General features: G+C 33.4%; 13 protein-coding genes, 2 non-coding genes and 1 pseudogene across 31 annotated transcripts; 8 read left to right on the top strand and 8 right to left on the bottom strand.

Moving 5' to 3' along the window:
• Nucleotides 1-9,572: 9,572 nt before the first annotated feature.
• Nucleotides 9,573-12,162, bottom strand: LOC110665999 (protein SHI RELATED SEQUENCE 5). Of its 2 annotated transcripts, none has more exons than XM_021826330.2 (3): nt 12,004-12,162; nt 10,671-11,844; nt 9,573-10,193 (listed from the first exon to the last, which is right to left on the bottom strand). In XM_021826330.2, the coding sequence occupies exons 2-3, from the start codon at nt 11,251-11,253 to the stop codon at nt 9,820-9,822; spliced, it is 957 nt and encodes a 318-aa protein (XP_021682022.1). In that variant the 5' UTR covers nt 11,254-11,844; nt 12,004-12,162; the 3' UTR covers nt 9,573-9,819. The 2 variants fall into 2 exon arrangements, with proteins under 2 accessions (XP_021682022.1, XP_021682038.1); XM_021826346.2 differs by having other exon boundaries at nt 9,573-10,184; nt 12,004-12,160.
• A 16,240-nt stretch (nt 12,163-28,402) lies between these two features.
• Nucleotides 28,403-30,619, top strand: LOC110666558 (floral homeotic protein DEFICIENS). Its single transcript, XM_021827096.2, has 7 exons — nt 28,403-28,934; nt 29,027-29,093; nt 29,186-29,247; nt 29,347-29,446; nt 30,042-30,083; nt 30,172-30,216; nt 30,331-30,619. Exons 1-7 carry the CDS (start codon nt 28,741-28,743, stop codon nt 30,499-30,501), a joined length of 681 nt encoding a protein of 226 aa, XP_021682788.2. The 5' UTR covers nt 28,403-28,740; the 3' UTR covers nt 30,502-30,619.
• Nucleotides 30,620-38,806: 8,187 nt separating this feature from the next.
• Nucleotides 38,807-46,609, top strand: LOC110666015 (uncharacterized). 5 transcript variants are annotated; one of them, XM_058130796.1, is made up of 7 exons: nt 38,809-39,243; nt 42,555-44,549; nt 44,666-44,720; nt 44,878-45,026; nt 45,407-45,493; nt 45,655-45,791; nt 46,267-46,609. In XM_058130796.1, the coding sequence occupies exons 1-7, from the start codon at nt 38,941-38,943 to the stop codon at nt 46,268-46,270; spliced, it is 2,730 nt and encodes a 909-aa protein (XP_057986779.1). In that variant the 5' UTR covers nt 38,809-38,940; the 3' UTR covers nt 46,271-46,609. The 5 variants fall into 5 exon arrangements, 3 of the variants coding, with proteins under 3 accessions (XP_057986780.1, XP_057986779.1, XP_057986778.1); XM_058130795.1 differs by having other exon boundaries at nt 38,810-39,243; nt 45,655-45,783; XR_009141862.1 differs by lacking the exon at nt 46,267-46,609 and having other exon boundaries at nt 38,808-39,243; nt 44,878-45,048; nt 45,405-45,493; nt 45,655-45,680.
• Nucleotides 46,271-49,178, top strand: LOC110666027 (B-box zinc finger protein 21-like; annotated as a pseudogene).
• A 2,794-nt stretch (nt 49,179-51,972) lies between these two features.
• LOC110666037 (uncharacterized) lies at nt 51,973-58,396 on the bottom strand. 2 transcript variants are annotated; one of them, XM_058130793.1, is made up of 16 exons: nt 58,012-58,396; nt 57,820-57,904; nt 57,528-57,669; nt 57,158-57,441; nt 56,813-56,981; nt 56,562-56,714; nt 55,603-55,700; nt 55,339-55,430; nt 54,614-54,684; nt 54,393-54,528; nt 54,019-54,078; nt 53,832-53,917; nt 53,674-53,750; nt 53,522-53,592; nt 53,015-53,072; nt 51,973-52,909 (listed from the first exon to the last, which is right to left on the bottom strand). In XM_058130793.1, exons 1-16 carry the CDS (start codon nt 58,236-58,238, stop codon nt 52,763-52,765), a joined length of 1,956 nt encoding a protein of 651 aa, XP_057986776.1. In that variant the 5' UTR covers nt 58,239-58,396; the 3' UTR covers nt 51,973-52,762. The 2 variants fall into 2 exon arrangements, with proteins under 2 accessions (XP_057986776.1, XP_057986777.1); XM_058130794.1 differs by lacking the exon at nt 58,012-58,396 and having other exon boundaries at nt 51,974-52,909; nt 57,528-57,650; nt 57,820-58,003.
• A 1,697-nt stretch (nt 58,397-60,093) lies between these two features.
• LOC110666043 (zinc finger protein GIS2) lies at nt 60,094-64,580 on the bottom strand. Of its 4 annotated transcripts, XM_021826408.2 has the most exons (5): nt 64,406-64,580; nt 62,146-62,378; nt 60,952-61,044; nt 60,319-60,852; nt 60,094-60,236 (listed from the first exon to the last, which is right to left on the bottom strand). In XM_021826408.2, exons 2-5 carry the CDS (start codon nt 62,298-62,300, stop codon nt 60,230-60,232), a joined length of 789 nt encoding a protein of 262 aa, XP_021682100.2. In that variant the 5' UTR covers nt 62,301-62,378; nt 64,406-64,580; the 3' UTR covers nt 60,094-60,229. The 4 variants fall into 4 exon arrangements, with proteins under 4 accessions (XP_021682100.2, XP_021682091.2, XP_021682082.2 ...); XM_021826399.2 differs by having other exon boundaries at nt 60,094-60,852; nt 64,369-64,577; XM_021826390.2 differs by having other exon boundaries at nt 60,094-60,852; nt 64,406-64,576.
• A 3,209-nt stretch (nt 64,581-67,789) lies between these two features.
• Nucleotides 67,790-67,862, top strand: TRNAE-CUC (transfer RNA glutamic acid (anticodon CUC)). Its single transcript has one exon. It is a non-coding gene; the product is annotated as a tRNA-Glu (tRNA).
• Nucleotides 67,863-67,956: 94 nt separating this feature from the next.
• Nucleotides 67,957-72,345, top strand: LOC110666052 (uncharacterized). Of its 4 annotated transcripts, none has more exons than XR_002497095.2 (6): nt 67,957-68,592; nt 68,699-69,097; nt 69,386-69,997; nt 70,276-70,403; nt 71,156-71,234; nt 71,633-72,345. XR_002497095.2 is itself a non-coding variant. In XM_021826421.2 (5 exons), exons 1-5 carry the CDS (start codon nt 68,095-68,097, stop codon nt 71,157-71,159), a joined length of 1,641 nt encoding a protein of 546 aa, XP_021682113.2. In that variant the 5' UTR covers nt 67,957-68,094; the 3' UTR covers nt 71,160-72,345. The 4 variants fall into 4 exon arrangements, 2 of the variants coding, with proteins under 2 accessions (XP_021682113.2, XP_021682125.2); XR_002497096.2 differs by having other exon boundaries at nt 70,276-70,407; XM_021826421.2 differs by having other exon boundaries at nt 71,156-72,345.
• Nucleotides 72,346-75,065: 2,720 nt separating this feature from the next.
• On the bottom strand, nt 75,066-78,227 carry LOC110666074 (uncharacterized TPR repeat-containing protein At1g05150). Its single transcript, XM_058130791.1, has one exon. The coding sequence runs from the start codon at nt 77,676-77,678 to the stop codon at nt 75,285-75,287; it is 2,394 nt and encodes a 797-aa protein (XP_057986774.1). The 5' UTR covers nt 77,679-78,227; the 3' UTR covers nt 75,066-75,284.
• Nucleotides 78,228-86,196: 7,969 nt separating this feature from the next.
• Nucleotides 86,197-93,799, top strand: LOC110666093 (kinesin-like protein KIN-7C). Its single transcript, XM_021826475.2, has 12 exons — nt 86,197-87,630; nt 87,969-88,058; nt 88,148-88,248; nt 88,367-88,480; nt 88,581-88,662; nt 88,754-88,821; nt 88,926-88,991; nt 89,112-89,236; nt 89,773-90,109; nt 90,535-91,500; nt 92,057-92,370; nt 93,071-93,799. The coding sequence occupies exons 1-12, from the start codon at nt 87,375-87,377 to the stop codon at nt 93,396-93,398; spliced, it is 2,847 nt and encodes a 948-aa protein (XP_021682167.2). The 5' UTR covers nt 86,197-87,374; the 3' UTR covers nt 93,399-93,799.
• A 152-nt stretch (nt 93,800-93,951) lies between these two features.
• LOC110666083 (protein ACCUMULATION AND REPLICATION OF CHLOROPLASTS 6, chloroplastic) lies at nt 93,952-97,993 on the bottom strand. Of its 2 annotated transcripts, none has more exons than XM_021826464.2 (7): nt 97,607-97,992; nt 97,300-97,530; nt 96,965-97,189; nt 96,195-96,455; nt 95,121-96,084; nt 94,497-94,633; nt 93,952-94,400 (listed from the first exon to the last, which is right to left on the bottom strand). In XM_021826464.2, the coding sequence occupies exons 1-7, from the start codon at nt 97,895-97,897 to the stop codon at nt 94,113-94,115; spliced, it is 2,397 nt and encodes a 798-aa protein (XP_021682156.2). In that variant the 5' UTR covers nt 97,898-97,992; the 3' UTR covers nt 93,952-94,112. The 2 variants fall into 2 exon arrangements, 1 of the variants encoding a protein (XP_021682156.2); XR_002497102.2 differs by having other exon boundaries at nt 94,255-94,400; nt 95,125-96,084; nt 97,607-97,993.
• Nucleotides 97,994-98,163: 170 nt separating this feature from the next.
• On the top strand, nt 98,164-98,236 carry TRNAE-CUC (transfer RNA glutamic acid (anticodon CUC)). The gene has a single exon. It is a non-coding gene; the product is annotated as a tRNA-Glu (tRNA).
• Nucleotides 98,237-99,354: 1,118 nt separating this feature from the next.
• LOC110666103 (probable LRR receptor-like serine/threonine-protein kinase At4g36180) lies at nt 99,355-103,356 on the top strand. Its single transcript, XM_021826483.2, has 2 exons — nt 99,355-102,926; nt 103,140-103,356. Exons 1-2 carry the CDS (start codon nt 99,534-99,536, stop codon nt 103,176-103,178), a joined length of 3,432 nt encoding a protein of 1,143 aa, XP_021682175.2. The 5' UTR covers nt 99,355-99,533; the 3' UTR covers nt 103,179-103,356.
• An 18,989-nt stretch (nt 103,357-122,345) lies between these two features.
• LOC110666111 (probable 1-acylglycerol-3-phosphate O-acyltransferase) lies at nt 122,346-126,478 on the bottom strand. The gene is made up of 9 exons (XM_058130790.1): nt 126,202-126,478; nt 125,797-126,033; nt 125,190-125,236; nt 124,929-125,047; nt 124,680-124,840; nt 123,987-124,096; nt 123,814-123,913; nt 122,680-122,803; nt 122,346-122,588 (listed from the first exon to the last, which is right to left on the bottom strand). Exons 1-9 carry the CDS (start codon nt 126,411-126,413, stop codon nt 122,463-122,465), a joined length of 1,236 nt encoding a protein of 411 aa, XP_057986773.1. The 5' UTR covers nt 126,414-126,478; the 3' UTR covers nt 122,346-122,462.
• A 1,085-nt stretch (nt 126,479-127,563) lies between these two features.
• Nucleotides 127,564-129,799, bottom strand: LOC110666119 (V-type proton ATPase 16 kDa proteolipid subunit). 2 transcript variants are annotated; one of them, XR_009141861.1, is made up of 4 exons: nt 129,510-129,796; nt 129,098-129,383; nt 128,337-128,429; nt 127,893-128,030 (listed from the first exon to the last, which is right to left on the bottom strand). XR_009141861.1 is itself a non-coding variant. In XM_021826501.2 (3 exons), exons 1-3 carry the CDS (start codon nt 129,586-129,588, stop codon nt 127,898-127,900), a joined length of 498 nt encoding a protein of 165 aa, XP_021682193.1. In that variant the 5' UTR covers nt 129,589-129,799; the 3' UTR covers nt 127,564-127,897. The 2 variants fall into 2 exon arrangements, 1 of the variants encoding a protein (XP_021682193.1); XM_021826501.2 differs by lacking the exon at nt 128,337-128,429 and having other exon boundaries at nt 127,564-128,030; nt 129,510-129,799.
• A 1,975-nt stretch (nt 129,800-131,774) lies between these two features.
• On the bottom strand, nt 131,775-142,086 carry LOC110666125 (lysine-specific histone demethylase 1 homolog 3). Of its 3 annotated transcripts, none has more exons than XM_058130788.1 (9): nt 141,966-142,086; nt 139,175-141,680; nt 137,918-138,059; nt 135,432-137,747; nt 135,194-135,287; nt 134,208-134,683; nt 133,039-133,755; nt 132,820-132,894; nt 131,775-132,531 (listed from the first exon to the last, which is right to left on the bottom strand). In XM_058130788.1, the coding sequence occupies exons 2-9, from the start codon at nt 141,595-141,597 to the stop codon at nt 132,466-132,468; spliced, it is 6,309 nt and encodes a 2,102-aa protein (XP_057986771.1). In that variant the 5' UTR covers nt 141,598-141,680; nt 141,966-142,086; the 3' UTR covers nt 131,775-132,465. The 3 variants fall into 3 exon arrangements, with proteins under 3 accessions (XP_057986771.1, XP_057986770.1, XP_057986772.1); XM_058130787.1 differs by having other exon boundaries at nt 141,859-141,974; XM_058130789.1 differs by having other exon boundaries at nt 141,838-141,968.
• Nucleotides 142,087-142,653: the final 567 nt, after the last annotated feature.

Genomic DNA, 142,653 nt, shown 5'->3' with positions numbered 1-142,653 from the left:
CTTATTGGGCCATTAGAGCAATCAATTTTGATTTACAAGCTGCTGGACACAGAAGACTTTTGCAACTTGATGAATTAGAAGAATTGAGACTTGATGCTTATGAAAATGCTAGGATCTATAAAGAAAGAACTAAAAAATGGCATGATAGGCATATCAAGAAAAAGGACTTTAAAGAAGGAGATTTGGTTCTCTTATTCAATTCAAGGTTAAAATTTTTTCCAGGAAAATTAAAATCAAGGTGGTCCGGTCCATTTAAAATTGTGAAAGTTTTCCCTCATGGTATTGTGGAAATTTTTGGTGAAAAATCAGGTAATTTCAAGGTAAATGGGCACAGGTTGAGGCACTATTCAGTTGGTGAGCCAATTGAGAAGATAGCAACTTGCTATCTTTCTCATTCTCCATGAAATTTTGAGTAAGTATGGTCAAGCTAAAGACCTAAACTTAGCATTTTCATTAATTCTTTATTTCTTTCATATATATATTTGTTTTAAATTTTTCTATACTCCTTATTCAGAGTTTAACATTGTTCTTGTGCAGATGGGATGCAATTCATTGCAAGCAAATGAGCATAAAAAAAAAAAAAAAATTAGTTGCTTAATTCATTAGTGTTTTTAACTTGTTTAGTTAATATTTTGCTTGTGTTGTTTTTTTTTAGTTCCTCATAAAATACATTTTTCTTTTCTATCTTTAGTACATTGCTCACTTGCTTTTATGTGCTACTTCGGATTTACACTCGATGATTACATTTTTGAGCTTAACTCTCTATTTCAACTTTTTGAGTTTAATTGATTTAATGGCTTCCATTGCACTGTTTCTTTTGCAATGAGTGCAGCAGCTGTCCAAATTTTACTTAATTAAATTGGCTGCACTTCAATGAGGTAACAATTCTCATCTCAGCTTGTGTCACTTTCAACACAAGTTGTGCTATCGCTTATGCAACAGGATAATAATTCTCTATGCACATATAGCCAAATTATCCCATTCCTTGCACCATTTTTAACATTGAGGACAATGTTCATTCTGAGTATGGGGGAGAGGGTAAATTTTTTGCAAAAATTATTTTTCCTTTTTCATTTGCATATAGTGACACACTCATTACTTCATACTTGTACATATTCACATATATACACTGCATATAGCTTCATATATACTTAGTACTTAGTTGCATATAGGTTGACTATACATTTATACACTCATGCATTTCATTCATTCATTCACAATTTTTGGATTTTTAAACCAGTCTTTGAATTCCATAAGCCACTTATTCAAGCAATCCAACTTGCCTTTAGATGGTTAGTGGAATGAAAGTTCCAGCTGGGTACAAAGTCTTAAGCATTATTCTTTCTCTTACTTAATAGCTGAAAATTAATACATTCATCTAGGTATACAGATTCTGATTAATTATTTTGAGTTTTGAGTGTCTGGATAAGCCTTTAAGAAAGAAAATGGTCATTGTCGTCTCACCATTCCTAGAACAAGCATCTTAGATCTTTCAAAGCGAAATTTTTAACTTGCATTTGATAAGAATATGATTTAGGCATTTCTTCATATTTTAAACCTCACATTTAGCCTTAACCTACCTTAATTTCATTTTAACCCTTGCAAACCCCCTTGAACCTTAATTCCCTAATTTCTTTGGAACCCAAATCATTTACCTAGCCATAAAACCTAAACACTACCACCTATCTATGAGAATAATATTTTAGCAATTAAGTGCATAAAATAAAAAAAATAAAATAAAAAAATAAAAAAAAAAAATCTCGGAGGATTGAAATATCTTGAAAAGTGCTAGAGTAATTGTAAAAAGTTGAAAAGGTCACCAAAATATCCTAAAGGTAATTTTGGGTGTGACATGAAATAGGGACACATACAAAATCAAAATAAAATAAAATAAATAAGCATAAAAAGTAGTCCCTTTGTATAATCATTGTGCTAGCACTTGAGATTCATTGTGAATTTCTTTCCTCTTGATTTAAAAAAAAAAAAAAAAATGGATGCACTTTGAGTTTCATGGTTAATATTATTCTCATATTTTGTTTACCTTATTCCCTTTCTTTGTTAACCACAATCTTACCTTATTAGACCCCATTACAACCCTTAAAAAGACCTAATGATTCTTTGAAAAATGCTTGTTACATTAGTAGAGTTAGATCTTTTATGCTTGCATATGGGTTTGGCAATATAATCTTCCATACATTACTCACCATCTATTTGAGACACATTGGCTATTTATTTCATTTAGGTTTGTTTTGGCACAATTGACTCTTGTAGCTGGTTGGTATTTGTTGCTTGGGTTGATTGGTTAATTCTTAGCTATTCTGTAATAGTTGAGAGTGCTTGCTTCATTCTTTGTGCTTTTGCTGGTGGGAATTTGGAATGTTGGTGGCTAGAGGTAAGTTGGTAGTTTGGATTAGTGAATTTTGTGTTCTCAAAGACTGATTCTATTCCCTTCCAAATGAGTTTCAATGAAATTTTTGCTTGAGGACAAGCAAGAGTTTGAGTATGGGGGAATTTGATGTATGCATTTTATATCATCATTTAGGTATAATTTTTGCACATAATTTACCCTTATTCATAGCTATTATTTTAGATATTAGTATATATTTTCAATTTTACAATTTTCACATTTCTTAGTTTAATTTTTGGAATTTATTTGCTTTGTAGGTTAAATCTGGAGAAATTTGATGTATTTTGATCAGAGTAGCCATTTGGAGGAGATTAAAGTCGAATTGCAAAAAATTTTGAAGTTGAGTTAAAATGGCGAGGCGACACAACTGCAAAGACAACCGAATTAGCTTATGTCGCAGGGTGTGTCGATCGTCAGATATTCACGCCGAGTGCGACACAACCCGCGACACAACTGACTCGGCTTATGTCGTTTTTACTGGAAAATTTTTGACGTGGCATTTCCGTTACTCCAGCCTTTTTACCTCACTTTCTCTGGATCCTTCCCCCTTTTACCCATTCTAGAACAGTCCCCTTGCCTATATAAAGTGCCCTTTATCACTTTCTTTCCATAGAGAGCAAGGGAGGCATTTTTAGAAAGATAGAAAGAGGGAAAGGGAGGAGCATCTTCTGCATCTTCTTCCAAAGAAGAAGAAGGATCACGTTTCTGCACTTTTCTGCAGAGATCCTGCTGCAAATCTGCTGGGTTTTTCTACCCCTTTAAGCTTACATTTCCATTATTTCTTCATTTCTTCATTTGGGTTTATTTTTAAACAATGATTTGTGAGTAGTTGATTGAGATTCTAGAGATGGGTTTGTAAATATTGATTTGTTTTGTGGTTTTGAACTGATTTAGCCATTTAAATGAAGATTGTTATATTTTGATTTATTGCTTGTGTGCTTATTTCCTTGCTTGATGAATGGGCCCTCATTAAGTTAAGTTTTAATCCTTAATAGATGGATGAAAAGTGAATATTGGGGATGGATAATCTTGCAATAAACTTTATTTTCTTGGTGTTAGAAATAAGCTAAGAAGATTAAGGAACTTTCCAAAAATCAATCGAGCATTAATTGGGTTGTTGTTAGATTTGAAATACCGTGAAAACAGGGTTTGATTTAATGAAAACCAATTTTGAGATGCTTGAAAAAGGTTTCAAAAATTTAAGAATTGATTTCCCTCAAAATTGCAATTCTCATGTGTTTGGCTAAATTAGGGAAAAATCACATGCAAACAATATTGAAAAAATCCAATCTCTAGAATCAATTTATTTTTCATTGAAATTAGATATAAATCCTCCAAACCTCATAAATAGCAATTTAAATTTAAATCCAATTTAAATCCAATTTCTATAATCACTTTATTTTTATTTTTATTGAATTTAGATTTAATTCCTCTCAATTTCATAAATAGAAATTTCAAATTAATTTTTGGGTAATCTAGTTTAATTAATTTTAGTTAATTGATTGATCTAGTTTTAATTCCTCAAATACCAATTTTAATTCCAAATTTCATTTTACATCTTTAATTTTTGTCTTAATTTTAATTTTTAGATTTTATTTTTAATATCTTTTAATTTTTGTCATTCTAATTTGCTTATAATTTTATTTCCAATTTAAGCACAATTCCCTGTGGGATCGATATCAATTTTTAAAACTATACTACTGTGACTGCAGCACTTGACACACCGTATCATTAATCGTTGAATACAACCGATAATGTTAGCGGATAAATTATATCATAGGTGATAGCTGATGATAGCTGTTTTATATTAAGTGTTTGGTAAAATTATATTTAACTATTGCTGTTAATATGTGAAATGACTAATAAGGGTATATATCATATAATTTATTTTATTATTAAAATAAATATAAAATTATAAATTTATTACATTATATTATTTACTTTATTATTAAATTAAATATATAGTTATTAAATTAATATATTATATTATTTAAATAAATATATAATTATTAATCTTTTATATTATATCATTTATTTTATTATTGAAATAAGAAAATAATTATTTTTTAAGATAATTAAATAATTTTAAAAATATAGACAAAATAATAAAATAATTATTATTATTAATAGAAAAATTTATAATTAATTTTAAGTTTTTGGATATAAATAAATATTTTATATTTTATGTTATTAATAAAAAATATTTTAACAAAGTTGAAATACGTTAATTAAAATATTAAAATTACAAATAAAAAAATAAAAATATTAATAATATTAATTTTCAAGTTAAATAAAAAAGGATAATATGGTCAAAATAAAAAATAAAACTAGATCAGCTATCAGTTGATGAGAAACAGCTCTAAAAATAGAGCTGATACAAACTGCAGCTGATGGGTATCATATCAGTTGCCCATCAGCAATCAGCTCTATTTTTTTTAACTTGTCAAACACCACAATTTATCTGTTTAGATATCTATCAACTATAAACTACACCCAACAGGTAAACCAAACACCCCCTTACCCCTTAGTTTTATGGCCGTTGCTTGTTAGGAACACTAACCGTCGTTTTGACTCGAATAAAATTGGAAATTTCGAAATTAAAACAACGGCGTCGTTCTTTAGAATACCCGCGCGCACTGCGCGGAATTCTTAGACACTGAAGCCAGACTAAACGCACCGTTTCCGCCATTGTCTACTGTTGAAATTAAAAGGCCGCTTGGGCCTTAGAAATACTTGGGCTTCTTGCCTCTCTTCACCCAACCCAATTTTTCTACACAAAACAGAACAAATCCTGTTGAAAGGATATATTGGTTAAGCAACGAGCAGCAGAAGCCATTTGAGAGAGAGGGTTCAAGGCACGTTAGGTATAGTAATCAGAAGCTACAGCTATGCATATGGGCAAATCATCCAGATTTGTATTTGTTTAGCATATATATAATAGGGATAGTACAGTGATCAGTTGTCAACTGTGAGAACTGAGAAATAGGGATAGTAAAGTAACCCTAAGCAGAAGCATTACTGGATGATTGATTATAAATGCTACAGCTATGTTATATTTCTCAGATTTGAATATTGAGCCCATACCTATATCCCTATTATATATGCTAAACAATTATAACCCACGCTTGCCTATATATTCATATATATTTCTTCTCTGCGTCAAACCCTAGACAGCTTCTGGATGATTTGCCCTTTTTACCTCCATAAATATGCATTTTAAACTTCACACAGGAATCATTTCGCTAAGAGACGCTAAAAAAAAGAAGAAAGAGAATAATGTTTTCCAACCCCAGTTTCTCAGTTCTTTCACTAGCAGAAGCATTACTGGGTTTCTGCCCTGATTACATATTTCAACATCCAAGTCAATGATTTAATTACCCTTTCTTTTTTTTTAACCACAGTAAGAGGTATGAAATGAAATGGTTGAGATTATCTCATCGTACTCACGATCAATTAAGCTATTCTGATTGATAAGAATAAAAATTTACATTTCTTATTTAATTAAGGATTTAATTTTTTAGCAGCAGTGAATATGGTTTCATAATGTAATAAAAAAATAAATTATTTACAAATAAGCATTAGAAATTAAATCCCCCGTAGATACTATTATCTCTCAATATTTAGAAAATATTTAATCGATAAAAAATTATTATTTTATTGATAGGGTAAAACAAATTTATTTTTAGAGGGAGGGGATAGAGAGATTTTAAATTTAAGTTTTTTATTTATATTTATAATAAAAAAATTATTAAATTATCTAATTTATTAATTATTATTTAATTTATTATATATATATATATACCCATTAAATTAAATTTAAAAAAAAGTAGGTTAATTGTGAGGCATTTAAATAGAAGCGACGGAAATGAAAAGGAAATATGGTTAGAAATTTAGAATAAGGAGAGCAACCACAACCTTTTTCTTTCTTATTTTGCGGGTCTATGTTTTATGTACAATAGAAATGTCTCATCAATCACGAAATTAGGTATCCACATTCTCCGAATGCATTTAACTTAGGGATGGCTATCTTGACGGAGACAGCACGGGCATCCAATAATAACACACCCAAATCTGCCCCCATCACCAAACAAAAATCACAAATAGTAAAAAATCAATCCACCAATTATGCCCTTTTCCCACATCCCCATTTCTTCAATTTCATGTCTCTCCTTCTCCTCATATTTTTTCTAAAAAATATTAAAATTATTTATTTTCTTTAATTTTTATTAAAATATATTAAATTTAATTTTTAAATTCATTTTTAATACTTAATTAAAATTAAATTTTAAAATTTTATAATTTTAAAAATAACTACTAAAACTCAATGGGGGCATCTAGAAGTGCACTAATAGACGAATAATAAATTAATGAGAATACTGTGAGTTCATATGATCTTACACGTGTATGTAAAACACATGCTATTGATTTATGAGTCAAACATCATTAAGGAAAGTCAAGCACACGCCTCCAAGTAAACAAAATGCGTTTGCCACTTCAAATCCGTCTGGCAAGCATGCAAAGCAAGTTTGAACTCAAACAAAGACCATATGTCTACAGGAAACGAAATTGCACTAAACCATTTGCATGAAGAATGCCAAGTCAATTGTAAAGCATCTAGTCATCATCTACACTTGAGACACGGATTCTTGTTCTTCACTCAACTGCATGTTCATTTATAGCTGTAAGCTATATGAATCATGTTTTGTTATCATCATTGTAATATATATATATATATATATATATATATATATATATATATATATATATATATATATAATTGACTTGTTGAAACTCCAACTTAAAGCCTCACAGTCTAGAGATAACTTAAGTGTCACATAACTAAAGCTTAGTAGTACAAATATCTAATTATTTAATTTCTCATTTTATAAGAACTATGAGGAACCAATTAATTTGAAAACTCAAAACACTTTAATTTATACTTAAGTGTGTAATTAATAAATAGAAAAGGTTAAGATTTCAGAATTTTTTGATATGAGATACTTTAAATATCATGCTAAAAAAAATTATTCAATTTAAAAATTCAAATTTATCAGTGAAGGTTTAATAATAATTTTATCTCTATCAAGTGCCTCAAATTCTTATATTCTTATTAAGATAATAGATCCTGTGGATAGAGATAACCATGATAAATTAGGCAAATATAATTAGGATTCAACACATATTTATCTAAAAGGATAGGTTATTGTAGAAATCATTATGGACTTCTCATGGATAATTATCAAACTAATGCGGATATAATTTGGGTTATTAGGATTCATGTCCCTGTATGTTTTATTCTTGAAAAATTTTTATTTAGATTAAATTCATCATAAATTTAAGACACAAATATATAAAATTTATATATTTAATAAAATAATTTCACTATATATTTTATATTTTCAATTTTTAACTTTATTTAAAATAGACAAAGCCTATGTAAAAGAAATACTTTATCCTTTAACTCTCTTTCGCATGCACGGGCATGGGATTATATCCATTTTGTTTTGTTGTGTTACAACTTGACTTTCTGCCATTTTTTTTTTTGGAACTGAATTATTGGTTTTTTGTTTCACTTAAAAAAAAAATCAATCAGTTCAACAGATTTCTAACTTGATTTAAAAATCAATTCAATAATCAATTAAAAATTATTAAAGAAAATTAATAATATTTAATATGAGATAAAAATAAGTTAAAATAACATAAACTTTGACCAAAACTAAATCCGTTAATTAATCTCACCCAAAAGTATTAATCCAGTAGATAAAAGGTAGAAGCTCTCCTTTCTGGTTAATCAAGAATCAACTTTAGTGAAAATGCTCCAAGATTATTTATTCTAAATACAAGAGACCAATATAAAAAATTGCACACTTAAAATGGATTAAAAATGCAAGAAAACTAACCAAAAATACTCATAATCATAAATACCAAAAAAAAAAAACAAAAGCCATTTCTCGGTTTTCTTTAGTCAATATGGTCAAATAAGCAAACAAAAATACGTGAAACTCATTGAGCTAAAGTTCAAGTTCTTTCCAACAAGACAAATTAAGCCAAAGACGCATTTGCCAAGAGATGAATCGAACTGCTTTTAGATTATTCATCTAGTAATATCATTTTTTTTTTTAAATAAACTAGAACACTCATAAACATAGTTTAGAAAGAAATTCGAGTGACATTTTTACTTTTTGAACAAATTATATTAAGAAGCAATAATTATACACAAATATCAAAGATGTTGGATCCCATGATATGAGGAGATGGAACAATAACGGGTTCTATATCAATTATATATTGTAATAATATTTCTGTAATATCGAGCGATGCAACAATGGAATATTAGAATATTATTATATATCTGGTGATATCGAGTGCAAGAGTCTTTAATCCATAGAGAAATGAGAGCACATGTGATGTCAGATCTAACATATGTTGGGAAATTTTAAGACCCTTCTGTTTTATTCTCATGTACCATATCTAGGAAAGCTACAGAAACAAACAATTGTGCTATTTTATTCATAGGCATAACTTCGTGGCCATATCATTGCTAATAATGTTTGCATATAACATGCATCACATGCATATTCTTGCAAGAGCATTAATCCTTGTGATTCCTCAGCTAATAAGCAACACTTTTCCCCATTAGGTCACAATCCATGCACGTCTATTCTGCTACCTAATTACATACAAGCATGTGTGTACATACGAACACACTTATAGAGGGAAAGAAAGGGTTGTTGTGTCATCACTTTCTTGACTCTGGGATTGGAATGCCAACTCCATTTGTCCATGAACGAAAGGCTTAATTTCGAAGGTAACCATGCCCTTTTTTTTTTTTTTTTAAATCTTATGATTCAGACTTTGTAAAGATATGCATGTATATATAAAGGATTTTAATCTCTTTGCTTAACCAAACACGAAACCTATTTCTTCCCATTTTAAGCCGGCAAGCAAACTGATAAACGGGAAAAAAAGCAGCTTCGAGTTCAACACCACCCCAGAAAGCAAATTCAATATCAACCATAAAGCAATCTGTATATACGATTTGTTTTTTGTTTTTTCATTTTCCTAAAAAAAAAGAAAAGGAAAGAAAGCACACAGCACGCATCCATATGCTCCACAACTACACTTAAAACGAAAACTAAAAATGTCATCGATAAGATCAAATAAATATATAAACCATGAAAATCTGAATTGAAATTCGAAACAAAATCCAACACTCACATTTCTATAATTCCTATGCTAGATCGATCTTCATCTACTTCGTTGGGTGCATGTTAAAAAGAAAAAAAAAACTACAAGAATAACCCACAAAAACAGTAGATATAAAACCCACCACTTATAGATTAATTGTTGACAAATGAACGGTTTGATAAGAAAAATGCAAATACACTAGAGCTCAGAGAGACCTACTTTAACTAGGACCTTGGGGGTGGGAAGAATTGCGTACCAGCTATAAAAGCATTGAGTGGAGCTGGATATAGAGATGGGTCGAGCAAGCCTCCCGCACCTGGATTGCTAGCGATTGTCGTAGTTGCTGTGGTGCTAGTTGTGGCTGCTGTTACGAGATTCAGTTGCTGGGCTCCTCCGGGGGAGCTCTCTCCACTGGTGTAACGGCCATCGGGACCTTGATCGTAGAGAATTCCCCTGAAAACATGACCTCCGATATTGACAGCCGTTTGATATGCATACTGCTCATCCCGTTCATCCATTGCGCTTACTCTAACGCAACGAAACACTGCTGGGGAATTCACTTCCGGTGGAAAATGCGCTACTTCCAACCCTAATTTGTCTCCAAATTTGAGAGAATCAGTGTGAATCGAGTAAATCCATCAGTGTGAATCGAGTAAATCATGCATATGCAAATGCAACTATATGCAAGCGACGATAATAAGAAGCTGGTAAAGAAAAGAATTAGACCAACTTCTGATCTTTTTTTCGTCAGTTTTACTAACGAACAGTGAATAAACGGGGAAAAAAAAAGAGAAAAGAGAAAAGAAAGCATGTGGTGGGTGGCTGACTATGGAGGTGACTTGATAATAACACACGCAAATGATACGGTCCATGTTGGGCACTAAGAAATGGGGATTCTAGAAATTCTTCATGATCTCATCATTTTATATATGCACACAACTTTTCAGCGGCATGACAATTTCTTCGTTTCTTGAAAATTCCTATGAAAGATTTGTGTCATTAAAAAGAAAAGAAAAAGGAAATAGTTCAAGTATGTTTGCTTTGGTTTTGTTTGTATTGTGAATTACAACTTTACCTGAGGTGGTTGTGGCTAAACGAGTGCAGGCAAGAGAGGAAGCACCACCTTGATTCTCTCTCTGCCTTTTTGGATTCTCTCCTCGAAAATGTTGTTGTTGTTCTTGATTGTGTAGTTGTTGCTGCTGTTGCTGTTCTTGTTGTAAAGCAGTTAGCTGTTGTTGCCTCTCTCGCCTTTTAGCAGCAGGAACCCAAGTGCTCTTGACGTGGGTTTGGCACTGAAACCCTCGGCTTTTACAACAAGTTCTACATCGCAAATGGGTACAATCTTTTTTCGCTTGGTTCCCACAGTCTTGACAGTTCATTCCTCCTCCTCCTCCTCCTCCTATTCCACCTTGCCTCATCACCGTAAAGCCTGATCTTGAAGATTCATCAGAGAAACTTCTCCGACTAGGACCCACTCCAAACGAGGAGTAGCTGTTCATGTTTTGCTGTTGCTGATAATACTGCGGCCATATCTCAAATCCCTTGTTGTAGATCTCCTCGTTTGATCTGTATAAAAACAGGTTGTTAGGTTGATCTTTCTCTTCTTCTTGTTTATTTGATGCTCCCTCTCTCCCACTTAGATAGAACCAGCCAGCCATTTCTTGCACCCACAAGCTGAAACCAACCCCAATTCAGACCAAAAATCCATAGCAAAAACGTAGCACCAAGAAGTAGCTATTGAGATCTGCAAGATCAGTGGGCTTTGATTTCTGGGTTATTATGTTGGGAGTTGAAAATCGGTGGCTGTGTTTTTAAGATAGACTTTAAGTGAGTGTTTACTGTGAGTCTGTGACCTGATCTTCTTCTTCTTCTCCTTCTCTTTCTTCTGATTCTGACTCTCTGAATATCTGATCTTGCTGTTTGGGTTTCTTTTGCAGCTTTTTGAGGCAAATAGAGAAAAAAAAAATAACTCAAATTGAAATTGAAAGAATTTTGTTTAGGGTAAGAGACTATGGAAGATGGGTTTCCCTGACTGGGAGAGAGCCAGCTTTCTCCACTTATTTTTCGTTGTTTAAAGCAATAATGGCACGGAATTAGACTTCTGCAACGCCGCCATGGTAACTGCACCCACACTCTGCTACACTCTCTGCTACACTCGCCTCATTTAAGACAAACCTACTTTCTTCCTCTCTCTCTCATCAATTACTCTCACTCACTGCTTCCAGCTTCTCTCTCTGCTGCGACTTTCTCTGAAACAGAAAGAGAGACGCAGAGATTAAAATTAAAAAAAAAATAAAAAATGAGTAAAAATAAAGTAACAAGAAAATCTCTCTCTGGGCACTTCTCTACAGTTCTCTTCCAGTTTCAATGAATCTATCAAAGATTTCTTGAATCCTAGCCGTTTCTACCTTTATCCGACGGTTCTTATTGATCACACGTGGCAAAGCATCAGCTTTTCCTTGTTCGTCCTTGCACCGGAAAACCCGCTTAGTACTTTTTCTGACCTTTACCAGTAATTAAGATCGATCTTCCTTTAAACTCCCCAAGCAATCTCCCAACATAGAACACCTCTTTGCGTGACAGCGCTCCACTATTTATTATCCATCACAGACGCGACTTTGACGATAACTATTTTATCTTATTTTTTGTTCAACGGTGATAACGCTGTTCCTGCGAAACGGCGCTGTTTTATTTAGTAATTCCAGAGATTTTATGGTGAAAATAAAATTCCACTTAAAATTCCTTGGGTAATGATTTGAATTCCACTCAAAAAAAAAAAAAAAAGAAATTATTTTGTTAAGAATTGAATAATGTAAATTGAGAAATGGCTTAATGTTTATAGGTCAACACCTTTTGATTTTCAAGCCTAAGCAAAGCGTGGGGTAAATAAGGAAAAAGGTTCAATAAATGAGTTATAAGTACGTCAAATTAATTTATAAATTTTAAAATAATTATTTGTAAAATTAATTAAAATTTCAAAAAGGGTTTATACAAAGCATGTAAATCCAATTTAAAGATGATTTAAATTTTGACTTGATTTTAAATTTTCAGTAATTTAGTGATTAATTTTTAATTAAAAAAAAGTTAAAATTAGAAAAAATTATTGAATTAAATTATTAATTTTAATCTAATTAAAATTTAATTCTAGGGTGGAAAATGAGATGGAGCCCGATGTCTTGGAGTCTTTCATCCAATTTAGTTTAAATTATTAATTAATTTCAATTTTATATTTAATTAGAATTCAATTCAAAGCGTCGCTGAACCGTAGGCTACGCCTCCTTTATTCCCCACATCTAAATTTTCTGGTTTTTTTTAATAAGACAATAACACTTTTTTTCCTAAAAAAAAAAAAAACCACCTTTTTCCCTATCCACTTTTTATAATATATTTTATTATAATTTAACTCATATAAATATGTAAATATTTATTCATATTGTAGCGTATATATTATATATATTCCTAGCCTTTCCCATCATTCTATTTGATATTTAATAAATAAAAGTATTTCAATATAAAATTTCTTTTTTTCTTAAGTATACAAGAGGATAGAGAGTAAAATGATGTTATTTTATAAAAGAAAAAAATTTAATTAATATGTATAATTTATGACCGAATTATATTTGATTATTTTAATTTTTAAAAGTGAATTGAATTTAATATGATTTTAAATTTTAAATTTTTTAATTAAATTAGTTAAATTAATATAAATTTCGAAACGATGATTTAAACCCATGATAGGTGCTTTGTAAAAAAAAAAAAAAATCAGAAAAAATGGTTTGTAATAATTGGAGGCTAGTAGTGGCTAGAGAATCATCCTTAGCTTCCATCTAACTAAAACCACCATTATCAGGTTCCTTTTACCTAAAAACAATATTATGATTCAAGTACAAAGCACTACTAGTGCCACCATTATTTCTATAGCTTTCACTGTTTTTGTTCTATTATCTCTATTCAAGTATACTTTCACACAAGAAAATGACAATCTTAAATAACATATTTAAAATAATTATAATAAATAATAATAATAATGATATATCATTTTAATTATCAAAAGCCTATCAAATGTATGTGCATATATTATTAAGCTCATAATTAAGTTGTTGAACTAGTTGAATATAGGCTAATAACGGGTTGGTTGAGCAATAACAATCTTATGGATATAGAGAATTCAAATCCTACATACTATACCATGAAATTAATGGTTATAGTTATGATCTCATCTATGGAAATAATTAATAAGTACAAAATTTTCATGGTATATCTTAATTATTTACTCTTATTTTATCGTGATAGGATGATCGTAAAAATTATATTTATTTAAATATATCATATTAAAATTAATAAAATATTTTAAAATATAATATTCGGTGCCATTTTGGTATAATAATGTATAAGGTTAAATATTGACTTTTTCTTAATTTTTGAAATAAAAAATTCACATGTGCATGAATGTGTATAAAATATGATACACATCTTGACAACTGTGCAGTAGGAAGAAAACAGGGATCATCGGCGTAGACTTATTCCCAAAAAGACTCGTATTAGCTTTCTCTATCAACCGGTATCACGTGAACCGCAGATTACTGCTTTCTAATAATTGGATTTCAGTAAATAATACAGTTCAATACCTAGGGTAGTCCCCCTTGCACACACTCAAGCTCAGGCTCCGCCCCTCCGGCTCGGCCATTCACAGCATCATGCTTCCATCAAAATTGATATGCCTAGTTTGTAAAAAAGTCTTAGCCCCTTGACAGTAATAATCACTACAATAATTTGAGAAAATTACCATTTTAAAGGTTGAAAAGTTGCAGGTTTGTCAATTAGTACATTAATAATTAGAGCACCGATGCAAAGTCAGTCTTTGTTTTTATTAAATTTTAAATATTTTTAGGCCACTGATACATATAGCGTGATTTGTGGTGGATTGTGGTGGAAGCCTTGATACAGTAATGCCTTTTCTTTGGGGAAAAAGCATTATTCACCTTTCGAGGTACGATGATGAATTCTGTGCTCACCACCAAGTCATACGATTGATCTTAATTCGGCTTTATTATCTATAAATCTTAGCTACCTCATTCAAATTTTCAAATGAGGGATTATTTGGGGGTATTTATTTTATCTTATAAGATCTAAATATAAGTTAAATTATTTATTTATAATAATTTTTAAATTATAAAGTAAATTTATAAATTAAAAAAATAAGTAAAAAGACTTAATTTTTTTATTTTAGTGTTTATAAATTAATTTAATTAAATATTTTATTATATTATTTTTATTTAATTTTTAAAATTTTATTATAAATTTTATTTAATATAATTTTTAATTATTTTAATAATAAATGTGTTTATAAATTTTTTTTATAAAACATATTAACTATTTAGTAATCGCTTATAAACACTTAATCAAATATATAATTACTTAAAATTTTAAATATTTATAAACTTAATTTACTTATAAGCACTAATAAATTGATTTTCATAAATTAAGTCAAATACTTTCTTACTTAGTTTTAACACTTAAGATGTCTTTATATTTAAATAATTAATTAAAAAAAAAAGAGAATCGAGAAATTCATACTTTTTGATTCCTAGCTATATATTTAGGAAACAATTACGGATATAAAAATTTAAATAGCTAGCAAACGAGCGTTTTAGCTTGATAAGAATAATCAACTAGGAATCAAGCATGTATGATCCAAGGAGGTGGCCAAATAGCTAGGGTTATAAACAAAACAAAGTTGACACGTGAAGGAATATGTAGATATCACATATAGTTGCTTGTCGTTTTTTCTGCATAAACAAAGGGATTGCTCTGATCGGTTCTCGTCTTCTCGAGCTACTCATCCCTTGCCTTAAAAACAATAGAGAACAAAAAGAAAACATTCTGGAAAATTAAAAAAAAAGAAAAAAGGTGAAAAGATTAGGAGATAACATATAGAATAAGACATGACAACGGAAGAAGCATGGTTCTATATTGTAATGATTAGTCAAAAAGAAAGAAAATTATACTATAAAATAAGATCAACTTAAGAAGGTATATTAATTAGCTTCATTACAATTAAATTAAGCCATTTTAAATGACTAATTCCATCGAAATCAAAATTAAAATGAAACATTTAATTTAATTTTAATTAATTTTAATATATAATCGATTCAAATCGAACTACCCAAGCACAAGCAGTTTAAGACTAGAGCCATCTTCTCAAATTTAGTGAAAGCAAGGAAACCATGCAATAATAATATTTTCAGAGGCTAAAGTAAAACCCTTTTCCCTTTTTCCTTTTTTCTTTTTATCTTTTTTTTTTTCTTATTTTCGGCTGTGAAAAGTAAAACCTACGTTAAACGTTAGAGGGAGCGAGTGAGAGTGTGAGTAATTGAGTGAGTGATGTGTGGGAGTCTCAATAATTGTGTCCCTGTCTTTTACTCTCGAGCCTTGTGCTTTCTTTCTTTCTTTCTTTCATACGGTTGATTCCTCCTCTTTTTACTCTCTCTTGTTCTATTCTCTTGGCTCTGTGTCGCATTTATACTTGTACACCCAGGTTATTAAGCTGAACTGAAGTGACCCTTAAGTGTCCATCATCTTGAAATCCTATCCTCCATTCAAATCTAAAATTTTGGACCTCCAGGAAACTCACTTTCGGTTTATTGCTTTACAAAAAGGCAAAATTAGCCGACTTTAGATTAGTTTATAAGTAATTACTACTTGAAATGACCTTAATGCTAATTAATCACGATTTTCATGTGTAAACTATGCGATAAGTTATTATTATTATTATTATAAGCCATCATCAACGATGGCAAATTGTGTATATACATCGGACAATTATCATTCATGCATCCGACAAAATAATATCATAATCAATCCCAAAGAAAAAAATGCTTCTCCAGTTTTCCTCGTTCTAAAGGAAAATGATTGAAGTAAGTGCCAGTGGCTAAAAATTATTAGTGCAAACATGCATGATCAGATATTATATTAAAGCTCTTTCAAAAACTAGGGGAAAATGGGGTAGCAGCTGCTATATCTTTAGTATAGGCAAGTCTTCCAAAAAGCTGAAACTTCTCATGCCAACTGAGGGATTGGAAAAATGGGTAGTGTCCTGGTACAAAAGATTTTTGTAGGGCTAAGGTCCTTCATTCCATCTAAGGTCCAACATGAGCTTTTCAGGCACTAAGGTTCTTTCTTTTGTCTAGTTAGGGCATGGCCATAGTTGGCTTTCTTATATGTTTGTTCAAATTTCACAAAGCTTTGTAATTTAAACTCATTGTCACATTTGGCATAGATATAGGATACTGCTGTGGTATAAGCTTTCTAAAGTCATAATCCAGCCTGAAAAAACAAAGACTATACTATTCTTATCTGCAAAATTGTAGAAACCCTAATCAACCCTACTTGCCCAAACTCGGCCCCAACAACCGGGAGAGCTCAAGAGAATCCATATTAATTTATATATGCAAGTTAGGTGAGAATTTAAAAAGAAAAATCAGCCCTTATAGGTATAAATATATATCTATCACGAAAAAACTTATTAAATCTATTAATCATTATCTCATTCACTTCAGAACTATTAATTAGGTGTCATTATCATCATGACAGATTATTATCTCATTCACTTCAAAGCTATCAATTAGGTATATATGCATCGAGTGTACTTAATAATCTCTCATTTAAATTCGATAATCTTGTAATCCTGAGCAGACTATAGTAGGAAAATACACTGACATGTTACTATCTACAAATACGTAGTCACTGCATAGGTGGAGCCCATAAGGATCGAACAGGTAAATAAGCAAAAATGATGTGGTCCCCACTGATCCCAATGGGAATAGGGTAGGTCCAATTGAAGGTTAGAGTGGGGGCCCAGTGGGCTTGCATGTGAGCGACATGATGAGAAGACATAGTTTCATAGACTGAATTTATAGAGCGTTAGGTTTCCCTTTAAGCATATTATTGGTGCATTGGCCGTTACATGGACATAATGTCTCAGGAAAGATTACAGGACTCGGTGTCACGTGCCTACTTCCACTTTGGACAAGCCTAAGAACTACCAAAGGAAGAAGAGAATGCCTGTTTGATGATATGGAAGCTTGGGTTTTGGACCCTTTCACTCTCAACCAATCCAAAGGTCATATATGCTCATGCCTAATTTAATTTCTTTGTGAAAGGTCTCAAAAGAAAGCAATTGATGTTACAACAATTGACCCTATGATTATGAGTTACACCCGCTGCTAATTACAATATTTATAGCACTAATTTTTATTATTTAAGCAGATTATTATATACCCATTTATTTAGGTCAATTAATACTATATTGTAGATGTATTAAAATGCTTCGTAGTTGATGAGTTGGGTGTCCTTTAAAAGCTAAAATTCTATCTGTGCAAGCTTTAAATAAATTTTGGCAAAAAGGAAGCCTTAAAGTATAGGCTTAAACTATAGTCCTCCACTCTTCTCTTTTGACGAAGTACCGCTTCTCTTGAAAAATAGGCTTTAGATAACTGGGTTTTTCAATATGGCTATGAGTAGGGTTGAATAAGGTGGTTAGTACAGACAATATGGTGTACTTGAAATTTATAATTGAGCCCAGGCCCATGTCTCCAATGAAAAATAAATTAATACACAACGGTAATAACAATTTTAAAAGAGAGAGAGGGACAAACTCAGCTATCTAATTAAATTTTGATAATCAAATATGTAACATAAAAAAAAAACTAATTAATTTCATTGGACAATAAGCCTCTAAATATGAAAATATTAAATTTTATTTTTTGTTAAAAATGATTATCTATTTTCTAAATAAAAAAATTTACTTTAAGAAATAAAGTAGTACATAATATATAATTCAATTATAATAATATTTATATTTTATCTATTAACTATAAATGTTGGGAATAAACATATTAAAAATTTAAATATTTTAATATAAATTTTAATAATATTATTAGGATATAAATGTTGAAATATTGATTTTATTTATTCAGTTTATTAAAGTTATATTAATAAATATAATATTTAATTTTTTTTTTAAGAATTCACTTATTGAAGAGTTAACTCTAGTTGAATTAGTGACCCATTGAGCCAATTTTTCAATTGATCCAATTAAGTATGACAAATGATAGAGTTTTTGCTGATATTTGATATGATCGAACCCTAATATGACGGATTTAGATAATATTTAATTAGGATTCGAATTTAAAAAATAGTACCCATAGTGTGTTTGGGTCGGGTTCGTTGGATATTCATTATTTTAATTTATTTATATAAATACTTAATTAAATATAAAATATATATTTTTCATAATAATATTTATAAATTTTATATTTTTTTGTCTTAAATAAAATATGATTTAAATATTTTATGAAATTATTATTTTTTTAAAATATAAATTATTAATAAAAAACAAATTATTATGAAGATTATTAATTAAATATATAAAAATAAATGAGTTCAGTATTAGTTGGATAATAATAATTGAGTTCGGGTATTATTCAAGTAATAATAATTGAGTTTGGAATGGATTTCGATGATTGGTAATAAATTTTAATCAGTTTGGGATAAATTTGGTTTTAAAAATATTAATAGAGTTTGAATTTGAATGGGGTAATTTTTATTAGTACCCTATCCATTATCATCTTTAAGGTCAATTTTCAGACCAAGTTTGATAAATATGATATATTCTATTAGTCAATGTTAGATATGCACTTTTTTCTTGCATACTAAAAATTTTAAAATCTATATATTTTTTACTTATCTACTATTTAATTAAAAAAAATAAAATCATATAAAATTACAACAAATTTTATAAAATTATTTTAAAATATAAAAAATTAACACCTACAAGCAACAATAATTTCTTTATAAAATTTTTTCCCTCAAACAATATAAAAATACTCTAATAACTTTTAAATTAAATTTAATGACCTAATATTTTAGTTCTTAATTAATTTAAATGTAAAATTGAATATTTAAGATAATGGAATTAAAAAATTTTGCTTTATTTTATGAGGAAATAAGGTGTATTTTCCTCCCTTTCCCTCTACTAAATCCATCTAAAAACACCAAATCGACAAACGGAAATTTACAAAATGTTAATAGTAATGTATGAATACTGATACTGCCGTGAGTTTCAGAGGTACAGTCCTGTTATCACATAGATATGTAAAACAAAAAGAAATGAGGTCGGTGGCCCTATAGTCAACTACTCTGATGCTCAAGTTAGTGACCCGATTATGAGAGAATGAAAAAAGATTAAGAATTGATTTTAGATAACATGTATGCGTACCTTACTTCTGACTCTTTTGATATTTATAGTTATTTAAGAAAATGGTCGTTGCTTTAATTGTGGAGGTAATCTCAGATGGGTACTATAAGATTTCCTCCTTAATTTTCGTCTTTCCTTTCTTTGGCATTGCTTCTGTTCGGTATAGGTTCTGCTCGGTTATCCTAGGCGAGCAAAAATATTATCGCCCGATTTGGGCCTAGATCGGCTTCCATTTTGTTCGAATCGGGACTATTCGGCTTTGGTAGCCTTTCGCTTGATTTATACTCTTTTAGAGAGTGTTGACATTTTGATTGTCATGTTGAATTTTTATTTGACTTTTTTTTTTCCTTATTTTACTAGGGTAGCATCATTAGTCCCCTTCCCCTTGGGTCTTGACGAAACTTTAGGTTTGGGTAATGTGTTCATCTAATCTGGATATAACACCTTTGTTACGCGTGGTTGTCCTTTGACTATCACGCATTATCCTATGAATAGTTGTCAGAGTTTATCACGCCGTGTTATATTGACGACCATCATTAATTCTATCGTCGAAGAAACAAAACATTTTTCTGTTGTATAATGATGGCATTTTAATTTTCAAAAAGAATATTTATTACTTTTCATCTCCTATAAAACTCATCTCTTTCTCCTTCTTCCTATTTTTGTTTACTGTTTTTTGATACTTCGATTCTTTAATTGTCTTCTCTCTTCCTTCGGCTAATTTCTTGGTTACGAGTTTCTCCGTTGGAAGGCAATCATTTGTCCTTTTCTTCTTTCATCATCTTTTTTTCCTTTTTTATTTCCTTGGTGAAAATGAGTGACTTGAGTGAAAACCGTGATTCAAATGCTACTCCTTGTTCTCCAATGATTGTGTATAGTCGAGATAGTAGTACTCGTGAGCTGTTTTCAAAGTCTGACCACCAGCACTGCGGGGGTGTAAAGGCCTCGGAGGTCATGGGTCCATCTGCTCTGCCGACCGCTGTTGGCTCTCAATAACCTGCAAACGTTGGGGCGAGTTCCTCTTGAGCGGATGTTCCTTGAGGTGTTTCTGAACTGCTATCTTGTTTAAGTGGCTGAGATCATTTAGACCTTTCAAAGTTTTATGGGATTGATAAAGAGCGGTTTCATTTGTCACTCACAGGGCACAATGGGTGAGTAGATAGCACCTTCCTTCACCTAGTTTGCGTGGCCATGTAAAAAGAGCAATTGAAATCTGGCCTAAGATTGTATCTCGATCCACTGGATATTGAAGTTCTTAAGTATTATCGTGTATCTATTCCTTAAATGCATCCCAAACCATGGAGGCTTCTGCTCGCATTTTGGGCTTTATGCCGAAGAATAAGGCTTCACGCCTTAGCTCACATCTTCTTGGTTTTCTTTCAGCTCAATGCTAGAGATAATGAAGAATATTAGTATTTTCATGCTTAGAAAGGAATGGGTCTATTTGTCGGTCTTTTATCTTCCTTAAAAAAATGGAAAGATAGATATCTTTTTGTTGAAGATATGGTGGATGAATAATGAGGCGGTATACAGACGAGTTGAAATTTTCTAACTGACAAGAGGGCGAGGAAGGTGCATCTGAACTCTGAGGAAAAAGCCATGGTTCGAGAGATCAAATATGTTCAGACAGTTAAGATATCGATTAAGACTTTGATCAATGTTGAATCCCAATGGTGGGCCTCTGTTTATGCAATTGGGGGTCTAGTGGCTGCTGAGCATTATAACAATATTCCAATCGAGGGTAATGACTTTTAACTTTTGCTTTTAATTTTTGATACTTACTGAGATTCTTTTCTTTGTGTAGAAATGGCGAGCCAGACTAAGAATGTAGAGGAGCTTATTTGGAAGAAAAAGAGCATCGGGGGTCATCCTGCTGTGGACTCCACCACACCTACTTCGAAGAGAGCCAGGGTTGCAACACCATTGGTTTCTCTTACTAGAGATGAGAATTAGACAGTTCCATCTGTCATGAAACGGGAGCCAAAAATGTGCCAACCATGACTTCTTAGCCTAATGCTCAGTAGATTGTCGAGCAACTTCTGTCCGTGTAAAAGAACTAAGAAATTTTAGAATAAGAATTCTGATGTTTATTGCCCCAGAAATCAAAGATATATATAAAAAATTACAGCTAATAAATAGGTTCCTAATCAAGCTAAACTACCAAAATTGTATCAGAATCATACAATAAAAGGTAAGAACAGATATGCACACAAAAATTCCTAAACAAATGCCCTAAATAAATGCAAAATAAGTGACAGCTAACAGCTGCCTTTCCAATACTCCCCCTCAAGTTGGAGCATGGAGATCTCGAATGCCTAACTTGTAAAGAAGAAAGTCAAACTGATCCTTTCCCAACGCATTTGTGAAGATATTCGCAGGTTGTATTGAACTACGTACATAATCTGTTCGAATGTTACCATTTAATATCTCATCAGGAATAAAATGACAGTCCACTTCAATATGCTTGGTACGTTCATGATAGACAGGATCAGCAACTATATGCAGAGCTGCCTGACTATCACAATACAAATTCATTGGTTCAGTATGTGCCACACCAAGAGAATTCAATAATCATTTCAACCATTTAAGTTCACAAGTTGTAGTACTCATAGACTGATATTCAGCTTCAGCAGATGAGCAAGACACTGTCTGTTGCTTTTTAGTCTTCCACGAGATAGGAGATTCACCCAAGAGAAGAAAATAACCGATCAAAGACAGTCTCGTCAAAGGATAGCTAACCCAATCAGAATCACAGTAAGTAGACAATTTGAGATCACAATTGGCATGCAGTAGTATATCCTGACCTAGATTTCCTTTCAAATAATGCACAACTCTAACAGCTGCCTCCCAATGAGCTTTCTTCGGTTGTTGCATGAACTGAGCAAGAATATGCACACAATAAGAAAACTCGGGCATAGTTATTGTTAGATAAATAAGCCGTCCCACCAGACGCCTATACTAAGCAGGGTCATCCACATCATTACTCTCGGTAAGGGCCAGCTTGTGATTTTGTTCAAGAGGAGTTTTAGCCGGCTGGCAACCCAATAATCCAACTTATGAAATTACATCCAACGCATACTTATGTTGACACAAGAAAATACCATTCGAGTTTCTGGCTACTTCAATCCCTAAGAAAAATTTCAGCTTCCCCAAGTCTTTCATATGAAAGCAATGACTCAAATAGTTCTTGAATTTTTGTACAGCGAAAATATCATTGTTGGAGATAATAAGGTCATCCACATAAATAAGCACATTCAATTGAATAGTCCCAGCTCAAAAAGTGAACAAAGAGTAATCTGAATATGATTACTGAAATCCATAAGCTTTCAGAGATGCAGCCAATTTCGCAAACCAATATCTAGGTGCTTGCCGCAAACCATATAGAGATTTCCAGAGTTTACAAACCTTTCCTGGCGATTGAGAAGCAAATCCAGGCAGCATCTTCATATAAACCTCTTCCTACAAATCACCGTGTAAGAAAGCATTTTGGACATCCATCTGATGGAGTTCCCAATTCTTTGCAGCCGCAACGGCAAGAAAGGTGCTCACAGTAACCATTTTTGCTGTAGGAGCAAAAGTCTCCTGATAATCTATGCCTTCAACTTGATTATTTCCCAATATCACTAACCGCTCCTTGTATCATTCAATACTTTCATCAGAATTGTATTTAATTTTGTATACCTACTTGCTTCCTATTGCTTTCTTCCCAAATGGCAGATTTTCAACTGTCCATGTACCATTATCCTCCAAAGTCTGTATTTCTTTTCTCATAGCCGCTCTCCACTGTTCATCCTTAACTATTTCTGCATAAGAGCTTGGTTCATGTTCTGTAGTAATGGCTGCCAAAAAACATCGGTGTTGTGCAGAGAATTTATTATAACCCACATAATGTGCTATAGAGTAAGGCATGCCTGAGGAATCAGATTGGGAAGGTGAGCATACCTAGGGGCTTGTTTTGATGACGTTTGTCACATAATCCTTCAAACGAACACTAGGTTGCTTGGCCCTTTGTCCCCTACCTAGTTGCTCTTCAACAACTTCACCTCTATCCACTTCCTCACTGTTTTCATGGATCAATTCTTCCGTTTCAGGATTCACCTCACTTTCTCTACCCACACTTTCATCGTGCTCCTTTCCCAAGTTGTTCTCTAAACCATCAACTTCATCACCGAACTCCTCAACTCCATTTTTAATGTGTTCATCACCCATTGTTTTCTCATTTGCATATGGAATCTGTTTCAGTGAATACCACGTCTCTTGATACAAAGTATTCTTTAGTTTCCAAATCATACAATCTCCATCCCTTCTTTTCAAATGGATACCCAACAAAAACACACCTACGACTTCTACTACTAAATTTATCTTTATCCTGATTCAGATTATGCGCATAGCACAAACAACCGAAAACCCGAACGTGTTTGTAAGAAGGTACTTTCCCAAAGAGCATCTCATATGGGGTTTTACCTTTTAATAACATAGATGGAGTCCTATCAATCAAATACTCGGCTATAAGTACACATTCTCCATAAAATTCTATGGGTAAATTTGCTTGGAAACGCAAGGCTCTTGCCACATTAAGAATATGGCGATGTTTTCTTTCCACTCGGCCATTTTGTTGAGGTGTTCCTACATAGGAAGTCTAATGCAACATCCCTTGTTCATCAAAATATTCTTTCAAGCACATAAATTCATTTCCGTTATCACTTCTGACAATTTTCACATTTTTTTTAAATTGGCGTTTAACCATCACAATAAATTTCTTAAGAACACAAGCTACTTCTTGTTTTCCATTCAGCAAATATATCCAAATAGCACGAGAGTAATCATCAATAATTGTTAAGAAGTAAATTGCTCCACAAGAAGTTGGGACTCTATAAGGTCCCCACAAATCACAATGTATCAATTCAAAACAACCATCAGCTTTATTGTCACTAAAAAAGAAAATCTCTCTTGTTTGCTTTGCTCTAAAATAAACTTCACTAGTTTTATTAGTTTTCCTAACTATGCTACCAGCTTCTGAAATTAACTCTACCACCTTATAAGAAGGATGACCCATTCTCTTATGCCAAAGCTCAAAAGACCCCACATTAGCTACCTTGCAAGCATGTACCGATGTCACTCCCTTGAGAAAGTACAGCCCCTCGCGTTGCTCACCCGCTCCAATCAAGTTTCTCGAATTTAGGTCCCGTATAGTGCAAATTTTGTTAGTGAGTTGAATAACCAAATTTGAATCATTAAGTAGTTGTGATACAGAGATCAGATTGCAATTCAAATTTGGCACATAAAGGACTCGTTGCAATTTCAAGTCTCCTCCAAGCAAAACAGTTCCTTCTTTCATCGCCAAGGTCTTTTCTCCATTAGGTAACCCGACTGAGCATGGCACAATGTCACGCAATTCACTCAAAAATGCCAACGTTCCTGTCATATGATGGGAAGCTCCTATGTCAATAATCCAAGGAAATATCCTCTGCGTACCTGTCAGCCTCTCATTGCCACCATTCTGACAAGAATTCAACATGCCCAGCAAAGTAGCCCACTGCTCTTCATTTAATCCACTAAGACCCTTTCGATCTGAATCTGTCACAATTCCACGCCCACCATCAACACCAGTTGCTTGTGTGGCATTGGAACGAGCAATTCCTCCCTTGCTTGCTGCGTCCTGCTCTATTGCCACGCTTTTGACCACCTTCTCTTCCAACAGAAGTTCCACGTGGTCTATTACCCCACCATTCTGGATAACTTATCAGCTGGAAATAACTTTCAGCATCATGTCCCTCTCGGTTGCAATTAGAACAAATTGAGGATTTGTCTTTATCCCCCCCCTAAATTTTGACTACCCGCTCGAATTGCAAAACTCATAGGATTGCCTCTTTCTTCCTTGGTTCGTGTTGTAGTTCGCACCCGCTCTTGCTAAACAACCATAGGATAGGCACGATTCAAATTGGGCAAGGGTTCAGTGCTCAAAATATTAGAGCGCACTGTTCCATATCCTTCTTCATCCAAAACCATCAAAAACTGATGAACTCTCTCTTCTTCACGCTTTCTTTCCAATTCAATGGTAAGATTGCATCTGCAGCCTGCACAGATACACACTGGTATCTGATCATAGTTGTTTATTTCATCCCATAACGTTTTGAGTCTTCCAAAATAGGACACAATCGGTTGACCTTCCTGCCTACAATTCGCCAAATCTGATCTCAGTTGCTGGATTCGTGGACCATTCCCAATCGAGAACCTCTATTTAATATCCTTCCACAGATCCTTTACGTTCTCCATGTGAGAGATGGTCAAGCGAAGCGTCGGTTCAATGGTGTTAAACACCCAAGAAACCAGCATAGAGTTAACCGTCCACCAATCTTCGAGTTCTAGTAAATTATCTGCTGGTTGCTTGACAGATCCATCAATAAAACCATATTTCTTTTTGGCCCGCAATGCAGTCCGCATAGCTCACGCCCATTCTTCGTAATTCTCGCCCTTCAACTGAACTTGGGTAATCAAGTTACCTGGGTTGTCATTCGAATTCAGTGTGTAAGAACTAGAAGTTTTCTTCCCTGATCCAGAACTCTCATTTTTCTTTTCATCAGCCATGACTCTGATACCATGTAAAAGAACTAAGAAATTTTGGAATAAGAATTCTGATATTTATTGCCCCAGAAATCAAAGATATATATAAAAAATTACAGCTAACAAATAGGTTCCTAATCAAGCTAAACTACCAAAATTGTATCAGAATCATACAACAAAAGGTAAGAATAGATATGCACACAAAAAGTCCTAAACAAATGCCCTAAATAAATGCAAAATAAGTGGCAGCTAACAACTGCCTTTCCAATAGTCCGCGTAGTCAGTGGTCGAGAACTTCAAGTTGGCGGCTTGGTTTGCCAAGTGGTACACCCTTTCGATTGACCGAGCTTGTAGACCTTGATGATGATAATGAGCTCGAAGAGAGACTCTAAACATAAGTTCTTAGCAAATCCTCAAAACTTTTTCCTTTGTGCAAAGTAATAAAATTTCACTCTCTATAATTCAACAAGCACAATGCCACAAATTAAATTAACAAATAAAAATCAACAAACACGAATTTACAAAATTTTCTAAACAATTTCTAATAGAATTTCTCTTACCTAGTTTTTAGAGAGAAAAACGGTAAAAGGAAGAGAGAATCAACATAGAAAAATCATTATCCCATTGTCCCAGTGCCTCTCCATCATCTGTGCTTCCTTCACGTTCCTCACTGGTGAAAGAACAAGCTTCACTTGACTTTCTCTTTGAGCACTTCAATCTCTACAATATCAACATCCCAAAGAACACAGGCTTGAGTAAGACCAAATTCTAATAAACTCATGAAAGCTTTCTCTCAGAATATTATCTCGTTTCTGTGGATCACATTCACATAGGAAAAGGATTTGATTGTATTGTTTGGATGGAGATGATAGAATGAGGGTTAGCGATGTAAACCATGATTTGACGTATGATTGACGAAATGACATTACTTTGGGGGCTCAACAACGTTAATATCTTCAAACAGGTATTATTAGCCTTGAAGCCAAAATCACTCAGACCTCCTCCACCTATAAATGTATGATCCCTATTAGTATTTTCTGTGTTCAGTAAACAAACCACTGGATATTACAATAAAGCATCATGTATAGCTATGTCTTTCTCTGAGAATCTGCGAAAGTTTCCTTCTATCGGGAATGGGAGCTAATGTAGCCAAATGAGAAATTATAGTACGAGCTTTGTAGAGCCACAGATGGAATCCCCATATTGAGTATTGACTTGACTAAACTTTAAAAATATGTTACTTTTTCAGGAGGCCAAAGTTGGCGAGTTGATTTGAAGTTACCTCGCACCATTACTTGTGTCATGAATCAAAAAACAAAATATATATTAATAAACTTTATATATTTAATCCGTAATGAATCACATTTAAATAAAAAGAATATGCTAATTAAAAAATAATTTATTGTTATCCATTGTGAGCTCAGTTTAATTACGCTTATTGTTTATGTAATATTTTCAAAAAATAATCATTAATTGATTATATATACATTAGTATATTTCGTATTTTATTTAGAATATCACATATTATTTTCATTATTAGTTATGAATCTCATATTTGAGCAATTTTAAGAATACACTTCCTTACATCAATCTAATGTATAATAATAATAATAATAATAATAATAATAATAATAATAATAATAATAATACTCTCCAAAGAATTAAATATTAATTGATAAAAAAAAATTATATTTACTAATTGAATTAACTTATTATTTTAAAATTATATTTTATATTATATGTAAGTGTCCTTAGGTGAATGTAGACTCAAGATATAAGATAAATGATAAAACTCCCCTATTAAATGCATTGATTTTGCAGTAATTTTATCTTGATACATGATTGACTAAGTCTAGATACATTACTGTTGCAAAGTTACTGTGACGAGGTTGAAACTAGGAACCCTATTGGAAGGTTTTGTAAAAAAGGCAACGAACATACTTCATAGCTCTCCGTTTCCGTCCACCTGCTGTTCCTAACCTGTTGAAGCCAAATTATCAAAACCCTACATAGCGTACTCCAGTCAGTCAAAAATATAAAAACGGGAAACGAAGGCTCAGCAACTGGAAGGACCAAGGAAAAAAGTAATGATTCCCTACATCGAAATTCGGTTCCCATCAAACACCAGTGTAAGTTTTATCAATCACTTGAGGAAACTTTCACCAATTTGGCTTTGCCTTTCCGTTTAAGGCAAAAGTAGACCTATTAAACCTTTCTTCTTGTTGAGTTCTTGTTCTTTCTGTAAGAGAGAGAGAGGCAAAAGTATCCGCAATTCTTGAGGAGTTTGAACTTTGAAGAGAGATAGAAACAAGGGAGAGAGATTATGGGTATGGCTAGAGGGAAAATCCAGATCAAGAGGATTGAGAACTCTACCAATCGGCAGGTCACCTACTCTAAGAGACGAAATGGTCTCTTCAAGAAGGCTAATGAGCTCACTGTTCTCTGTGATGCCAAGGTTTCCATTATCATGTTTTCTAGCACTGGCAAGCTCCACGAATACGTTAGTCCTTCCACATCGTAAGTCTCTCTCTCTGTGAAACCCTCATTCATTCTTGTAATGAAATACTACCCTTTATTTATGTTTCGTGGAAATTTTTGTTTCGCTGAAGAACGAAGCAGATGTTCGATCAGTACCAGAAGACGCTTGGGGTCGACATCTGGAGCTCGCAGTATGAGGTCTAACTCGTCTCTCTGATCTCTAGTTAGCGACTATGAGCAATAGGTCTCCGTTTTTTGGGTAACTGATGATGGGATAATTGTGGATGCAGAAAATGAACGAGACCTTGAAGAGGCTAAAAGAGGTGAACGGGAATTTGCGAAGGGAGATAAGGTAATCACTTTTCTTACAGTGCAAGTGATGTTAAGTCTATGTGGGTATTTTAAATTTAATTTGTGTTGATACATTATGGAATATTAATTTGATGGTAAGGCAAAGGATGGGTGAATGCTTGAATGATCTAAGTTTTGAGAACTTGCGAGGTCTTGAGCAAGATATGGATACTGCTTTGAACCTTATCCGTGAGCGCAAGGTTCGTCATTTGTCCTTTGCTTATTATTCTCTTCTTTTGTTTACACCATAGACATTCTTCGGTATTTAGCTTCATAAGATAATGGAATCTTGCTATCGCTGCATTCTAATTGAAATGGGAAATCATATAGGGCTCATGCTATTATCACCTTTTTTGTTCTCCTTGTGATATTCAAGGGGAAAAAGATGGTTTGGAACCTTTTGGTGTAGAATGAATATCGATAGAGATTAGTCTCTAGTTTTTGAGAATTTATTTAGTGTGATCAAAACATGTATATTCTCATGAGATCTACCATGATTAATGATCATAATATAACCATTGTGCATACAATGATTACATTTTGAAATCTTATAAACATGATTTTTTTATACTAAACCAAATTTTTTTAAAAATAATAACCCGCTTATTAAAATATTGATTTTATATGTTGAAGTTCATATCTCATTTTCATGTGTTAAATCAATTGTCAATGCAGCTTGCCTATATGTTGCTGCAGATCTCACTCACTCAATTACACTCTTTTCTGTACCAACATGGTTAAAATAAATTGCATGTAGCTAACAAAATCCTTCTTTTGCTAATGTGGAATTAATAGAATCGGGTGATCGCTAATCAGATAGTAACCTGGAATAAAAAGGTAACTTCGTTTTTTTTCTTTGAGGGAAAAATTCAGATACTCCATCATGAGATGTACAATTTCGTTTAATCTCTTCTTCTTGTTGCAGCTGAGGAATGCAGAAGAAAGATATCGAAATCTTCTGCATGAACTTGTAAGATTCAAGTATATATATATATATATATATATGCACACCTTGAAATTCATCTATATTTGTTTCTTGCTCCTATATATATGATGGTTTTTTTTTTCTTTAATTTGGGTAAAGGAAGCAAGAGATCATGAAGATCCACACTATGGATTAGTTGATAATGGTTCAGTATTTGGATTCGAAAATGAAGATCCTCGCAGCATCTTTGTTTTACGATTGCAATCCAACCATCCTAATCTTCACAGTGGAGCTGGATCGGATCTTTCAACCTACCCCTTGCTTGATTAATTAGCATTTGAGGTCACTCTGTAATCTGTATTACAAATGACAAGTACTTGAAATTGTGATGACTGATGAGCCAACAATGCCTTCACTTCTGCTTATTAATATCTACTGCTTAAAATAATTATCATCTATTTAACATTATTGTTAAATGTATTATTTAAAAATATTTTTTCTTAATTTTTTTAATATTCTTAAATATATTCATTGGACAGTATTTAAAATTAAATTTATGTTTTAATCATAAAAACTGCTAAATAATTTATTTTCAACAACATTTATAGGACGGTATTTTCAAATTTATATATATTTTAATAATAAACTCTAAAGTAGTCAAATAAATTACTGTTTCGACATAGGTTGAGAAAATATTTTCTTAAATATGTTTTTTTTTTTGAATTTTTAAATATGTTAGTTAAAAAATATTAAAAATTAATTTAAAATTGAATTTTATATATTTTAATAATAGAATCTAAAGCAGTTAAATAATTTTTTATATTTTAAATTATTTTTAAAATAATGTCAAAAATAATATTCTTTAAAAAATTTACTTTTTCAATCTTTCAATTTCAATCCAAAGGCGAAAGTAGAACTCCTACGGAGTGAAACTGAGAAATCCTGAGGGTGAGACTAGTTTTTGCGTTTGTGAAAAAAAGGTTATAATTGGTTGGGGCAGGTAATAGCAAGCTGCTGGACTTTGAACACTTTTTAAAGGCCCTTTTTGCTAGAATAGCCAGTGAAATAGTTCATTCAAATTTCAAAGCGCTGTAGATCAACAGATCATTCGGAATAGATCATTAGGGACTTTCAAGCTTCCAAAGGGCATAATTCATGAATTTCATCAGCTTATTTCAAAATTCTGGTGGAGGGATCCAATTGATAAGTCAAATATCGATTGGATGAATTAGGGTGAGTTGACTTGGGGGGAGGGGGGATTGGTTTTAAGAATCTAAGGGGGGAGGAGGGTGTTTGGTTCACCTGTTGAATACAGTTGATAGCTGATAGCTAATAGATAGTCAAACAGGTAAACTAGAGTGTTTGGTAAGCTTTAAAAAATAAAACTGATAGCTGATAGATAACTGATATGGTACCCATCAGTTGCAGTTTGTATCAGCTCTATATTTAGGGCCTGTTTGGTTTAACTGTTGAATATAACTGATAACTGTTATTATTAGCTGATAGCCGATAACTGATAGCTGATGATAGCTGTTTTATGTTAAGTGTTTGGTAAAATTATATTTAGCTGTTACTGTTGATATGTGAAATGACTAATAAGGGTATATATCATATAATTTACTTAATTTTTAAATAAATATAAAATTATAAATTTATTACATTATATTATTTATTTTATTATTAAATTAAATATATAATTATTAAATTAATATATTATATTATTTAAATAAATATATAATTATTAATCTATTATATTATATCATTTATTTTATTATTGAAATAAAAAAATAATTATTGTTTAAGATAATTAAATAATTTTAAAAATATAGTTAAAATAATAAATAATTATTATTGTTAATAGAAAAATTTATAATAAATTTTAAGTTTTTAGATATAAATAAATATTTTATATTTTATGTTATTAATAAAAAAATATTTTAACAAAGTTAAAATACGTTAATTAAAATGTTAAAATTACAAATAAAAAATAAAAACATTAATAATATTAATTTTCAAGTTAAATAAAAATGATAATATGGTCAAAATAAAAAATAAAACCAAATCAGATATCAGCTGATGAGAAACAGCTCTAAAAATAGAGCTGATACAAACTGCAGCTGATGGGTATCATATCAGTTGCCCATCAGCTATTAGCTGTATTTTTTTAAGCTTGCCAAACATTATAATTTACCTGTTTAGGTGCCCATCAACTATCAGCTGCACCCAACAGGTAAACTAAACACTCCCTTAAAGTTATTTTTCATCAGCTGATAGTTAATTTGATTTTATTATTTATTTTGACCATATTATCCTTTTTTATTTACCTCAAAAATTAATATGATTAACAATTTTATCTTTTTCATTTGTAATTTTAATATTTTAATTAATGCATTTTAATTTTATTAAAATATTTTTTTTATTAATAATATAAAATATAAAATATTTATTTATATCTACAAACTTAAAATTAATTATAAGTTTTTTCTTTATCAGCAATAATAATTATTTTATTATTTTATCTATATTTTTAAAGTTATTTAATTATTTGTTAAAAAATTTTAATTATTTTCTTATTTTAATAATAAAATAAATTGTAAAATATAATAGATTAATAATTATATATTTATTTCAATAATATAATAAATGATATAATATATTAATTTAATAATTATATATTTAATTTAATAATAAAATAAATAATATAATATAATAAATTTATAATTTTATATTTATTTCAATAATAAAATAAATTATATAATATATACTCTTATTAGTCATTTCACATATAAATAGTAACAGCTAAATATAGTTTTACCAAACACTAATATAAATCAGCTATCATCAGCTATCAGCTATCATTAACGATAATATTATTAGCTATCGGTAATTGAATAACTATCACTATCGGTATCACCATCGGTAATAATTATCACCGTATTCAATGATTAAACCAAAAGGCTGCATCTTTTCAATGCTGCCCTGTTGGCAAAACAAGCTTGGAGGCTGATTAAAAACCCATAAGCACTTTGGGTTGAATTGCTTAAAGGAATTAATTTCCCCTTTTCGATTTTCTGGATGTTGGGGTTCCATATTCTTCTTTATGGTGCTGGAAAAGTTCAATTGAAGTTAGAGAGGCTCTTTGGATGGTGCTGAGATGGAACATTACAGGGTCTCTTTCCTTAATGTATGGTCTGAGCCTTGGATCCCTACAATGCCAAACTTTAGCATTCGAAGCCAAAGATTGGTTGATAACCTAGTAATATACATTACAGATCTTATCAACCTAGTAACAAATCAATAGGACAAGAATCTGCTATATGCCTCCTTTAATCCAGGTGAATGTAGGGAAATACTCAAAATTCCCTTAACAGATAGTCCTGGAGATCCTATCCTAATTTAGCATTACTTTAGATATGGAACTTCGACTGTTAAATCAATCTATTTTATGCTAAAAAAGGCTCAACAAATAAATGGTCAATATGAGAGTCCCTCATCATCCAGAGTTTTCCATAAGACCTTTTAAGAGAAAGTGTGGTCCTTCACCAATTTGTCCTTTTTGCTCTCTTGCTGAAGAGTCTGTCGAACACCTGCTTTTCTTTTACCCATTTGCGAAGGCTACTTGGTTTGGGTCTGCTCCAGGATTTTCTACAAGGGATGATGGTTTCATTTCTGTTGCTCATTGGCTTTAGCATCTTATGGAGATTGGATCTATGGATGGCTATGAGATTTGTCTGGCTAGTTTTATTTGTTGGAATATCTGAAAAGCAAGAAATGAAATGGTGTTTAATTTTCAGCAGCTGGATCCTTTGCTTATTATTAGGAAGGCCTACAAAGGTTTTCAGGAATTGAATGCTATGGTATCTTCTCATCATCATCCTATGCCATCTACTTAGACCAATTTCAGCATTAGACACCAAGGTTGGATTCCTTCACCTATAGGATGTGTAAAAATAAATGTTGATGCGTCATTCGATTATGCTTCTTCAATTGTGAGCTATGGTATTATGGCAAGAAATTCTACTGGAGCTATGATTGATGGTTTTGTAGCTTCTTTTATTAGCCTCTCACCTCTAGTATCAGAAGGAATAAATATGAAAGTAGCTATTCTGTTGTTGCATAGAAACTGATTCTCTTTAGATTTGTTGATTGGTTTTATATCCTCTAGCTTCCATTCCTTAGGAACTAGAGGCTTTCGTTCATGATATCAAGAGATACTTGCAATTCTTTCCTCAGATGGTCATCAGTCATGTTCCCCATTCAGTTCCCCATTCAGCAAATAGATATGCTAACTGGTTAGCTAACAATGGTTAGGTAACGTAATAATGGGTTGGACTGTAAATCCTAATCCCCAATTCCTCCCGATTATTCATGAGGGTTGTGTTGTACCTTCTAATCATGAATGAAAGTTTTATTCAGATTAAAAAAAAAAAAAAGAAAAACAGAACACTAGGTATAGCCTAGTTATGAACTTGCAAAAACAATGTTATCAAGTACCATTTCAAAGATACGAGTTTATGTCTTCTCTCTCTAAACTCTGTTTTCTCTCATTCTCTCTAGACACTTAGTAACCAATTGCAAGTCTGGGGGGATCTGGCCCTTGGTCATCAATCGTCCTCCTTTTCTTCTTTATTTATGTATAGGATAGTCTCCTTTTGATGGTTCTTTTCTTGTGTTGTTTTTATTAGTCTCCAGTGGAGTTTCAGTGCCTCCCTGTGGATGAGGTTTCACTTTCTTTGTTGTTCCTATATGTCGAGGTATACCGGCTCAGCTTTCGGTTTCTGTTTATAGGGTGAATTGGAAGGCTTTTATGACAGTGTTGGTACCTTTGGGTCATCGAATCCACATCCGTCTCTTTGACATGCCTGACTCCCGGTTCATCCGACGCCTCCTTTGTCCTTAATTTCCTTGGCTGAAGCAATTGCTACCAAGAAAGCATGGTTCTGGTCACTTTGAATGGGGGCTTAGTTCTTCAAGTTGGGGTGGTTTGCATGCCACTATGTTTGATGAAGCTCCCTTGAACCTATGCTTTCCAGGTGCACTATATTTTTCATCTTAATTGTCACTGATTGTAGTCGAAGTTCCTTCAGATGGTGGTGGTGTGTTTCATCCAGTGATGGAAACTAGGTTAGGGACTTAGATCCCTACCCATCTGTTGAGTCTTGGGTTTGGTTGTTGTGTTGTAAGGTTTTGGACCTTTTCTTTATAGGCCCAAGTTTAGTCGTGTAATTGCTTTGGGTAGTAGACTTTGACTTGGAGTCTATACTTGGTTTATCTTTATTGATATACCCATTTCAATAAAATAATAATAAAAAAAAACCTATCCTCCAAATTTAATTAATATAAAATTATTTTTCTTAATTTTTGAAATATAATTATAGATGTGATTTATGAAAATTTCTAATAAATATAAACCTGTAAAACAGAGAATAAATAGGCTAAAGGTCCACTGAGTATGTTTTCAATAAGACTTTTTAATAAAGTTATTAAAAAAAAAACATATTTAACTATAAAAATTTATATTTTTTTATAGAAATTAGATATAACGTTATTATTATGATTCAATTGAAGGAAATCTAATTAAAATGAGATTCAAAATCTCGAATGATAATAAACTTACACTTAACAGATAGAGCTAGTTATGATATTCATTATTTGGCTGACGAAACCGGTATTGTAGAATGTACTATGTCATTAGCTAAAATTATTCTCGTGTATATATATATATATATATATATATATATATATATATATTAAAGTTAAAATAAAGAGAAAGTGACATCCTTTTTATTTAGTATTTTTATATTCTATGTTCTATTTAAAAATTATAAATTTTTATTTTTTTATTTATTTTAATTGAATTAATAAATTCTCTAAGATTAAAAATTAATATTTATTTATAATTAATTATAACTTTGAAAATTTAATATATCATTAAAGATTGTATTTTTGATATTTAAAATTTTACAATTATTACATTATTATATTATTTAGGAATTTTTTATTTTTCTATATTTTGATTGGATAAATTAAAATTTTTTAAGTTTAAAAATAAATTATTTATCTATAGTTAATTATGATTTTGGAAATCTAATAATATTAATCATTTCATTAAATATCTAAATTTATTGTATATTATTATTTTTTTATTTTAAAATTTTTTAATATTTAAAATTTTAATTATTGCGTTGCATTACAAAAGATTTTGTACTAATGCACTATTTATAAATGTTCATAAATGATCATATTCTTTTATTATATTTTATCTGGAAATCTAATAACATTAATTATATCATTAAATATTTTAAATTTCATTACATATTACTTTTTTTTATTTTAAAATTTTCAATATTTAAAATTTTAATTTTTATATTATTTATAATATCGCATAGCATTGCAAAAAATTTTATATTCCATGCACTATTTATAAATACTTATAAATGATTGAGATTTTTTTATTAGAGGTAATTGTGAATATTTTTAATATTAAAAATTGTTTGATATATGTTTATTAGTATATCTCAAAATTTCAGTTTCATTAATGAATCCTAATACATGGGGTGAGCATATTGATTATTCGGTTTATTTGGTTATTCAATTTCGTTTAATTTTACTTTTTTAAAAAATCGGTTTGCTTAGTTCGATTTCCAGAGGAAAAAAAAAATTGAAATTCAAATTGAGCTGAAAAGAGGAATAATTGTGTTTGATGCTTGTGGCTTAGTGGTTAGAAGTACTTGTTAATGCGTGAGGCCTTCTGTTCGAACCTTGAATGCCTCCAAAGGTTTTTTTGTAACTTTTTTCAATTTTTAACCTTTAACTCTTCATCCGTTCATTTTATTTGATCTTAGCCATTAAGGGGGTGTTTGACAAGTTTAAAAAAATAGAGCTGATAGGCAACTGATATGATACTCATCAATTTGCGGTTTGTATCGATTATTTTTAGAATTTATTTTTAAATCGTGGATAATGATCGATTTTATTTTTTATTTTGACCATATTATCCTTTTTTATTTAACTTGAAAATTAATATTATTAATATTTTTATTTTTTTATTTATAATTTGAATATTTTAATTAATGTATTTCAACTTTGTTAAAATATTTTTTATTAATAACATCAAATATAAAATATTTATTTATATCCAAAAACTTAAAATTAATTATAAATTTTTCTATTAACAATAATAATTATTTTATTATTTCAATAATAAAATAAATGATATAATATAAAAGATTAATGATTACATATTTATTTAAATAATATAATATATTAATTTAATAATTATATATTTAATTTAATAATAAAATAAATAATATAATGTAATAAATTTATAATTTTATATTTATTTAAATAATAAAATAAATTATATGGTATATACTTTTATTAATCATTTCACATGTTAACAGCAACAGCTAAATATAATTTTACCAAATACTTAATATAAAGCATTTATCATCGTAAGATCGATTAGTTATCGATTATCGATTAACGATACTTTATCGATTATATTCAACGATTAATCCAAACAGACCCTAAATCATCATATGAATATATTATTTTTACTCTCAAAACCATAGCCTTCGTTTATTTTACGCATCTGCATTTGCTTTCCAATTTTTGTTCTTCTTCTAAGGCTACATGCATCTATCTATTTCTTCTCCTCTCAAACTAAACCAAACCCTGATTAATGGTAGTCACCGTTGGTTCTTCACTCTTTCTTCCCTCTCGCGTCTTTATTTGACTGTTTCCCTTCGCTCACCTCATCATTCCTCCCATGGCAGCCACCACTGGTTCTTCGGTCTACTTATCTCGATTCTAGATTCTTCGTCGGGTTATGTTTATCATATTCGTTTTTTTTTTCTAATTTGTATTATGATTTTATTTGGTGTTTGTATAGTGATTTTGTATATAGGTATTGAATATGAAATCTTGCAGCTATTTTATTGATTGATTCAAGTTAAACGATTGATTAATTAATTCAATCTCTAATTTTGTTCATTGATGTAATAATATGGGTATTGATTGTTTTTTGTGAGTTGTGAATTGAAACAGATGAGTATTGGTTTCCTTTAATGTATTGATTTTGTTTTTGTCCTGTGAATTTGATTGAAGTATGAAAGAGCTTGAAATCGGATTTTTTAACCGAAATTAAATTGAAATATTTCGATTTTATTTCGTTCAACTCTTTTAATAAAATTAATTCAATTTGATTTTAAAATTTTGAAAAATTTAATTTTTAATTTTTTGAATTGAAATTGCTTACTTTTATATTAAATAAGTGTATTAATAAGAATAAAAAAGATTAAAATAAAAAATAAAAAATAAAAAATGCAAAAAAAAAGTTAGGTTAAAAAGCAAAACTTCTTTCAACAGTTTAAAATATAAGGAGAAATACTAAAATATTTAACTATTTAAAGAAAGCACTTATATATTTTTTATATCTGATTTTCTTTTAATATTATGTCTGATTCTACTTCATATTTAATTTAAAATATAAAAATTGTTATATTATTAAAATATTTATTAAATAATTTAATAATATAATTTTTATAATTATTCGAGTAAATTAAATGATTTTAATATTTTTATATTAAACTTTATTAGTTAAAATCATATCAGTTCAGTCAAAGGTCAGCACGAGGGCACCGCCTTGCGACACCTAGCAGGCAACGTTTCACAGTCACCGTCACCTGAGAAAAAAAATTCCTTTTGGGTTTTTATCACTCTATTATAGTACGTGCCCTATCTGGACGACGATTTCATGGAAAATCCATGAAATCAGCGGTCACCTCACCTGTTCGCCTGAGAGGCCGCCGAATCCATCGTTGTCCACGTTTCACTCCAAACGGCTGTTCAATATCGGTGCTTGTCGCGCTATTTTTTTGCCCTTTCAATATTTTCTTCTTAAACCCCACTTTTCTTCAAACGGAGAACAGTGGAAGAATCACACTTCTAAGATTTCACAGAGGGAAACCAGAGAGAGTGAGGTTTGTTGGGTTTCTAGTCATGGGAGCTCTTGCTCCTGTCTCTCCTTGGATACCAGAGGATGATCTTTTGTTGAAGAATGCTGTGGAGGTAATTTTTAAGCGCATTATTTATGTTTCCTTTTTCGTTAATTTGTTAATTGCTTGTTCAATTTCAAGTCCCTTGTTTAAATATCGGGGGGGTTTGTTATGGGTCTGTGGTTTTGCCTTTTTTTTTTTTAAAGAAAATTTAAAATAAAAATTTTAACTTGGAAAGTATCTTTGGCGCATTATTGGACTGATTTTTTCTTCCTGTGACCGTGAAATTAGGGGGGTTTCTTTTTAATTTTTGCTGCATTTCGTTTGCATTTGAATTTTTGGACATGCAGAGTATAATTATATAACTGGTGATTTTTTTTTTTGCTTGATATATTTGTTTCTGCCGTTGACTTGATTATGGGTTTTATAGTGGGTTTCTGTGTTGAAGCATCAATTGTTTGATACAACATGTCCGCAGCTGTTTCTTTACACTATGCATGGGAATGGGTTAGAAGATTAATGGGTGGAGCCTCTTAATGGATTTAAATCTATTAATCTCCTAACACCCATTTTCATTTAAAGGGTGGAATTAATGTTTTTGCTATTACATCCATTATCCTCTTATTCCTTTCAAAATTCCCAAACAAAGTGAAATTAATTAATCTTTCTTTACATTTCATTTCCTTCTTATATCCTTATTAATTTCTCTTTCCATGACCACTATAACTTCCGTGCCATGCCTATATGTGTATACTTTGGCATGTTACCATTTCGCTTCAGGTTATATGATGATTGCTGGAAAAAAATTCTTCCTATTTAGGTTTCAAATGAAGGAATTTGATCCATGCTAGATAGGTTTGTTGCTACCAACTGTTCAATATAACACATGCCAGTGAAAGATTCCTTACAATTAGGTAAGGAAAAAAGGAATTTTGACCCTTCTTAGATAGTTTGCGGCTACGTGCAAGATTAAGTTGTGGTGATGTCAAATGGGATTGGGACAACTGGAGTTGACTGATATGTCTCTGTTATTGGCGTACTTACATGGTAGTTGAATTCACGTCTTTTTGCCAGGTTGGAGAATGTGGTTTTATGTTTGATTGTCGGGATACCATAAAGTAAGTGCCAAATTTGTAAACACACCAAGTTTGGGATGTCTATTGTGAATATATTCACAATTTTATTAAAAATACCCTTATTAGATAGTTTGAAGTCTTAATTTGGCATTAGAATTTGGACAAAGCAGGTTGCTTCCATCCAGTGTTATGAAAGGCGCCGGGTGAGGTGAGAGGCATGCCTCGATTCAAAGTAACCTTTTTTTTATTATTAGTATTTTCAATTTTTTAGGGTTTTTCTCCTCTCCTCCTCTCCTCTTTTCTTCTCTCCTATTTCTCCCTAAATCCTAAACCCTAATAAAGTGGAATTAATTAATCTTTCTTTATTTCCTTTCTACTTTTTATTTCTCTTATACTGTGCCTCATTTCAAAAAGGCCCTCGTTTCGCCTCGCTTCCCATCTCTTGCCTAAGGGTGCCTATCACCTTAGTGTCGCTTTGTGCCTTAATAAGACTGCTTGCATCTCTTTCAATGTACATGGATATAGTGTGTAGGCACGTGCTTATGTATCAGCAGCACTAAGAAAAGATGTGTCAATGTGATTGTACTGTTCCCCGCAAGTTTGGGAATCCGTTGGCCTAAGCTATCATCACATTTTTTTGGAAAAGTTTTTTTCTTTTTTCTTTTTTTGAAATCACATTATGCAGAGGAATTTGTTATCTAATAGATAAAAGTATATTAATATTACAGCTTTTCTTTGTTCAATCCGTTGGCCTAAGCAAATGCACTTTGTTCAATTATGTCATAAAAATTAAAATAGCAGGCTGATTGGTAATTTTTGAATTTGGTTGTTAAAGCAAGTGGAAGGCATGCAATGCCTGTTGTTATGTTCTTTTTTTCTTCTCTAGTTTATTCAGGAAGCTAAAGCTTTAGTGACCTAGATATCCTATTACAATTCAGGGACTTAAATGGAAAATCTAGATGAGGGGCATTGAAAATCTTAGTACATAAAGCATCAGTTGAAGGTTTAGATATCTAGGGAGCCCGGGTTTTGTAAAATAACACACTAATGGAATTGACATGACATCTAACCCAAAATTTTAAGGCATTGGGTTTATAGGTCTTTTTAACTTATATGTCCTTCACTCATCCCATTTCTTTTTGATGTGAAAATTCTAACACTTGAATATTCTCAACAATCTCTTCCTCAAACGTGAATTTCTTTCACATTGGGCTTACTAGGCTTGCTTCCTCTCGAACGAAAGCTTTTTCCTTAACTCGAGTATTACGGTGCCACCAAGAGCCCAATTATTCCACCTAAGCATGCACTTCTAAAAGCCACGCTAGAGCCATCACGTGTACTGAGAGTCTCCACTCTATTTGTCTGCTCTTCTCAAATAGAGTGCCTTCTTGCTCCATTGGGCCTACTAAGAGTCTCATGGCTCTTCCATCCATGTTTTAGAGCATTACGGGAATCACCAACCACCGTTTCCATACTTGTCCCTGCCGAACTATAGGCTCTGATACCATTTGTTAGAGATCTGGGGAGCTTAAAGCGCCTGGGGAGAATCCTTCTTGATAGGCTTTGTGAAAGAACACTTATGAGTTTGACATCACATTCCACTTATATGTCTTTCACTTATTCCATCTCTTTTCAATGAGGAATTTTAACACTTGAATATTCCCAATAGAAGGAATGTGCATGTTTTGAGAATGCTAACAACTTTTAAAATATTTAGTAATACATGCTTACAAAAGTTTGTAAGAGATAATTACACACTCTTAATAGAGTTTGTGAGGTCTTATTATGTTCATTTATGATTTTATATTTTTTCAAAAAAAAAAAAAACTGAAAAGGTTGCAAAGGGCAACTCTTATGACAAAATAAAAATCCATGGACAGTGTGAGAGGCGGGGTTCCATTCTGATATTTATTTTGTGTGAACTGGAGAAATTAGTTCCTATCACATGTAAATGTAAATCTCATTGCAAAATGTTGATACTATGAAGGATGAGATAACTTGCTAATTGACATTATGTAGTTTTTGGTTATGTGGCAGTATTTTCCCTGGATCTGATTTCTCACTTTTATGATATTGATATGTTTCTATTAATTTGTGCAAAATTTGTTTTCTCTTATTTTTGTTTTCTTATTTTTTGAGAGGGTGGGGGACTGTTGGTATTATTGTCCAATTACTATCAATTAATAAAGCTTGATTGCTGCCTATCAAAAAAAAAAAGAAAAAAAGATTGATTGCCTTTGTTCTGTGGCGCCTGTTAATTTTTTTCCATGATAGTTGCTGTTGATTTATTTATTTCTTTTTTTTCCAGGCTGGTGCTTCCTTGGAATCATTGGCTAAAGGTGCAGTACAGTTTTCTCGAAAATTCACCATTCGAGAAATACAAGAGCGGTGGCATTCTCTCCTTTATGATCCAATTGTTTCTGCAAAGGCTGCTTTTCACATGATTGAGTTTGAGCGTTCTGCATCAACTCTTCCACCAAAATTCAGTAGGGCTGGGAATACAAAAGAAAACAAATGTATTTCTAGGAAAAGGAAGGCTGGAAGTGTTCGTAGTTGTTACTATGCATTACGTAAAAGAATTCGCAATGAGCCATATAACAGCATGGATTTGAGTTTTCTCATTGCACCCACTGATAGCAATTACATGGGACATGAAGATGAACCTTTCTCCAGGCATTGTATACTTGGAGATCCAGGTTCAAATCATTTTGGACTTCAGGAATCTAATTTGGATGTCATGCATCATCCTTTTCCACAAATTGCAGATGATGCTACTGCCCGTGGTTTTCATGCACCATTCCAGAACACAATCCAGGAAGATTATCCAGTGGAGCAAGATAATGTACATAAAGAGATTCCACATATACGTGGAGAAAATGTGCCCCACACTGGAAATGGATCTGTGATTGAGGAATTTGGTGGACCAAAAGAATTGGCAGCGAACAGTGACCAGGTGCAGGAATGCTCTAAGTTTGGTGGAGACCAAACATTTAGTTCTCCAATTCCAGAGTGTGCTATGTCATTTCATAACTTGGATTACTCATCTCCTCTTCCTGAGATGCCAATATGGAGGACTGTTGAGGGAGTTTCACCACCAAGTATTCCAGTTAATATGCACACAGGAGACCCATTTTCACTTCCTGGTGACAACGATACGAAGAATGCATGTCTGTCAGAATATGGCTCCAACTTAAAACTGGAGATACCAAGTGAGGAAATGAAAAATGTAGCTGCCAACACGGAAGGTTATCTGGCTGAACTTTCCAATTCCCTTTTGAATTTCACAAATGAGGAAGAACTTCTATTCACAGATGTTGATGGAAAAGATGCGATTGACAAGTCTTACTATGATGGTCTAAGTTCACTTTTGCTGAGTTCACCAAATGATGCCAATCAAGATCACATGGCAAATATAACTGAACCAGAATCTTCTGTAGCTCCAGAATATCATATAAATAAGTCTGGTGGAATTCAGGGAGAATTGAATGAAGATAGGGGGTCTCACCAAAGTGGTGATACTGTTGGAGATTCAGATGTGCAGTTTCACACATCTGCATCAAGTTCAAACCCTCATTTTTCTGAACTGGGTGATGGAGTTATTATCTGCACATTAAACATTGAGGATCCAGAGATCCCATGCAATGATGATGTTGTCTTCATCAATCACTCACGTCCGAAATCATTTTCTTTTATGGAACGACAGAATTTTCATGATGTTTGTAAACCAAATCCTTCAGCCGTTAAGGAATTCTCAAGCAATCCAAAAAATAGTGAAGGAGATCCAGTACTGATTCAGAGAGATCTAGAAAATCCTGATCAATCTCATGCATCTTCTCAGATGATAAGATCACGGGTAGTGCCAGAAATCAGCTCTCTTCATCCAGTTGGTGATTGTAGGGTTAAGTTTGACTTGCCTAGTAGTAGCTCTATTCACAAGAATGTGAGCATTGCTTATTCAGCAAATGCTAGTGCAGAAACTCTTGTACCTGCTAAACTGAAGGAAGAAGCTCCTGAAGTTGTTCCGGTGAAGCACTTTAGTCATAACACTGCTGATTCTTCAATGGAAAAGCCAGCTGTTGCTCCTGATGGTTATATGTGTTATTCCCAGACAAACGCAAGTGATATCAAACAGGAGCTAGATGCCCCAACAAGAATTCAAACTCATCAGGCATCACATGCTAAATTGGGGTTTACAGATATTACGCCCCTGGAACATGGAGCAAACCATCCATTATCAGATCTAGAAGAACCACCTATAGAAAGTGATGATGATGTGCCATATTTTTCAGATATTGAAGCAATGGTAAGCTTTATACTATTCTTCCATTTTTTTTATTAATTCGTTTCTTCAATTTCTCTTGAGTATGCTATTTTTTTTCCCCTCCTTTAAGAGATTTTTCCTACTTTCTACATTATCAGATACTTGATATGGATTTGGATCCGGAAGACCAGGATTTATATTCCAGCGAGGAAGGTAATGGACAAGCTTCGTAATGTTCATTTAATTATCAGTTGTGTGATTATATTCTTGTGCACGTATCAATAGATAATAGCTTAGTATGTTGGCATTTACATATGAATTTAAGTCTGCAGTCTCAAGATATGATTTACATATGAATTTAAGTCTGCAGTCTCAAGATATCAGCATGAGGACATGAAGAGGGTGATTATGAGGCTGGAGCAGGGTGCTCAGTCTTGTATGCAAAGAGCCATTGCATCTCAAGGAGCATTTGCTGTTTTATATGGCCGCCATTCAAAGCATTATATTAAGAAACCTGAGGTATCTGAAAGAAATTAACTTGTTTGATTGCTTGAACTTTTTTTTTGTTGGCTGTACGGAATCATAATCTTTTAATTCCTCTCAAAATGTTTCCCTTCCAAATAATTATCTCCACCTGGAAAGCCATAAGTGGAGCATGACTGATATTTGGATTAACTGCTCATCTAAATTATCTATTTGGAGGCCCACCTAAATTTTAAAAATAAACTATTTGAATATTTGCAATAATAGGCATTAGGCAAGTCCTATTTGACACCTATGCAACTTGAATATGATGCCCTTTTCTTTTCTTCTCCCCCCACCCTCCTCTCTGCCCCTTTCCCCTTTTCCCTTTCTTTTCTTTTTGTGCTTAATTCTGAAGTTACATATCGACTGTGCAGGTTTTGCTTGGTAGAGCAACAGAAGATGTAATTGTTGACATTGAGTTGGGGAGGGAAGGGGGAGCAAATAAGATATCTCGTCGGCAGGTGAGATTTGCATGGGCTAAGTTTCTTTCTTTATAATTTGCTATTATGACATTGTACCATTTTCCTCTCCCCGCCAAACCCCCACACCCCCCCCCCCCTTCCCGTGTGGATGCTTTCAGGATTCAGTAGTCGTATCTTCACGTTTCTTTTCTTTTGTCTAGGCAACTATAAATTTGGACAAAGGTGGATCTTTCCATCTGAAAAATCTTGGCAAATGTTCTATCTCAGTAAATGACAAGGAAATAGCCCCTGGACAGAGTCTAAACCTTGCTTCCAGTTGTTTGATTGAGGTTTGTAGGTCTGTCTTAATGAGCAATATTATTCTTATGCATGGTGTATCACGTAGAATCTAAAGGCAACTCTCATTCAATCTGTTTGTTGTTGAACCTTTTTCTGTTAAACACCCAAGACTGCTTTAGCCTGTTAAGGGTGTTAGGAATGCATAACAAAGCCCTACATTCAGGCAGTGCTGTCATCTTTAAAATAGGGTAGTTACATCATTATTTTATGTATCATTAATCATGATCTAGGTTGTTTCTTGTTTATCATTCATTACAACGAGATTGTTTCTATAGTATGTGTACTTGTAGTGTCATTGACAATCATCAGACAATATTATAGGTTCCTAAGGTTAGCTCCATGGTTGCAAGGTCTTGCAATGCTACAATGCTGATGATAACATCTGGGGAAAAATTTTAATATATTTTATTGCAATAGCCTAGTACAATTAGCATGTTTGTTATATTGTGTTAATGGAATTGGTGAATATGCAGATAAGGGGTATGCCATTCATATTTGAGACAAATCAAACTTGTGTGAAGCAGTATCTGGATAGTGTAAACCAGAAGAACCAAACCCAGGAGCACCAACTTTGACGTGTGGCAGAAATTTCATGAACTGGAATGCCATCAGAAGGTGCTCATTTTTTTTTACTGCACTTTCTGGGTCTTTTTTGCAAACTATGTTTAACCTGTTGTATGTATGAGTATGACTAGTGCTGTTTGAAAAAAGTGCCGGCGCTTTCTCACGTGAAAGCGTTTTCCATATGTAGCAGGACTCTTTTTACCTTCCAACATTGCGCAAATAGGCATATTATTTGAAACAATTGCCTTATCATGATATCATCCACAAAGCCTTTGCCTCTTCATGGAATTCAATTACACAACGATGCATGGCACAATAAAGGCGTCTCCGAGGTTAAAATAATTTTATAAATTATTAATTAAAATATATAGTAAGATTTGAATAATAATAATCAGTATGAGAGAGAATTTGGTGGGATGCGAACAAACTCCTTTCCGGCCCTCTTCTATCCTTCTCAAGATTCTAATCAAAGATATATTTATATATATATTCGATTTTAATTAAACAGTTTTAGTTTTTAATTTAATTCAATTACTAAAATTTTAAAAAAAATCAAAATACACATTTCAATTAATTTTATATGATGCTTAATCAAAACTAAGAGAATATAATTAATGGTGTGTCATTCTCTGTTGTCTATTCATTAATGCAAAAACAGACTGTTGTCTTCCTTCCAAAGGCCTTCCATCTTCCAGGCTCCCTAGTTGCACGGAGAGAGAGGCCTCATTGTCATGGCCACTCCCCTTTCCTTGGGTACACAATCGATGGTGGGTGAGACTCGTTAAATTGTACTTTCTTAGTTAATTATGATATAATTTATTAATTTATTATTTTTAAATTATTTTTTAAAAAATTAATTAAAGTTATATTTAGTAGAACATAATTAATTATCACTATTATTGTTATTATTATCACTACATTTATTCTGTCATCACTATCATTATTATTATATTACCACTATTACTTTTATCATTATTTAATTATCATTATCACTACATAATTATTATCAGTTCTATTACTTTATCTTGCCGCTAGCACCACTATCATCACTTAACTATCGCTTTTGTTCCTATTATCATCATTTTACTATTATTATCACATTAAAATTAAGATTATTATTATCATTGAAGATACATGGAAGATAGCATTTCAAAAAAAAAGTTCATTGAAGATATACTCACTCGGAAATGTACTTCCAAGATGTTAGGGTATTTTGAATCAAATAAAGTCTAAATAAAGTCTAAAATAGTGAGTTTGTTTCGTGTCTCCCAGTATGGATTTCACTTGTTTGGTATTTTTTTTTTTTCTCCTCTCTCGTCCCGGTTTTAGAACTCCTCTCTCGCTCTCCCTCTTTGATTATTTTCCTTTCTCTCCCTTGTCTCAGGGCCTTCTTTCTATCTTTATAAGGCTGGCTTTGACTCTGAGCTCTAGTACTAGATGAAGATTCAGTGCGATGTTTGTAGCAAAGACGAGGCGTCCGTGTTCTGCACCGCCGACGAGGCTGCCCTCTGCGACGCCTGTGACCACTGCGTCCACCACGCCAACAAGCTCGCCTCCAAGCATAGACGTTTTTCTCTTCTTCATCCTTCTTCTGGAAATTTCCCTCTCTGTGATGTCTGCCAGGTATTTGCCTCTTTAATTGTTTAGTAGTTGGTTTTCTTGATTGATATATCATTTTGGGTTTTGTTCTGATTGTAGGAGAAACGAGCTTTCTTGTTTTGTCAACAAGATAGAGCCATTCTTTGCAGAGACTGTGATGTTCCGATACACGAGGCCAACGAGCATACCCAGAAGCATAACAGGTTCCTTCTTACTGGGGTTAAGCTCTCCGCCACCTCTGCTTTTTATGTACCCTCCTCCTCTGTAACCAACGGCGGTGATCTTGTTTTTGATTCCAAGTCTCAACAACAGTCATCGACCAAGAAACCGGTGTCCTTCTCCCTCCCAAGTTCTAATCCACCTTCACTCGCTAAGACCTCATCTCCAAACTCAACAGTGAATAAGGCCTTATCCAGAGACACGACGGTGGTGAACAAGGATGGGGATAATCTGGTAATAAATGAAGGGATTGGTTCCACAAGCAGTATATCAGAATACTTGATTGAGACGCTACCTGGATGGCATGTCGAAGACTTTCTTGATTTTTCTCCTACTCCCTTTGGTTTCCGTAAGGTTTGAGTTGATTCTTTCTTCTTCTAATTAATTGTCATCTCCAATAAAATACGAAATTTTATGTGCTTTATTATACGGATATTTTGTTGGATCTGAGAATTTTCTTGGGTTTGTTTGTTGAATGTAGCCTGGTCATGGGATATTGCCGTTTGAGAGTACTGATCATGGGAGCAATATTACCCCTTTCTCGTCGGAAACCATGGGGATTTGGGTTCCTCAAGCACCCGCTCCTCTATGCCCATCTCAAAATTATCCACAAATGGGAGGGCAAATTGGGGGATAAAGGAGACGAAGGAGGCAGCAATCATGAAAGCTAACAACAAAAGGTGGACTGATGATGCATTTACGGTTCCACAGATTAGCACTCCATCCACTGGCTTCAAGAGATCTAGACTGTTCTGGTAGGACAAAACTGGCATGCTCTTGTCCAGTAATATCAAGAACAATGCCTCATGCTTTGTATTTTTTATATAGCAAGTTTCTTCATATCTGGTTTATTTAAAGTGTATCTGCCCCTCTTTCTCTTTTTGCACGTGATCCAATCCCACTAGTTTTTGGATTTTGTTTCTGTTTTTCCTTAGTTCCTTGTACTTGCAAAATGTAGACATCTTCTGTATATACGAATAAACCTAGCTTTTTTCCTTTTCCATTCTATTATTGTAAGTGCACAGAGAAATCATCAGAGTTCTAAGAAATGCTAAAATTTTGTACTGAATGATATGATGAAAGGTAACTGAATGAGGCCTTTCCCTGTACCTAAAAGATTTTTGTTTTCCATAGGAAAGAGAAGCGACAGCCAAAAGAATATATATGATCAGTCTTTGTTTATGAGTTGTACGATGACAACGAAGATGACAGCGGTTGGCTGACCAAGACATATAGACGGTAAGCTGCAGAGGTGACGCTTTGGTTTTGTCTTTTACTGCTGAATTCCTTGGTGGGCACTTGCCCCGGGTTAGCCAATCCAGCCCATCAATTTTATCCTCGAGATGGAGATTTTTGTTATCGTCTCCCCACTACCCGGCCAGCCTAGCTTCACTCCCGGTATCAGAGATTTTAACCAAACCTATTATTAGAATATGTTTTTCTTTTTAACCTTTTTTCCCCTGTTATGGGGTAATCTTTCCTTTTCAAACCGGGGCGGAAGCATATATGTATGCACCTTTCTTGAAGGGGAAAATAAATTTTAAAAGGATAAAAAAAAAAAAATTTTCAACTCTAGCGCCCATAATCCACTTGAAAGTTAAGAATGTGTAATAGTAAAATATTTAAATTTTAATTGATAATATAAAAATTTTTTATTTTTAATTTTTTAAAATAAAATTCATTGGCGACTTTCAATAATTAGCTTTTATGTTATTTATATTGATATAATATTTATCAAAAAATTATATTTTCATATATTAATAATTTTAAATAAATAAATTTTAAATTATTAAAATATTAATTTATGTAATTTGAATCGTTAAAATTATTTGTAAATAAATAATAAAATTAATTTTTTTTCTAATAAGTATCAAATTAACATAGAAAATATAAATTTTTCAAATTACATTAAAAAATAATTTAAAAAAATTTTATATTATTTAAATTAAAAATTAAGAAATTTTGTATTATAAATTAAAAATTAATTATTCTGTTATTATATTCTAAATTAGGGTACTATTTATATAATTTGTCAATAAAAAAGCATAAGTAGAGTGAACCCACCATAGGAAATAGAGGAAAATTAATATTAAATATATTTTAAATATGAATGATTCAATAAAATATATTTTTATTTATTAATGAGAGAAGTGATGGAAGTCAAAATCCCAAAGCCTTCTTAACTTTTGGCATTCAAAATTCAAGTACCTTAATTATTGAATTTTCACTCTGAAATTGTAGAAGAGAGAAGAAGCAGCCGAGGGTGGGAAAGAAGATATGAAAATGATAACAATGGACATGAATCATTGTGATAGGACAGAGACACATATGATATGAACCAAAAGAAATTAAAAACAATAGCTTAGCCTACAAAATAACAAAGTATAATTTATTGATCTGATGGCTAATATCTTACTATTAATTTTTTTAAATAATTTTTTTATAATTAATTTCAATTGAAATTTAAGTAGGATTTTTTTATAGTTTAAGTGTATACAGTAAATTTTTCTTATATTATGTGTGTGTTTCTTGAAATTAATTAAAAAAAAAAAAGATCATTCCAGTATTAGTGAGTTAATTTTTTTTTTTTTTAATGAAAGTACTGATGCTCAACTTCTATTGGTCGACAAACTATCAACCTTTATTCTCAATTCCACTTTCCGAATGGACTTGGGTTGTCTTTCCTTCCGTGTAATTGTGATTCCTCAACCAATTAATAGGAGTTGGTTAAAATTGTCGGTTTTAATAAGTTATATAATATATTTTTTTAAAACACAATAAGTTAATCCGCTGTAGCACGATGGTCAAATGGTTTCAAAGATGATAAAATTCGGGGTTCGACTCCCGGCAGCGGAAATATTTTTGAATTTTTTTCTTGTCTAATTGTTCTTAAAAGACTTCAAATCCCAAAGGCCGTCATTCAACTCAACAACCCAACTTGTAGCCTCCTTCTCCTCCACCAGCACCTCCTCCTCTTCTATACACTGTATCTATTCTTGTTGTCATGTTCAATTGCAGTAGTGGAAGAGATGTTATTATGAATTCCTTGCATACTTAGGAAATTCTAGGGAAGTGACATTAACTTGAGCAGTGCCGTTTCATCACCTCTGAGCTCAACAACTGCCATTGCCCGAAAAGCGGAACCTATAAACTTCTCATTATAATTAGTGTCTGCATCTTCAAGTTTGTACTTGTGGAATTCACTTGCTAAAGATACATGCCATCTCTAGATATAGGTTTATATAATCCTTTGCCAGCTAGATTTTGACCTCCTTCAACAATCTAGCTCTCTTTCAAAAGAGGAGGGGGAAAAAAGTTGTCTTCAGGCTTCTGGCACACTTTTGTCCCACTCGTGATCCTTGGGCAATCTTCACTCCGCCCAGCGCTACCACTCGTGTATACTATATAAATATGAGTGGTTGCGTGCACCCTAGTAGACCAATGAGTAATTTTGAGTCTTCAGACATTGAACTGCCAGCCCAACATAGTATTCCTAACGGTGAAGTTATAGTAATTTGATCTCACATTGTTTAAACAAAAATGATTTGTCTGCATTAACCGACCTGTTATCTCTTGCTTGGAAATAACGTTTGAAAATGAGGTGTGCACAGGAAGTTGCAGTGATAGAGAAATTGTGGGGGTAGTTTGGTTTTACCTGTACATATAATGTTCCTTGCAAAGGTATAAAAATTGATTGCTGTATGTTGGTGCCATCATGCTGCCATGTATATTCTATACATCTGGAAAATATATTTAAAAAAAAAAAACTAGCACTTTAAGATTCAAACTCAAGCTGAAACAACCAACAATGCTCTGATCATATACGACAAGTTTGAACAATTAAATTACATGACAAAACATTGCAATTGAGGAACTAAGAATGTTAATGCAGAAAATTAATTGCGATAATTAAGTTGCACTTTCCAAGTTCTTGTCAGACTTTGTTGTCCAAGGTATTTGTTTGATATTTTTGGGACACTATTCAGTCTCCACTCTCCAATCCATCCAACAGAATATACAAGCCCGGTCCTTCTTACTCACATTGCATCATGTTCTGAGTGTAGCAATCATTTTACCTATTAACTGATCGTAAGATCATAGTTTCTGTGCACATTTCTTTTGTTGCTTTCATGAAAAAAAAATCTTGTCTTTTTCTTTTCCCATATCACATGAAAGGATAATAATTTTTAATATATTTATCAAGTATATTTAGTTTGAAAAAAATTGTACAAAGATCCTTTTTAAGGCAAAAAGTTAAACCAAAATGGATCTCTACTTATAACAATTACTCAATTAGATACGCAAAGGGTGAGAAGTTGAGACTGAAACCAACTTGAACCGGAACTTCATCCTTCATGCTTCACCAACCAATAGACATACCAAGACAAAAAAAAAAAGGAAAAATTTAAAAAGAAACTGCACCTAGCAACAGAATTCTGTGCTTATATTGGCGCAATCTTACAAACCTTTGTTCCATTCTTCTCATCACGCGGGGGCAAAATTAAGAATAGGCAGCATTGGCGGAAGGTGGCACCCTGTCAAGAGAAGAACAAGGAGACAAAAAAGAAATCAATTAATTCGAGAGAACTAAGTTCCAGAGTTCTTCTCTTCATGGGTTTTGGCTTGTGCATTGCTGAAATCAGGGTAATAATTCTCCAACTCAAGTTGACCCAGAATTTCTTTTGTTTTGGAAACATATGAAGCATGTCCTTCAATTGTTTGGGTAACATCAACCTGTACAACCAACAAAAATTGTGGAATTGAACTAAACAATGCAGTAATACATAAATACAAAAGATGGTTTGCATGTGAAAAAAATATAGAGAACCTGGCACTTACATTCTCAATCCCAAGAATATCAACAGGTTGAATCCCTGCTAATCCCTGAGAAAGTAAACTGCACATGGGAAACTTCTAAGTCCTCAGTATGTGATGACGAGTCAAAGGTTTAAGCTCTTTGGAGTTGTATGCAGCAATTGAAGCTTATTATCTATTAGCCTTAATCTAGAAGTTCAGGAAATGAACAGTTTATATGACAGCAGCATGTGAACAAAATATAGTTTCTTCCATCCAGTAAAAGTATGACATACTAAAGGAATTGGTTTAGATCCTAGGAATTTTAGGATGTACATATCAGTAATGCATAATAAATAATACATTAAGTAGCATACAAATCTTAGAGTTTGGATGATCCTAATGTAAAACCATAATATGCATTACCAGATTGCTTCTTTCACATTTGAGTAAAATAAGAATATTGTTTGTGTTCAGCGTTCTTATGACTCATGAGTTATCTGAATTCCTCTCTTAAGATATGCCAAAAACCATAAAAGATCAACTGCTTACTTGGCGCGGAAAGCAACTCCAAGCGTCCAATCATTTGTAGAATAAACATTGATAATTCTACCAGCCACAATCTGCCAACGGGAAAAGGAAACTATAGATCTTAACAAATAAAATCAGACAAGTTTCCTACAAAACATTGTTTTGGTTCTTGCCTTCCTGACATCCTCCCATTTTTCATCCTTTATTGAAACTGGTGCTCCAAGAAGAACAACTCTTTCTACAATTCCAGCTAGAAACATAGACAGAGACTTCTTATCAAGTGGTCAACGTAATCCATCAAGAAAAATGATGAAACAGGTTATAGTCTAACCATGATCTCCTTCTGTTTCAGCCAAACACTGGAGACATTTGAAAATTACTCGGGCCCCCAACGAGAAACCTATGAGTGTTACAGGTCTGAAACATAAAGAAATTAAAATAACTAATTCATATAACAAATGATACGATAAAGAATGAATATTTTCCTCATATAATACACAAAGCCACAAACACTATACCTGCTCCCTTGCAATCCCTTTAGCAACACCTCAGCAAGCAGCTTTCCAGCTTTATCAGCTCTGAAATTACATATGGAATTGAGAGGGGAAGAAAAATTTTATAGCTAAAATTTCAAGCCTACATAGAAATGACCAAATCAGAGCATGGGTGTTACAGTGGAGCATAGTTCACAATATAGGAAGAAACTATGCAAAAAATTGGAAAATCAGAGGCAAGCGGCTTTCCTGCTTTATCACAATACAGTGAAGGGTGGGGGTGGTGCCGTGGTGGTAGGAGAGGTCACCAAGTATGCAATAAAGTGAACCTTCCATTCCAACAAGGATGAGAATGAAATTTACATTAATCATCTTCCATCAGCATTATTGACAATCACCTGTCAACTGCAATCGCCCATTTACTGTCTATGAGATCAGTTGCAGCCAGTAGAGCTGCTGGTAAGGCCAGGGCTGTTAAAAGACTGCTTAATACAGTCAACATGGCACCTTCAGTCATCAACTGCATAGCAATTTCTGCAACAGGTGGCAAGACATTCCATTACAAAACTGCCACTAGCTTCAGTTACAAAATAGTGATAATGACAAAAATTTAGAGTACTTGAAGCAAGCCAGTCCTTTATTGCAGTGCTCAATGCAATCAAATTCTCAGATTCCCACTGCAATGCATACCTACGTATTTAATACAATTATATCAGTGATAAATTTCAGGCGTGCAGCCAATCAAAAACTATAACAGAACAGTGACTATGACGGAATATGGAAAGAGTTATGAACAATAGATTAAAATAACTCTAAGGTTCCACCATTTACAATCAATTAGTAATTCAAGGTCAAACTATAGCCCAATGATAAGCTTTGAGGCTTAATAGCACGTATTGTATTTTAAGCATCATTTCCAAATGAGGGGGAAAATAGAATGGGAAATTTAGTTATTCTCTTCCTTGGGGAATTTTAGGAAATTAGAAGTCATAGAAACAAGTGAATATAGATTCCACAGCTGATCGTTCAATAGCTGGAATCATAATGGACTCGTTCCTATATGTCGGGGCAATGGGTGTTTTAGTTACTGGTTGCATTTACTATCCTTTTAAAATTTTCAATTGCAACAAAAATAGCTTAAGCCATGGATATTGGAGTAAGATGACGGGTAAAACGCCTGACTTGTTTCTTGGAAATGCATCAGAAACCGAAATAAGAAGACTTGTAAATAATAAGAAGAGAGCGAGGAAGCTCAAGACCATGACCACACAACCTCCGGGATGGAGATTATAGAGTACGAGGGTTCCCTCCCCTCAGCCAAGGATGTAATTTTTGCATCTTTACCTCTCCAAGTTATCATGATGACCTTTCCATGGCACTATAAAATCTTCGTCCTCAAAGACAAGTCCAGAAATGAAGATTCCAACTGCCAGCCGCTGTCAAGAAATTCAGTCATAGCCAATGCCAAATTCACATAATAATTTAACAAGATGCAATAAAATAAAACAGGTAATGAGCATACCACTTCATTAGTTCTTAAAACCAGCTATAGCACACCACCATCTAAAGAGATAAATGTAAATAATCAAAATGAACAGCAAGACTTACGCCTTGGCTATGATTCTCCTCCATTTCTTTGAATTCAAATTCATCAATGCTGCCAATTCTTCTAGCCATTTTACTTCCGGTAAGGCCAGCTCCAGCAGCTGGGAGGCAGAAAATGTGATCAATTCCACATTATATTCTTCTTCCTTCAAATTTGACACAAGCATGAAGAGCATGCCTACTAATTTCATGCTTTGCACACTAGTTCAGTTAGTGTGCTTCGCGGTCATCATCTTGTCCTTAAACAGTGTCTTTCCTCATTTATCACTGTTTGCTGATCGTTTTTCTCATGATTGGTAAGCAAATACAGGTGTGTGCAGCTTTCACAAGGTTGCTTAAAATTCACTAGTCTCACTCTCGCAGAGGAACAAAAGCGTCCAACAACCTTCCACACTCAAAACATTTAGTATATGAAACTTTATATGCTTTGACTTTGATTACTACAGAGCGCTTGCTTTTCTGAGCAACTATTTGCTTAACATAAAATGTTTTCACTATTAAGATGATATTTGCTATTATTTACATTCTTTCACGCAAGAATATTTGTTAGTACATAGTTTTGAAAAGTTTAGTTTTGAAATGTTTATCCATCATACAGAATTGAACTGCAGAAAAATGTAGAAAAATATAAAAACCATCAGTTGAGATAATAATCAGGATTGTCATGACATGTAATATTTATTGTTGAGATTCTACTGGCATACTCATACTCCTTTGCAGTATCTAGAATGATGTTTTCCATGAAGAAGCAGAAGCATTTTCTAATGGAATTCAGTAGCTTCACTCAGACGATGCACCCTATATGAATGCATATGATCAGGAGAAAGAGTAGACATTTTTGAAGTTCCAAATATCTAAACTCCATCTCATTACTTAGAAACTCTAGTCCCAACTGATAATACTGACAAACTGTGAACTAAGAAACAATAGAGAGATTAAGAAACTGATTTCAGTATCTATACCTCCAAATGAAGCTGCAACAGCAAGAGAACCAGCAACAGATCCTGTAGCGCTTGCTGCTGCAGCAAATCCACTAGCTCCAATTACGGGGACTATACCACCCAATGTGGGAGCCAGAGCACCCAATCCCCCCGAAATGGCTGGGGCAGTAAGGGCTGCAAAGATGTTATGATAAATGGTAAATTAAAACTGATTGTTAGTTTGTTACAGCAAAGAATTGTGGATGGATCTATTAATAAAATAAATTCTATACCACCCGTAACAGCCATCAAGGTTCCTCCAGTTAAAGCGGCAGCAGCAATGACACCTCCACGCTTTATCTTATCCAGAGTCGTCTCTGGAATAATGTTTTTATCTTCTTCGGTGCATTCCTTTCTCACTAAGTCCATCAGAGAGAAGGAAATCATTATCTCCATGGCTTCCTACAGAAGAACAGTACATGGATGCTAGATATGATTCAGAAATTCACAACTAGTGGAGATCACATCCAAATACCACACAAAAGCATATGAGGATTGTATTGTTATTAAAGGGCCAAGACTATTCACAGAAATATATAATAAGGAGCTTTACAAATGAATAGAACGATTAAACAAACCATTTCTGCCCATCCAATGTTGAGCCATGTAGCCAGCAACCGTAAGGCCACACGGTGGCGAGCATCATAACCTTTTTTAAGCTGAATAGATTTTTCGTCATCACTTTCACCATTGTCTACGACACAAGCTGAAAGAAGTTCATAAAGAACTGTCACTTTCCTCTGATAACTGAGTAGTTTTCTCTCTTCCAAGGCTTTATCAGAAGTTCCAACTCCAGATTCACTAGGGATTTTCTCTTTGTTGGAGATCTTGGAATGTGTGCTCTGTGTTTTTTGATGAGGTTCTGCGTCAATATAAAGATTAATTCCAACTCAGTATGCGTTATGTCTCAATTATCATGTTTTTAGACTTAAGCTTACTGACTCCTACCAGTCTCCTCAGAAGAAACAGGAGAGTTTTCCAAGCCAAGTGCCGACTGTGCCGTAGCATCAACAGTATTTGTTAAAGAAATCTCCTTATCCATTTTTTCTGAAGAAGTTCCATCACTTTCCTCTGACAGTAATTTCAAGAACTGGAATAATAATAATAACAATAATAATAATAATAATGCACGGCGATCTGATGAAGCACCGGCTAAAAAAAAAAAGAAAAATTCACATTTCCCTTATTCCTTCAATAGATCGAAGATTGAGAGATGAAAGAAGGAAAAAAATAAAAATACCGCTCCAACATGGTGTCTCACTTGCGAAGAAGAACCAGCAGTTTCCTTCAACCCATCCCAAGCTTGATCGTCCACTCCAAGCAACCTGTTTATCTCACATATCAATTAAATTAAATCCTGAAATTAAAATAAAATGCGAAAAAAAAAATTAATATTTAGTCGTAAAAATTGGTAGCATCTTCTTGTTTTTACCGGAAAACAGGCAAAAGCAAGCCAGAATTTTCATGGATCCAAAGCTGAGGATCATCCGAGACAGAAATATTCTCACCAACGCTTACTACTCCTCCAATTGGTTCTTCGTGGAGAGGCTGAAGAGGTTTCGAAGGTCGAGTTTGGTGAATCTGAGACTGGTGAAGAGCCAGAGCGAACAGAGCAGCCGCTGCGTATTTGTGAGTCGGCGTCAATATCGACGTCTCCATTATCGAATTCGAAATCGAAATAGCTAGATTTGAAGAAAGATTATTAAGGGATCATAAGCTTTTAAATCTCTTAATCGCGAATTGAGAGACTGATTCAAAGCCTAACCGACATATTACTTCTTCAAAATCGCATCGACTTCGCGGAAAGAAACGGCTATTTCTTTGTTTACACGCGGGAAACGCGAGGCTTTGCATTTTTTTTTTTTTAATTTTATTGGAATTAATTTTATTTTGCTTAATTTTTAATGTCTGACGTATATATTTTTATATAGTGTGATCGTTATTTAACTATAATCATTAATTATACTATTACTCATATAATATTATTATAATGAAACCGGTATATATATATATATATATATATATATATATATATATATATATATATATATATATATATATATATATATATAATTTTTCTTGCTGTGTAAATGAAACGACCCAATTGCATAAACATAAACTAACTTGAATATTAGCTCAGGAAAATTCTTCCCTCTAAAATAAAATTCAAGAAAATTTTTATCACACCAAGGTGTGTGAACATAATTGACCAATTAAAAATTAAAATATCATACTTATAAATGTCTTATTGTAATTTTTTTATAAGATTCACGACTCATTATAATTTTAAATAATATGTAAATTTTAAATTAAAGAAAAAATTCCCATTAATTCATTGGGGCTACTGGAGTCATTTTGCTTGCCTTTTTTTTTAATTAATAAAGCAAGGGGAATTAAATCGTTCAGATTTTTTTTTTTTATAAAAAAGCCTTGAAATTTTCGCGTAGGATTAACACCACAGTTTTCTCAAGTTTGAAACTCTCTTCTTATTCTATGGATTTTTTTTTTTCCAATATAATGTTGGAATTTAAAATTTATTAACCTCCTACAGTTGTAATATATATCAGGTGACTTTTACGGTTATTTAGTTTCAAATTAAGTATAATTATTTTGTTACAAAAATAAGATGATTTCACATAAATTTATAATTTATTTTATAAATTTTTTAAAATTATTATTTTTTATAAAATAATTATTTACAAAAATTTTATTAACTAAACAAAAAAAATTTATTCATTTTAAAAAATACATAATATTTTTAAAAAATTTAATAAATAATATTAAATAAATCAAAACTTGCTCCTATAATTTTTTACAAAAATTTTACTAACTAAACTAAAAAAATTTATTCATTTAAAAAAATACATAATATTTTTAAAAATTTTAATAAATAATATTTAATAAATCAAAACTTGCTCTTATAATTTTTTTAAAAAAATTTACCATACATAATTTACCTTTTAAATTTTTTTAAAAATATTATATGTACTTTTTTATTTGAGACAATTTTATTTTTTTAATTAATAAAATAAAATTTTTACAATTAATTAATTTATGAAAAAAAGATTTATTTTATGAAAATAAAATAAGATGAATGAAAAACTTATGTAAAATTATCTTATTTTTTTAACAAAAATAATAACACTTTATATAAAACCAAATAACTATTGAATTTCCCTATATACCACTATTTGCCCTAAATTCAGTTTCGTCCAAGGAGATCTCTCGAGGTAAATCCTAAAATTCGAGTTAAACCCAAGCAAAATTAAACCACCCATAAATAAATATCCACAAATTTTACACGATTCGCCAGAAAATTGACAATTCCAAACCGTGTCACAATAACAGTATCTCCCAATAGCAATACCTTCAGTTTGAGAATCTTCGTCTGGAGAAATCCAGACGGTCGAGCAACCATGAACCCATTTATTCCATATCAGCTCAAGGCGTTGGTAGAAAGAGCCAGTGCACAGACACTTGAACATTGAACTTCAAATCAAATCAACACCAGCAATAGCGAAACTCCAGTTCAATGGTATATAACGTGTCACGTCTACAAAGTCTAAACATAAAAGAAACAGTGGGATCTCAGAAAAGGATCCCTCATAGTAAAAAAATTTGGTACAAAAGCAACAGTCCAATTGCCCAAATTATAGGCTGCAAACAACAAATAGGAAGACTTTCATTGGTATCAAAGCCATATTACTAGCAAAACCAAACACTCGACTTATATTAGTACCTCCGGAATCCACGGTCTGCCAATCTTCCTGATGGGCACTCAAATGCCCTGTGGCCCCTGCCACCACAGTTGTGACAGATGATCATGGGATTGGGACCCATACAATCCCTGCTCATGTGGCCCACCTGGTTGCAGGTACGGCAGATCACATCCCGGTATCCACTGCTCCGACCCCAACCACCTCTCTCTGCAACATTATCACCCTTTGGGCACTGCCTTGCCACATGCCCAGCTATGTTACACAAGTTGCAAACAGGTTCATTCTGACAATCGCGTGCTACGTGGCCAGTTTTCCTGCAGTTCTTACATGCTTTATCATTTGTACACTCAGCAGCAATATGCCCTGGCTTATAGCAATTGTTGCATAGCCTCAAGTCTCCAGGTGACATCTCGGGATTTGGGCAATCTCTGGCACGGTGTCCAGACTTGCCACATGAATGACAGATGCCCTCATTGGGACAGTTACTAGCAACATGCCCAGGTTCCCGACAATTCCAACACCGCAACTGTGTGGTGCATTCTGATGCAATATGCCTGGGCGAAAAAACAAGTTAGATTCAAAGCCGACATTCTTTCCATTGCATATGAACAAAGGGTCACAGGGAAATGGGAAGGGACAGGTAGGAAGGATACCCAGGAAGACCACAATTGTTACACACAGCTACATTGGTGCATTCTCTTGCAAAATGACCAGGACGCTTGCACTTGTTGCACAAATTGCTTTGGCTGGCAACAATCGAAAAAGTCAAAAAAAAAAAAAAGCAAATATGAATATCAAAAAAACTTCTAAAATTAAAAGGGTATCTTTAAATTATTTAAAATGCAACTAATAATCACTGCTACTGATTCTTAAACAATCAACAGTTCATACACTTCCTGTGATAAAAAAAAAGGGTCATCCACCAGGAACTAACATGTACTCAAGTGTTCCCAGAAGTGCACATGCAAGAACACATCTTCAGACAATAATGCAATCAAGTTATTCAATGCTGTTCAAATTTCAAAAAGGAATGTAATACACTGTCAAGTGCCAACTAAAAGATAGCAAGCCCACACTCAGGACAATAAGCAAAGGTTCTGGTCTAACAGACCTTAAAACAGCATCACTATTTTGTAGTATCTTAGAACCTTTCTCCAAAAAAATGATTAAGGGGAAACTGCGTTATGAATCTCCAACTTTTTGCAGAATGACAAACCACCACAAACAACTATGACCCTACCCTCAGTCAGAAGTTAGAGCAATGTGATACCACAACTATTTTCACTAGGCACCCCAAGGATGTTGTGAAACAATGAACTCCAAATTCCATAATCTTCATGGCTACTTCATGCCATCAATCATTATTCATTGATCAAGTATAATATTAGCAGCCTGAGAAGCTTTTGTGACAACTAAGGAGAATTCTGTAGACAGTTTTACAGATAATGCCAAATGGACACATCACAAGGTTCAATACAATTAAAACCCTCAGCTAAAGACTTCCCCAGATGTTTAAAACAATAGAAATTATTAGTTACCCTGCAGTATGATATTGAGGCAAGGATATTTTAATGGAATAGATTAAATAACAACTAACAAGGCTACCACACCACACCACACCATAAAAAAGATACTACAAACTAGACAGCATCAGAAGGTAGACTGCATTAGCAACGACAAAGAATCGCCAGCAAACCTTCCCAGGAGACGAATCCTCCCAAGATGCTCATTGAGCATACAGATGAATGAGTCCCCCAAATATATTCTACTGAGTTATGTAAGCTACAAACATCCTGAACAGAACAAAATCGAAACACATTAAAAAAACTCATTGAAAACCAAATAACCTGAAACCACGATGTGTCTCTCTCCTATAAGGAGCATTACGATAAGAATGGCGACGAGATTGAATTCTGCGATCTCGGGGACTCCTGCTCCGGCTCCTAATCTGGCTCCGACTCGTACTCCGACTCCTGCTATTGCTCCTACTACGTGAACTCATCTTCAAACCTCCTACTATTCACGTCACCACCACTGATCCACAAGCACAAACCAACACTCCACAGCTTCTGCAGCTTTCCTGTGAACATTAATTACATCCAAAATTATCCCCATTGGTTCACCTCATACTCTTACCTTTAACCTTCAAACAAAGACACCAATTTCCAACACTACAATAAAATCCTTGCCCAACAACCACCTGTCAAACTAACAATCACTGCATCCCAAAGAATACCACATAAATATACAGGACACATTTCTTCAACTGAAACATTTCCCCAGTGGAGAATTACGTAGCTCGTTCAAGTATCGAATGCAGAGTCAGAACTGATGGACAACACCAACCATGCAACAAACCATCGCACATGAGAAGCATGTCTCCTCCATATTTGACAAACATTCATCAGTTTCACATCACAACCAGGATATTATACTTGAAATTCTCACTGAAGAATCAGCTTAAGAAAGTAGTCAAAGTATAAACCCTTAAAACCCCAGAAATTTTCAAGTGAAAGGAAGTACACCCATACAGTAACCTGGGTTGAAAATAGCTAAGAAATTACACACACGAACAAATATATAAGTTATGCTTTTAACTTTCCAGCAAAGGCCAGGTATGCTTTCTTGACACTCCAAGTTTATAACTGCTACCATCTGCTCTAGATATTCTTCTCATGGATTTCTGTCTATCAAAAACCCAGACTTCATTAAGCTTCCTCTTGAGCATGCATGCATCCCACACCAGTATGCAAGCAAAAGGTAGAGGGATGAGAAAGAGATTAACACTGTCAAGCTAGAAACTCCCTCAAACTTCAAAGGACCATAATTTGGTCTAGATATAAATATACCATCAACAATTAATTTGACACTTGACCTTCAAACAAATTGACCATTGTAGAGTGGACCCATTTTGAGCATTTGACTTATAGTTTAATATCTTGTATAAATAGTTACTAAGCATTAATCATTAGCTAGATCATGTTCTTAAACTCAATCGTTTATTATATACTTAACCTTGCATCATACTTATCGCTCAACCCAAATATGTTCAGCAAATCTTACATCTAATGACAAGAAGAAAATCTTGATAAAAACTTTGGCAACGTACACAAGAAATCAACATGAGTTCACGTCCGCATATATTATTATAGTTCATCTAATTCACTGAATAGTTAAATAGAGATTAGCTTTCCAAAAAAATTTATGCGTTTTCTTAGGTTGTTCTTTTAATAATTTCTAATACATAGTTTGAATATACTTCTCTATAATCGAATAATAAAATCTCACCCTAATTGCAAGCCAGCCAATACATGCCAGTGAAAATGCAAACAAGCTAGCAGGTATCATCCCATCCTTTATCACAATTAATGTCTAAGAACCAGCCAATGGGTCATCAACCTCAAACACACAGCCTGAGCAACCTAAATAACAGCTTTTTGAATAATGACGTCATCACATAATAAAACCCATGCAAATATTTACGGATATAAACTAAAACCTACGTAAAGGATCTGTTTACTTGAGCGACCGACAGTAAGAAAATTCGCGTAGTACTCACAACATAAAACTAATAATCAATTAATGCATTTACTTTTCATCCAAAAACTCATTCCAAACTCAATTAAACAACATGAGATACATTCTTCATTGATCTTGTATAATTTTGGAGACTAAACCACTATATTGCACTCAAATTCGATGGGGGGATTCTATCAGTAAGAAAAATTAAGGATGAGATAAAAACTAAAATTGATTTGTTCCAGAAGGCATCTAGGCATAACAATTAGTTTAAGTAGAAGCATTTCCTAAGCAGCACCAGACAAGTTTCGAACCATTGAATTAATGAATTTCATTTAAAAACAAAGGAAAAAAAAAATCCAGCTTAATTTCACATACAGAAACTTCAAAGTCCCCCAGAAAACCCTAAACCCTTTGAATCCTTGGCCCGATCATAACAGTACAAATAAACAACATACGCATCACATTTCCATAGTGACAAACACGCGAATTTCTCAACAGTGCAAACAATAAGGAAATGTAATCAAAATGGATCTAGAACAACGCCTCACTCGCAAGAAATGTAAGAGCGATTAAGATGATGCACACCTGCAGTACTCTTCTGGACCTTCACGCAGGGGGCTATTTTGCACCACGCCCTCTCAAATTCCGTAGGGGAATATTTTTCTTTGTTGCTGAGGGCTGCCAGCCGCCGCTGCTGAAAGTGTGTGGACTTTGCTGGTCGAGAAGGTAGAGGATCTTTTATACAGTCAGATACCGCGTGCCTAAGCAAGAAAAGAACCGGACACGTCGACACTCTTGAGCTGAGCTTCGGCTTGCTGATGTAACGTTGTTAAGCCTTTTTTTTTTAGATTTCAGATTGTATATCGGATTTTTTTTTTTTTTTTTTTACACTCTCGGGATGATATTTTTAAATTTTATTGTTTAGGAGATAATAAATATTTTAGAAGATATTTTAAAATTTTTAAAATATAATTTAAGTTAAAAAAATAAAAAATAATTAAAATTTTACTTTAAAAAATTAAGCCTTAAATATAAATGTATTATTTTTAAATTTAAAAAACCTTTAATTATCTTACAAAATTTTCAGAGCGTTAAGATTATGTATTAATGCGATTTTTGTATCGACAATCCTAATGTTTAATTTTTAAAAAAGCGCGGACAAAATTTACGTTGCTTTGCTTGTCCGCGAGCTAAATCAGAGAAACTTAAAGAGTGACTAGGTTTTTTTTAACCTCGACTCGTTATATATGATCATAATTTAATATTTTTATATATTAAATTTTATTAATTTTTTATATAATATAATATTTATTAAAATATATTAATTATTATTATAATAATATAATAATTTTTTATTTTTCACAATATATATATATATATATATATTATATATGTATTTATTATTTTCAAATTAAGTTAATAAAAATAAAAATATATTAATAAAAAATTATAGAGATAAAATTTATAATGAAAAATTAATATTATAATATAATTTTATAATTAATGCAGCTTTGTTCCTTGACTATATTATTTTGACAAAAGTAAGAACTTTTCTAATAAAAACTTATTGATTAGTTTTGATGCATACCAATAAGCTAAAAATCTTTAAATTCAAGTAGAATAAGTGCCAAATTAGCATACTTTAAATGTCAATTTTCAAAATAATTTTCTTGAGAAATTTGATTCAAATATTGATTTGGTGGTTAGTCAAACTCAGGTAATAGAAATTAAAGTCTCCACTATTCTTATGTACTATTTCCAAATGACAGGATCATGGCCTTCTGAAATAGGAATTGAGCCACCTTAAACTTAAATGACATAATAGTCCACTGATTATAGACATTTGAAATGCAAAAAGCTATTTTGTATCGATCTTGAAAGATCTTAAGTCTCAAAAATACATATATTGCCTCTCTCCCTAAGCAAATACAATATGTTATTTTGTTAGTTTATAAGTATTAAATTTATCAAGACTAATTAGTTTTTACCATTTTATAATTTGTATAAAGCATATATAATTAATATGAAAAATATAAATTTTTTTAATACTATTTAAGAGTTTATATATATAATAGTGAAATAAATTTAATTTGATATAATTTCATATAATGTTAATTTCTTTTATTCCTAATTATTTTTAATTTTATTTTAAAAAATTAATTGTGCACATCTATATCAATAAGTGTCATTATTATTATTATTTTTTATTTAATATATAATATTTTACATAATTTTATATTTTTTTATAATATGAAAAAAATTTAAAAATTTTAAAAATATATTAATACTAATAAATTATTTATAAATAATAAATTAATAATTAAAATGTTCCTTTTCTATAAAAATGAAAAAATAAATGCTAATAAAATAAAAAATAATGAAGTTAATATATTATTATTCTTAATTAAAATAATCACGGTGAAAAATATATAGATAATTATTCGATTTATAATAAAGTATTTTATTAAATTAACTTATAATATATTTTTAAATTAATTTTTTTTTATAATTATTTTTCTAAAAGTAAACATTTATTGAAAGTTATTGAATTCAAATAAATAAAAATTCTATTAAATAATGTAATGCTTATATTAATATGAAAATTGTGGTTTTTTTAATTGTTTATATTTAAATATATATTCATTAAATTGAAATAACAATTTTATATTCAAAGTATGATGTTTAATTATTTTTATATGTATTCACTATTTATCAAATTAAGATAATATTATAATAGTAAAAAATTAAAAAATATTATTTTTTTTATATATACATACATTAACATTTTTAAACTTTTAATTATGTGCCATTTTAAAATAAAAAATAGTATTACAAATTATAACCATCCTGTTAATTATATTAATTTTATAATTAAATTCAAACTTAACATATTAAGTTCATCATTAATTTTTAAATAATATTTTTATTTATTTAAATGTTTATATATATATATAATTTAATTTTTATATTTTGTACATAATTATATATTATTTAAAATTTTAAATTCACATAATTTTAATATATTTTTATAAATCAATGAATATATAGTTTTTTCGTTGTTATATATATATATATAGACTTTTCAATTAATATTTACATAAAACTTATAAATTCAATTTTAATTAGAATTAATTAATATATTAATGTAATAATTAAGGATTATAGAAATATATTTATAATTAAGAAAAATATAAAATTATTTTATATAAAATATTTTTTTAATCAACATAGAAAAATTTAACTTAAATGAGAATTTTAAAAATATTAAAAAAAGAATTCATATATTTAATTAACAAAAATTAATTTCTTTTTTTATTTTTTATATAAATTAAATTATAATTATATTAAAATAAACTTATATAAATAATTATAAAATAGAGATAAAAATTTATTAGAATTCATTAAAAAAGTAATTTATATAAATAAAATATCTTTCTATTTTTATAAATAATATAAATCATGAATGAATTTTTATAAAATTTTGATTAAAATTATATTATAATAAAAATTTAATCAAGTAGACTTTAAATATAAATAAGACTAACAATTTTAAATTTATATAAATTTTAAAATTATATAAATAATTAAATTTTAAATCTTAAAAATTTTAAATTTATATAAAATTTAAAATTAAATTAAATATTAAAAAAATATAATTACAAATATTATAAATAATAACTATTTGATTAAAACTAATATTTTCCTTCGTTCACACATTTATATATTATATAGATAAGTTTCAATTGCAAAGGATCAATCAAATTTGAAATAAAATTCGTAAAATTCTTGTGAATAGTTAATTTAACTGCTCTTCTTAAATTAGCCAACGTCTCCATTAACTGACGCATTTGTTTTGCTCGAAATTTAAAATTAAAAAAAAAAAAAAAAATTCATTGGGCAGACGTGGACGTGGTGAAGCATCCAAACTTCTTAACATTTTATAAATACTAGTTTCGGGTATATCAATTATCCGTTGTAGTCTAGTTGGTTAGGATATTCGGCTCTCACCCGAAAGACCCGGGTTCGATTCCCGGCAACGGAAGGTTTTTATTTGTTTTTTTTAGCATTTTTCTTTTTTTTTTAAAAAAAAAAAAATGCACGTCGCATGTAGATAAGCTCGACCACAGAGGATAAACCCCCAGTTCATCATCTAGGGTTTATATACACAGAAATACAATTTTCTAGGGTTTATGGAATTCATTGGATACAGCTCTGCCTCGTTATAATCTAGTTTATTTTCCTTACAAATATCACTTATTTACTAAGCTCAGACAATGGGCAAGACGAAGAAATTTATCGACAAGAAGAAATCCGCAACTTTCCAATTGCTCGCCCGCGACTCATCTGATCCCAGTTACGCCGAAACACCGGGTAATGATCGAGTTTTTGTCCGAGTCGACAATAATCCCTTTTCTGTAGACAACTTCTTCGACGGAGATAACCCCGACGGTGGTATCTCTCCCAATGGTCAATACGATAACGATCCTAATTCCATTTTCGCCGATGCGCCTGGCGATTCCGACGACGGTGGAGATGATAGTGATAGAGTTTTCGGAAGTTCGATGAAGTTTGGACCGGAATTTGGTGGAGCTTCTGCGGCGGAGACGGGGCCTTCGCCTGAGCATGTGAGAAGGGAAATTTTAGAGTTAGGATTTCCTGATGATGGCTATAATTATTTGCTTCACTTAAGGGAGATTAAGAACACTGGTGGTGGCTCTTATTTTTATCAAAATCCCAAAGCTACTCCTGATCAGCTTCCTCGCGATGTCAAGGTTCGTCATATTTTCTTTCTACTTTTAAAGAATGAATTTTTCTTTTTAAATTTTACTATATCTAGTGGGTCTATAGTGAAAGCGATTTGGCACTGTGACTTGCCAGGCATATGATGCTTCGAGAGTTCGAGTATCCGAAGTGAAAATTGATGATACCAATGATAAGTCGATTTATAGTGTAGCCTCGAAGACTGTTGGTGTCAGAGTGCAGAAAGTGTTTGATCCTGAAGTAGCTGCATTACTTGATGACAGTGATTTATCGCGGTTTGGTTCTGATGTTGAGGACTTGGAGGAGGATTTTGTTGTTCGTGCAAATATTCCTGACGAAGGGGCAGATTTGGATATTGATAAGAAGTTGAATTTGACTGATGAATCCAATCATGTGGCTTCTGGTAATCAAGGTGTGGCAGTGGATAATAGGAGTGTAGAGAAAGGAGAAGTAGAAAATGATTTTGCTGGTGAGAAGCCACGAGTTCGCCGTCTTCTGGATGAGCAATTTGATTTGGTAATATTCTTCTCTTCAAGCAATATTTTTAATGGGTTTTGTCTTGTAGATTGCGAAATCACTTTTGTTTTCCATTGTACAAGAATTGAAAGAACGCTTCTTTAGTCATTGTGTAGAATATCAACTTTTTTTCTTCACATTTATTGAATCCTTATATTTACCCAATTGGGATCCTCATTTCCGCAACATGTCATCTTGCTTTCTGATTTTCTATTTGGTTCTGTAAGTATATAGTGCATTTTACAGATGAATTTGTTTCTGTATGTAACAATGTTTCATTCAATGCAGCTTGAACGTCAAGAATATGGCACAGATGATGAAGATGATGAATATAGTGGTTATATCGCAGAAGAAGATGAAACTCTTGCTAATAAGCTCAACCATGTTCTTAATACCCATCAAAAGGATGACTTGGAATTTGGTGATAAATATGAAGTCCCTGCAGATTTATTGCGTGCCAATGAGCGACCAATAAGTAAAGAAATAATAGACTCGGCGGCTGATGTCATTCGACGTTGTGTAGAATATGCAGATAATTATGAAAATGAGGATGAAAATGAAGATGTTGTCATTGTACGGGAAAGTAGTGATGATGATTCAGAACAATGGGATTGCGAGACTATCATCACCACGTATTCAAATCTTGATAATCACCCTGCTAAAATTGAAGCTCCAGGAGTTGCTAGAAAGAAGAAGATAGCTGAAACTTTCTCTGGAGCCTTGAATGCAACCAGTCATGTGATAACCCTTCGAGGAAAGGAGAAACTTCCTGTGGACTTCTTGCCTCGTGGTAAAAAATCTGATGTGGAAAAAGTGAAAGGTGTGCCTGGCTTAAAAACTGAGCCACTGAAGAGGAAGCAACATGGCCAGGAGTCAAAGGAGGAGAAGAAAGAACGAAAGGTATCTAGTTGCTGTTTGTTTGAGCCCTCCCTGTGTGTCTGTAGCTATACTGGACTATGTAATGCCTGTAGTTGATGAATCACTCTATTTGAAACTGGTGAAAGATGAAAATATCCTTCCATTTCTGTAAACGTACTGACAATTGGGTCAAGGGAAACAAATTGCTCATCCATAAACATGTTTTGATGCTTTTAATAAATGTTACTTATTGTCTATGCCCTGTTTTAATCATATCACTAGTTTGAACTTTGATTATGACATTAAAATTCTGTATGCAGGCTGCTGTAAAGGAGGAAAGGCGTGAAGCTAGACGTGCAAAGAAAGAAATGAAGGGACTCTACCAAGGTGAAGCGCAGCGTGCTCAGAGAGTTGCTGCCATAGCTGGTCCATCTTCGATTCATCTTTTGTAAGTATGTTGATTAGTAAGTTGCTGCTTCTATTAATTGGAATTAACACTTTATTCAGTAGTTTAATGACAACTGTTTTGAATTTCTTGAAATTTATTTATCCAGTTTTTCCTTTTAATTGAAAATACACAGATGATGATGGTGATGTCCTCTCTAGGAAATTGAAAATTGAAAATATAAGAATGAGAAAAAAACTGGACAAAGGGTTTATCCACTCTTGGTTTGGATAACGTTTGGTGCTAGCAATTTGAATTTTTAATTCTTTGTTGAATTTATTATCTCCATCATCTTTGGAGGTTTCCTCAACCTTCAGAAAATTCTTTGTCGGGAATAAGGATCAGAAATTCAGCATCAGGCCATGGTACTTTGTAGTCTTGATGATTCTCCAATTTTGCTAGATATTTTAGTTTGGCTAACTGTTTGTGATTTCTCAGAATAAGTATGGGCTAAGGGCATAGTGAGCATTTTTGTGGCCTATATGAAGATTGAATTAGCTTTTCACATCATTCAATACAGTGTTGTTGGCATATTTTCAGTAGGTGATGTGGTTCCATAAAATCTAGGTTGGCTTTAATTAACATATTATCTCATGTTTAGCTTAAACACTTATGGTATCACCTCAGAACTTTTTCATGAGTGTTATATTTTGGCTTTTTACATTCTTCAAACTTAAAAAAAAATAAAATTTAATAAATCATTTGAGGTTAATTATAGTTAATCTGATGTTTTTTCCCCTCTTCTCCTCAAATAGGTAATTTGGCATTAGATTGTTGTTTTGAGCGCTATGGTCTTCCAGGATGATGCTCATCTCTTTCCAAAGCTATCTAAAGGTTATCACTTTAAACACTCATTTTTTACGAGAAAATGTGCCAAATGATTGGTTCATTTTTGAATTAAGGTGGAGCATAAAGTTTTTATTTTCACTTGATTTGAGTTACAGATTTGTTTCTTTGTATTGTCGGAATGTTATCTTGTAATGATATTTTGTCAAGCATGGTGAAGTCGGAAGCCTATGGCTATCTTGGTTGAAACATTGCATAAATTGAACTTGCCACCCAATATTTATGCTATGTGATTGGTCTATTCTGTTATTTGTATTGAGAAACGGAAGTGTCTGAATTTAATGTGTTTGGGATGGGTCTGTCCTCAGCTTAACTCGGGGATTACATTTTACTGATTCTAGAAAACTAGGTTGAATCAAAAAATATTATCGTGATTTTCCATGCAGAATAAATAAGGCCAGTTGAAAGAGAGAGCAAGAAGAGGAGGAGCTAAGATAACCAAGAAAAACCTGAACAGATGGCCGCTACTATATCTCATATTCTGCTTCTACAAAGGAATTAGGTGGAATGCTTCCACTTAATTTAAACTGCAGTAACTATTAAAATATGTTATTAAACTGTAGCATTACACTACAATTAGGATAAAGAGAATATAGGTTCGCCGAGTGAGAGGAAGAAATATTTTTGGCACTACAAATTCATGAAACTTTTCCATGGGGAATGGGTGAATAATTTCCGCCTCCGGATCTTGGTGAAGGATCCCAGTAGCCGTAGTCTTCTATCACATCTACTGGGTGGACGTTGTACTGTTCTCCATAGCCGTGCTTCTTCTGGTCCTTGACTGGCTCGAAGGGAAGAGAAGTTGGTGGTGATGTTGGCGAAGACGCCAGTGATGTTGATTCAGAGGCTAATATCAGCAGCAGTGTCATTATAACAATAGTTGTCATGCATGAAATGTGGCCAACTGACCTCTTATTCAAGGTTGTCATGCCTGTAATGTGCTTTATATTTTATCCTTGTACCCGGTACCTGAGTTTTGCCAAAATGCAGGAAATCCTCTGATCTGCTTTGTCTATGCTTCCCATGCCAACTATTCTTCAACTAAGTATAATTAATACCTGAATTTTGTAATAAACTCTGGGGATTAAGCTGTGTTGCATTTGCTAGTAGTACTCAAATTAAACTTGATTCACACCCAATGTATGACACGGACATATTTCTTGCATGCATTTCAATGAAGGAAAACTTGGTCACTGGTGTCGTAACAAAATGGAAAATAAATCCTCACATGCTTCTGTTGCCTGTCTTGCTTATAAGTTGGCAATTAATAGCTACTTACAAGGATCATACACAACAAACAAGGTCTTTAACTAATCTTGATTCTACATGGCATGGCCAGGGTTCCTATTCGCTTGCGCATCCGTACATTTTCCCTCCGGTAGTTGTCCACAAATCAAGAGGGTTATGGTTAACTAACATTGAGTTGAAGGCCTAAAATCTTTCCTCTATGCAATGAAAAATCAGTTTCTTGCGTGATAATTTCAAAGCACAAGGCATACAGTTTTGGACCTTTACTTCCATATTAATGTTGAATGTTGGTGTTGATTATGATGGCAACAGATGGAAGAATGATGATCAATACACTCTTCTCATTATTCACGTATCTAAGATTGGCTCAAATTTGGAAAGCTAACTAATGATGAAACTTTTAAACTTTTTATATTTGAGAAATTATTATGTGCATTTGATGTACATGCACTATCTCTCACAATTATATGAGACCTATTCTCTATATTATAGGAAGGGCTCCCTTTTCTGTGAGACAGAAGCACTATTTTTCAATGTTCTAGTGTATTTAATAATTAGCCTTTACATTTAGCTTTCTACTTTTTATAACAATAATAATAATATTGTTAACAATAATTTCTGCTTAATAAATATTTAATTATAGCTTTATATAAAAATAATAAATTAAAATTTCCTTTTAAAAGCATTTTTTTAATTATCTATGCAAACCTCGTGGTTGGTTGATACAAGGGAAAGTTTAAAACCTTTCCTCTATGCAATGAAAAAATCAGTTTCTTGCATGATAATTGTCAAAGCAAAAGGCATAAAGTATTGGTTCCATATTAATGTTGAGTGTTGGTGTTGATAATCAATAATACCAACATATGGAACAGTGATGACCACTACGCTCTTCTCGTTATTCACATGTCTAAGATTGACTCAAATTTGCATACTCATATTGGCTATTTAGTGCGAAACAATATCTTTAACCTTTTTATATTTAGCTTTTAGTTTTTTATAATTTTTAATTAAAAACAATATAATTATTATTTTACTTCATAAATACATAATTATACTTCTATCTAAAAAATAAAATTTTTTTATTATTTAACTGAATAGAAAAATAAAATGGGTATTTAACCAAATACTGGTTTGATTGTTGGGTGATACAAGAGAAAGTTTAAAACTTGAAAAAAAATAAAATTAAATTCCATTGCATGGAATCTAAACCGGGTCTCTTGGGTGAGAGCCGAGCATCCTAACCAACTAGACCACAACAGAGATATTAATGTCTTATTCCATGTAATACTATTGGACACTTCCAAACCTGGGTTTCCATGTCTCCTTGCCTTCAACTCTTACCGTGCTTGGCTCCACTAGATGATAGCCAACTAAAAATGGCCATCTGTTTGATAGTATAATCAAATGTAAAGTGTCATAATAACGAGCAATTTAGCAAATTGAGCAATCTTGAATGAACATACCATTGATTTAAAAAAAAAAAAAAAAAAAAAAAAGAGAGAGAGAGAATGAACATACCAAATATGTGATTATTCTAAGACAATAACAGCTAACATTAGTAACATTATTACAGAGGCTAACTTCTCCTATCGCTACGAACAAAACAATTATAAGCATCATAAAGTAGGATGACAACTTTTAACCGCCAGAGGCCAACTTTAACGATGGCAACAACATTCATTCATTGCCTCGTCTTCCACAATACAGCAACCAACTAGTCCACCCAAATTGTCAACCACCAGTTTAAATGACAATAAATCCCTTCTCCACAACGAAGTTTGTATGCAATAAAAGATGACATTTATTTCTCTCTGTACTGCTGTTTCATAAACAAATCAATAGTAGCCTGAAAATTTCACAACCCTTCGGAATATTTTGAAATTTGATGGCTTCAGCTTCGCCTTCAAAATCCTTTTCCAGGAAAGAATTAAGTCCACAACAGATTTGGATTGCAAGTGAATTTCCTGCACTGCCTCATTTTGGAAGTTCAGTATTGATTATGTTGTTTAAAGTATCAAACACCCTTTCAAGAGCAGTTTGAAGCTTACAAGTTATGATAATATTCATTCAAAAATGAAGTACAAAAATTGCCTCCAGCAATTTCCAATATACTCCACTCAACCCAACTTGAACGTCAAGTATACCTTTTAAAGTAAAATGTTTCCATTTAGAAAATGTCAAAAGACTCATGTATGCATAGTATACATTTGTATACCACATAATGAATGCAAATCGCTCTCCAGCAATTTGGTTCCACTCAAAAATAAAAAGAAACAAGACCTGTAAATCCATAACAATAACTTTGAACACTTTTTCACACATCCAAATATGTGAAAGTTCTCTACCTTCCTATCATCAGTAAGACTAGTCACACCATAAAGATGCATAAACTAGACATTCATTCCTCCATTTGACAATGCTGGTTTCAATCAAAGTTCAAGCTATTAACATTTGGAGCAGAGACTTGAGATGCTAGATCAGTACATAACCGACAAACACGGAAATATGCACACCCCATTACATTTTCTTAAGGGCCAAACCAAAAGGCACCAAGAAACAGAAAAGGTAATATACACAATTTGAAAAATCTACTTTGAACATAGGACAAAAAAAGAGAAAGATCTATATTACAACCTAATGGGAAACAGGATCTGAGATATTACTCAAAATGACTTATTATACAAAGGGTGTGATGCCCACTGAACGCAACGAGCTATGTAATTCACACAATACTAGAATACAGTGACAGGATAATACAAACCAACACGAAAGATTTGAGTGAATGTGCCATCAATGACTATGAGAATGCAAAGTAAAACACATACACTTATCTTTCATCGCTTCAGCCTCACTTCCATACTCTTTGAATTTGTACTCTTCCTGCTTAAAAGCAGGAGGCACCTTTCCTTCACTGTAGCACTGATTACATAGACTAAAATGAGATTTGGACTCCTTGAAGCGGGACCCAATAATTGGGTAGCGGCAGACTGAGCAAACATAGTTTCCATGGCGATTCCTATCTCCAGTTTCAAGCTTTACTAGTGTTGACATGATACCAAAACCCCAATCAGGATCATCAAACATCACAAGGAAATCATTGAAAGATACCATTGAAGAATCTGTTTCTCCATGAACTTCTAACATTTCACTAACTCCATGAGAAGGAACGTAAATAGCCCTCAGCAACTTTATATAGCCAACAGCATCAACTTTTCTAATCTGAGAACCTCCCTCATTCACAGGACGCCACAAAAGTGCATCAAAAGCAATCCGTTTTCGCTTGTCGGGACTGCCACTACAAATGGGGGCAAGAACAGCATAAAACATGCCCAAGTCCACCCTGCCTGAGCCTGTCTCATCCAAAACAGAGAGAATCCTCTCATTTATTGCCTTGACAGCCCCCTGAAAGGTTTCAGGCTTTAGGAAATTAAGTAACCTCCAAAGGATTTCCTCCAAGTTAGGTTTGCGTATAGATTTCTCTGGAACACCACCCCCAGAATATGACAATGGCACATCATTTTCGGTCATTTCCTTCTTCAAAAGCTCCACATCACAACGACCCAACCTGCTAATCCTTTGAAAAGCCCTAATTTGAAGAGCATTGGCTAAGTCCTGCCTCAATGTAGTTTTTTCACTCATTGTCTTAAATTTTGAGGGTTCCACAATAACAAAAGCTCCCTCTCCATTTGCACCTCCATTAGGCTTGACTTTCTTCTTCTGCAGCTGCTTTAAATGTGATATTGCATCATGCAATTCAACCCTATTTGTCATTTTCAAAGCTTCCTTCAAAGCTTTCTTAGCTTCCTCAGTTTCACCAGCCCCCAACAATGAGACAGCCTTATTGAGCTGTGCCCGCCAGTGGTTTGGCCACACAGCTAACACCCTGGTATACATCTCCGAAGCTCTCTGAAACCTACCCAAGTCCATGTAAAGACCACCCAAATTATACAAAGCATCCACATGACCAGGTTTCAAATCAATAGCCTTTTGAAACACCTCTATGGCCTTCTCATCCTCACCCATGGCATGCAACGCAGAAGCCAGATCACAATGGGCATCAGCATAATCTGGTTTCATAAAAATAGCCTCTTCCAAGGCCTTAACAGCCGCCATATATTCCCCTACCCCGAACAGAGCACTACCCAGAAGTTTCAGAGCTCTATAATGAGTAGGACAAAGAATAGCAGCTTCTCTATAATATTCACAGGCACTTAAAACCATACCTTCACCCTCCAGTGCAATTCCGAGATTGACATATATCTGAGGAAGCAAATAAGCCCATTGATTCCCACCTGCCTCAGCTGCCTCCAGCGCCAACAAGAACTCCTCTTTAGATTCCTTATACCTCCCAAGAACATACAAGCAATTCCCAGCTCTAAAATGTGGCCTAACATCCACAGGCTGCAACTCACAAGCTCTCTTAAAACTAACCAATGCCTCCTTAAACAACTGATGCTCATACAAAACCCTTCCAATCGCCATATGCCCATCAAACGCCTCTTCTCTTGATCTCGCCCCGTCAGCACGGCTCCTCAAAACGCCCAATTCCTTCACGAAAACTGCATAGTCATGCCCCGACTCCTCCCAAAATATCCTCTTCTCTGTCATCTCCGAAGATGGGCCCAATTCCCTCGACCACCCAGCATCAGAATAGGCATCAAAATTGTCTCCTTTCAATTTCCCATCTTTCGCTTGCTTGGCTTTCAATCTCTTAACCAAAATCTCCAAATCGTCGACCATTTTCCAGGTATCATCGAAAACAATCCCATGGTTAGGAGAAACCGCCCACGCAGCAGTTGTCTGCTTTTTCTGCGATTCAATAGTCCTCTCGTCCAAAATTGACGAGGAAGACGCCTCAGACGCAATCGAGATCCCTTTGTTATCGTCCAAATTGAGCTCGAGCTCAAGCGCATCGAAGTCTCGGTCGACGTCACCAGCTCCGTCATCATAAGTACGCAACAAGCCGTCGTAAGTTAAACCTTTCTCGCCGTCGATGAACTCGCCGTAAGTACGAAACACTTCATCGAGAATGGCATTGATTTGCTCGTCACTGAATTTGACCCTAGGGTTCACAGCGACCACCAGAGCCGCCATTTCTTCTCTGTTGAGACCTCCATCTCGGTTAGAATCAAATTTCTGAAAAATTCGCTTCACCTTCTCTGATCTGCTCCCTCTGGTTGTCATTTTAGGTGCTGGTTTAGTTTTGGGGTTTGAAAACTGGAGTGTATAACGCGAATACAGATAACAAGCAACTCCGTTGAAGTCTCAATTCATTAAAGTAGGGTTTAATTTTGTGGATTATCGTTCTCTAATCTTCATTGCAAATTCCTTTAAGCAGAAAGGGAAAGGCGAAACTGAAAAGGGAAGGAAGAGAGGAGTGGAGCTGTTTTTTCTTTCTCTCTTTTGTTTAGCTCTCTTTTGTTCAATTTGTCCGTTAGCTATTAGTGATGTGCTGGAGCTGCGTCCTGCATAGGTGGCCACCGCACACCGGTCCGGTCGGATAAGGTTTCTGTTTGGTTTGGATAGGTGATGGAAGGGCAATTATCGAAAGGGCAACCCTTAATTTTACCCCCTAATTTTAATTTTGAAGTTTTTTTTTTTTTTTATGATAGTTCCTCGATTTCAATTGTGTAAAAAAAAATTTAAATTTTAATTTAATACTGTTTGGCTCTAGCGCTTAGTATTACGTCTAGCCAGAAACTTATCTGGACATTATATAAAATAAAAAATATTACTCTCTTAACAGTTTTTTTTTTTTTTTAAGTGGTGGAGAGATTTGTTTTGACGCGTCTAAGATAAGTACAGACCAACTTCTAGTTGAAGTACCAATAAAATCAAGTAAGGTGGATTTTTTTATGGTATTGAATTAAAATTTAAATATTTTTTTAATGAAAATTAAAATTAATAAAAAATAATTTTTAAAATTAAAAGACGATTATTTAATTTAAGATGATAAATAAAAAAGGATAAAGAGTATTATATTTAAAAATATATATATATATTTGAGAAGAGTTAAATTAATGAAAAAATAAAAAATAAATATATTTTTATATTTAAAAAAACGTAAAAAATAATAAATTTAAAAAAATAAAAAATAAAATAATTTATATTTTTCATTTCTCTCATCCTATGTCTTAATATAAAATAAAAAAAAATAATATTTAAAAAATAAAAAAAAATATAAAGATTATCTTTACTTACCCTTGTGTTTCGTTAACTCACTTTTTTTTTTTTTCTTTCTTTCTTTCTTTCTTTCAAAGAGATGTGAGGAACCAAGGAAAACACAACTGTTCTTTTTCTCTCTGTTTTGCTCCTTTGGTCTAAACTTGGGTTTTGTTCCTTCCCTTGCCGGCTAACGTTTGGCTTCATCTGCCCCTCAAAGGTTGGGAAGGCCTCCTCCTCGGCCTGAAAGTGGGTTTTGTCTCTCCTACCTTTGGGTTGGGTTGTGTACATTTGGTTTCTATTTGCCTTTTTGCAAGTCTTGTGCTCTTCGATAAAGGGGTTTATCTTTAGCATATGTGTTTTGGGTGCTTCTGGTGCGCCGACAATGTTGATTTCAGCTTCAAGCAAAATCGGACTTTGCTCTTTGTGGAAGGAAGAAAGGAGGTTCCTCAACGGTGTATAAGAGCTGGTTGAAGGGTGCCACCATCCTCCTTAATGGGCCTTGCCTCCTTGCCTACTATTTCTTCCTTCATGAGCTATCGATTGATGCTGAGCAATTCTAGTTCTATGGCTTTGCTTGTTGTTTATAGTTTTATAGGGATATGCAAGGTACGATTGCTTCTGATTGTGGTTTTTGGCAAGATGGCTATCTATTAGCCGTAGATCTTTTGTTCTAAAAAATGGAGGAGCTCTATGCTCGGATGTCCCATGGTTGAGCAATGCTGCATGGGTTGAGAAACCGGGTCTTCCATTTGGATAGGGTTGCTGGTTTTCAGATCCTTTACAAGCTTTATTGGATCTTTGATGGGGCCTTACTAATGGACTCTTTTATGGTAATATTGACTTGAATTAGTAGCTTCTTTTTTTTTTTCCTATTGTTAATGGGCCATGGAATGTAATACCCTTTTTGGGCCTTTTAAAGCTATTTTTAATAAATTATTATCTTTTGTAAAAAAATTCTCTTTTACCCATTTAAACTCTTTTTTTTTTCAAAAAACCATCATTTAAACGGGACTTATTCAGTGTATGCAGTGTACACATATATTTTTTTTTTAAATATATAAATTTTACTTCTTTGTAATCAAAGAAAAATTAGTTTTTTTTTATTGTTCCGAGTACATATAATAATATTCCCATTCAAACTTAGCAAAGGTTAGGAGACAGAGGGCTAGAATTAAATAATAAGATGAATTCAATGTTAAAAGTACAAATTCGCCCCTCATCTATATGCCATGCAGACATGCAGTTCTGTTTACAGGGGCAGCATTGGTATTTTGTTTATATAATTTTCACTCGCAATGATAAAAGTTTTTTCTTAATTTTTATTTTTGTTTTAGTTGTTGGTTGCTAGAAGCCACTTGATTATATTCGGATGAGTTGCATTACAAGGCCCAACGGCGCAGAAAACACACAAATAGATCAAATGAGAAGATGGAACCACCCAATTAGACCCTGACAACAAGAGCTTTTTGCTAATGTTACCCAATTAGAAACATGACTGACCTGTAAGGTTTTGTCCTATAATTAATATTATTATATAAGTTAAAATTAATTTTTTTAATGTGATTCAATATTGACATTTATTTTAATTAATATAAATCTTAATTATATAAATATTATTTTAATTGAAGTAGATCCTAATTTTAATTATATAAAGATACTTGACGGACGTATCAGATTAAGTCTTATATATATATATATATATATATATATATATATATATGAGTTGATACTCTCTTTATTCATGATCTATCAAGATTTATTTTACATATGGTATCAGAGTTCTAGGTTTTGAATAATTAAATTTCTCCATTAAGTTTATGGTGATGAATATAATAGTAAAGATCTTACTTGCTATTAGATAATGGTATAATTAAAGTGTAGATTGTGAAAGTTTTATAATTAAAATTAATTATTAAAATAATTAAAATAATATTTTTAAAATTTGATCCAATTAAGTTTTGGGCATCAGAATTATTAACAAGACGAAAAATTGTGTTATAAAGAGATTTAAATTTGAGATCATATTTTCTCAAAAGAAATAAAAAAAATTTATATTTTCTACCCAATCTAATTAAGATTTGTAATTAAACCTAATGAATGAACAAATATTAGGTTTATTAAGATACATAATTTATATGCATGCCTTATAATATTTATTTTAGTTTATTAATCACCAAAGTGGCGTAATTAAAATAAAATAAAATTAATAGTTTGTTAGTCACCAAATTGGCCGAACTATGAATGATGCTTACATGCATATAAAACTTATCAATTATTCATACCAATAGATGCCTGTGATGAAAAATGAATTAATTGATACTCATTATTCATCAGAACTTAATGATTTTACACAAAGATAAATCAATTATTCTATGATAGTGAGAATTATGAGGATAATAATATTTTATCAAATATATATTGGATGTCAAAAGACAATATATATATTTGATGTAAGTTAATTATTGTCTAATCAAGTTTAAAGGCATTTAATTTAGGAAAGTATATTATAGTATCTACCCAAAGGAGAACTGTAGTATACTCTAATTGTTTGAATTGTCCGAATCTATTTTAATTTGAGTATATATAAAATATTTTGCAGCTATTACTCTTCATTTGCAAGCTTCATCTGTTATTGTATTCAATGGGCTAAACTTCTCTAAATGGTGTCAGCAAGTCAAGTTCCATTTAGGTGTCTTGGAACTTAACTTAGCATTATTGGAAGATAAATCCACTGCTACTAAGATACAAGCAGTGAAGAAGAGAAATTGTACCATAAGCAATAGGAACAGTCAACAGATTAAGCCTTATATTTCTGCGAATGACTATTGCCAGCAACATTAAGACAACAATCCCATAAACTGAAAATGCAAAAGAATACTTTAATTTTGTGAGAGAACGGTTTCGTTTTGCAGACAAGTCACTTGCTGGTACTCTAATGGTATAACTCACGACCATGAAGTATAATGGGTCGAAGAGTATGCATGAGCACATTATAGAGATGAGTGATATTGCAGCAAGGCTAAAGACCTTAGAGATGGCGGTGGATGATTCCTTCTTGGTGCAATTCATTATGAACTCACTACCTCCTGAATATGGGGTCATTTCAAATCAATTACAACACTATTAAGGATAAGTGGAATGTTAATGAATTGGCCAGTAAGCTAGTTTAGGAGAAAACGAGACTAAAGAATCAAGGGACTCATTCTGTTAACATTATGGGTCAAGGAGCTAGTAAAGGACTCAAACCAAAGGCCAACAAGTTTAAGAAGAAAAAGAAAGGATCTTCAAATGCTTCTCAAACTGAAAAAGGGGAACAAATGGTAGATAAGTGTCGCTTTTATAAGAAAGTAGGACACTATCAGAAAGATTGCCTGAAACGTAAAGCCTGATTCGAAAAGAAAGGTAATACTTATGCTTATGTATGTTTTGAATCAAACTTAATTGAACTTCCTAATAATACTTGGTAGCTTGATTCTGGTGCTACTACTTATGTATCCAACTTGATATAGGGATTTCTTACTATCCAAACCACAAACTCAACTAAAGACTTCCTATTTATGGGGAACTGAATGAAGGCCCCAATTGAAGGCATAGGGACTTACCGTTTGATCTTGGACAATGGTTATCACTTAGATCTTTTACAAACTCTCTATGTACCTTCAGTTTCTAGGAATATTATTTCTATTTCAAAACTTGATGAATCTGGGTTTAATGTTAAGTTTGGACATGGATGTTTCAGTTTATTTAATAATAACTCCATTATTGGTTCTGGAATTCTTATTGATGGTTTATATAGGCTGAAACTTGATGATAATTTTGCTGAATCCTTGCTTGTCACTTTTAGCAATATTGGAATTAAGCGTAGTAGACTGAATGAAGATTCTGCTTTTTTGTGGCATAAGCGTTTGGGTCACATATCCAAAGAAAGATTAGAGAGGTTGGTAAAGAATGAGATTCTACCGAGTCTAGATTTTACTAATCTTAATGTGTGTGTGGATTGCATTAAGGGAAAACAAACTAAACACAATAAGAAAAGAGCCACAAGAAGCAGTTAGCTTCTTGAAATTATACACATTGATATATGTGGGTCTTTTGATGCTCCATCTTTTAGTGGAGAAAAGTACTTTATTACCTTTATTGATAATTTTTCACGTTATGGACATATTTATTTGCTTAATGAAAAATCTCAATCAATAAATGTATTTGAAGTGTACATAAATGAGGTTGAAAGGCAATTAGATAGAAAAGTGAAAATAGTAAGGTCAGCTAGAGATGGTGAATACTATGAAAAACACACTGAAATGAGACAATGTCCTTGTCCATTTGCAAAGTTCTTAGAAATTCGTGGCATATATGCACAATATACTATGCTAGGTACTCCTCGACAAAATGGGGTGGCGAAAAGGCAAAATTAAACTTTAATGGATATGGTTAGAAATATGATGAGTAACTCTTTTTTACCTATATTTTTGTGGATGTATGCACTTAAAACCGCTGTATACTTGTTAAATAGGGTTCCTAGCAAGGCAGTCTCAAAAACACCTTATGAATTGTGGACTGGAAGAAAACCTAGTTTAAGACATCTAATGTTTGGGTTGTCGAGCCGAAGCAAGAATTTATAATCCACATGAAAAGAAATTAGATTCTCAAATGATAAGTGGATACTTTATTGGTTATCCAGAGAAATCTAAAGGATATAGTTTTTATGTTCCAAACCATAGTCCAAGAATTGTGAAAACTGGTAATGCAAGATTCCTTGAGAATGGTGAAGTTAGTGGAAGTGTTGAGAGACAGGATGTGGATATACAAGAAAATAAAGTTGATTTTCATGTGCCTATTAAAGTTCCAATATCCACTCTTACTCCATATGTTGTTCCAGCAGTTGTTGAAGGATCTAACAATGCTACACAACATAATAATGAAACACATCCTAAAGAAGCTAACTTACAAAGAGCTAATGAAGGTGAACCAGAAGAAATGCCATTAAAAAGATCTCAAAGAGAAAGGAGATCGGCAATTACTGATGATTACGTGGTTTACTTGCAATAGTCAGATTTTGACATAGAAATTAATAAAGATCCAGTTTCCTTTTCACAAGCTATAGAAAGTAATGAGTCTGATAAGTGGTTAGATGCCATGAAAGATGAGTTAAAATATATGAAACAAAACAAAGTATGGGATCTTGTTGAATTGCCTAAAGGATCTAAACGAGTTGGGTGTAAATGGGTATTTAAGACTAAGCGTGACTCGAATGGCAAAATCGAATGATATAAAGCAAGACTTGTTGCCAAGGGTTATACTCAGAAGGATGGTGTTGATTATAAAGAAACATTTTCACCAGTCTCAAAGAAAGACTCATTAAGAATTATCATGGCATTGGTGGCTCATTATGACTTAGAGTTGCACCAAATGGATGTGAAAACAACCTTTCTAAATGGAGAACTTGAAGAGGAAGTTTATATGGACCAACCTGAAGGTTTCTCAGTTGAAGGAAAAGGCCATATGGTGTGTAAACTTAAGAAATCAATATATGGACTTAAGCAAGCTTTCGGCCAATGGTATATTAAGTTCAATGATACCATAAAGTCTTTTGATTTTAAAGAAAACATCGTTGATCGATGTATATATCAAAAGATTAGTGGGAGTAAATTTTTTTCTTAATTCTGTATGTTGATGATATCTTGCTTGTTGTAAATGATTTGGACATATTATGTGAGACTAAAGATTTTCTCTCAATGAATTTTAAAATGAAAGATATGGGAGAGGCATCCTTTATGATTGGAATAGAAATATTCTGTAATAGATTATAAGGACTATTGGGATTGTCTCAGAAAGCCTATATTGATAGAATTCTAGAGAGATTTAATATGCATAAATGTTCAGTAGGAATTGTTCTCATATGGGTCAAATTTAGTCTCAATCAATGTCCAAAGAATGATGTGGAATGTAAAGAAATGGAATCAATTCCTTATGCTTCAGTTGTGGGCAGTTTGATGTATGCTCAAACCTGCATAAGACCCGACATTAGCTTTGCCGTTGGAATGCTTGGTAGATATCAAAACAATCCTAGAATCCATCATTAGAAAGCTGCAAAGAAAGTTTTACGATACCTGCAAGGAACTAAGGATCGCATGCTCACTTATAGGAGGTCTAATCATTTAGAAGTGGTTGGATACTCAGATTCAGGTTTTGCATATGTGTTGACAGTAGAAAGTCTACTTTTAGCTATCTGTTCCTATTAGTTGAAGTGGCAGTATCATGAAAAAGCGTCAAACAGTCTATTATTGCTTCATCCACTATGGAAGCAGAATTTGTGGTATGTTTTGAAGCCACAATTCATGCATTATGGATGCAGAACTTTATCTCAGGACTTGGGATAGTCGACACCATTAGCAAGCCACTGAGAATTTATTGTGATAATTCCACAGCAGTATTTTTCTCCAAGAATGACAAATATTCGAAGGGTGCCAAACATATGGAATTAAAGTATTTTGCCGTTAAGGAAGAAGTTCAGAAAGGAAGAGTGTTTATCAAGCACATTAATATTGATCTCATGATTACAGATCCATTGACTAAAGGCTTACAACCTAAGACATTTAAAGAACATGTGCTTAGAATGAGTCTTGGTTGTATTAATTAATGATGTATTGGCTTTGATATTCTGAGCTTATTGATGTGTTTCTGATGTACATTAAAATATTTCCTGATTCTCATGATTGTATATACATAATATTTTAAGTGAATAATAATAGGAAAAGTCTTTTAAGATATTATTATGGACCATAATGTGATAAACATATATCCATTATATACCTATTATGGTAAATTGCTAGTATTGTGGTATATAGAAGGAAGTATGTGATTAAACAATGTACAATCGCCATAACCCATACTTAGTAATTTATTATAGGAAGGTAATTATGAAGTATATTATGGAAATGATTTGTTTATTTTATGCGCGCCTAATGTTTATATTATTAAAGTTTATATCACTTAATTATTGTGCCAAGTGGGAGAATATAAGATTTTGTCCCTTAATTAATATTACTATATGGGTCAAAATCAATTCCTTTAATGTAGCCCAATATTAATTGATATTTACTTTAATTAATACAAATCTTAATTATACAATGATTGCTTTAATTGAAGTAAATCATAATTCTAATTGTATAAGAATACTCGATGGACGTACCAGATTAAGTCTTAGATATACATATGTATGAGTTAGTTCTCTCTTTAGCTATAAGGTCACGCACATTCTCTTTCATAAAGTCAGAGATAATAGGGTTATCTCAAGAAGGGTCAAGAGAGAGAAATCAATTTATTAAATTAAAGGGTCTCTCTCAATTATTAGAATGACTCAATTAAACTCCGTATCAAATACGCTTTCTAGATCTGTGAGAATTTATTTATTCAAGATCTATTTTTTTTATAATAATTAAATTTTATATTTATAATTTATATTATATTTATGATTATTATGATCTATTAATATTTATTTGATACAGGGGCATCATATTAACACGAAAGCAACGAGTTTGACCCAAAGAAGCTCTTGACAGCATCAATCTTCCACAGGACCGAAGGAGCAGCAGAAAGTATTGTGTAGAGACAAGACCGCGCTATGGAAATCGCTATGACATAAGCAACTTAAACTGCTTCTGCAGAGCCTAAAGCAGCTTCATCTTCAGGAGGAAATATAACAAACAAGCAACTTGGGACAATGTTCATAATTCATTTGAATTTTGCTTGTTAGTAGAAATATTTTAATATCTTTAATATTGTACTTAGGTTATTCAGATTAAATTAAATTAAATAATAGGGAATATTGTCGAGAATTAGAGGTGAAACTGAAATGAATCCTGTAATAACATGGCATCAATCAATTAACCAAATGGTAGCCATAAAAAAGAGAAGGCACCCCAATTTTACCCAACGCAGAATATTTCAAAAAGAAATATTATAATTCAATAAAAATAATGTATTGTAAATTTATTTATTTTTATTATTATTTAATTTTTATTAAGAAAAATATATTTTAAATTTAATAATTAAGAAAGTTTTAAATTAAATCTTTATATTTTTATTTTTTTTATTAAAGGCGTTATTTAGTCTCAAAATCTGAATGCAAAACCGGTTAAGACCCGTCCAAGAAAGATACAGCAAAGGCGTTAATGCGCGGGAAAATCGTTAAGTATAAAACGGCAAGTTGGATCTTATTTTTAGTTAGAGGCGTGAGTTTTATTATTTGTAACTAATTCAAGCGAGAGAGAAAAGAGGAGAGAGAGACAGAACAACGGCTCTGTTTCTTTCTTTGCAATTCTAGTGTTTCAGCCATTTCTTCTCTCTTCTCTTTCCCTCGTCTTCTCCTCACAGGAACACAGAGAGCGAGGGAGCGAGAGAGAGAAAGAGAGAGAGAGAGAGAGAGAGAGAGAACGGAAAAAGGTTTCTGCCAAAGCTTTTCCTCTTTGTTTGGCTGGTTCGTTTCTGTAAATTTGTCTTGCATTTGATCACCGAATCATTTCTCGCAAATATTTGATTTTTTTTCCCCGAATTGTTGCAATTGAAATAGATATTTCTTTGTACGTTCAAAAAGGGATTTTTTTCTTTTCTTTTTGGAGCGAGAACAGGAAAAGAATTAGAATTCTCTGCTATGTTTTTGTAGGAGGAGAAAAGGAGATTTTAGAGGATTTTGCTTGTTTGTTTGCGAGGAAAATGATCAAGAGAGGACGAGAGGAAAGGATGAACATGGGGTGGTCGTCATTGGGAGGTGACGAGTTGATGTTTGGGGATTTACAAGGATCAAGTGGCCAAGACGAAAGAATTTTTGTTTCGGTTAGAATGAGGCCTTTGAACGAGAGAGAAATTGCGAGAAACGATGTCTGCGATTGGGAATGCATTAACAGTACCACCATTATATTCAAGAGCAACATGCCTGACCGCTCCTTGGTCCCTACTGCCTATACATTTGGTAAGCCAAACGCTTCTGTGTAGAGTTATATAAGTTACAGAGGTGGGAAAGGTTGTTCGGAGGTTAAGCTGTGCTGGAAACAGTTATTAGTTTGTTAATAGTAACAGCTTGGCGTGCAGTATAATAAACTAGTGTGCTAAGCATGTGTACCGTGTATATAACAGAAACAATCGATCAATAATATTCACCTTTCCATTTTCTCGTTAATAATTCTTCCTGTGTTACTATTCTCTCATTCTGTCGTTTCATTTGGTTGTTTTCTTCATTTTTTTTTTCATCTGAGATAACAAAGAAAACCTTCCAATTTTCCCTTTTTAATTTTATCATATTTGGTATAGACAGAGTATTTGGGAGTGAATGCCACACAAAGCAGGTGTACGAGGAAGGAGCCAAAGAAATTGCTCTTGCTGCAGTTAGCGGCATTAACTGTGAGCTTATCTTCTTCTTGTTTGATTTCCAGTATTCTGTTTCTGCATGATCTGGTTCAAATTTTCACAATGCATAAATGTATCTCCAGCTAGTATTTTTGCATATGGGCAAACAAGCAGCGGGAAGACATATACTATGAGCGGAGTTACCGAGTATGCAGTGGCAGATATATATGAATACATGAACCAGGTTTGTGAAAAAGGAAAATATAAATTGCCCTATTCCTTTTTGATAATATGTTTCTGAAGGTTATTACACTTTGTGTACCGCAATATTTAAGGATTTTTTTTTTTGGTTATGTATCTAGCATAAAGAAAGAGAATTTGTATTGAAGTTCTCGGCCTTGGAGATTTACAATGAAGCTGTCAGAGATCTCCTTAGCACAGATAGTACTCCACTTAGAGTCCTAGATGATCCAGATGTAAATATTGTATTCCTTTTCTTTAAATCTAAATATTGCAGTAATATAACCTTGTTTTTGCACACAAAAAGACTCAAGTAACAATATTTCAAATCAACAGAAAGGCACTGTAGTCGAGAAGCTTATAGAGGAGACTTTAATAGATAGGAACCACCTTCAGGAGCTCCTCTCTATTTGTGAAGGTAATGGTATCAAGCTATATAACACACTTTATGTTTGTCTTGGTTTTTTCAGTGATTGAGACTAATAACTTTAGTCTTGGTGTTCTTGTAGCTCAAAGGCAAATAGGAGAAACCTCTCTGAATGAGAGCAGCTCCAGATCTCATCAAATCATAAGACTGGTAAGCTTCTTGTTTACTTTGGTGGATAATTTAATTAGTGGCCACATCCTATTTTGATATATATTCTTGCTCATTGCCTTTAATCAAATGGTGGAATTTCCCAGACAGTAGAAAGCTCTACTCGTGAATATTCAGGTGCCGGAAGTTCAAGCACTCTCACAGCTACAGTGGTATGAATTAACTTTTTCCCCCTAGAATTAGTGATAAATTGGAATTTCTTCTCAAGCATCTGATAGGGCAAATTTTTCTAAATACTTAGAAGAAAAACTTAAGTTGGTTTTGTTCCATAGAATTTTGTTGATCTTGCGGGGAGCGAGCGTGCTTCTCAGACATTGGCAGCTGGTGCGAGATTAAAAGAAGGTTCCCACATAAATCGCAGTTTACTGACCCTGGGAACGGTAGTTCGCAAATTGAGGTGGGACAATATTTTTTAAATTGTTAATATGAAACAATGAAAGAGTTCCAAAGGATAATTGTACGATGGCTTTGTTGATCCACAAGTTTTAGTATGCATGTTAATATCTAAAACTTTTGCAATTAAATCCCAACCCTTGAGGTAGTGGAACTCTGTGGACCACAATACGTAGATAAATAAGCCATAGGATATATATCCCATAGTGTTTTAATGCTTCCATGGTCGCCATGCTTAACAAAGTTCAGGTTTCTCCTTCATTTTCAATTTGATCATGCCTAAAATTTGATCAATAGGCTAGATCATTTTATGCTTTTACATATTCAGTGTTGCTGTCATCCCGCTTGATCTATTGCTGATCAATCTTTACATATTTTCCTACTTTGATATCCATTGTTGGCCTAAAAGCTGTTTTATACCCTAATTTTGTTTTGAGGCAGGTATGATCCTTAGTCTTCTGAAATTCTGTTGACATATTTTCCTAAATTTGACTGTATTAGCTTGAGTTGTGAATTAGCTTACTGCCATGATTGATGCAGCAAGGGAAGAAATGGACACATACCTTACAGAGACTCTAAGCTAACACGCATACTGCATAACTCCTTGGGAGGCAATGCCAGAACTGCCATGATCTGCACCATAAGCCCTTCACGCAGTCATGTTGAGCAGTCAAGAAACACTCTCTTGTTTGCAAGTTGTGCTAAAGAGGTGGCTACTAATGCACAGGTCAATGTAGTGATGTCCGAGAAGGCATTGGTAAAGCAATTGCAAAAAGAACTAACTAGGCTGGAAGGTCGGTTAAAGAGCATGGGATCAATTTCTGTCACAGGTGATACAGCTGCATTACTGAGAAAGAAGGAACTTCTTATTGAACAGGTGAATACTTATGCAGTCATGCTAATTTGCATTTAAAGCAAACTCCACATCTTTTGGAATGAAATAAGCCACTTGCATTAAATAAACAATGATTTTATCTGTGTGTAGTCATTGTAGATACGTATTGGAGGCAAAACTTTCACTTAGTCAACTGCTACTTGTACATAACATGGCCCGTTAAAGGGTCCATTAATCTTCCCATACGTGATTGATGTTCATTGATTTTCATTGAATAAGCATCATTCTGATTGTGGCTGGATATTTTATTTTAAAATGAATTGAGAACTATTTCTCTCTGTCAAAGCTGTTGCATTGCTGTGGTGAGGGCTTAGTTCTTTTGTACACCACGAGAAAAAAAAGGGAACACCTGTTGCTGTTAAACACTTGTCAAAGTTTGTTCACATGCTTTCTTGAAAATATTGCAGATGGACAAAGAGATTAAAGAATTAACTTGGCAACGTGATCTTGCTCAATCTCGAGCTGAGTGTTTGCTAAGATCAATTGGGGAAGATCGACTTTCAAGAGTAGATGAAAATTCAGCATCAGAGTCCTCAGAAGTGATCGATCCTGTGTGTCTTGCAAAAAACATGGATTTTGAAGAGGCCAGTTTGCTTGCTCCCACCGCGCAAATCCTACAAATTCCAGATCCTGAAGACAATTTTCTGCTGGATGATAGCACTCCAAAGTTTTTTGGGCCTGATCCATGTCAAGGTTGGGAGGAGATTTCTCAACGAAATAATGAAGAAATTGAAGATATCTGCAAGGAAGTTCGATGCATTGAGATGGAGGAAGCCAGTATAAACAGGAAAACAGAAGGTGATGTGTCATTACTTGGTTCTGAAGAACAAGAAGGAAAATTAGCCACAACAGAAGTGAGGATTGAAGGTGCAGCACCATCAACGCAGGAAGAAGATAAAGAGTTGAGCCATGATAATTCATACAACTCTCATGATGCTCTGAAGCAAAAAATTCAGGAATTGTATGAGACCATAAACCGTTTAGAACAATCCGCTTCCATTGAAGCAGCTGCTTCTAGTTCTAAAGGCTTGACATGGACTAGAAGCAAAAGTAGGAGAACAGTTCTTATGACTATTCCATCTGATATGTGGTATGAATCAGAAGAAGAGAATGAGAACAAACCTCATACCGAGGACTCTATCGAAAGACCATTAGACATCGAACAAAAGCGCACTGAATCAGAACATGATGCCGAAACTATAAATATGTCTAGGAAAGATTCTCAAAATTCCATCAATAGTGCTTCCACAGAAGAAGAGAGCATGAAAGAGATAGAAGTAGATGTAGACGACACTACTAGTGTCCTTGATTTTGTTGCAGGAGTGAACCAATTGGCTATACCTCAGTCAGAGGTGCAAATTAATTATGTTCCAGTGAGAATGAACTCACATACGCACACACTCACTAAAAACCATGTTTCTTCTCATGTTCTTCGCTTCATTCTAACGGTTCACATGCATCTCATGCTCTTCTTTTGATATCTATGTTGAACCTTGTCAATTTCATTCAAATCGAGTATACGAGATTGCTTATAGGCAGAATACAGTTCATGTTTACACACTAAACAGAAAACAAAAATACCATTATTATTAAATATTCATGTTTCTATGAATAATGCTGTCCATGTATGCAAGTGATAATCATGTGATTTAAGAGTTAGGATTATGTTGAGCAGTTGTTAGGATTATCTTTAAGAATTATGATTGTGTTTGGATTATACTTTCTCCCCAAAATGTAGGGTTGCTATGCTTCCTAGTGAATCTGCTCCTTGTATAGTTTTACACCCACATCAGATGGTTTTTTTTTTTTTTTCCCATGTAGTGGGACAAATGGGAGTTGCAGGAGCTGGCACTTCTGACCCTGCAGCCATTTAGCAGACCTTACCAAAAAATCTATTTCAATTACCACAGGATTTTTTTTTTTTTGTAGGTTCCGGAAGCATCAACTAGGACTGATGACTCAAGGAACAGCAGAGATGCAGGTGCAGAGAGAGGCAATGGTGCTAGGCAGCATCATAACTGGCCCCAAAAATTCCAAAGATGCCAGAGAAAGATAATTGAACTATGGGTCAAATGCAATGTACCGTTGGTCCACAGAAGCTATTTTTTTTTGCTCTTCAAAGGCGATCCTTCAGACAATGTGTACATGGAGGTTGAGCTTAGAAGATTGTACTTTCTGAAGGATACATCCGCCCGTGGAACTAACACGAAGATAGATACTCAGATTGTCACACCATCCTCAAGGTAGTCTTTCTAATCCATCTAGGGATTTTATCTTATAATATACATTGGTAAGTGCAATGTCACAAGCAACATGCACATAAGGAAATACATGATCAATAGCCATATTATACATAGTGAAAGCAATTTCTTATTATATTTATAAACTTGAATATAAATATGTGTTCAGTATGATAATTATCAAAACCTATGGGATCTTGAGATGTTATGGATCTTCTTCTTTCGAGGAGACAAGAACTATTTTATAGACTATGTAAGACGAAGCTGAGGGCTTTTTATCAAAACCGAGTGAAAAAAAAATTGCAGAGATTGTGTAAAAACAAAATACCACCAACTAAAGTGTCCATAAGATATGGCAATGTTGAAAATAATTTGAATACCATCAATTAAAGTGTCGCCCTGCTAATGCCACTAAAAAAGACGAGTCTCTAAAGCCCACAGAGATGGCATTGCCAACACTTATCATTCCCATATCTTACCGACATTTTAGTTAGTGGTATTCAATCAGTCATATTCCAGACTTTGACCAGGTGGCAAAATTTAATTGTTTTGTTTTTACACAATCTCTGCAAATTTTTTTTTCACTCAAATCACTTTGAGTGCTACATGAAACGAAGCCAGAGAAATTTATGTTGCCTTTTTTCCTAGTCTAATGCAGACCATTTAATACTTGTATTTGAAATTGCTTGTTTGTTGATGATAGTTTGAAGGCTCTCAATCGCGAAAGAGAATTTTTAGCAAGGCAATTACAGAAAAAGTTCATGAAAAGGGAGAGGGAGGAACTTTACTTGAGGTGGGGTATTGACTTAGACACAAAGCAGAGGAGCCTACAATTGACGCGCCGTTTATGGACAGACACAAAAGACTTGAAACATGTGAGGGAGAGTTCTTTGCTTGTTGCCAAGTTGGTTGGGTTTGTAGAGCCAAGCTATGCCCCCAAGGAGATGTTTGGACTCAGTTTCTTAACCCCGTCAACAAGTCAGAAATCCTCCAGCTGGAGAGACAACATGTCTGCTCTATCGCTATTGTAAGCTTGTGACTGTGGGAGGTAGAAAAGTTTCTTTCTTCCATGGCTCTTCATTGCATAGCTTTAACTTGCATGGTTGAACGTTCGAGTTCTCTCCATTGTAAATTGAACACGGCCTGTGAGCTGACTGTAGTTGCAGATTTTCTTTTTTCTTTAATTCATTGATTCTGCTGCTTAAAGGCATTCCTTTGTACATCCTTCTATATAAATATATGTTTAAACCTTCTCATAGAATGTTAATAGAAGCAAAAATAGGGAAACATAAATACATTTCAGGCGAGATTGAGATTTTATGCTTTTAGGATGCATGCCTAGATTGAATATTTGTATCCAAAGTTATTATTCTTCAATATGCTAAAAAAAGACAGGAAAAAGTTTATCTTCCACTTGCACCGTTCAAGAGATCTCACCCTGTTTTCTACACGCCAGCAAGAAATTGAGTTGGAAAAAAAACAGAAAAGCCCTGATCATCTAGGCAGCATCAATGTAAGAAACTAGCAATTTGGCCGCAGACAAGCCCAGAGGTAGTAATATATATTTTACTGCGCTGGCCATCATTCTGAATAGTTCTGTCAGTGCCTGTCAGATTCCACATCAATAATAAAAAAAGTACATGAAAATAACACAAATAGATTGTGAAAAAGTTGCATCCAATCCAATGAAATTATGGACAAGTAAAACAGAAACAAAGATTGCATTTACAATCAAATGTCCTCTTTTACATCATTATTGCTCCTTTGGTGATTTTCCATCCTGAATTTGAGCATGACATCTCGTATCTCGTTGTGTAAGTTGTGATGTTTGAGGCATTGTTCTCTGGGCGAACTGCATCAATTAAGCATGCCGACTCATTGAGAGTTGCTTCCACTACTGCATGTTGCCCATCTAGAGAAACAGTCACGCTGTCAATGGTCAGATCCAACAGCTCATAGTCATATACCCAACCAAGCTGTGCTATTTCAGCTGCACGATCAGTCCATGTTTTTAACATCTGACCATCCAACACCTAGAAGTTGTTCTTAGAGTCAGAAGTATGCAAACACTTTCTCAGGCAATGGTGACCAACACAAGAAGTTTTAGAAGCACCATTTTTTTTCCATACCTTGGGCAGTTCTCCTAGAGAGTGGTCAGGTCCAAAAGCCCGAGATTTAATGTTCTGCCACTTGCGAACCATGTACTCTGCAAACTTTGCATCCATTCTGGGCATTTCCTCTACAGATTTGTCATCTAGTGAGAACCCTGCACAATTGAATCTAAATTAGGAGTAATTTATATTCATGCCATAAAAACAAAGGAACAAATAAGCATACTGCTACTTGAGACAGTTGATCACCACTTTCACTGCAAAAAGGAATCAGTTCAAGGGAGAATTCATCTGATAAAGATGAGAAGTTCAAGATGTTCAGGTGCAGTACTGAAAATTAGGGGCAAAATGGAAAACCAGAAATTAAGAGTTTTCTGCTACACAATTAATGATCTTTCAGGAGATGTAGACCACTTGAGAACAATGGAAGATTTCACAGGAAAAATATTTTATTACAATTTTTATAAAATGGTTTAGCAGGAATATTTCAGCCACACAATAAGTTATCATTCAATCATTTGGAGGTAGAGCTGGCCAAGATTAAGTTGAATAGTAAAAAACATCAATTACGTAGCTGATTCTAAGTAGTTGCAAATAAGGTTGGATAGGTTGTACTACTCCAAATGTATCATTATATCATACCCACATTGATGGTGTCGGAGGCCATTGCTGAACCAATTTCATTACGACGAATGAAGGAGCCATTCCTAGCAGGCAAATATTTCAAGCCAACTAAAGTCATCAGTCCAATTGCCACTCCAGCACACATGATCTTCACACTTGCATCTTTTATTCTCTCAATAATCAAATCCTCTTCAGGCACTTCATCATAACTATTTTTTCCAGAAGTTTCAGCCTTTATGGCAGGATAATCAGCATCAAGTTCTTGCAGAGGCACTTCACCCTCGACAGAAAGAACAGGATAATTCAAACCACTACTTTCTTCCAATCCTGTACTCTCACCCTTCTGACTGAGAGGAAACACCTTCTGCAATGCCTGAATTGCACTAGTCTTCACATGATCAATAACAGCAGTAGCCTCAGCCCCAATCCTCACTATGGCTGCAGCTGCAGCCAAGGGTGAATGACCACCTCCCTCCCGCCTCTCTAAATATCTTAAGATAGTCGGATCATCATAATAGTCTGTAAGCTTAAACTGTATATCTTTGGTGTCTCTAAATCTAGGAAAAACCACTTCCATCAACCAGGTCTCCAACAGTTTGCAAAGCCCAGGAAGATCACTATCATCATCACTCTTTGAATTTTGCATCACAAAATCTACAATGGGTGGATTTCTGTAAGGTGAACTATCACTGTCTAGGCCCAACCATGTACGACACTCATCAAGCTCCCCTACAAGAAGTGAACAAAGACCCCTCTCCAGAGCAAAGTCTATCTCATGGTTTTGTTCGAGACTATAAACAGAGACAGCACTTGCATGACTTGATACCTTCATCTGTTGGAGTTGTTGGAATTGGCTATCAGCATCTGGGATAAGATGAGGCTTTTTACCAGTAACAGCTTGAGCAACAAGGGCAAGTGCCACTCCATAAACTTCAAACCTTTCTGCAGGGATATTATTTGGTGTGGCTACAAACAGATCAACCTTTCATGTGGAAACACGAAAATACATAAAAAAAAATAAATAAATAATACTTTTAACACAATAAACATCAAACGTTATAAGTCAAAGACATGCAGGTTGATCTACGCTACCTGCTCAGCAGCTGTCATGTGTAAAAAGGCCTCAATCATGAAATCTTCACGGGTGAATCCTCCAGCAACAGGTGCAGCTCCCCCTCCTCCAACAGCCCATAGTATATTGCGCACTCCATGGAGACCCTCTGCCCGTTTCATCCAGTATTCATCATCAAGTGGCAAGGCTAGAAGTTCAAGGACAAATCGAGGGGAGATCTCCTCCAATGTCTCATCAATTTGTGCCTGTAAATCTGGTGCTAGGCTGCTAGCCCCTTCCTCCTACATCCATGAAAAAAATATTAAAAGCAGTAGCACATTGGCATAACAGCAACAACATAAAGGTGATGAAGCCTAAATGGAATTCAAAAGAGATTTTCCATAAATTAAAATACTGCATAGCCTCATGCAGTATAACTGCATGCATATTTTAAATCCAGTTTCCAATTATTTCAAAGTGATGTGAAGATAATTGTTAATTAGTGCATTACTAAGCGATTCCATGCATTTGTAAAGCAAAGCAGCAATGTAATGTTTGTTTGGCTCTAATTATGTGACAATATGACATAATCTGGCAATAAAATAAACTATTCTATCATTTCTAGCGACATTATATGTAAAAATAATCCAGCTAGAAGAAAGCGCATATTCCTTTTTCATTTCTTTTCTGTTTGTGGTATACTTCTTCCTCTTCTTTTCTGCTTTCACCATTCATTAGCGAAACAAATAAAATAGAAAGTCTTCATTACTACATCAAAATTGAAAAATGAAATGTTAATGTATTTCAATACCTGCAAGAGCTTCAACGCTCTCTCCAGCATCTCACAACCTCGGATGAAATCTGGGGGATTCAATGCCATAGCATCCCTCGACATGTCCACATAAGCAAGCGCCATTGCCAGCACAACATCTTGCTTGAATGCCTTGGGCAGCCTCTCTCGAAGCAAATTGTCTCCAATTTCAAGAACAACCTCAATTTCCCCTGCTTCTTGCAAAACACATAGAGCCCCAGGAACCTACAATTCCCATCCATTTTCACCTTGCAATCAGCTCAATTTCCTAACTTTTTTGTCTGGAACTCAACGGCGACTCAACAGAAATCAGAAAACAAAGGAAAATGATTTACCTTGTCCCACGGGACCTGAGTGATGATAGTATCCTGCTCGTCATCGATCAAGCCTTGATTATATTCTCTTCTTGATTTTGGATCCGCTAGGGTTTCAAATGCGGCTTGGAGAATCTGCCGACGACTAATCAATGCATCTTGACTGAAGCCCAACTGAGGCGGCTTAGAAATCCTAGCTTCATAAGCTCTCTTTATACCGTCTCCAAGGAAATGTGTCTCAGCTCCTAACACCTTTTCAACAGCTACCGTTTTAGTTCATCAAAATCCAAATTCCCGAGAGAGATAAGAGGAGAGGGAATTGAATTACCTGATAGAAATGAAGAGGGATGGAGACGTGGCGCTCAGGAGGAGAATGATGGGTGGGGGAAGGAGGAGCGATGGTGGCTGTGGAAGAGGAGAGAGAATGGCGGAGGTCGGAGGAGGTTTCGGCGGTGGTGTTCAAGAATTGAAAGTCGCTGAAGAGGCGATCGGCCCATTTGCTGGCGGAGTAGGTGGTGGTGCAAATGAGTTTGGAGGATTTTCTTAGAGATGGGTGGGGGATTATTGGCGGAGTAACCAGTCTTGGAGTACCAATGCCTATGCATCTCATGCTCTCCATTCAAGCTGCTGCGGCTTAAACCCTCTCTTTCTTGGGGTTGAGCTCTCACTACCTCCTACTCCCGATACTTCACTATAGATTTTTTTTTTTTAATAACAATAATAACAAACTAATAAAACAAGGGTAAGTTTTAAGAGGTAAATTTAAATTTATTTTTAATAATAATTATTTTTGTCTTTAAAAATAATAATTCTATACTGTGTTCGCCAATGACTACTCCTCGAAATATTTGATTACTTAGAAATTTTTTGGATAAAATTTCCAAGTCCGTTGTAGTCTAGTCGGTTAGGATATTCGGCTCTCACCCGAAAGACCCGGGTTCGATTCCCGGCAACGGAAATTTTCTCCCTTTTTTTATAATGCTTTCAATTGGCCCACCAGAGCAACATTTAATGGGCTATAAATTAAATTGAAAACATCCATTGCTGACGTAGTCCGCTGATCATTTATGGATGGTTGGATAGTGTTTTTCCCTGCCATTTTGCAATAAATTTGTACATGAATTTCACTATATATATATATATATATATATATATATATATATATATATATATATATATATATATATATATCTTGTTTTCTAAATTTTAAAATATAAATACTCAAATAACAAATTAAAGATATCCTAATATTATTAATAATTTTTTAACTCAATAACATTAAAATTGCCAAATGAGTAGAAAAACAACTTTGATATCACTAATACAAATCTGGTTAGTTATAATCCTCTTATTTAAGTATACATTTTTGTGCTCATATAATTACAATCTCTTAATGGCTTGGCTTGTGCCCTTTCAATAAGCCATCGAGCATCATTGCATCATCATATGCACAGTTCTCACCAGTGATGAATTTTCATGATCATAAGCTAAGAATACTGCATTAAAGAACTTCCTAAAATGTTTTATGAATGGATTGGCCTAGGCTAGACTTAGGCAGGTCCCTCAGCCGCAGAATTGTCAACAATTCAGCGTTCGCAGACGCAAATGCAGACTATAAGCCGTCTTATAACACAACTAAAGCAGGATCAAAACAACTACATGATTCTAACTTCTAAACGAACCCAGTCTAATCAAATCCTTTTTCTTTTCTACGAATGGAACGTGATAAATCCCCGTTCAGAGCATCGCTATTTATAAAGGCAAAATTATTAGTTCTTTAATCACATTCTATACTTTTCGCCATTCATTTGACCCTTAAAATCTTTAGGTTATTTGACCCACTTATCACCTCACCTCAGTGATCTATTTAAGTCACCAACAACCCACCGGTGAGGTGACACTATCAAACCCCTCTGAGATTAGAATCCACGGGAGAGTGAATGATGAACCCATGAGCAGCTGGAATAAAAAGTTGAAAAAGTTCCCCATGTTCGATGTCATTTAATTCTTTAAAAAGGCACAGCACCTTTGGGGAACGGAGAAGGAAGACACAGTGATTAGAAAACTAGCAGAGAGCCTCTGAGAGAGAAGGCCACACAAACAATACACACGATATTGTAACGCAGCATATGGCATTGTTTCTATCAAGATACGCTCCTCTTGTACTCTGCAATTGCATCTCTCAACAATCTTCACTACTTCTCCTCCATTAACCACCGTTTTCACTACCCACCACAACCCATTCGTTCTCCCTAATGGTAACGGCTATTTTTCTATTCTCTATTTGTTATGCCACCTTCTTCACCTTTGGTCTATGCGACGCCGTTCCATTGTCGGAGATCCAAGCTTTGACTTCGTTCAAGCTCCGTCTCCATGATCCCCTTGGCGCATTGGACGGCTGGGATGCTTCCACGCCTTCAGCTCCATGTGACTGGCGCGGCATTGTCTGTTACGATAATCGAGTTCGCGAGCTTCGTTTGCCACGGCTCCAACTCAGCGGAACTATCAGTGATCAGCTCGCTAACCTGAGCCAGCTGCGGAAGTTAAGTCTTCACTCTAACAACTTGAATGGCTCTATTCCTCCTTCTCTCTCGGAATGCTCTCTTTTACGCGCCGTTTACTTGCAGTACAACTCACTCTCCGGTGGCCTTCCGCCGTCGATCGTTAACCTCACTAATCTTCAAGTCCTTAATGTAGCTTACAACTTGTTTTCCGGAAAAATCCATGGCGATATATCACATTCCCTCCGATACTTTGATATATCCTCAAATGCTATCTCCGGAGAGATACCAGCCAACTTCTCAATAGAATCTCAGCTTCAGCTTATCAATTTATCCTATAACAAGTTCTCCGGTGAAGTTCCGGCGAGCATTGGTCAACTTCAAAAGCTGGAGTATTTATGGCTAGACTCCAATCAGCTGTACGGTACTCTGCCATCGGCGATAGCCAACTGTTCTTCGCTTATACACTTGAGTGCTGAAGATAATGCGCTTAGAGGTTTGATTCCAGCGACCATTGGTTCAATTCCTAAACTAGAAGTGCTATCTTTATCGCAAAATGAACTCTCCGGTTCTGTTCCTGCAAGTATTTTCTGTGATGTTTTGGGTAATTTTTCTTCGGTGAGGATGGTTCAGTTGGGGTTCAATGCATTCACCGGTATTGCTAAGCCGCCAAATGGAGGAGGCTGCGTTAGTGTTTTGGAGGTCTTAGACATTCACGAGAATCACATACAAAGCATGTTTCCATCTTGGTTGACTAATATGACGGCGCTTAGAGTGATTGATCTTTCTGGAAACTTCTTTTCTGGTGCTTTACCTGCTGGGATTGGCAATCTTTTGAGGTTGGATGAAATAAGAGTAGCTAATAATTCATTAACTGGTGATATTCCTTTTCAGATTGTAAAATGCAGTGCCTTACAAGTTCTTGATCTGGAAGGGAATAGGTTTTTGGGTGGTATTCCTGTTTTCTTGAGTCAACTAAGAAACTTGAAGTCGTTGTCTTTAGGAGGGAACCTCTTGTCCAGTTCGATTCCGCCTGGCCTTGGAGATCTTTTGGAGCTTGAATCATTAAAATTGAATAACAACAATCTCACGGGTAATGTACCAGAGGAGTTATTCAAACATAGTAATCTGAGTATTTTGAATCTCGGCTATAATAAATTTTCCGGAGAGATTCCTTACAATATTGGTTACTTGAAAGGTTTGCTGGTTTTGAATTTGAGTGCCTGTGGGTTTTCTGGGAGGATTCCTGTGAGTATTGGGAGTTTGTCGAAACTCACCACTCTGGATTTAAGTAAGCAGAATTTGTCTGGCGATTTGCCAATTGAGCTCTTTGGGTTGCCAAGTCTTCAGGTTGTTGCTTTGGAAAATAACAAATTATCTGGAGATATTCCTGAAGGTTTTAGCAGCTTAGTTAGTCTGCAGTATCTCAATCTCACTTCTAATTCTTTCACTGGTGCAATTCCTGCAACCTACGGATTTCTAGGTTCACTAATTGTTCTCTCATTATCCCAGAATAACATTTCGGGTGTAATCCCAGCAGAGCTTGGTAATTGTTCTGGCCTTGAAGTGCTTGAACTTCGTTCAAATCATTTGAAGGGCAACATTCCCGGAGATATCTCTCACTTATCTCGTTTGAAGAATCTTGATTTGGGCCAGAATAATTTAACCGGTGAAATCCCAGAGGAGATTGACAGATGCTCCTCTCTAGTTTCCCTTTTTCTGGATGCTAATAACCTTTCAGGCCATATACCAGAATCATTCTCCAGGTTGTCAAATCTAACAGTCTTGAATCTTTCCTCCAACAGCTTGAATGGGACCATTCCAGCGAATCTTTCTCAGATCTCTAGCTTGAGATACTTAAATTTATCGAGTAACAATCTTGAGGGAGAGATTCCAAAATTGGTCGCCTCTCGATTCAACGATCCCTCTGTGTTTTCTATGAATGGAAGATTATGTGGGAAGCCACTGGATAGAGAATGTGCCGATTTAAGAAACAGAAGAAGGAAAAAACTATTTCTATTCATTGGTGTAGCTGTAGCTGGCTCTTCCCTTTTACTGTTGTGTTGCTGTGGCTACATTTACAGCCTCTTACGCTGGCGCAAGAGGCTTAGACAAGGTGTAACTGGTGAAAAGAAGCGAAGCCCAGCTCGAGCAAGCTCGGGAGCATGCAGGGGTCGTGGAAGCGGTGAGAATGGAGGGCCAAAACTAGTAATGTTCAATAACAAGATAACATATGCAGAAACGTTGGAAGCAACAAGGCAATTTGATGAGGAAAATGTGTTAAGCAGAGGAAGATATGGGCTCGTATTCAAGGCCTCATATCAAGATGGAATGGTGCTTTCAATCCGTCGCCTCCCTGATGGATCAATTGAAGAAGGCACTTTTCGTAAAGAAGCAGAATCACTAGGGAAGGTGAAGCATCGAAACTTAACAGTTTTGCGCGGCTACTATGCAGGACCACCTGACGTAAGGCTGCTTGTTTATGATTACATGCCTAATGGAAACCTAGCTACTCTCCTTCAGGAAGCTTCCCACCATGATGGGCATGTTCTAAACTGGCCAATGCGTCACTTAATTGCTTTAGGCATTGCCCGTGGCTTAGGTTTCTTACATTCAGTCTCAATGATCCATGGTGATATTAAGCCGCAAAATGTTCTTTTTGATGCTGACTTCGAAGCACATTTGTCAGAATTCGGGCTAGACAAATTAACAATAGCAACACCAGCAGAAGCATCGTCATCTTCCACCATCCCAATTGGATCACTAGGCTATGTACCACCAGAAGCAGCATTAACAAGACAACACACAAAAGAAGCTGATGTGTACAGTTTTGGGATTGTACTGTTAGAGATCCTAACAGGAAGGAAGACAATCATGTTTACCCAGGATGAAGATATTGTCAAGTGGGTTAAAAGGCAATTGCAAAGTGGACAAATATCAGAATTACTGGAACCACGGTTACTTGAGCTAGACCCTGAGTCATCAGAATGGGAAGAGTTCTTGTTAGGAGTCAAAATTGGGCTTCTTTGCACTGAACCTGATCCACTCGACAGACCATCAATGGCTGACATTGTTTTCATGCTTGAAGGTTGCAGGGTTGGACCAGATATTCCCTCTTCAGCTGATCCCACCACACCAACGTCTACGGTTTGAACAATTACTTTCTTTTTTTATGAACAATTATTATTTTTTATGATCATTTGAAACAGGATTACTTCCCCAGAAGAAGTATCATTCTTGATCATTATTTTCTGCAAGTTAATATAAGTGTTATCAGCTTATCAATCATCATTTCAAACTTTATTTTGTGGTGGTGGGTCTTTTGTTATTATTCTTCAACTATTATTTCTCAACTTGCAGAAGATATTGTACATTGCTTTGACCCTACGACGCCGTTGAAGAAGTTTAGCTTAGGTCGACTTCGAATGTCAAAAAAAAATGCATTTTCCGTGATTCCTTCCGTAGGCGACATGGAATTTCAATTCCCGCCAAAAGCGACACGTGGCGAGATTTGGTGGAGGGTAAAAGTAGCCGTTAATGCGAGTGGTGAAACCGCAGGTGGCTTTATCGAAAAAGAAAAACTGTGGTAAAATTCTATATACATATATTTATTATATTATTATACAACTTTGTATAAATAAGAAATTTTTAAAAAATTTGCAATTCATTTTATATAAAATATTAAATTATCTGGCTGTTGCCGAGTGGAATTAGGAAAGTGTTGACCGGCACGTGATCCCTGACTGTTAGCAAAATACAGTCGTTATCATTACCGTTGAAAAGAAATTGATATCTTTTATTTATAAAATATTATGATAAAATAATTTTAAATAATTTAATAATATTAAACAAGACTTACGTCTTGGGTACATAAAAAAAAAAGCCTCATATTTTTTATAAAAAGATAAAAAAGCCAACGCATGAAAAACAGTTTATTATTATGCACACAATAAAAAAAATTTTAAATAATTTAATTTTAAAAATAAAACATAATAAATAATTAAAAAATAATTATATAAATTTTAAAAAATATAAAATAATTAAATTATCAATAAAAATAATCTAGTATTAATATATGCATTATTTAATAGTAATTGATATAAATACTATTTTAAATTTTAAATTTTGACTAGTTTACTTTTAAATGTGTGTTACACATTTTTTATATTTATTATATGTATAGTAATATAATATTTTATATTTTTTTAATTTTTTATATAATATATTATTATTATAATATATTAATTATAATTATGATGATATAATAATTTTTATTTTTTATGACATATATGTTATATATGCACTTATTATTTTTATATTAAATCAATGAAAAAGAAAAGTATATCTATTAAAATAAAAAAAAAGTTATATAGGTGAAATTTATTATGAAAATTTATTATTATAATATAACTTTATAATTGTAAATATATAAATTTAACTATTTATTATTTTATTGATTTATATATTTTCGTATTAAACTTCTTTAAAAATAAAGTGTATGAGCTTATTAAGACTAAATTAACTTTTAGTATTATATAATTTTTTTATATAATATATATAATTACCATGAAAAATCTAAATTTTTTTTAAGTATTTATATATATAATAGTCAAACAAATTAAATTTGGTATAGTTCCATGTAATATTGAATTTTTAGTTATTTTGAATTAGATTTTTAATTTTATTTTATAAAATTAACTATGAACCATTATATCAATAATTATTAACATTACTGATTTTTATTTAATATATAATATTTTATATAGTTTTATATTTTCTTGTGATACGCAAAAAAACTTTAACAATAAGTTTGATAAATATATTAATACTAATAAATTATTAATAAATAATAAATTTATAACTAAATTTTTTATATAAAAAATAAAAAAATCAATGCTAATAGGATAAAAAGCACTAACATTAGTATATCATTATTTTTAATTAAAATAATTATAATAAAAAAATGTATAGACAATTATATGATTTATAATAAAATACTTTATCAGACTCACTTAAAATGTATTTTTAAATTAAAATTTTCATAATTATTTTTCTATAAGTAATATTATTGAATCTAAATAAATAAAAATTCTATTAAATCATGTAATGCTTCTATTCATGTGAAAATTAAATTATTTTAAATCAAAATATTAATTTGTGCTTATATTTAGATATAATTTTATTTAATTAAAATAATAATTCTATATTTAAAGTACAATTTTTAACTCTTTTTATATATATTCACTATTTTCCATGCTGTTAATAAGATTATAGTATTAAAAAAATTAAAAATCATTATATTTTTTTATATGTACACACATTCACACTTTTTTTTTACTTTTAACAATGTACCATTTTAAAATTAAAAAAATCAATATTATAAATTTCAATAATTCTTTAATTTTATTAACTTTATAATTAAATTCAAGTCTAACCTATTATGTTAACTATTAATTTTGTGAATAATATATTTATCTATTTAATTTTTTTCTCATGTATATAATTTATTTTATATACTTTGCATATAATTATATGTTATCTAAAAATTTTAATTCACATAATTTAATTATATATTACATACAAATTAAATACTTTTTATAAATCAACAAATATAAAATTTTTTATAATATTTTTTCTCTCGCACATATATATAGAGCTTATCATTTACATAGGACTTATAAATTCAATTTTAATTACAACTAAATTATATATTATGTTATAATTAAGAAATTTTAGAAATATATTTATAATTAAGAAATTTTAGAAATATATTTATAATTAAGAAATTTTAGAAATATATTTATAATTAAAAAATATAAATTTATTTTATATGAAATATTTTTAAAATGAAGTTATAACAAATTAAATTAAAAGAAAACTTAAAAAACATTAATAAAAGAATTCATATATCTAGCTAACAAAAATTAATTTATTTTCTTATTTCTTTATATAAATTAAAATATAATTGTATTAAAATATTTTTACATAAATAATTATAAGATATAGATAAAAATATATTAGGATTTATTAAAAAAAAAGTAATTTACATAAATAAAATATCTTGTTATTTTGTGAATAATATAAATTATGAAGATATTTTTATAAAATTTTATTTTAAATTATATTATAATAAAAATCAATTAAGTAAAATTTAAATATAAGTAGGATTTATAATTTTAGATTTATATAAAATCTAAAAATATGTAGGTGATTAAATTTTAAGTTCTAAAAATTTTAAATTTATATAAATTATAAAATTAAATTAAATAATAAAAAATATAATTATAAATATTATAAATAATGAAGGGCAATTTGGGTAAAACAAATATTCCCCCTCCCTTCACATATTTATATATTATATAGATAAATATTTTGTATTATATTTTAAATCAATTTATGTGTACCAATCAAAGGATTAAAAAAAGAGAAAAAAAATTAAAAATAAAAATGTTACAACTTAAAATGGATAAAAAGAGAAGGAAATATGAGGATTTAAATTTTAAAATTAAAAAAGGATAAACTAAATTTTAAAATAATCAATATTTATGCCAAGTAGATATTATTTATTAAATCATTAAATCATATGGATTACAAAATATGACACATGATAAGTTTTTAAATGTTTTAATAAATCAAATGGCTTAATTTTATGATGTCATTTTTTGTCACGATCCAAAATTCTGTGTAACACCCCTCACTCTATTACAGTGTAGCCGAGCAAGGCGTGCTACAATCGGTGCCGAAGCACCCTAACTTATCTTACTTTTTTTTTATAAATAATTTTGAATTTATTTAATTTAATATCAATTATTTTTCGACGGAAAAACTAGCGGAGTTTCCCCTATTTTATTATCGTTTGGCGTATTTCAATATTCACCTGTTTGAAATTCAACAATATTTCTAAAATAAAATCTTATACATGCTAATCATAATTTTCTCATCAATCATTCTCATAATTTTCTCATATTTCAAATCTCATTCATATATCTCAATTTTATATTCATTTCCATGCATTATCTATATATTTCAAATCTGTCTTCAAATCCATACAATCTCATTCATGCTCAAATCACATAAGTAAAATTTTCAAATTTCATTAATTTACATAATTTCATAATTTACATGATATATAAATTAATTACATATGAAAAAGCTAATTTATTAATTTACATCGCATTCCTATTAATTACCTGTTTATAATCTACATTATAATACAATATCTAGCATTTTATACAAAATACAAAATATGATCTATATGGGCCCTATCTACATGCATTGCTGAGGAGGTGACAACCTTGAATACTTCAGACACTTCTGCAGATCAGAACTCCCAAAATTCCCAGTCAAACGTCCATTGGGTTCTAGCTTCAGTACCTACGCGAAGGAAACAATTCCATCGCGCTAAGCATTGCTGCTTAGTGGTGCAATAATATAACAAGGAAATAATATACAAATAAAGATAGAAATAAAACATAATTCAAATAATTAAGATTTGTTTATACTTCACATGCGGTTTCTAAAATTTAATAAGTTTTATCCTAATTTAGTTTTCTTTGGAAGTGTTTATTTCTCCAATGTATAGTAATAATGTACATAGAAAAATGATCTAAAAATAATAAATATATGCTTATATTATCATGTAAGTCACATTTGTAATTTTTATGTGTGTTATAATTTTCTTTGCTAATCTTTTAGCATTTTCTCAATACTTTCTAGGTTGTCTCAGATTATTTCATAATAAGTAAATTTTGATATCGGTCCAGTTCATTTCGATTCTTTCTAATAAATAACTATTCTAATTTATTTTAGGTCATCTTACTCATTTATTTAATTTCTAATATTTTTAATTACCAAGATTCTTAACTTATTTCAATAAATTTCACTGCCCAAGTAACCTATGACAGGCTGACTAAACTGGATAACGGGTCATTGGCACTGGACACCGCGGTGCCTCGGGCCGTCATACCATGGGACGCAGAACGTCAACCACGTATACAGTCAGTATGGCTAAAAAGCCATGATATCACATAATCGGGCATAAAAGCCATGAATGTTGGCATAAAGCCATGAATGCGGGCATAAAGCCATGAATACGGGCACAAAGCCATGAATACAGGCATAAAGCCTTTCGCAGTACTGCTAAAACAATACCCTATTGGCATGCCAAACTATCCAATCTGACACACATGTCTAGGCAATACAAGGGCACATAATATCATTAAATATTAATATATTGTGTTTTATGACTTTATTATTTCATAATAAATTTCATAATTTATACATTCATCATACTATTCATACATTTCTTACATCATTCATATTGATCACAATTCACAACAATGGTGTTCATATACCATTATACTCAAAACATTCTTCCTTTCTCTTATAAATAGAACTAATGTTTCATTTATATTTTCATGTGATTCATTTATTCATTACAATATGTATATGAATTCATAACTCATACAAGGTGTTATTATCTTATTTGTAATGGAAACATAAATCCTAATGTAAACCTCATCCTATTTATACTCAACAATCCATCTAGGTTAATGTCATTTCATATTCAAGTGGTATTACTTATGTTTTATTAGACCTACTAATAATGGGAATAAATCTTAACTATATACTCACATAACTTAAATGTTCATTAAATCATTTAGGTGAATTACTATTCCTATTCCAAGTAATCCATGAATGTTTCATGGATTCCAAATTTCATACCTTAATTTCCTCTACCAATTTAGTTATTATACTTTGTGTCTTTGTATTACTATTCACATTACTATTCACTCAATTTATTGACTTTTTAATACATAATAAATTTATTGAACCTAAGTTCTCAAAGATACCACATTTTGCATTCAAAATTTGTTGGTATAGGTTGCCAATACCATTTCCAAGCTTAATGTTAATTGGGCAGAATTTTCAATTTTCATGCTTTGTCTTTACTGTTCCATTTGTCACTTTTGCAGTGAGAATTTGCAAAAATGTTCAACATGAAAGTTGTTCCTCATTTTGTGTAGTTGAATTTCTTTTTTTGAATCACTCCATTTGGAGTTTTGTAGCTCAAGTTATGGCCTAAAAACCATAACTGGCCGGATTGGTCAGATTCCAAAATTTTGGGTAAAATTGTTTCTGCTAGATTTGGTAACTCAAGTTTGGTTGGCAATTTGACTAGGTTATGGTCATAATTTGGGTCAGGTTTCTTCATGAAAGTTGTTGGTCTATATCTCAACTTGTTGCTGGTAAAATTTCAGGTCAATTGGACCTTGCTACATTGAGTTATAGCCAAATGACCAAATACTGTTCATTTGGTCATTTTGCCCAGGCAGACTGCAGGTCACCCGGATTAGGGCAAATTTTTGGTCCACTTGGTTTGATTTTCTGGGCATGGCTTCTTCACCAAAGTTGTGTCATTATGTGTCTAGTTTCATGTCCAATTTGCCTTGCACCAATTGAACCTATACATCTCCATTTATAGCTGCCCAAACCTGCTGGACTCACAACCAGTCCTGCGGGTCACCAAGGGCAGCATGCCTATTCACTCAATTTCCTCATGTCACTCATTTCTAGACCATAAATGGGCCTCCTCCTTATTAATTTCTACATGTAACTTCATTAAATCAAAGCATGCTTAATCATTTTTCCTCTAAAATTTCTAGCTCATGCAATATACATGTTACTAGAATGAATAGTGCACTCGATGCACAATCAGCATGCAGAAACAGGGTGCAAAAATAATCACCATAATTTATAGAAACAAGATTTCAAGACTATATTTTCCAGAAATCAACCTTCATATGTTTAACTCAATCTCCAATTGGAATCACATCAAAATCAGATCGGAAATTGCAGAACTAATTAAAAAGGTGCAACCTGTCCAGAATCCAGTACATGCAGGACAGTAGTAAGGAAATGCAAAAATATCAACCAGCAGCTACCACAATTAGATCTTGGCCATAACTACAAGATGTTAGAGCATTCAATTAGCGTTTCAAGGACTCAAGAATCACATCATTTCGAGTTTTGTGGCTCCAGTTATGATTTATTGAAGGTGGCTGTCCTGTTGCAGGAAATCAGTAGAACAGAGTCCACATCTGAGCAATAAAATGTTTTTTCCTCAAACCCTAACCTAACATTAGAATCAGGTCTGCTATAAAACTACAAAGTTTTAGAACATTCCTTAAGGTTTCTTTTGAAATAAAAATCACCCTGATCTGAGATCCTTAATTCCAGTTATGAATTTTTAAAATTTATTGTTCACGCATATCTTTGTCTGATTCAGTTTTCACTCATCTATAATTTCCTATGGCACCTAGTTGTAGGATTTACTAATTTCTTTCATAAAACACAGAAATAAATATAAGTTAAAGCACTAACCTTTGTGTGTGTCAACCCAAGCTTGAAGAAAAATCTTTCTCTCCTTTTCTTTTGCTACCTTAGGTTTGTTCTAGTTGCAAGGAGCAATTTTTGTGAAATCAACAAGTGATTTTATGGTGTGTTTACAAGGAACTTTTAGAGAGAAGTAAAAGCATCCATGGAGAATAGAGAGGGAGAGAGTTTCGGCTGGTTGAAGAAGAAGGGCAGCAGATTGTTGTTTTTCATTTTAACTCATTTTATCCCTTTTTAATTAGTTTATAAGGTGTGTGTTACAATATGATTGGTGGAGGACTTTTAATGACACAATAATGATGCTATAATTTATATTTTATTTCATTTTCTTTTCCACTCATTTTCAATTAATTTTTTTAACAATATTTATTCAAATTTTAGATCATAATAATTATTTACTTAATTGGACAAGTCGGTCAAAAATCACCTCTGAAGGCGAAATGACCAAAATGCCCTCCGTTTGGCTTAACAGACTAAAATTGTCTGTATCGATTGAAAATTTTTCTAAACCTTTTCTTGGCATTCTAATGCCATAAAACCCTCAATGACTCTTCTCTGGAGTCTCAAAAATTATTTTATAATTTTTTCCCTGGGTCTAGGGTTCCTAGTTGAGAGAACTGCAACTTCCCACTGGGTTACCCATTGCTAGGGCACCGGCTCATTTAACTTGGTTGTATTTATTTATAAAATTTTTTCAAAATTTTTCTTGTTAATATTTGAGTTATTTATGACTCCTCACTCTAGTCTAATTATTTTTCCAGGCATTCTAGCTGTCCGAACCGACACCGGTCATCGGAACAGTAGAATGTATAGAATTGCTACAGTAAGGGTGTTACATTCTGAGCCATGATCGGCGCATAATTTAAGTATTGTTAAACCATGTAAGCCTTATCAGAGTATCTTGAGTAAATATATTGTCACTTACTAATCCCAAAAAAATAGACAAAATCCAAATAAACAAAATACTGAATAAACATCATAAATATCTCATAAGTAAACTACAGAATCTCAACAGATTTTAAATAAAAACTTAACTGTTCAATAAACTAAACTAATTATTAGACCGATGAAACATGAATTCGGGCATACCATATGAACAAATCAAATATTGTCCCTCTCCAGAAAATAGACTGAATATTTGGATCAGCTGCAGAATTCTACTGATTTGAAACAGATAACAGACAAAGAAAACGTGGTTTGAGCTAATGCTCAGTGAATGATAATTATAGTACACAACGGAATAAGAACAGGCAGACGCTTGATTAATTTCACAATAAATTTTCTATTCAAATAAATCATGCTCATGCTATCAAATCATTAATAAAATAATTTCATAAAACATATATATAAAAGAAATTCATTCAATAAAAATTTTATGGTACAGTGCACCAGGGTGATGATACCCCACATCACCAAATGTCAGATGGTAAGCGCGCTACCAGATATTAAATACCTTCCTCCTCCTTCACATATATCAATGCATATGATACTAATGCAAACCATAAACTGCAATGATGCATGACTAATACAACATAATACCGTGATAGTCCACACGGTGGGGCCAGATAATAGAAACAGATACTGGGCACAGGTACCAATTCAAAACAGAAAATCAATTTGTACAAATCAATCAAAATCAATAAAAAAATTCAGAAAACAAATAATAACTGATAGTGCAATTCCAATAGTTTATTTCAATAATTTTAGAGAGTCAATAAGATCAAACCAATCTCAAATAAATTCAGTGTAACACATCAGTAAATTTTATAGTCAGATATCATTCAACATAAATACGCTAAATGCCTGTTCTTGGAATCCTAATGGCTTTAATGCAGAGATAATTAACAAAATTAATTATTTAATTAAAATCGGAATAAAATTCAATAATAAAATAAAACTCTAGAAAATCACATGTAAAATAATTATTGAAATACTGATTTAAAATTTCATTTAATAACAAATTTAATGTTAAGAAATTCTAAAATGGACTAAAACAGTGTTATATACTATAATTACCACTCACCTGGAACCTCCAAGATAATAGTTATTTTCAATGGAAGAGAGACAATTTCAACTGATAGATTGAATATTTGAATCTCTTACACACCCAAAATATAAAAGAAAATATTAAATAATAATAAAATAAAACAGATTATATATATATATATATATATATATATATATATATATATATATATATATATATATATATATATATATGAATTCAAGGTTTTTATCTCATAATAATTATTATCAAATCAATTCAATACCAATGGTCAAGGAAAAAAAATTAAATAAAAATAAGTTTCTAGAGTAGTTGTAACAAATCAAAGAGAGAAAATAAAATCAAATTCACCCATTATTGAACAAAGAACGAGATTTTTTACCTTGAAAACAGAATCGAAGGTGATGAATTGAGAAATAAAAATTTAGGAATTCTTTCTGCACATTATATTATAAATCATAAATTTATATGTATATATATAAGGTGATAAAAATACCTGTTGAGAGTATTTGGTAGAAAAATGAGGTGACAAACAGGTTTTGAGAGCAAAGTTTAACAGAAGAGATGATTAGGGTATATATATATTTCAAGAGTTCTATTAAGTGTAGAATGGGTAAGAGTTATTATTGAACTAGTTTGTTCAGATTGCAGATATATATTTAATTTCAAAAATAATATATATATCTAAAATAAATAAGCAGGCCATCCAATAAAAAATATATATATATATATATATTTTATAAATATGTTAAATTATTGTTAGCTAATTAAAATAAAATAATAATAAATAATAAATATATATGGGTTTCCACATACTTCCCCCCTTAAAAAAATTCGGTCTCTGAATTTGAATAGACAAAATTATAACCTGAAGAATCAAATAAGTAAGGATATTTGGCTCGCATTTCAGATTCTGCCTCTCATGTGGCCTCACTACTTGAGTGATTATGCCACAAGACTTTGATAAAAACCACTTCCTTAGATCGGAGTTTCCTAATTTGTCGATCTAAAATCTTTACTGGTTGCTCCTCATATGACATATCATCCCTAAATTGAATGGTTTGAGGTTGTAAAACATGAGATGGATCTGGTACATACTTCCTACGCATAGAAATATGGAAAACTAGATGTACATGTGCAAAACCAGGTGGAAGGGCTAAATGGTAAGCAACTGCTCCAATTCTCTCCAAAATTTCAAATGGATCAACAAAATGAGGACTAAGTTTTCCCTTCTTCCCAAACCTCATGATTCCTTTCATAGGTGAAACTCTCATAAATACATGATCACCAACCATAAACTCTACGTCTTTAAGGGTCAGCGTAACTTCTCTGTCAACTTTGAGCAATCAAAAGTTTATCACCAATTAGTCGAGCATTCTTTGAAGTTAATTGTATCAACTCTGGTCTAATAAGCCTTCTTTCTCCAACTTCATCCCAACAAATCGGTGACCTACACTTTCGACCATATAATGCCTCATATGGAGCCATATCTATACTTGCCTGATAACTGTTATTATAAGCAAACTCCACTAAAGGCAAATGATGATCCCAACAGCCACCAAAATCCATAACGCATGCACGAAGCATGTTCTCTAATGTCTGTATAGTCCTTTCTGACTGTCCATCCGTCTGAGGGTGAAAAGCAGTACTAAAGTCTACTCGTGTTCCTAAAGCTTCTTGGAATTTCTTCCAAAATCGAGAAGTAAACTGAGTATTAAGATCAGAGGCAATGGAAACTGAAACTCCATGAAGACTAATAATCTTGTTTATATACAACTGTCCAAGTTTAGCAAAGTCATATGTAGTATTCACATGAAGAAAATGAGCAGATTTTGTCAATCTGTCCACTATCACCCAGATTGCATTGTAACCACTTCGTGTACTAGCTAGACCCACAACAAAGTCCATGGCAATATGCTCCCACTTCCACTCGGGAATAGGCAACGGCTAAAGTAACCCAGATGGTCTCTGATGTTCTACCTTAACCTGTTGACAAGTCAAACATTTAGCAACAAAGTCTGCAAAATTCCTCTTCATGCCACCCCATCAATAATGCTCCCTTAAATCACGGTACATCTTAGTTGAACCTGGGTGTACTGTGTAAGCAGAATGGTATGTCTCCTCCATGATTTCTCTTCTCAACTCATCAACATTGGGGACACAAAGTCTAGTGCCATAACGAAGAACTCCATCATCATTTAACATGAACCCTTGAGCTTGGCCTTGATGAATACTATCTATAATCTCACACAATTGAGAATCCCTCTTCTGAGCAGCCTTAATTCGATCAATCAAGATAGGCCTAACTCGAAAACATGCTAAGAATGATCCAGCTATGATTTCAAACTCTACTCCCTGATCTAGCAACTCATGTAATTCACCAATCAGAGGCCTCCTCTTGGTAGATATATGGGCTAAACTACTAGAAGACTTCCTGCTTAGAGCATTAGCCACCACATTAGCTTTTTCAGGGTGATACTGTATGGTGCAATCATAATATTTCAGCAATTCTACCCATCTCCTTTGCCTAAGATTAAGATCACGTTGGTCAAAGATGTATTAGAAACTTTTGTGGTCAGTGAAGATTCCACAAGTCTCACCATACAGATAGTGTCTCCAGATTTTTAAAGCAAAAATTACTGCAGCCATTCCCAAATCATGAGTTGGATAATTCTGCTTGTGCCTTTTCAACTGACGAGAAGCATATGCAATAATTCGTCCATGCTGCATCAAAACACATCCTAAACCAATCCTAAAAGTATCACAATATACAGCATAACCCCCTGATCCAGACGGAAGGGCTAACACTGGTGTTGTAGTTAAACGAGTCTTAAGCTCCTGAAAACTTTTTTCACAAGCCTCAGACCACTGAAATTTCATATTCTTCTGTGTCAACTTAGTTAAAGGTGCTGTAATACAAGGGAAGTCTTGAATAAACCATCTATAATACCCTGCTAAACCCAAGAAACTACGAATCTCTGACACAGTTGTGGGTCTAGGCCAATGAAGTATTGCCTCAACTTTCTTCTTATCAACACACACCCCATCCTTAGATACTGTGTGGCCTAGGAAAGCCACACTATCTAACCAGAACTCACATTTTGAGAACTTGGCAAATAGCTTGTGTTCCCGTAAGGTCTGAAGGACAATTCTCAAATGCTGCTCATGCTCCTCTTTACTCTTTGAGTGTACTAGAATGTCATCGATGAACACTATAACAAATTGATCTAAGAAAGGCTTGAAAACTCTATTCATGAGATTCATAAAAGCGGCTGGAGCATTAGTAAGACCAAAAGATATTACAAGAAATTTATAGTGTCCATACCTAGTCCTAAAGGCCGTCTTGAGTATGTCTTCTTTCTTGACCCTCAATTGATGATACCCAGATCAAAGATCAATCTTGAAAAAATACTTTGCACTTTGAAGTTGGTCAAATAGGTCATCTATGCGTGGAAGAGGATACTTATTATGCACAGTCACCTTATTCAATTGCCTATAATCAATGCACATTCTCAAAGACCCATCATTCTTTCACACAAATAACACAGGAGCACCCCATGGAGAAACACTAGGGCGAATAAACCCCTTATCTAGTAGGTCCTGTAGCTGCTCCTTCAACTCCTTAAGTTCTGCGGGTGCCATATGATAAGGTGGCATAGATATGGGCTCAGTTGCAGGAACTAAGTCTATACCAAACTCTACCTCTTGCTCCAAGGATAAACCTGATAAATCTTCTAAAAACACATCAGGAAACTCCTTAACCACTGCAACATTCTCCAAACTTGCACCTTCTACCTGAACGTCTCTAACATAAGATAGATACCCCTTACACCTCTTTAGCAATAATCGACTAGCACTCACTACTAAGATAAGATTACTAGAGGCTATATTGCGATCTCCCTGAAATTGAAATTCTGCCTCCCCAGGAATTTTAAAGAGTACAACTTTATTATGAAAATCTAATGAAACGTGATAAGTGGCTAATCAATCCATGCCTAAAATCACATCAAACTCAAATATATCTGAAGAAACAAGATCTGTAGCTAATTCTCTATCTTCAAAGTGAACTATACATCCCCTATACACCATATCAGTGTCTATTGCATTCCTCATAGGTGTTGATACAGATAAAGGATACTCTAACAAAGTAGGTGGTGTACTAAATATCATGGAAAAGTATGGAGAAACAAATGAATGGTTGTGTCCCAGTCTTAGCCATAGGCGTTTGTTCAGATGTCTGATTAATAGTTTAAGGTGATACCTCCCTTGTTGGATCAAGGTTTGAATCATTAAGACCCTTGGCCCTAGCTCTCCTCTTACATTTAATAGACTCAGGCACCCATTCATTTTAATAAACAAGTATTAAATATGAAAATATGAGCCAAATTAAGATAGGTGAAAAAGTACGAATGACGCGAATATCTAAGCAATGATAAACTGAAAAGACATTAAAGATCCTATACTCCGCAAGTTTACTAGACCTCAACCGGGCATATATATATTTAATTTTAAAAATAATATATATATATATATATATATATATATATATATATATATATATATATATATATATATATATATATAAAAAAAATATATATATATATATATTATAAATATATTAAATTATTATTAACTAATTAAAATAAAATAATAATAAATAATAAATATATATGGGTTTTCACATTTTTGTGTATATATATATATATTAATTATTTATTAAGTTGGTAAATTTTATTCATGTTAAATTTAGTTATTGATTTATAAATTTAATTTATCAAACTTAATTAATTAACTTAATTATTATTATAATTTTATTTTATATTATTTAAATTTATTTAATAATATCTCCAATAAATCATAATGATTTAATTATAATTATAATGTTATTAGTAATTAAAATATAGTAGTCATAAATTCTATATATATTGCTTAAAAAAATTCTACATGCAATATATATATTTTTTATTATACTTTAAAATTTCAGTTTATAATTACATTATTTATAATTTATTATTATTATATATATATATATATATATATATATATATATATATATTAAAAAATTGATAAATTACTAGTGCCTATAAATAAATTAATATATGAACTTAAACGAATTGAATAATCATAAGTTTAACTTTATTTGATATAATAAATAAATCTTACAATTAAAACTAAAATTAAATTCATTAAGTAAATAAATCAAATTAAATTTTTATTAAATTAAGCTTTAAATAACTGCTTTCGAGTTCACTTACACACATACAAATGAAAGAACGATATTTTTTAGATAAATTATAATTAAGTTTTTAAAATTTAATAAAATTCATAAATGTAACACCCCTAATTTTTAAATTTATTATTTTTGGGTAAATATTGATATTTTATTTTATTTGAATTTTAGGAAATTATTTGAAATTATTTGGGTTTTAAAAATCGGGTTCGATTTTTCGAAAAAATTAAACTTTGATGATTTTTAAGAATTAATTTAAAGACCATATGTCAAAAATAAAAATATATTTGGAGTCTACGAAATTTTTTGAGTTTTCTGAAATTTTTTTAGAATTTTTGGACCTCGTTTTCAGTCCCAAGGCAGAGTAAAAATTTAAAATTTTGTATCTTGAATCGAATCGGCCAAATCGAATCTGATCAGACCGGACCGATTGAATCGGGCCGACTTCTTCTCCTTCTTCTTTTTCTTCCCGCGTCGCGTCGCCTCTCTCTCTTTCTCTCCCGTTTTATCTCTCCTCTCACCTCCTCTCGCCGGCCAGCCGCCTCCCCAGCCTCCCCACCTCGCCGGCGCGCCACCCCAGCCTCCTCCCGCCGCCGGTCGTCGCCTGGAACGCAGGAAAACGTCGCGCGAAGCGACGCGACGAGCAGCGCACCGCTTCGTCTTCCCGATCGAAATCTGGCCGATCCGACCACCGATTGGGCCGGGTCTTATGTCTAAACCCATCTACACCTCGAGAACTTTCCATAGACACCAAGAACACCGAAATCCATCGAGCGGTTTGTCCGGAAGTTTTAGCCCATTTTGAATTTTTAGCTAGATTTCTCGCAAACCGTGAACCCCACGAGAAAACCGAGAGTACCAGAGCGCTCCACTCGTCGAGAGCTTCGCAGCGATATAAATTTCAAATTTTTCCAACATCGTTTTTCGGTGGGTCCCACGGAACTTCGTAGTGTTTTTCCCATCATTAAATGAGCTTAGAAAATTCCGTAAAATTTATGTACTAACCCCCGTGTTGTGGGCTTCGTGTAGGTATCTTCAATTCGCGGAAATTTGACAGTTGTTCGAGTCTGTGAATTTTCGGCCAGACAGACCAGCTACCAAAAAGTCTTTGAATTGGATCGAGATTTTGGCTACCCCACCATTGTTAGACGTCCCGAGCGCGTCCCCAAAGTCGGAATCGGCATAGGTAAACCCGAACCTTGCTTTTTCATAATTTTCTAGTGCATAAATGGGATTAAAAATTCATAAAATATTCGTGGTAGCTCAGAAAATAATGATTCTTTTTGCAATAGCCTAGTAATATTGCTAAGGACCGCGAGGCAAAGTTTTAGAATTTTTAGAGCTTATTTGGGTAATTTTTGCAAAAAGGGTCAATTATAAGGACTAACTGTAATTTTATATATTGTGATTGATGACTGTTTGGATGCCAGGAGGGGCTGTGTGATATGATTGAGTTGTGGGTATATGGTTGATGGATATAGAAGTGTGTTTTAAACCCATTTGCAGGTTGGGTAGGTCCTAGGGATAGGGGAGACTCTGCCGGATTTTCGGCACGACTTAGGACGTATTTGGTCTTCTTCTTAGTTTGTATTGAGTCAAATTTATTAAATGATTGTAATAAAATTGTCGTGTGGCCAGGAACGACCTTATTCCTCCGCCCGCCCGCCAGTGATCATTTGTCGATGTGAGTAAAATATTATTTTTAATTGTAATTTCACTATTATTATATGTTCAAGCATGCCCATGCATTACTTATGTGTATATATCTATGTAGTTAAACTCTAGGCACGTTTTATGTTGCATTCACAACTGTTAAAGTGCCATAAATGTTGTTGTGGTAATTTGGAGCAGTGTGCGTGCGTTGGCGTGTATGTGATGTGGTGTTGGCTATGGATAGGACAGGTAGACACGGCTTGAGATTTTCGCTAGGACCCGGTCCTTCGGGGTAGACACAGCTTGAGTTCTTCGCTGGGACCCTGATTTGGTTATTAAGTGGAAGTCCGAGCTGAGTTTTTCGCTGGCACAAGTTAGATTAAGAGAGCTGTATAGGGGATCAGCTCCCATATATGTATTGTTTGACATTATCGGGTGTGTGAGTGCTCCAAATTACCTTTTTGCTGTTATAATGTGAAAATATTGCTGATATTGCATTTCACTCTATAGGGTGCATTAGCTTTAGATAGTTATAGAGATTATGGTTAAAATTAATATTTTACTTTCTGAGTCGAACACTCACTCCTGTTCAATATTTTTCCAGGCCACAGGAGGATATTTTTGAGGTTAACCTGCTTTTCTCTCTCGCATGTCGTTTATTAATGTTTGTATAATTCTGTTACATTATAGAATTTCCGCATGTGTTAGAAATATTCATTTGATTCGGGTTTGTAATATAATTACCATGTTGGACCTGTAAACTTATTATATGCATGTTTATTAGACTGAATGAGGGAGCTGAGCTCCCATTTATTTTATGTTGTTATGAGTATGAGGAGGGTGAGTTGAGCTCCCCAATTGATTATATATTATGTTTATAGGTCGGGTGAGTCAAAAATTCCCCGTTGAAAAGTCCATTTTATGGCCAGACTCTGTCCGGTTGAATTCTTGAAATTGCGCCCAATGGGCCTTAGAGTTGGGTTAAGGAATAGTTAGCTTATTACAGGTTTCGAGGGCTTTAGGTTGGCCTAAATTCTATTGCCGGTCCGGCTCATAGGTTGGGTCGTGACAAAATTAGTCTCTTGTATGTTTAGTAATGGCCTAATCATTAAATTTTATTTTCATTAATAATTTGACCACCACATTTTAATTTTATTAATAAATTAATTCTCAAAACTCATTAGTAATAAGATCAATTTATTAATAAAAGTAAAATATGATAATCAAATTATTATTGACAGAAATAAAATTTAATGATAAAATTGTTATTAAATTTACACTAATATTAATATGTAAATTTTGTTAAATTTTAGAGACTTCATTATAATTTATGTTTTTTAAATGTCTTTAATAATTTTTCACTTACAAAAAAAAAAAAAAAAATATCGTCACTGTATATGTGAAACGCAATAATACACTGTCCCGGAGGTTGCATGGTTTGGGCCCAACTGCAAAACTAATGAGCATGAAAAAGTTATTATAAATTAGAAAGAATAAACTATAATTTAGTTAACGTTATAACTTAGTTATTATAGTTTTAAAATTAAATAATTTAATTATTAATATTTTAATAAAATTATAAATTAATTTTATCATTAAAATTTTAATTAAATTTTCATTAATTCAATAAAAATATTAAAATATTTTTAATTTTATTTTCAAATTGAAAATAATTTAATCTTGAGATTTTATTTTATTAATAATTTAATTTATAAGCTTTTATTTTATTAATAATTTAATCTATGTATTTTTAAAATGTGAATCTCATTAAATTAAAAATTTTAAATTTAAATTATAATTATTGAAATATAAATTAATTACTTTAACATCCTTAAAAATTTTATTAATTACAACATCGTCTATATATTTTACAAATCAATGGTTAAATATTATAACTATTTTTATATAAACCCTTATAATTTTGTTAAATTTTATTTGTCATTATTATTTAAATAATATATAAATAATTATATATATATATTAATTTATAATATTTTCATATATTATACTATATAAAAAAATTTGGACATAAATTGTTAATAAAATAAAACTTAAGGACTAATTATTTTTTATTAATAATAGAGTTAAAAACATTTTTTACTAAATTATTATTAATGGTAATTCTAATGTTAGTGGCTAATTTGTAAGTTTATTAAAATGTTAAGGATTAAATTACTTAATTTTAAAACTACAGAAATTAAATTATAAGTTTATTGAAATCTTAAGGATCAAATTGTTAATAAAATAAAACTTTATGAATTAAATTATTTTTCAATTGAAAATAAAATTAAAAGTATTTTGATTATTTTGTTAGAATTAATTATAACTTAATTGAAATTATATTAATTTATATGTTTATTAAAAATTTAAGAATTAAATTATTTTATTTTAAAATTATTAAAATTAAGTTAAAAGTTTAATTAAATTTCTAAAATTAAATTATAGTTTACCTAACTTTAAAAAGAAAAAAAAAATTATAGTTTACCAGATTATAAATACTCTCTCCTTTAATACATATTATACACAGATGCCAGTGGCAGAAGAGTGTCTTTACTGTCTTTCCCATTGTGACTGACATCAGAGTTTCAGACCCAAAAGCCATTTATTCAATCAATTGGCTCATGAGAATGACAATGGACATCCGTCACTATCAATTTTTAACTTCTTGTCCGATCCCTTTCATTACAGCACAGTAGACATGGCCGTAGGAACTCAATTTGGTTTTTTTTCCCATAACCATCACCAAATTGAAAATTTTTACTGTGCTCTACCGATTTCAGGTGGTCCTGAGCCTATAAAAATGGACCCCTTCAACAATTATTCTGTTTTCTCGTTATTACCCTGTGGACTTCTCTAATCAACAAAGTTTTCTGTGCCTGGATGCTCTGCTGTAGAAAAAAGTGCTATTTTTGTTGCCATGGGAGATAGAGCAAGAGGAAAGAAAAGTACCATTTCTTTTACTTGTTATCAGAAATTCTAAAATAAACCTATTATATGATAATTGAAATTTATTATGTTATTGCCTTCTTATCCTCGTTATTATCATTCACTAAACCATTTTCCATCTTACTATTCTTTCTTACAAAGGTCAAGAAAAAAGACAAGCAGAATACACTACAGTGGTGAAAGTTGATGCTGATTATAAGTTCGTTGAATTCCATATGTTCGCCTATCTAATCTTGCTTGGTAAACGTGTTCTAATTGCGGATTTACTTGGCGCATTTGTCCCTTGACTATTGGTTTAACTGTATTTAACATTCAAAATATATTAAAAATACATGTATACATGGGAAGAATGTTTTATTGATGCAAAATTAATGTGATTTTTCAACTTGAATTCTAATGGAAACCCTTGAGATAAATTATACACAAATGGGCTAAAAAAATTATAGCAAACTTCCTAGGCAGATGTCAGACCTTCGGGAAGAGATTCACTATCAAGATTAGGTGAAAGAAACCTCCGGCAAGCATAGAACACAGATGAATGAAACCCGTTTGGGTTGTCTATGAAGACAAAGTGCCCACCCTGCAATCAGCCAAAAAATTTCCATCAGCCACAAGATACACAGAATTTTCTATACCTTAACTCAGAGAGAGAGAGAGAGAGAGAGAGAGACCTGGGGAACTCTAATGATTTCACATGGAACCTTCATGTGCTTTCGAGCTTCTTGGGCCCCTTGATAGTTCATCCAATCTTGAATGCCATATATGAAAGTAGTTGGCACTTTCCACTCTGATGCACTGTAAACAAAGGTTTTGAGTACTAAGAACTTCCGTTTATAAACTTCAGCCACTACATAGTAATGTTAAGTACAAAAAAAAGCCTTATGCTTGTAATAGAATCTATTTTGAGTAACGCTTGAAGTCGTGAGAAGTCATTTCATCATAGGCCGGAGTTGATTCAAGATGATGATGCTCAACAAAATTGGAACAGGCACATAGAAAAGATATTTTACTATGACTATGTAGAAGTTATATTTTCAAATACAAAAAGAAAAAGAACCAACATTTCTGCATAAAATACATTTACACTGAACTACTTTGGTTTCCCCCCTCTGCACGTATGCACATGTGTGATGTTTGTGGGTGTGTTCATGGGCCTGTATTTTTTAGGGTATCAAAAGAGATGAATCATCATTTTTGGATTACTTTATAATCTCTGGTGGAGTATAATTAAGTTACCACAAAAGATTCTTGAAGTAGGAAAATATCCTCTTGAAATTAAAATTCTCAGTTCAATCAACTGATAATCTTGCAACTAAAATTCTCAGTCCAATCAATTGGTCAGTCATATAGCCTTACACAGAACGAGTTTCCTTTGGGAAGCCCATCCACTCTTAACCCAAACAAGCAACTAATCCAACAATCCACGGGAACATTCTAAGTTCTAACCATAATGGTTCCCAAGACTCTCAAATAAGGAAGCTTCGAAGCAGTCTAATTGTTTTATCATATGTTGCAACTTCATAAAATCCATATAAACATTTAGAAAACCATAACAAAGGCTTCAGTTGTGTTCTAAATACCTAAACAAGGAATGAACTGTTCACAACACACACAAATAGCAATAAATGTTGGTTCACATGGATAAGTTTCAAATAATAAAATGAAATTGAAGCCCAATAACTCAAAATAAGACTTCAAAATGGACACACAAGGAAAAAAACCAACAACAACAACAATAAAAACGAAAGGGCATTTTCACATGCTGGTTTTAGGAAATAGCTTTAAAAATAGTATGATCATCAAACCTTTTTAGAAGGGGCATCCGAGCAAATGCTCCAAAAGAAAATATATATTTCAAGCATAGCTCTCCACTAGCTTTAGCTGCTAAAGTATGGTACACATAGTCTGCAAATAAAAAATAACCATCAGATACCTATCAATTTGGATGTGCTATAAACTCCAAAAAATTCTATATTACCTGTTAGCAATTTCGACTCCTCCTCAGTTAATAACTCTCCACTTGAATAAGCACCAAATCTAGCACTTGTGTACCTGCGTACGAGATCTGGGCCCCAAGGACCTAAGCCTCTGGATAAAACAATTGGCCAGGAAATCAGAAACTGAAGGGTAAAGGCAGCTAATACAATCCAAGATTCAGTTCAACATACCAAAAGATCTACCTGAGTGAACACAAAAGACCAGATGTCCAGATGTCACAAAACCAAAAGAAAGAAAAGATGAATATTCTCTGTATACAAGTATGCATTAGACATATCCTATTCCGAAGCCGTTATCAGAAACCCCTTTAGCTCTAAATAATTAAAAACCTCAACCTAAACTATTTAATTGACAACAGACCAAATCTTTGAGCGTATCCATTATTGCAAGCATTATATGTACAGCTAGATTGATGACACTAAACAAATCCATAGAGGAAAATGTGATTAGACATTTTTAAAAATGCCAACTAAAATTTCAAAGACAAAACAATGTAGGTCACACATCAATAAAGAGTAAACACAATGCAATCATGAAATTTGAAATGACTGAAAGGAGAAATGAATCAATTTTTATAAGGTCCTCATCTTATAAAGCGATGTTTCAAACATGCTCATAATGGGGGGTGGGGTGGGAGAATGTATGCATACCGAATATGAGAATGTATGCATACCGAATAACCTTCTGAGGAGTAAAATTAGACTCCCACAAATGATTCAAAATTGCTCCCTTCCATGTTGCTCTGAATCGGGTAATCCACTCAGACTTAGCTTCGGATTCTGATGAAAATCCAGCAGGTCCCACCAAAATCAAATGCTGAACATGCTCAGGATGCTATACATAAATATAAACAACATCAGTAATGGCCTAGATGCCATTGTATTGCTCTCGAAATTCTAAAATTCATGGGAAAGAAAATCACCTTGAGTGCATATTTAGCAGCAACATATCCTCCAAAAGAATGCCCAAGTAATATGAAGTTGCTGAGGTTTTTGGCTTTTCGCCATTCCTCAAAGGAGTCAATGAACCATGCCTCAGTTTCTATATTATTAAATACAACATAATTAAGAGAACTATTCGGCTGTAATTTATGTCATGAAAAACAGGAACTACTTTGGGCATCTTCCACACTACTCAGCAAATGGACACTCTTTAATTTGAAACAATGTGAACTTGATCTAACCTTCAGTGCTTTTGCAGGTAAAATCAGGTCTGCTTGATCCACCCCAGCTGTATTAAAATAACAAAAAAAAAAAAGCACTATAAATATGTCATCTAAAATATAAACCAAACATTGCCCCCATCACCAACACACACACATACACCAGGCAGAAAAGTGAACATTAAAAAAAAATCTGCAGAATTGAAAATTTATGGAAAGAAAATGAATGTTTAAGGTTTAGATGACAAATGCATACCAAAAGGGTCAAAGAAGACTGGTTTTATTTTTTTGTAGTTTCTATTATTTATCCAATGTTATGCTTAAAATTCTTAACAAACATAAGCATGGGCCAGAGAAAAACAATTAAATCCTGATAGAAAAGTACTTCTCATCTTCATATTAATTAAGATATAAAAAATGATGAAATTCAGAGACAAATATAGAATATTTCATTCTCTTTGGGCCAAGCTCTACCCACTACACATTTATGGTATGGTAAGCATATGGAACGAAACACACAAGACAAAGTTGCAAATTGGAACGAAGCATTCAAGTGTAGAACATAAAAGGAATATAGTTAATAAAGCACAAGGCAGATTGAATTCAGAAAAATTAAAAAAAGACATACCCAAGCTGATCAACAGCAATGACCTTGAAACGACTAGCGAGAGCATCAAAATTCCGAAAGAAAAAACCTTGAGAAGCTGCATATCCGTGGACCATTACGAGAGTGGGCGAGTCCTCTTTGCTGTCGAAGGTAACCGTGTTAATGAACCGCGGCTCATTACTAGCAGAACGAAACCACCTCACTTTGGACCCCGGAGGGCCTGAACCTATGTTAACTTGTTCTTGAACATAAGGAGTCCTGAAATTCCCCGCGATTCAACCATCAACGTCAGAATTATAAAATAGACACACAATCAAAAGAATTCATCCTCATGTAAAGCTCTCGATTTTAATTTTGACCATAACATTGAATTCAATTAGGATTTCATATATTAAAATTAGCAGAGGAAAAAATAAAGGAAATTACTTGACAAGCGAAAGAAGGCGTTTCTCGGCGGCGATGATGTGGTCGGTGGAAGTGGGGATCCAACGGAGAACAGATGGCCACAGTGATCTTGTTTTGGCCCATGATGATGTAGATGATGAGGTTGATGCTGCGGTGGTAGCAGCAGCAGATGATCCTAGCTCTTCGGCCATTTTCGATGTCGAGCTAGATACCCGCAGGCGAAGCGAGTTCATATATACTATTTTGTCGCTTTTTGATGCAAAATGAATGCCTATGCAAAGCAGACGTATTTATAGATCACCACAAATTGAAAAGAGCAGGATTTATGGTTGCTTCTGCTTCCGTAACACGTGGTGAATGCAAAAGGGGTAACTGAGTAACTCACGAGATGCGCGTGTAAACAACATCATATTACTTGGATAAAAAAAAAATTGTTAGGCACACTCATTGCATATATATATCATTACATAACTTTTATTTTTTATATTATATAAAAAAATTATTTTTCTATTAAGGAGAACATTATTTTTTTCCCAATACATCAACAATTAGCCTAAATAGAGGTCGCGAAGGCTTTCTTATTGATTGGGCTTGTGAGAATCTTATAACTGACTTTGAGAAAACCAATTGGCTTAGCTTATGCATCTTCTGTGGTCTCGAGGGTACGGGAACATTGTTCCTGCGGATGTCGTCCTCATTGGCGTCATATGCTGAAATTACGTTGGCGGTGACGTAATAAAAATAAAACCGCTTAGGGGCCAGCATCTCTGAATTCCTCTTTGGTAAATATTGACTTTGGATCAAGCGGGTGAGGTCAATCTTCGTAACAATCTCTTCACGGGCCAGTTTTCTAGCCGGAATTGGAACCGGCAGTTTTGGGCCCATTTCACTTTGGAACTGATGATGGGCTCATCCGAGTTGCTACTTGATAGCTGCCAATCGCATCATATGATTATTATTTCCTTCTAGTTTGAGCTAATCTAAATTGTCAGATTCTAATCCAGTTCAGTTCATAAGGGAAGAACAGTATTTGTTTTCCCCAAGACGATTTTAGCTGATTTTAGATTGATTCAAGTTTGACTAGGTCAAATTCTGATTCAAAAATTTCAGACTCTAACTCCGCCAAAATCAGAAAGTTCACAAAGAAAAAAATTACTTGATTTGAGATTTAGCTCTAAGATTCAAACTCGACTTATGAATCGAAATAATTTAAATGATTTGCTTCATGGATAATCCTTGAAAGAAATTTAAGCAAAACTCATTTTCCCTGTGATAAAAATGAAACTAGTGCGAGTCTTCGTTTATTAGCCCATCCAACAAATCATCATCACGCAAACGCAATACTAGAAGAGATTATACTTGGTACCATCAACTAACCAACAGTTAATAAAAGGACCGTTGCTTCACAATTTTTATCTCACGCAAAACCCATTAGGGAGAAAATATGGGCCAATATTCCTACAAGCACTTCAAATAAATCCACAAAATACAACATGAATAATGAAACAATCACAGCTTATAATTTAAGGGAAGAACTAATACCTAACCTTGTAGTTCACTACAGTCTACAGCAATAGCACTGACGACTGAACCAATTCATTTGGCAGAAATCACACTGGAGGCCTTTCGGTAAAAATTTCCCACTCTTAACTAATATAGAATATTTCTCAATGAATCAAGAGATTCAAAACAGACACAACTACCAAAAGGACCTCTTTTAGTCAGCTCTTGATTGACCAGCTCGGGAGGAGAGGATGATGCCAACAATGAGGCCATAGAGGGCCAATGCTTCAGCAAAGATGAGAATGAGGATCATCCCAACAAAAAGCTTCGGCTGTTGTGCATTAGCTCTGCAAAATGCAATTCAATACTAATATTAAACTCTCTTGGGAAAAATTGATAATCAACAACTCTAGCACGTAAACTATCAATCAAAAAGAAAGACTACCATCTATAATGCATGTATCAACTCTTGATAATGGAAAGCTAATCGTTTAACTATCTTAAAGGGCCATGGAGAGGGAAACAAGCACCAAAAGAACAAAAAAAATTTTTCATTAGACTGCAATGGCAATTCAGCTGAACCACATAAATTTGAAAGAACTCATCACTTATTTATAGAATTTCAGAAAACAGCAGATTCCAGGAGATCCTACCTTCATTATTTCCACAATTTAATCAGTTCCACTCCCAGTGCTTTATCTACATCTCAAGTGTTTGGAATGAAAGGACTTAAGAAGCCCAACCAGCTAACACAAACACAAATATCAAGAAGCAAAAGTAAAACTCAACACTCCTACACTAATCCACACACAGAGAGAAGAACACAAATACAAATCCTCATTTGATGAATAAGGTAAAATGCAATCCAAGAACCTCCACTCCAACTCACACAATTCATCTGGAGGTATTAATCAAATGAGCCAACTTTGAGCAAAATTTTAGACTCGGCCATTTCTTTGAGCTTAGAGTTCCTTCAGTCAGTTAACCCATATACATGTACGGATTGTATAGGTTTACATAGAAGAATACCTGACAGGAGCCAGGAGGAACACCAAAAGTGTATGTTCAACAAGGCTGGACATTGTACTATTAAACTGACGTGCATAATCATAATAAAAAATTTTAACCCAAGTTACCCTCATTCTTTCTAAAGCATAATAAGTCAAACTTCGGATTTTCCATAAAATCAATGTAGTTCAATGTACTATAAATACAAGGAAATGCATCAAATAGCTTCAGAATTTAGAAAGGACATATAATTAGAAAAAAGAAAAAAAAAATCTCTGCCAAAAAAAAATCTCTACAAACAGATCAGGCAGTATATAAACAAGGGGATTCACTCACTGAGCAAATTTCCATAAGCATAGAATCAGAATTAAAAAATAATAATAAAAAATAAAGGGGGAGCGATTACCTAACACCTGCATCCCCTACGATGCCAATTGCCATACCAGCAGAGAGACCAGCAAGGCCACAAGCGAGACCAGAAGAGAGGTGAGCGTATCCATCGAAGAGATAATAAGACTTGGCCTTGGGATTAATTCCAGTACTGATAATCACAGCAATAATTAAACCGTATATACCCAAAACTCCAGCCATAACCACGGGCACAATCGATTTCATAACCAGCTCGGGTCTCATCACACCCATGGACGCCACACCAACCCCGCTCTTCGCGGTTCCATACGCAGCTCCCATGCCTGCAAAACACACGATCAGAACCCCAGATCCACATCAAAATGAGAATGCGAACCTAAGATCTATAAATAAAAGCCAAAAAAAAGGCAACAAAGATCAAAATAAAATGTAGGCTGGGATTTGATTACAGGAGAAAACAAGTGCAGCAGCAGCGCCAAGGAAGCCAAAGAAAGGAGCAGTCTCATCGCCGCTGAATGCCGTAGCCATTTTTCTCTGATTTTCAGTTTCCTTGGATCGAAAAAAATCTGGAGTTGATAATAGTTATAGCTATTTCTAATCGGAATCAAACAAGAGGAGTCAGGTTGAAACTAAAAATATTTAGAGGTCAGAAAGCAATCGGGCTTTGAAGCAGACTTGATTTACACAGAGAAAATGGGCTATTTCTCTTTCACAAGCAATTGTCACTTCTTATCACCCTTCAATTTATCCTACGGTGACCAAATATGAAACTTGTCGCGTGTCCCATTTTTATAATTTAATTTTTGATAGTTGGTATTTAATTGAAGTTATTTAATATTTATTACTGCGTCAACACTTCTATACAATGTAAAAATTAAATTGAATCACAAAATACATTTAGGAAGTTATTCTTATAAAATATCTCTTTTCAAATTAATATTTTTATTTATAACTATTCCAAAAATATTATTAATAATTTTTTTAAAGTGAATAAAAATAACATGTATTCAATTGTTTTCACTTTTTTTAGATGCGGCTCTTTTTTTTTTTTTCATAATTTAGATCCTTAAGAATTGATAACATCGAATTATTTAGTTTTCTTCACACGACAGCTTATTCTGCCACAACGAAAAAGACCTATTAAACACAGTTAAATTTCCCAATTCTAAAAGCTCCATTTAAAATTGTAATTAGGAGGTTAAAAAAGTACTTAAAAATACATTATTTAAAATATTAAAAAATATTTAATTATATAAAAATTTTATAATTAAAACACATTAAATTTAACTTTAAATAAATTTTAAATTTCTTCTAATTAATATATTTAAAGAATTATTTAGTAATGTCAGACAAACCCGAAATGATGCCATATCAAAAGGTTCTCAACTTAGAAAAAAAAAAAAAAGAAGAAGAAAATTTTGGATGGCGTAAAATTCAAGAGCCGGTAGCCAGAGGGCGGCAACCTGCAATTCCAAGAAATGGCAATAACATGAAACAGTAAAATGGCAACCAAATCAGTGACGTGCTACTATCGGAACTAATAATTTTAATGCAGAATCATAACCTGCAAAGCCACTCCCAATCAACAATCAAAGGCCATTTGTGATTAGGATAACGCCATTTATCTAGTTTTAAAAGAAAAGAATAAACAAAGCAACAAATTTGACAATAATTCCAGTGTTTCAAAGTATATATAAGATTCCATGCCGTATTCTAGCTGTCATAACATTCTCATCAGTTTGAAAAGGAGAAATCTGGAGGTCATGACGTGAGAAGGACCGACTTGGCAATTAGCATACAATGAAGTGAGTGAAATGAAAACTTTCAGTACAATGAATAGAATGCAATAGTGAAATTTTGGTATGCCATGCCATTGCTTGATAATCACATCATGCAAGTTAACATTCTCTTTTTCCATCTCAATATCAGATTTCATCAGATAGTATCAGAGGACAAAAGGCAAACAAGATTCCCGGACAACAATCTGCAACCACAAACAAGAAGTGCAGGAAGCCAATGTTCCCCCCACTACCAGGAAGCATGGTTTCCTTCATCATTGCTTGCATAAAACAAAAGTCATCTGAACCATAAAGACTAAGCTCGTCTTCAATCCCTTGCTATACAATAAAACAAAACTAGCCATGATGCACCAAATTAAGTTACCAAGTTAAATTTGAATCAAAATAAATTGAATTCTGCAAACTGTAATCAACTTGCTGGAAGAGGGGAAAAAAATTTAGCAACAGGCATACCTCATTGAAATGTCATCTACAACATTTTTCCAACCTGACACAAACAGAAAGAGGTGTAAGCATAAAGATAAATGCCAGAAGTTATTAAGTAGATTTTTTTACCTGGCTTGTAAAATGTTACAAAGTCTATGGTTGTGTAACATTCATAGCAACTCAAACAATTAAATTCCTCAAATTCCAAGTCAAATTTTTTAGACATATTATTCATGAAATAAAGACCTTAGCATGTAAATCCAAATGTCATACATCTAATCACACAGATAGATTCCTCGTGTTATCTGTCTATTAAATAAGGATTCAAAGCAATAAAGGTCAATCTCCAATACATAGATAACATACAAGTACATGCACACTGTTTCACATACGAACACACACACACACACACACACACACACACAGAGAGAGAGAGAGAGAGAGAGAGGAGCAAATGGACACCACAGCCCTCACAAAGGCTGCCATAAATACCAAAAAGGTTCCTTTGATTGATCTTTGTAGAAGAGAAAAAGGTTAGTAAATGATGTTACACTTGAAAAATCATGACAGTACTTTTGTTAAGTTTTGGAGGAAGAGAAAAATGCTCTGTATCTTGTCACCATGAAACAATCCTAGGCTGTACAAATAAAAAGAAAACCCGAAAAAAAGGTCAGAAACAAGTAGTTTCTTGTCTATGGGGATCCCTGAATCAAAAAAACAAAAATTGGGTATTAACTCTCCACCCTTCAAAGTACAATGCCAATGGATGATGGACTGATTGCTAATTTGCTTCAAAATATGCTAATTCTCGTGATATGGATAAGTGGAGCTACAACACTTTTCTTGTGCTCCTTTGGCCTCCTGACACACAGAACAATTCTGATCATATTTTCAAGGATGCCAAATAATTGTTTCAGTAGGCCAAACGACAAGTGATCTTCACTAGAAGCCCCGCAACAATCCAACAAGCTATAAGAATCATCTCCTTCCTTCCTTGGCACATTCTGGATCATTTACAGCATACTGGCAGTTTGAATTAAGTATTTACATGGGGAAGCCATTCCAAGAACACCGCCACCACCATCTTATACTGTGGATTTATGCGTGAATAAAAAGTAACACTTCTTTAATTGCTGCAGAGGTGCACCCAAAAACACAAGCCGGTCAATCTCGAGGACCATCAAGTTTTCAAAGCTGGCTTCATTGCCATATGCCTCTCAATCAATTTATCCATGAAGGCACGAATCTGCACGTTTACAACATCCAAGAATTTGATTAGGGGGAAAAGTGCTTTATGCTAATAATGAAAACTAAAATGTTTTAACTGATCCAAATAGTCAAGAAAATAAGTTCAGTATAACTCATACAAAATGACAAAGGAATTTTTCTATTACTGTGAAAATGGAACAAGCCAGTATAAGCAAAAAACTGGGAAAGAGAAATATTTCTAGAGCAATAAATCGATCTAATGAGAATGTCCAACTTAATTACGAAAATAAACATCATGTTAATGCCATATTATTGGACTATACACCTTATTCTTGCGTTTGAAATCAAGAAACTCAGAAACAGCCATTGCTTTTTCTGTATCAGTTGCCTGCTCCATGACCTGTGGATAATTAATATAGATGTGAAACTATGTTAGAAGGAAAAAGTCATTTCAACATCCTGGATAACCAAATTCTAGTAGCCAATATGCAAAATTAAAACCAAAAACAACACAAGGGAAGGAGGACAAGGAAATCAATGAGACCTTAGTAGCAGTTTTCTTCATTATTGATTTGTATCCTTCTCTATCAATTTTCCTTGCCTTGTAAACGGGCATCAGCAGTGAGGCAACAAAATCCACAACTGCCTGTTTAATATGATCTGCACCTTGGCGATGACTTTTTTGTTGTTGCTTTTTTAATGTAACCTGTGACATTGAGCTCTCATTCCCTTGTCCATTATTCTTCCTGGTGCGTGGTTTTGAACTTGTGTTTGAATCCTCTTCATCCTTCATATTCATAGTTGGGCAGAAAAAATCAGAATCAGCAGCAGCTGCTTGAGATTGCCATCTCTCAATGGCATGATAGTCCTTTATCCCCTCATTACCAGCAGTATCAACCCATGCTCTAGTAAAAAGACTGCCGTCCACTGCTGCAGTTTCTCCAGACTGCTCTCTGAAGTTCATATGGCATGCAATCTCATTTGAATGGCTCCGCTGAGATAAGTTATCAACTGATGTCCTCGAACTATTGAGGTTAACATAAGTAGCAGAGAAATCAACAGACCAGTCCCTGACTCTACAGTTCCTCGAGTCTATTTCTGATAAACAATCTTGTCTTCCCAGGATACCACCAGACCACTTCTTTCTAAGATCAAAGTCCTCCATTTGTGCATTCTGTTCCCGTCTCGCAAATTTGTGAAATGAGGGTATCTTTGGAAGCTGCAACATTGTGTTGCACTTGGCTTCTGCTGATGCATATGCCTGCAATTTACAACATCCATTTAATTCCTTAATAAACATACACTAACAAGAAAAGAAAAAGGATACAACCAAAAAGGGGAGGAAAATAAAAGTGGAGTCGATGGATAATCAACTTGCAGAAAACACAGTACCATGGGCCACTGTCAAAAGCAACTATATAACAAAATGTCGTCACTTCAGAAATCAACAATGGGAAGAAAATTTCATCAAAAATCTAGGAAATAGCATGACCCCACTGCTTAGTTTATATTTTTGGGTCAACATCATGAAACTCAGTCACATCATCTTATCAGAGTATGGAAATTTTGAACAAAAACATCCAAATAAAAGATTGTGATGAGTTTTGGCTTATAACCTCAAACTGCAGAATTCCCGATGTGGGACTGTAGAAATGGCAGTAAAATTACACTAATATACTCATTGCAGTGATTATAGGACAAAGAGAAACAAACCTCAGCAGCTGCACGAGCAGCAGCATGGGCTGCCTCGGCTGCAGCTAAAGCAGCCATTTCTTCTTTGGACATAACATAGTGGCTTTCCTCCTCCACCTCAGCATCCTGTGTGCCTAGGGAAGCATGGGATGTTGATTCCTTTAAGGTTTCTGCCTTGAACAGCTTTCCATTTACTTTCTTCATATTTGCATTAGAAGGTAAATGGCTTCCACTGGATTGAGGAAATTCTAAGCTACCTCTAGTCTCCAAACCACCATAATGAGTGCGCAGAGGCTGCTTCCCGGAGGCTGGATTGTTCACAGATTTTCTCTTTGAAGAATCCACTGCAGTTGCTTGCCTCAATAGCTTTAGACCACCATTTGTAGCTTTCTCTCTGCGGAAGACTTCAAGCCACACGCTAACCAACTGACTTGCTATGGCACGTATATCACGGCTGGTATGCACACAAACTTTTTCTTTCACAGTTTTCCCTATGCCTACACCAACAAATTAAATATCAATAAGTAAACAACAGTGAATACATTATAAAATGAGGGAAAGCACCTGTGACCTGACATAACTAATTTGGGAAAAGGCCACCACAACCCTTAAACAAATAAATGAAGCTGCTACCACTATAAAAGAAATTCAAGTCTAATCAAACTCTGATTTTAAATCCCTTAATGAGGAAATATAGTCCAAATTAACATGCCCTAATCAGTATTTCCATGATAGTTTTATCTTCAAAGAAATTCAACTGAAATAGGCAATTTATTGGTTCGGTTAAAACCTATAGGCATCATTAGTAAATACAGCTTCTGACACGGCATATACAAACAGACTAAATATGAAAAGATGAAGAGGACTAAAGTAATATCTGTATCGAGCATGACATAAGATTTTAAAACTTAAAAAAAGAAGAAAAAAAAAATCTTTATGCCTTGATGCAAGCATGTGCGCAGGTATATACGCTTATAAGAAACAAAACTGAGAAGTAGAAACAGTACCTGACAAACGCACTGCAAGTAAATCAGTTGAAACGAGTACAAGAAGACGAACACAGTGACGCAAGAGTTGAGTTCCATCCTTCCCCATTGAATCCTGTCATAAATATTTACATTGATCAGAACTTTTCAGCCCATGTATGATTAACGATAGATGACATTAGCAACTGGAGGATTAATATATAATTTGGAAAAGCTTAAAAATTCAGTAAAAGAATATTAGTTGTGAACTGCAATATACCAGAATCCATGAATTAAGTGTGGCAAGCCCTTTTCTGTTTCCAGCAAAGGACTTCAAGGTCTCAACAGGAAGATTCAACAACTTCTTGGCCAGATGCAATCGTCCTGCAGTAGTTTTCACACTAAAGAACATATCTTGTAATAATGCTTCCCTAGTTAAAATTTGGGCTCCATCCAAAGAATTCTTGTACAGGACATTGGAAAGCTCAACTGCCTCAAGTCTCTTTGTTATGTCCCTAACTTCATCCCTTTCATATTCTGAGTGTCTCTGTGCGGCTTCCATTGCCTCTACTTCTGCTGTGTAATCATTTCCAGTATTTAGAATGTCAATTATACGCACTGCCTCCCGGAGCCCACTCATCATAGCACCACCAACAGTGTCAGGATGCTCCTTGCAGGTAGCTTCACCAGCAAAAAATAAACAGTTCTCAACAGGTCTGCCCAATATATCATAGTCTTCCCCAGATGATCCAATGGCAACATAGGAGTAGGCACCATAGCTGTATGGATCCCTACCCCAATCAGTCACTACTGAAGCAACTGGATCAGGTACTATAGCCTCCCCAAAAAGCTTACGAAGAACCATTAATGCATGGCTTACATGATCTGATGAGCTCATAATTTGACCATCTACAGCTGCTTTACCAACCACTAAGGCTATAAGAACAGGAGCCCCAACAGTTTTCCTGACATTCCAAAACATAAAGCAATGGCCCCTTCGATCAATTTCCTCAGCCGTAGCTCCAAAGTAATCCACAGAATCATCCCAAAATACCTCTGGAAATTCCAAGACTACTTTATTAAGAACTCCAAAACCAAGTCGCTGGATGGAAGAATGTTTCCAATGGGGCAATGGAGGGTTAAATTTTATGGATTCTGCTTTCAAACACCCAAGTGGCACTGTGATCAAAACAGCATCCCCCAAAAATTCACTACCATTTGATGTGGAAACTTTAACTTTGTGATGCTGATCGTCACTTAATCCAGTTTCCTTGGTGCTATAAGAAATATCTGTGACTACATGATTCAAGTAAATGCATAGCTCTTTGCTGAGAGACTCAACAACATTACTGTAGCCCCCTTTAATCATACAATGAGCCCCTCCAAATCCTCCATAAACATCATCTTGATTCCAGTAGGGAAGAGATAATTCCTTCAATAAAGCAGCACAACCATACTCCAAATGGGCAAAATGCCAATCCATGACTCTCCTCTCAAGCGGAGTCAAAATCTCCTCTTTAGAACAACTTTTTTCAGGAACTCCACCATCAAAACTACAAGTTTTTGAAACACATAAATTGTCTACAGCATTTTGCAATTTGGTTTCATCAATATCTGATCCTGGTTGTGCCAGACGTCGACTCTTAAGGGCATATTCTAAACCATCCTCAAGAGACATTTTCATTGCATGTTCCCCCTTCTGTGCAATAAGTAATACCATGTCATCAAGAAGGCTGTTGTACTCTGCTTCCAATGCCTCATCCAGATCTGTTGGAACTTTTTCTCTGGTCACAATATCATAAAGAGGGCAATCACTATTCAGGACTGTCAACTCAAGGCCCAACTGGGCACAAATCAACGAGGAAGGGTCCGGTCTTCTTTCAGTGGCCACATCAGCCTCAACACCAGTGATAATGCTAGCTCCAAGATCTACAGGAACTGAAAGAGATGAGTGATCTGTATAAACACGGCCCCCTATCCTATTCCTAGCCTCAACCACAGTCACAGAAAAACCCTGTCGTTGCAAGTGGCGGGCAGCAGTTAAGCCAGCAGGACCGGCTCCTACCACAATGATTTTCTTTCTGTCTTCAGAATCACACTGAAAATTATGACTTCCCCCAGTATCATCACCGGAGGAAGATTGAACACTCTGCAAGTCATTCCTTAACTCTGGATTTGCGACATCTATCCTGTTATCCAGCATTGCACAAAATGGATCACCACTCACATCATCCAAGTTGACAAATCCATTGGCTAATTTCGCATTGATAGCACCAGTTTGCTGAATATCACCAATTGGGCAATCTCGACATTCTGTTGCATTGGATACTTCCACTTTGGTTGGAGTAACAAGCTCCCAGCTTATCGTAGCTTTTGACACAGGTTTTTCATTATCATCTGTAACTCTATTATTTGCCTCCAAGGAAGTTTCGGAACATTTAAATTGACCAAGGATATATGAGACGCCATCCTCCAAATCAGCAAATGATGCCCCGGAATTTACCTCAAAATTTTTTTCTTCAACAAGTTTATAATTATGCTTCACACTATGCTCTGCTTTCTCCTTCTTGGAAGCAATTCCAATATTTATATAGCCCTGTCATGATATCATTATCATTTAAATTCTGAACACTAGAAAAACTGAATACAAAAGATAGTTCAATACTCTGAGGAGAGGTGCAAAATAGCAACCAATATTGTCAACGAGAAGGGCTCCCATAAAAGGAAACAAAATTCAAAAGTAACATTTGCAAATTATAAGCTTACACTCTGATCAAGAAATGCATAGATTTCCCTAATTAGAGAAGCGTGTGATGATTCCTCCTCAGAAGGAGTATCTGTGACACCACAGTCAGCAAGAGGCAAAATACGGCTAACATCTTTACTCCAAAGACCCAAGATCTGATTCCTGCATTGCACCAAGCAAATAAATTGCATTGACCAGGAAAAATACACCCAAAAAAAAAAAATAGAGAAGACAAACACAAGATAGAGCTGTTCACTACCATATGATAATTTGGCCTATTCAAATTTAAAGACTAAGTAATTTTGTAAGCAACATGCCACAAAATGAAATAATGTATAATGCTGTCCAAAGATAAAAATGTAAAATTGCCAATCAAGGAGCATAGAAGATTAGAAGCAATAATAGGAGCTTGCTTTTAAAGAAGTCAAAAACAACTGCACAAAACAAATTTCAGAAAATGCAGATCCAAATAAATCTCATTTAACAATTTTAAACAGGCGAAACATCTAGGGATCAGGGAATGAAATAAATTGGACGATCCACAATCAGTCATCAGACAGCAGTTGTAAAAATGACAGTCTCAATGGTAATAAAGTAGGAATCAGAAAAAGGGGAATCCTCGCTGTTGCTAACATCTAAGCACTGAGCACCATATTCTCAAGAGAATACAAAATAATGAAATAAGATAGGAGTTGCCAATTATAGTTTCTGGACAGGAAGAATCCAAGAAGCAAAGGTAGCAAAATTAGAAAAGAATGAAGCTACTAATTTTTTCATATACTATATAATGTATGTCACAGAAGCTCCCATTTTAACCTGTTAACCGAAATCTCTGTGGAACAAAAAAGTTGTTTTGCAAAATGCAAAGCAAAGATATATTCTATTAATTGGAAGTAAAGAAAATGCCTGTAGCTGGTTTATAATCCCTACATGCTGCCATAAGAGAATCCACTTTCTTCCAAAAGACAACAACATTCAGTAATAGCTGGTTTGCAACATTCAGAAGAAGAAAATGAGGTATTTAAGTGGATTTAAACAATAGAGGCTATGAACTTGAAACATAAACTTTACAAAAGTCAAAACATTAGGCAAGAACAAATTCCAAGGCAAATAAAGCACTAATCATAACTGAGAATGAATCAGTAGCAAACAGACGCATTGAATCAACTAGCTGACAAACTACAAATAATGAAGAAAGTACTAAAACTGCAATACTTAAGACATAAGAAAGGATAATAGTGCACGCTAATACACAGCTCAGTAAAGTAATGACTAACCTGCATTCCAAATATTCTTGAAGCCCACCTTTGCGTTTTAAGACCTCCTTAAATTTTATCTTCTCAACTGGACCAGCAGCATGGGCTTTCAATCCAACTGAAACTGCTGCTGCCCCACCATTTTCAGCCTCTGTAACACTAATTGAAGAGGACTCAGACTTCTCTCTCATTCTAAAAGATTTATCACTGTCCACAAACTGGTCACTTTCCTGATAACGTTGATCAATTGTCAAGATTTCCCAATCAGGATCCCCTTCATAAGCCATGTCCCCAAGTCTACGCTTTTTGGCCTTCCGTGCACCACGCTGAACAGATGATAACTTCCCATCTTTGATTTCAGAGTCAGGAATGGATACTGCATCTTCTGGGTAACTTTCATTTTCCTCTGGAGTTATAGACAGAGGAGAGGCTTCATTAATCTCCTCATTGATTGAAAGATAATCATGACTTGTAATACGGTTCCCTTTTGTTGCATCCTCTGATGGTATAATTTGACGCAAAAGAGGGCTGCACTTTTCAATGGAGATGGAGGATTCATTTGGATGAGCAAAAGTTTCTAAGTTCCCTTGGTGATTCATCTGGAAACTACATGCATCTTTCTGCACTTCACTAGACATTGCAGTGATTGAAGATAACTTGCCATCACATGTTGCAGCATTTTCCCTTTTGGAAGAAACTGAAGCAGGATATGACTTCTCACCATAACCATTTGGACCATCACAATCTCTGAAAGTTTCTTCAATATTTTGTGAAGCAAAAGTAGAGTCAACCAAGTAAGGTTGAGCATGCAAAGAAGCTTTTAAGCACCGATCAAAGTCAAGTCCAGTGTCAGTTTTAGCAGCTTTATCCATCCTAGCATGATGTGGAGAAGAGTTAGAAGATAAAGTTCTTAGGGAACCATCCAAAATTCCTTCATTAGTTGGCTCGTGAAGCCTGTTAGATGAACTTCTAAATGACTTGTTTGATATCCCATCCACCATAGAAGGTGGTGATATTTCTTTTCTAGCTGAAGAAAATGAAATTTGGTTTTCTGCATGTGAAACGCATACAGTTGAAACATCCTTAGATTGTTGCTCCCAAGCATCCCTTAAATCTTTATTGGACTTGTGCTCGCAGAACTGATCAATGCCTTCAAACTGCACTGATGCAGAAGTAGGTACTTTCACAACATCATGGACCAAAGTGTTTGCCTTTCCAATAGAACAAAGCCTTAAACCATTCTTCAAAGACTGAGTGTCCAAACTATCCGCTTGACCAGAAAAAGAAAACTTTTGATCACGAAGTCCATTTGAAGTACAAGGATCCACCATAAGTTCTTCTTTAACATTTGAGACACCAGAATCTAGCATTCTTTCATCTTGAATCCCACAACAGTGAAATGATGCAGGCGGGGACATAATTTCTACAGATCTAGCATGTCTTTTGACATTGGACTTTGTATTTTCATCAGAATTCTCTTGCATACAATTAGAAGATTGACAAAAACCATTATCAAGCCTTTTGTTTTTCACTATCTTACTGTGTTCAGAGACAGCCTCTGACGGACTCAAACCGGTAACTATAGTGCAACCATCTTCAGCTTTCAGATCTTTGCGGACTACATTTGAGGCAGAAGCAGTTCTAGGTATCCTTGCAGCCATGGACATGGAAAACTCTGAAACACATTCAGAGGAAGGGCTCAACCCCTCCTCCAAACTCCGAACCCTACTATTTTGTTTTGAACATGAATTCATGTGAGACTTCCGTATTGGACCAGCTTGCGCCTTATAAAAAATACATGATAATGAGTCTCCCAACTTCTCATCCAAAGAATGACTTGAACCCTCAGTAGGCTGTGAACCTTCCTCCTTTTGATCTTCCACCTGAGATCCAAAAGTTTCTGAAGTATCATAAACTTCAGCATCACCCCTAGTTCTCCCTATTTTAGATTCAATTTTTGTTTTCTTCACCTTTTCCTTATGTTTGTGTTCAACTACTCCTTTATTCGTAGATGAGCCCAGCACATCAACACTTTCACTGCAACCTTTAACCACATTATCCTCCAAAGGCCTCACAATAACCGATCCAATATCTTTCTTAGGACCCTTCAACCTCTTCCTAAAACTGGCTAGTGTGTCATGCATGCCCCCAAAGTCATCATCATCAGCCACCAATTTTTCATCCCTAGCTTCAGTCTTGTCCAAAACTACCTTAACCTTTTTGGGATTTCTGGGTCTCTTCAACTTGAATAGAGACCTAATGGGCTCATCATCATGAGAATCAAGACCAATCTCAATAGGTTTTGATCTACCATTAGCCCTGGAATTCTTCTCTTCACCTTCCATTTTCTTAGCCCTAGTTTTCAACGAATTCTGAAACAAACCCTTTTGCAACCCTAACTTAGCCTGAGAAATCTTGGAACTCGACAAATCATCACCTTCCATTTCTCTATTATCAAGAAATTAAAGCTCATGTTTCAAACAATGCCTCTTCTTTCAACAATTTAATACAACAAGCGTTCCCGCACCTATTCAAGCCCAATTATCCACAAACAAAAACAAATTAAAAAAAAAAAACAATAATAATAATAATAATAATAATAATAATAATAATAATAATAATAACAGAATCACGAAGACGCCGAAATAAAATATCTCTCAATCAGAAAGCTCTAATGCAAGTACCAGCAATTGGCTCTCCTCTACCTTAGCAAGGAATTTTAACACGGCATAGAGGGCAAAAAATATTCAAAGTTCCAAACAGAGTATCTAAGCCCTGGGCTTGAGCAATAGAGAAAGGATTGAAATCAAACCTAAGTAATGGAGCTGCAACAGCAACGAAGTGGCATTAATGGATTTGTCGATGGAGGAGCGCATGTTCGCCTCTTGTTTCTGGAATCGGAGGGTCCGGTCCTATTTTATGCTGGGTCGCCATATAATGGTAAAAAAAATATAATAATAATAATAATAATAATAATAAAGAATGTGAAATTGTAAAATAGAAAGAGTACGAGCCACGAGGTCGTTTTAATCTGAACTGACGCGAATCGTGTTTTTGAGAAGTCCAGGATTTTTTGAAATTGGTATGAATTAGGCTTTTTTTTAATATTATTGTTATTAAAAAATTATTTACTTAATTATTTAAGTATTTTTAAAATTATTAAAAAATTTTAATATTTTTTATAATTAAAATATATATTTAAAAAAAATATTTTCCGCGGTACTAATCATACCAAACATACTCTTAACTAAGTTATTATAATTAAGATTTAGTTTAAAATTGGGGTTACAATGTAGTAAGGAAAAACTTTTTTACAAAAGTACTTTTCAGATGATGTTATAAAAAATATTTTTAAAAAATTATTTTGTTTTTTGAAATTTTATTATTAAAATAAAATATATTCAAATTACTTTTAAATTAATATTAATATATTTAATTAGTATATTTAATGCAAAATTTTTTAATACAATTGTTTCTGATTGAAATGTGAATTCTACGAA

Source organism: Hevea brasiliensis, chromosome 12, assembly GCF_030052815.1.
Source record: "Hevea brasiliensis isolate MT/VB/25A 57/8 chromosome 12, ASM3005281v1, whole genome shotgun sequence".
NCBI classification, from domain to species: domain Eukaryota; kingdom Viridiplantae; phylum Streptophyta; class Magnoliopsida; order Malpighiales; family Euphorbiaceae; genus Hevea; species Hevea brasiliensis.
This window is presented reverse-complemented; position numbering and strand designations above follow the sequence as displayed.

Coding starts and splice junctions, on each gene's coding strand:
- LOC110665999 (XM_021826330.2), bottom strand. CDS start 11,253: ATGGCTGGCTGGTTCTATCTAAGTGGGAGAGAGGGAGCATCAAATAAA. Junction 10,194..10,670: donor TTTAGCCACAACCACCTCAG/GTAAAGTTGTAA, acceptor TCAAATTTGGAG/ACAAATTAGGGTTGGAAGTA.
- LOC110666558 (XM_021827096.2), top strand. CDS start 28,741: ATGGGTATGGCTAGAGGGAAAATCCAGATCAAGAGGATTGAGAACTCT. Junction 28,935..29,026: donor TACGTTAGTCCTTCCACATC/GTAAGTCTCTCT, acceptor GTTTCGCTGAAG/AACGAAGCAGATGTTCGATC. Junction 30,217..30,330: donor GAAATCTTCTGCATGAACTT/GTAAGATTCAAG, acceptor ATTTGGGTAAAG/GAAGCAAGAGATCATGAAGA.
- LOC110666015 (XM_058130795.1), top strand. CDS start 38,941: ATGAAATCAGCGGTCACCTCACCTGTTCGCCTGAGAGGCCGCCGAATC. Junction 39,244..42,554: donor TGTTGAAGAATGCTGTGGAG/GTAATTTTTAAG, acceptor TTTTTTTTCCAG/GCTGGTGCTTCCTTGGAATC. Junction 44,550..44,665: donor TTTCAGATATTGAAGCAATG/GTAAGCTTTATA, acceptor CTACATTATCAG/ATACTTGATATGGATTTGGA.
- LOC110666037 (XM_058130793.1), bottom strand. CDS start 58,238: ATGGAGACGTCGATATTGACGCCGACTCACAAATACGCAGCGGCTGCT. Junction 56,982..57,157: donor ACATTGGATGGGCAGAAATG/GTTTGTTTAATC, acceptor GTTCTTCTGTAG/GAAGCCATGGAGATAATGAT. Junction 53,751..53,831: donor TGAAACAGAAGGAGATCATG/GTTAGACTATAA, acceptor CTATGTTTCTAG/CTGGAATTGTAGAAAGAGTT.
- LOC110666043 (XM_021826408.2), bottom strand. CDS start 62,300: ATGAGTTCACGTAGTAGGAGCAATAGCAGGAGTCGGAGTACGAGTCGG. Junction 61,045..62,145: donor GAGACACATCGTGGTTTCAG/GTTATTTGGTTT, acceptor GATTGTTGCCAG/CCAAAGCAATTTGTGCAACA. Junction 60,853..60,951: donor AACAATTGTGGTCTTCCTGG/GTATCCTTCCTA, acceptor TTTTTCGCCCAG/GCATATTGCATCAGAATGCA.
- LOC110666052 (XM_021826421.2), top strand. CDS start 68,095: ATGGGCAAGACGAAGAAATTTATCGACAAGAAGAAATCCGCAACTTTC. Junction 68,593..68,698: donor AGCTTCCTCGCGATGTCAAG/GTTCGTCATATT, acceptor GTGACTTGCCAG/GCATATGATGCTTCGAGAGT. Junction 69,998..70,275: donor AGGAGAAGAAAGAACGAAAG/GTATCTAGTTGC, acceptor TTCTGTATGCAG/GCTGCTGTAAAGGAGGAAAG.
- LOC110666074 (XM_058130791.1), bottom strand. CDS start 77,678: ATGACAACCAGAGGGAGCAGATCAGAGAAGGTGAAGCGAATTTTTCAG.
- LOC110666093 (XM_021826475.2), top strand. CDS start 87,375: ATGATCAAGAGAGGACGAGAGGAAAGGATGAACATGGGGTGGTCGTCA. Junction 88,663..88,753: donor GCTCCTCTCTATTTGTGAAG/GTAATGGTATCA, acceptor GTGTTCTTGTAG/CTCAAAGGCAAATAGGAGAA. Junction 92,371..93,070: donor ATTGTCACACCATCCTCAAG/GTAGTCTTTCTA, acceptor TGTTGATGATAG/TTTGAAGGCTCTCAATCGCG.
- LOC110666083 (XM_021826464.2), bottom strand. CDS start 97,897: ATGGAGAGCATGAGATGCATAGGCATTGGTACTCCAAGACTGGTTACT. Junction 97,531..97,606: donor TCCCTCTTCATTTCTATCAG/GTAATTCAATTC, acceptor GCTGTTGAAAAG/GTGTTAGGAGCTGAGACACA. Junction 96,085..96,194: donor ACATGACAGCTGCTGAGCAG/GTAGCGTAGATC, acceptor TCCACATGAAAG/GTTGATCTGTTTGTAGCCAC.
- LOC110666103 (XM_021826483.2), top strand. CDS start 99,534: ATGGTAACGGCTATTTTTCTATTCTCTATTTGTTATGCCACCTTCTTC. Junction 102,927..103,139: donor CCACCACACCAACGTCTACG/GTTTGAACAATT, acceptor CTCAACTTGCAG/AAGATATTGTACATTGCTTT.
- LOC110666111 (XM_058130790.1), bottom strand. CDS start 126,413: ATGAACTCGCTTCGCCTGCGGGTATCTAGCTCGACATCGAAAATGGCC. Junction 125,237..125,796: donor ATTGCTGTTGATCAGCTTGG/GTATGTCTTTTT, acceptor ATTTTAATACAG/CTGGGGTGGATCAAGCAGAC. Junction 122,804..123,813: donor CGGATGCCCCTTCTAAAAAG/GTTTGATGATCA, acceptor CTTTGTTTACAG/TGCATCAGAGTGGAAAGTGC.
- LOC110666119 (XM_021826501.2), bottom strand. CDS start 129,588: ATGGCTACGGCATTCAGCGGCGATGAGACTGCTCCTTTCTTTGGCTTC. Junction 129,384..129,509: donor TGCTGCACTTGTTTTCTCCT/GTAATCAAATCC, acceptor TGTGTTTTGCAG/GCATGGGAGCTGCGTATGGA. Junction 128,031..129,097: donor GTAGGGGATGCAGGTGTTAG/GTAATCGCTCCC, acceptor TGCATTTTGCAG/AGCTAATGCACAACAGCCGA.
- LOC110666125 (XM_058130788.1), bottom strand. CDS start 141,597: ATGGAAGGTGATGATTTGTCGAGTTCCAAGATTTCTCAGGCTAAGTTA. Junction 137,748..137,917: donor ATGCATTTCTTGATCAGAGT/GTAAGCTTATAA, acceptor ATATCATGACAG/GGCTATATAAATATTGGAAT. Junction 134,684..135,193: donor ACTTGCAGTGCGTTTGTCAG/GTACTGTTTCTA, acceptor TTGTTGGTGTAG/GCATAGGGAAAACTGTGAAA.